Below are 144,179 nucleotides of genomic sequence, written 5' to 3'. Positions count from 1 at the left end.
TTATCAGGTGGCATTATTGAAGCCACTGACCTGTTTTAAAAAAAGGAAAGGGAGAGAAATAACACATATTTGGGTCCTTTGGAATTAACAGATTGCTTTGATAGCTAGGCATGCTGCATTCATTTACTTTTGTCTGCTAAATGGCTAGATAAAACTAAATAGAGTGAACAATTTGGTAATCTCAACTCCTTAAACTACCATATATACGTAAATGTATTATCACGTTAGAGGAATATTTCTTATCACGCCTGTGGGCCTCACATCATACAGGTGAAGAGAACCATTGTGCTGATTTCCCAGAGAAAGCTGAATCTTGAAAGCCAGGTGGTGGAATTGGAGTATCTGCCTCTAAAATCCAGGAAATTGGGCTTTGATTTCGTTTTCCTGTTGTTCGGGTTCCATGAAGCCCCCCACTCTGTGCCATCAGAGTTGGCAGATTCAAGACATTGTCATTACAAAGGCACTGAATTTGATTCTAAATATCTCTAGTTTCAAATCCTGTGTCTATAATTACTAGCTATTTAAGTACAGGAAAATTTCTTAACCTCTTTGAACCTCCGTTTGTTTCATCTTTGTTTTGTGAATAGTAAACCTGTTCTGCAAGGAACAGAAATGTTGGGTGGTCCATGTACAATATATGTATGGTAGATGTCTATATCTATATAGAGATACATAAATACATAGACATATATAAACATATAGAAGATATAGTTTAATGTGCCTGGCATAAGTGGAATTCGGTAGCCATTAGTAGTAGCGGCATAAGACAATACTGTAGAGAAGTTAACAGTTTTGAGTTCTGAAATCAAGCAAACTTGACTTTGAATCCTGACCTCATTATCTAACAATCTTGTAACCATGAACAAAGTAATTTATTTTTTTAAGTTTTTTTTTAATTTTTATTTATTTATGATAGTCACCGAGAGAGAGAGAAAAAGAGAGAGAGAGAGAGAGAGAGAGGCAGAGACATAGGCAGAGGGAGAAGCAGGCTCCATGCACCGGGAGCCCGATGTGGGATTCGATCCCGGGTCTCCAGGATCGGGCCCTGGGCCAAAGGCAGGCGCCAAACCGCTGCACCACCCAGGGATCCCGAACAAAGCAATTTAACTATGCTGTGCATCAGTTTTCTTTCCTATAAAATGAAGAGGAAAAATCCCTAACAACCAGAATTCTGCAGAGATTCAATTAAATCGTGTACATAAAGTGTTTTGCATAAAGCTATCAACTGATAACTTTTTAATGAAATAGCTATAGATTCTGAATTAAAATAATGTTTTAACACTTGTCCTTTTTCTGTGCCTCCCTGACCTGAAAAGAATGTTCAGTATGCATTTGCTGAATGGTCTTTTAATTGATAGATCATGTCTCATGGATCAGATATGAGGCACCAGCACTCTTACTTTCAACTTTGTTTTTTGTTTTGTTTTGTTTTGTTTTACCATATATCAGATCAGCAGTGTTAATTTACAGCCTGACTCTGTATTTTGATTGATGTGTGGTAGCCTTAGATTTGAATGCAGACAATAAACTGTCACAATTGGACTTAGGATACTGTCAGCCCCTCTGACACTGTTAAGATTAGCTTTCTGGAGAATCCTAAAATGTAAGAAGAAATAAAATGAGAATACAAGATATTCCCACCAAGATAGACTAACAGGGTGATGTTGGGCAAATTGTTTATCTCTTTAAGTTAGTTTTCTCATCTACAATGTAGAGAGAATTGACTATAGGGTCCTTTCAGTATCTAAAATCCTCATACCCTCATTACAAGTCCTGAGTACCACTTACCTCTCTTTTATTTTGGAATTATAGCTTTCTCAGCTAGGTCTGTAATCCATCTCAAATTATTTTTTTAGTGTGGTGTGAGGTAGGGAATGAGGTTAATTTTTGTTCCATATGCAGTTATTCCAGTATCATTTGTGAAAAGGCTTTTCCTTTTTTTCATTGAATTGTGTTGGTGTCTTTTTGAAAATTAATGACCATGTATGTGGGTGTCTATTTCTGTATTCTCTGTTGTGGTCCTTTGATGTATTTCTCTCTTCTTCCATCCATATCATATCATCTTGATTACAGTAGCCTTTACAGTGAGTCTTGAAATCAGATACTGACTGCTCTGACTATGCTCCTGTGAATTTCTATATACATTTTAAAATCAATTTGTCAATTTTGACTGAAAAGTCTGTTGAGATTTATATTTGGATTGTATTGAATCTATAGATCAATTTAGAGAAAATAGACATCCTAAAAATAGGTTATCTTCTGATTCAATAAATGATATATCACTTCATTTATTTAGATCCTCTTTTATTTCTCTCAACAATATTTTGTAGTTATCAGAGAAATGTTTTATACCTTTTGTTTAATTTCTAAATATTTTGCTTGATTGTTATTATAAATTACTTTTTTATTAATTTTATTTTTCAATTTTATGCTAATATATAGAAATCCATTTGATTTTTGCATGCTTGCCTTGAACCTTAAAAACATACTACTTGGGGATCCCTGGCTGGCGCAGCGGTTTAGCGCCTGCCTTTGGCCCAGGGCGCGATCCTGGAGACCGGGGATCGAATCCCACATCGGGCTCCCGGTGCATGGAGCCTGCTTCTCCCTCTGCCTGTGTCTCTGCCTCTCTCTCTCTCTCTCTCTCTCTCTCTGACTATCATAAATAAATAAAAATTAGGGATCCCTGGGTGGCGCAGCGGTTTGGCGCCTGCCTTTGGCCCAGGGCGCGATCCTGGAGACACGGGATCGAATCCCACATCGGCTCCCGGTGCATGGAGCCTGCTTCTCCCTCTGCCTATGTCTCTGCCTCTCTCTCTCTCTCTCTCTCTCTCTCTATTATAAATAAATAAAAAAAATTTATAAAAAAAAAAAAAAAAAAAAAAGAACATACTACTTGGGCAGCCCAGGTGGCACAGCGGTTTAGCGCCGCCTGCAGCCCAAGGTGTGATCCTGGAGACACGGGATCGAGTTCCACGCCAGGCTCCCTGCTTGGTGCCTGCTTCTCCCTCTGCCTGTGTCTCTGCCTGTCTCTCTCTCTCTCTCTGTGTCTCTGAATAAATAAATAAAATTTAAGAAAAAAAAGAAATTCTATTCAAGGGGACCTTATCTTTCTAGTTCTAGTAGAGTTTTCCAATTTTTTTCTTTTCCTGTCTTTTTTTTTTTTTTTTTTTTTTTTTTTTTTTTTTTTTTTTTTTTTTAGATTCCTTAGAAGAGATAGTGTTACTTCTGTCCTTCCAGTCTTTGTGATTTTACTTTTTAAAACTTACCTTAGTGCACCAGTTAGGACCTCCAGTACCAAACTGAGTAGAAATGGTGACAGCAGATACTCTTGCGAAACTTCTCATCTTAGGAAGAAGCATTCCACTTTTCACAGCTAGGTATATTGTTGCCTGTTTTGTTTTGTCTCACTGTAGATTCTTTTATTAGATTGAGAACATTCCCTTCTGTTCCTATACTAAGAGGATTTCTTTCATGAATTCATGTTGAATTTTGACAAACACTTTTCCTGTAGTATGTATTGATTTCATCATATGGCTTTGCTTTATTATTCTGTCAATGTCATGAATTATAGTGATAGATTTTTGAGTGGTAGCTCAGTCTTGCATTCATAGGAAAAAGCTTACTTAGTCATGCTATATTATCCTTTTCATATATTTTTGTATTTGGTTTGCCAATATTTTTCAAGGATTTTCACATTTCTGTTTATGAGGCTTATTATTGTTATTATTCTGTTATAGTTCTGTTATTTTTTTAGTATCTTTCTCAGGTTGCTATTGGGGTTATACTACCACAAAAAAAGGAAGTATTCTCTAAAAAGTTTGCATAAGAATAATATTATTACTTCTTTAAATATTTGATAATATTTAACACTGACACCATCTGGGCCTGGGGTATTCTTTGGGGAAATTTTTTAAATAAATTACATTTTTAAAACACGTACAGAAATATACATATTTCTATTTCTTCCTGTTTATGTGTTGGCAATATTTACATTTTAAGATATTAGATTTCATCTAAAGTTGTTGATACATAATCTCTTATTATCATTTCTCTTGTGGTTTCCTTCTTGACCCATGGGTTATTTAGAAATGTGTTATTTAATATTCAAATATTTGGGGCTTTTTAGACATGCTGTTATCATTATACCTAATTTAATTGTGTTGTTATTAGAGAACATACTCTTATTAATTCAACTTTTTAAAGTTATGTGACTTGTTTCATACTCTAGCATAGGTCCATCTAAATAAGCATTCAGTATGCACTTAACAAGAATGATTAATCTAAAGTTGTAGAAAGTTGGGATCCCTGGGTGGCGCAGCGGTTTGGCGCCTGCCTTTGGCCCAGGGCGCGATCCTGGAAACCCGGGATTGAATCCCACGTCGGGCTCCCGGTGCATGGAGCCTGCTTCTCTCTCTGCCTGTGTCTCTGCCTCTCTCTCTCTCTGTAACTATCATAAATAAATAAAAATTAAAAAAAAAATTAAAAATATTTTAAAGTTGTAGAAAGTTGTACAAATTATGTATATCATTGTTGATTTCTTTTTCATTATGTAACTTACTGAGAGAGGAATTTTAAATTCTCCACCTATAATCTGTATGAATCATTCTTTTCCCTTCAGACGTGATTGCTTTTGTGTCATGTATTTTTAAGTTCTATTATTTGGTGTATACACATTCAGGATTATTATATTGACAAGTTTATTAATTGTACAATGTTCTTCTTTATCTGATAATATTCCTTATCTTCAAGCCTACTTTGTCAATATTAGCAGTCACACCAACTTTCTTATGTTTATTGTCGCATACTGTATCTTTTTCCATCCTTTTAAGTTCAAACTCTCTGCATTTTTGTATTTAACAGCATAGATTTGGGTTTTGCTCCCCCCGCCCCCAACTGGATCATCTCTGTCTCTTATGTGGCACTTATATTTAATGTAATCATTAATATGATAGGGCTTAAGTCTACCATTTTGTTTGCTATTTAACACATGTCTTTGTTATGGATCATCCTCTGTTGCTAATTTTATGCCTTCTTATTGGTTAATTAAATTGATTTTAGGGGTACCTGAGTAGGTCAATAGTTAAATGTCTGCTTTCAGCTCAGGTCATGATCCTGGGTCCTGGCATAGAGCCCCGAGTTGGGCTACGTGCTCAGTGAGAGATCATCTTCTCCCTCTCTCCCTCTGCCCCTCCACACCCCTGCTCACGCTCTCTCTCTCTCAAATAAATAAAATCTTTTAAAAAATTATTTTAATATCTTTTTAAAATTTTTCTACTCTCCTTCAGCTATACCTCTTTTTTGTGGTTAACCTAGAATCACAAAATACATCTTTAATCTATCACAGTCTACTTATATTTAATATTGTATCATTTCACATAAAATATTGCCAACTGACAAAGAATAATTTCTTTCAATCCTCTTCCTTTGCCTATTATCATATATGTTACATCTACCTGTTATAAACCCCATAATGTAGAGTTAACACTTTAAAACCATCAGTTTTTTTCAAAGAAATTAAGAGAAAAATGTATTTTTTACCTACATATTTACCATTTTTGCTGTTCTTTTTTCCTTTCTGAAAATCCGTGTTTCATCTGCTGTCATGTCCTTTCAGTCTAAAAAACTTATATTAGCATTTCCTATAATGCATTTTGGCAGGCAACAGATTATCTTGGCTTTCGTTTATCTGAAAATGCTAATCAGTTAATCAAAATATTGAATCAGTTTGATCATATGCCATTTAAAAAATAATCCATATATTCTCCATTGTGGCAGAGACATTTATTCCTCACAAAATATCTAAAACCTACTCATATTTCTCAGCCCTCTTGCAATTAGGCAGGTCATAAGCTCCATAAATTTGTTACTTCTAGGCAAAACGTTTAAAATAAGGTCTGAGGTCTCCATTAGCAATCTTATATCGTAATCATAAAGGCCATATATTTCACCTACAAGATAGTGGAGACTCTGTCAGCCTAGATCCATAAATGACTCTGTAGAGCAAATTTCTTTCCCTTCCACATCCTGTGACCTGCACTGGACTACAGAGTGGGCATGGTATAAGCTTTTGTTATATTAATCTAGTATGATTTGACAATAATTTGTTACTTGACCTAGTCTAGCCTAACAGACCTGCTTATTTGAAATGATATACTAAATATCAAGAGTATATGTTTTTTTAAATATTCTTTTTATTCTGTTGATCTATTTATCTTTTCTGATACCAGTACCAAACTTCTGATTTTTTATCAATTTTTTTAGATTTTATTTATTTGTTTGTTTGACAGAGAATGAGCAGGTGGAGGGGCAAAGAGAGAAGCAGACTCCCCACTGAGCAGGGATCTTGACATAGGGCTCAATCCCAGGACTCTAAGATTATGACCCAAGCTGAAGATAGATGCTTAACTGACTGAGCCACCCAGGAGTCCTCCAAACTTCTGCTTTTTGTAGCTTCAAAATAAAACAAATTTACTGGGGGAGAAAAACATTGTCACTATTCTTCTTTTCAAAAACGCTGGTGTATTCCGACACATATCATCCTTACAAGTCATTTTTAAGTTTAATCATGTTCCCCAAAAGAGTTCCAAATGGGGCTCAACTTATCCATTTATTTAAGAAAATTGAGACTTCTTATCTTAGGACGTATTAGATATATCCACTTGTAGGCCCTATTTATATCCCATAGTAAAGCTTTATAGTTTTCTCCATATAGATTCTGCACACTTCATATAAATTTGTTCCTGAGCTTTTTAGTACTTATTCTTACTATAGTAAATGACACATTTTTACCATTGTATATTCTTACTCATTATTTAACATAAATATTCTTGCCTAGAACCTGTATACAGCCTTATTTACTACATTGGAATCATCTTCATGGCTAACTAATGTCCTGTAAGATATATATACAATTAATAGAATTATGCATTCTATATGTCCCCTTGAATAGAATAATTTTTGAAAGCATTTTGTTGTTGTTACATTGTTTAAAACTTGAAAGGGACTTTAGGATCACCTGATCTACTCTTATTTTTTATGTGAAAAAAAAAAAGCCTATTTCAGAGAAAACACTTCAGTTTCAAGGTCATATTGGTTTCAATTTAACATATACATAACTGAGCACTTGCCATGTGTTTGATATTCTGATTCTAAGGAACTCAGAGTATGCCACAACATAAACTGAGATGGGCGCACAGTAGCAACTCAAATGTTTGATTGACTTGACTGCTTTATTTTGAAAAATATATCATTGCTAGAGGTCATTGCACATCAGATTTGTGGAAGGCAAGTACTACAATTGTGGAAGTTATCTGAGTGAGATTTTGCATTATTTCATAGGCCCCACAAAGTCCTCTGTGAATTTCAGAAGGAAAAAATCTACCATTGTAAGTGGAAATATATATAGCTGGCTGTTCAGAGCTTCTGCAGAAAGTAGGTGAAAGGATTTCTTTCCCTCTTAGGCTTCCTGAAGTATTTTCCATCTTACAATAAATTACACATGGTTCTCTGGCCCCAGGAGCCTACTTTTCTAAGTTTGTTTTTAAACATGGCAGGGGTTCGCAGACAGCTGCCACTAGAAACTTCTATGACTTTATTCCCTTCAGTTAACAGCTGAGTACATTAAGACATAGCAGTACTTTCCCAAGGGTTACATCCAAGCCAAAGGAGATTAGGACAAGATTCAACTTATGCACACAAGAGTTAGCACAAGTTAAAAATAGAAATTAATTTGTAAGAAGCTAAATTAAGAACCATGGATAAATAAGTCAATGTGGGTTAGGGAGGAAAACTAGGATGTACCAAACAAAATCTCTGGCCTTCAAGTTTATTATATAATCAAGGCTAAGACCATATCCTCTGTAGCTCAAGTCTCAACTCTGCTATTTGCTAGCTATGTGATCTTTGCATTTTATTTAACCTCTCTGAGCTTCACTTTCCACACCTGTAAAGTGAAGATAACATTATATCTAGGTTAAAAGTTTCTATAGGGTTATATATGACCCTTGGCAAATACATGCCATAGTGCCTGGTACACAGTAAGCTTCAATTAAGTGACCAAGACCCAAGGATAGAGATTGTATACTGACAGATGATAGTCTGACCCAGGAGAGCAGTAATTATGTTCATGTGTTTTTAAGCCAATAGTTTAAGAGCTAGTTTTAAATCAAACAAAATGAGAGCTTCTTCAAGCAATATCATTCATTTTAATTCTACCATATAAAGGGAGTATGCTAGGCATTGTGGATTACAAGGATGAAGAAGGCACGGTTTCACCTTCCACTATGAACTTAATCTAAGAGGGGGCAAGGAATATCACCCAGGAATACAAGGGACTATAACAAGTACCATATGATCATCACTGAATTCCCTAATCTCAGACAGAGAGTGATTGTGCTGCTTGATGTGATCAGGGAAAGCTTCAAGGAGGAGGAGGTATCTATACTGAGTCTCAAAAAGTCAGTAGGGTTTTGAGAGATGGAAGTGACTGCGGTAGTTGGCTGAAAAAAATGAATGGAAAGAAATAGGGCCAGAAACAAGAAATGAAGACTGAATATATATTCATTCACTCATTTATTCATTCATGTGATAAATATTGGATGTTTGGGGATCAAAGAATTGTTAGTTTGGTTGGAATAGAGAACATGTGTGAGGAAGTCAGGAATATATCCCTGAACAAGTATGTTGGACTCCAGGCATGGAGGACATGTGGTATTCACTATGCTATGATCCCAAATGTGGGAGCGTCAGAGGATCTTTGTGAATAAGAGAGTAATCAGAAATGACTGGACTTCTGCTTCTAAGAAGATGACCCCATAGGTTGGATGTCCTTAAAGGAATCCTGGTAAGAGGTGATGAGGGCCTAGATTTGAAGGTTACAGTAAGAATATTTCGGAAGACAGTTGGCAGGATTGATCTCTGGTTGGGGAAGGGCATAAAACCCAAATGATCACATGTATGACTCACAGAAAAATGAGTCATTATCAAGTTTGCAAGTCAGGAAGAAGCTGATAGGGGGAAAGAGTTGGAAGAAATGATGATGCTAAAATCAAATGAACTTAATGGTTTTCATGAGAAAACCTGAAGAAGATTTGTGATGAATAGAATCACCGAGGAAGTAGAGAAGGGGAACAAGGACAGAACCTTGGTGGATTCCTAGCCCTAATAAGTATGAAAAAGAAGAGAAATAGGTAAAGAAATAGCTAGAGACATTAGACGAAAGACCGAAGAGCTCCGGGTCACTGAAGTAAAAGGAAATTTCAAGAAGTAGATGATAAGCAGCATCATAGCTTCCAAGGGATCGAGGATGAAAACAGATGAAAAATAAACATGAAATTTAGTGATTAGGAAGTCATGGTGACTTCCAAGAAAACAATTGTAGAAGACAGGAGAGGTCAAATGCAGATTGCAAAGAGTCAGTAAGTCATCATGAGATCAGAAAATGGTGCTTGAGAAGAAATTGGTATTGTGAAATTTGGCAGCATACCCCAAATGGAGTTACAAGGAAAGCCCATAGTCAATTTGATCTGCAATAATAATTCCTTTAATATAACTGCTTGCATCCATTTTGTTCAAAGTACTTTAATTCACATTACCTAATTTTATTCTTAACCACTTGGTAAAGCTAGGAAGTCAGGTACTAGTTTCCTTATTCACAGGCTATGGGTATTAAGGAGGGCACTTATAATGGTGAGCACTGGGTGTTGTAAGTAAGTGATGAATCACTAAATTCTACTCCTGAAACCAATATTGCACTGTATGTTAACTAACTAGAATTTTAAAATGTAAATATAAATTTGAAAAAAAAGGAAAAAATAAAGAGATTGAGATATCAAGTAACTTATGCCAGGTCACACAGTTAATAAATAGGGGCAAGACAAGTACCCAGGTCTTCTGTCTCCTAGTCCAACACCATTTTCATTGCTCCAAACCAAATGTACCAGAACCTTTTGGCAATATGTCTCATGTTACCTGGCAATGAAAGTTTCGAACCACATATAAAGCCCATATGAAATGAAAAGCACATGGTACACCAGAGACAAGGTATGTTTCTCTTTTTCTAGCACACTGGAGACATTGAATTTGACTTTCCTAGCTAGAAACCTTTGTGCAATGAGGTCAGGATTTGTGATTATCTTTCTCTCATCTTTTCCTCTTGAGTAGCTAGCCAAGGATAACCATCACTTTGTCAGTGTCTTGATTCACCTGCTGCCTTTCTATCATCCAGGAAGCTGAAAATGACCTCAACTTCCTGAATACCTCAAATGCCATTTATTTTTGAATAATCTATATTTGAATCATCACTCTTTTCTTTGACATCTCTAAGACCCTAAAGAGATATATTATTGGTGGTGACAATAAGTTTCTGGATATTCAGAGTCAGGAGGAATGAGGTAGCAGTGGACTTTAGTAGGAAGCTTTCCTTAAGAAAACAGATCATCTGACTTTTCCCCACTGACACACAATTTCTCAATTCCTCCCACTGAAGTCCTTTCTCCTCTAATCCTTAGCCATGATTACTAGTTGATGCATAATTTCTTTAAAAATTGTATTTATTCATTCATGAGAGACACAGAGAAAGAGGCAGAGACATAGGCAGAGGGAGAAGCAGGCTCCCTGCAGGGAGCCTAATGCGGGACTCAATCCCAAGACCCTGGGATCAAGATCTGAGCCAAAGGAAGATGCTCAACCACTGAGCCATGCAAGTGCCCCTGATGCTTAATTTTTAAAACAGGCAAATGAACCAAGATATTCCATGGATATCATAGCCCTCTCCTTCATGAATAATCTCAAGAGAACAGGTACCTTTGGCTAAAACAAGGACATCATACACTAACTTTTCTCTTACTCTTCATCAGACACTAACTCACAAACTCTTCTGCTATTTCCCGAGTCATGAGATAGGATTATAGCACCTATGTATTTCTGAAGATGGTCTTTCATGCTTCAGGAGCCACTGGTTCACAACTAATTGTGAACTATATTTTCATCATGGATGTCAGTACTATTCAGATATTTGTACACTTTAATTGTCTTGGGAGCTGTCGTTGTCTTTGACTGCTCCCTCAAAGAGTCAAAGTTTAAGGATTTTTAGTGGAGGCGGTGACTTGTTGGTTCAGGAAAGCACTAGATCAGTGGTGGGGAAAGGTGCTACTGAATGAGACTTCTAGACAATGAGGCTCCCTTCCTTCTTTGCTCATCACCTACCACCGTGCATCAGGTTTCTGAAGAACATGGACCTTGGCGAAACATTCTACCTTGGAGAAACAGATAGCTATTATTCCTGAACATGAACTCTGCCCTAGATGCTTACCAATTCACCTTCCCTGGGAACCATGTGTGGCTCTCATGGCTCCTCCGCTCCTTACTCTTCTCTTCTAAGGCCACGAACAAACCTAAAAGGCTTATTTCATGTCCTCTGTATCCCATCCCTTTCCTGCTAGTCCTTCACTGATGGTGTGGGGTTTAAAATGCTAATTTTCCAGAACCTATTCATTAAGTATCTACCAAGTGCTAAGTCTGGGTGAGCACTCTACATGAATAAACATCATTTCGCCTCACAACAACCTCATGAGGCAGATATTTTCCCATTGAACTGATGGCGAAACCAAGATCAAATAAAATAGCTCGTCAAAGGTCACAGGATCAGTTGTGAGGCAGCCTTATTCATCATACCTACATAGTCCAGTCCCTGAGCTCTTGTGCTTAAAAACCATGCTCTTTATCAGTTTAAAGTGTGGGTTTGGGCAGGGATGCTGGGGTTGTGCAGTCTGGACAGCACTCAAAGGTGTTCGCGAGAGAGCCTCAGGAGGCTGAAATCCTCTGCTCAAACAGCTGAGAGCTACGGGGTTAATCTACCCAGAGCAGGAAGCAGCAGCCAAATCTAGGAATCAGCCAGATCTGAGGTTGGATTCTGTCTCTGTCCTCACTAGCTGAACAAAGAGAATACCTATAAAGCCCTTAGCGTGGTGCTGGCAAAGAACATATACCCAATAAATTTGTTTTTATTGTTATGCGCTCAAATGCCCGATGATATTACATTTCTGCCTTTTCCTTTCTCTGCTCCCTCAAAAGCAGAACCATAAACTACCTAGGTGGTCTTCAGAAGGGCATATCACTTTGAGGCATTAGTGGTAGCTCCCTCCCCCAAAGTAGAGGGACAGAGAACTCCTCTGGACACTCTCAGGGTTGTTGCCATTAGAAGAGCAAGAAGGTAGCCATAATGTTAGGGAAAGGAGCTTCTTAGGGCTATTCCTTTTCTCAAAGGCTGAGTCCCTTGAGGACATCAGCATAACCACCCTTAGAAGAGGGGGCTGTTAGCTTCCCAACTATGAAAAGGCAATGTAACAAGACTTTTCTGTGTTATGACTGATGAAAACTACAGTCTGTCTGATGCCTAGGAGGGAAAGGAGACCAGGATCCAAATGGGTGCAACAGCCCAGCTACCTGGAAGCTTGAGAGATGACTCTGGATGGAATAAAACTGCTAAGAACCAAGAACCATGACTATGGGAACCTAAGTGAAGCAAGGGGCACTCTTGAAAAATTAAGCACTGAGGAAATAGTGCCAAGACCTGGTCCATCAGCTTCCAGCATCATTTCCAGACTACTCAGGACCAGCTGTCAATAGCAACCCCATAAAGCAGCAAAAGGTAATGATCAGAGTGGCCCCTCCTGCATATAAAAATCTGAGTAACCTTCACATTCTTTCTGCTCCTAGAATCTAATTTGTGGGTCTTAGAAACTTGAAGAGATGGAGAACTAAAAAAAAAAAAAAAAAAAAAAGAGATGCCAAACTTTCTGCTATTCTGACAGAGAACTCAGACAGGATTTGGTTGAAAAATAAAAGAGAGGTGACCATATTTCACCCCAGATTTGGGGAGTCATTCTTACTATTTATGAATATTGTTATTATTTGTAAGGATGATGGTGGGGATAACAATACATGTCTCATGAAAAGAAAACAGCCCAGGCCCAACTTAATATTTTTTCAAGAGAAATGAAAAACAGCCAGTGCAGGGTAGGTACTATGAACCCCTTCTCATCTTCCATTAGAGCCCACATCAATATGGTGACTTGAGCGTCCATGAGGAAATTTTCCCCCTTGAGGAGAGATGAAGGGAGAATGTGAGGTTAATGCACAGAAGAGGAAATTTTGATCTAGGAATAGTTGTTTCTGAAAATGTGCCAATTCAGGCAACAAAGCAATGACTAGCTCACAAGCTCTATTTGTGTTTACAGAATTACATTCAGGGATCCTAAATGAAACTGTACCCATTCTCATCACTGGGAGAATTAAATTCATGCCAATGAATGTATAGATTTATCAGATAGAAGACCACTAGGTTTCTAGAACAAATCAGTGCTTTTCCTTCCACACTCCTCTCAGAGCGAACTCTACTTACAGGGTCAGTCTGAGCCAGTTCCTCAACAGAGAGGTTTCTGCTGTGGATGTGGTAAGTACAAATTGACTTTATGAGACTTAAACTTTTTTTTCAAAGTACTTCTCCAGCTATTATTTCTACTGGTCATAACCCTGTGATGTGGGCCAAACGTTTGATGAGGACACTCGGGCACAGAGAATTTGTACTCTTTTTCAGAGCTTGCACAGCTGTCGGGTTTAATGCTCGACCTAAAATTGGAGCCAAGCCCCTGTCTTGCCAGCACAGCCTCCTGATGGCAGCACACCATTTACAAATAAGAAAAATAAGTGAAAAATGACTGTGTTGTTGTTGAAGTAGACTATTTTTCCCAATAAACAGGGAGCCAAGGTGCCAACCACAGAAACAGTGTTAAGAATGTTGTTCTGAGGCTTTACAAATCATTCATGTTATTTATAAAATGCTTTTAACATTTTTTGGTCATTTATAAAAATAACCCCTCTGCAGCCACGTCTATGACTCACACTTGACTAAATATTGCAGTCACCTGATCCAGCATGAGCCAATCAGATCCCATCCTCCGGTGAGTTGAGTCACAATTAAAATTCTCTTTGAATACAAGTCCTCTCTTGACCTTGGGGCCTGTGAGCAAGCTACCTTTTGACACATGAGAAAGTCACTCTCATGTGTCAGGGAGGGAGGAATGGAGTTTAGAAAGCAAGAGCAAAACACTGAAGCAAGGTCTGCCCTCCCTTCTAGTGCTTCCTTTCTAGGTTCCAGATCTTACTGAGATTCTAGGTTCTAGGGCTCTGAAAGATGCTCCTGGTTTTGCCTAAGAACCAACCAAAATATGGTGGAAGTGAAGAGTAATGGGCAGTTTTCTTACATTGGTTTTGTTAAGTTTTGAAGTTTTAAATAAAAGAATCATTAAGGCAGTGTAAGAAAGTGATTAAAAATTTTTCATGCTGTTAAGTTGTGAATTCCAGTGCTGTCACTAGGACAATTTTGTTCCTTTGAAGTACAGTATCCCCATTTATAAATGAGAATTATGACCCTAACCTCGTAAGACTGCTACAAAAGTTCCTTACATATATATAGTGAGCAGGTTTCCCTGTAATAATTAAACCACAGACTATTGGAGAAAAGCTTCAGAAAGGGCAAAGGTCATATCTTGGAAGGTCTTATGTGTTATGCTAAGAAGGTGAGACTTCATATTTCAGGCAGCCAAGTAATTAAAGGCCTTTTTAAAGGAACAGATAAGGTCAAATTTGCATTTTACAGAGATCACAGAGAGTACCAGGTAGGGAGATTTGGAAAAGAGATGAGAAATAGATAAAAAGAGCCCAGAGTAGTGAGAAGGTTGTGGCCAAAGTCCAGGGGATAATGATGAAAGCCTTGGTAAAGCAGTTGCCATTGGATTTCGAAAGTGGAAGACAGCATTCTCCTATCTCTCTCTGAGAGCAGACAATTAGATTTATGAATGGAGTGAATTGAGTTCCTCCTATTGCGTAATACCTGTGGAGAGGTTTGTTTTGGGTTTTGGTTTTGTTATTTTCTTTTTTTTAAGTCACCTCTCCACAAAGTATACCACAATAGAAAAGTGTTCTATATTTCAGACCCAGAGCAAATAGATATCATAATATCAGGGAAGCTTGAGTTTCTAACAATATCACTATTGCTTTTAATCCCAACAGTCATACCCTAGGATGGCAAATCTCTTTATTTAAAATAAACCCCCCAAAAAACCCTACATTATCCATTATAGCACAGGACCAAAGTGTCACTGTTCTTTATCTACAAAGGTATGATATATCAAAAACAGTATGCCAACAAGTAGAATAACTATGTTAAGGGTCATTGTTCAGGAAAAATCAGAGGGAATCAGTGGCTTTATCCTTTGGGCCACACATGAAGCAGGTTCAGAACCCCTGCTTTTCCAGATACCAGCTCTAAGCTCATTGCTTGAATGTGGGCTGTCCAGACAGCACCAAGAGGACAGATGAAATGTTTCAGTAGCCCACAATTAGTTTAGAAATTCAACAAATATATATATGTCAGGCATGTGACTAGCCGTTTCTTTTTTTGTCTGTGCTTATTCTAATTATAGTTGAGAGTGGGGAGCACAGAAAGAAATTAAGTTTCATAGAATTGCCGGATTTGCAGGATACAAGTGAAATTCTTATCTTGGAATTAAGACCAAAGATCAAGTCTGTTCCATGAGTCCTGTATTGCAAACTGAATGTACCAGTCTAATCTGGGCCCCTATCTTCTCTAACCTTCTCTTCCTTCCTCTGACTACTTCACACCCCTGCTTCCTACCAACACACACACACACACTTCTGACACTGTGTTTAACATTTTAGTTCATCTTTTGGGGTGCAGGAGTGAGAGGGGCACCAGCCTCTTTCTGAAATCCAATAATTCTAACACCTGGGATGATTTTCTCAAGAATAATAAGATTGAATGGTGTAATTTTTATGTGAATGCCCTGTGTATGGCAGATATTATGTATATACAGAATATTCCTCAAGACACAATCATGAAGAACACATTTTACTTTCTGTGACTTTTAAATCCATAGTTCATCCCAGTGCCTTGACATATAATAGATTGGTAAGATAGCTCTAAGAATTTGGTGTCTCCTGGCTTTAGTACTTATAAACTGTACAGCCTTGTACAAGTTCCTTAACTTGCTCTCTGAATGTCAATTTCTTCAACCTAAAATGGGAGTAATAATAGTACCTACATCACAGAGTCATAGAGTCATAGCGTGGGGGTCAGGGTTCATTAACAATTCAAGAAAAGCCCTCAAACTGTGGCAGGCATAAACACTCAGTAAATGCTAGCTGTTACCATTATCTTAAGTATTAGCATAATTATTTTTGTGGATCAGAAACAAAATGATAATGAAGGTAGAGGAAGTTATGAAGGCTTCTCCAAGATACAATTCATGCAACATTTGTTAGTATCTCACATATATTGCTTTGAAGTGTTTGGTCCTCTTAGCTTGATGGGCAATTATGGATCTCTCCCTCCTTCCCCTCTGAGTAGGTCGAAGCTGAATCTGTGCAGAGGAAATACTGAGGAAAGGAACAAGGCTATGCGATATGAACCCAAATCCTGTCTCTACCACTTGGACAAGTTCATTAAGCTCTCCAAATCCTTACTTCCTCCTTCTCTAAAGCGGGGACAAAAAACATCCACCTACAGAAAGGTTGTGATTATTAGATTGAGTGAAAGAATACATGTGAAACAAATGAATATGATCATGGAAGGAAACAGGGCAATGTGTTTCCTTCCCAGGGTGACCCCTAAGGGCACATGATGTAAATTCAAAGAATCTCTCCTTCATTAAACTCCAAAGATTGACAGACTCCTATCAGGGCATAACAGTATCCATAGATGAGGTGAACTAGTACATCTATTACACATACTGTCCTAAGGCAGAGGGAGTATCCACAGAACAGGAACCAAGTCATATCAAAGCCATCTCATATATTTGACTCCCACTAGCCCTCACTTCCTTCAAGACTCTTCTGTGTAGTTCACTTTTTCATGAAACCCTTCCAAATTTAATAGAGAAGGTAAGTATCCTGCCTCTTCCCTGATTATCTAAAGAAACCTCAACCCCAACCTAAAAACTAGTGGAAGAAAGTCATCCAGCAACAAAAGAAAGGTATATTTGTTTATTTTTTTTAATAAACATGAGCCTTAAAGGCCATAAGCTGCCTCTTAAATCTTCATCTATTTAATTATTCCCTGTCTTTTGTTAGAATACAAAGAATACAGTTGGAAAAAAAAAAGGTTTTTTTTAAGTTTAAAAACAATGTTGTATCAAAGAGAAAAATAAGGATGAGAAAATAAAAGGAAGTTGGTGTAAGGGCATAAAAAAGGCATAGCAAAAATTGTTAGAGGTAGATCACAAGTTTGGTTTCAGACTTCCCAATGGGAGGGAAACATGATCAGCTGTGAGATCTACAGCGTGCATGAGATGAAAAGCCAAGTATTCTGACACTGGGACCAGAGGTAGATTTTGCCCATGAGCCTTTATGAAGGAAGACAGAGTCACAGCTTCTTGCTAGTCTCTCTGCATCTACACTTGTCTAGGAAATCTGTCCTCCAGGCAAAAACTAAAATCATCTTCCCAATGAACAAAGTTTATCACTTCCCAACCCAAAGTCTTTTTGTGGGAAAATATTGAGAAGTTCTGTACTTGTATTTAGCAATAAGCTCTCAGAAGGAGGCAAAGACCCTGACTTGTAGCACTTGTCAGGCACAGTGGTGTGAATGGTCCTACCATGGCCAATTTTAAGCTACCAAAGTGATGATGTCAATGAAGACAGACTGGTATGTCCAGTAGTATGTTGTAACACTGAACAAAGAGAATGTCACTTAAATTGGACTCAGGGGGCAGCACCTGGGTGGCTCAGTTGGTTAAGTGTCCAGCTCTTGATTTCAGCTCAGGTCTGGATCTCAGGGTTGTGAGTTCAAGCCCCACACTGAGCTTTTGCTGGGCATGGAGAAGACCTAAAAAAAAAAAAAAAAAAAAATGGGACTTGGGAGAAACGAAGAGGGAGGGTCTCATGCCCGACCACTTGTCATTGATTGCAGATCCCAACAGGAATTGCATTCCCAACAGGAGAATTCCTGCTCTGGCAGGAGGATTGAAGAATTTTTCCTGGCCCAGCAACAAGCTCAGTGGATAAGAAAACACCACAGTTCAGCCAAAGAGAAACCATCAGCATCCTGAATTCTCGCTTTTCTTCAAAGCAGCCCCTCCCAAATCCTTCCTTTTTTCTATAAAGTGACCTTCCTCTCCTTTGATCTCCAGGCTTGACTACAGTTTGTCATAGCTTGCTTGTACCAAATTGTAATTCTTCTGCCATTACCAAATAAACCCATTTTTCTGGTAAAAAGACTGATTGTTTTACGGTTGACAACACTATTGCACAGAATTTCCACCATACAGGTATAATAGACATAAATAATCTCCAGAACATATACGAGAGCAAAATGTAGTAAAGTAATTAGCAAGTGATGGGTCTTAAGTATTCTTATTAAAATACAGTTTAGCCACAAATTTATATAATTGGATTTTTAATGAAAACTGTGTTAAACGATAGCTTGCAAAATCCTAGAAGAGTTAGCAGTTGACTGTGTCAAAGCTGACTCCAACATATCACTGCTACTGAGGCATCATAGGATATGTTGCCAGCTGCCTTCCCCAGTTTCTTCTCTGCCCACCTGTTCCCTCCCTCACACTTGCTGCTCCAAACGTTCTGAGATGCTGCAAATCATCTCATTTTTCTCCTGTTTCAGACACCTTATTTATGCTGTTTCCTTTGACTGGAAGACCCTGGCTAGCTCTTACGTGTCTTAAAGATCTCCATTGACACTTTTTTTTCCCTCCAAGAAGTTTGCTCTGTCACTTTAGACTAGTGTGGGTGTAGTATGGTACAGACTTAACCTTGCCCAAACCTGGTCTTTGTCCTTGGCTCCCTGGAGGTAATCTCTAAGCCCTTGGAATGTCCTGTCTGATAAGTGTCTTTGCTTATTTGGGGGGTTTGTGCCACACCCAACAATACAGTGTAACAGTAGTGGAGGTTCTGGGCCATAGGGTATCAGCTTGACTCCTAGAGGAGCTGGAAATGAAAAATCCATCATGGATGACCAACCATATCTACATAACTGAGCCCCCGTAATAACACCAGACATCAAGGCTCAGGTAATCTTCTCTCAGAACACCAATACTCTGTTACATATCATTACACATCACTGCTGGGAGATGTTCACACCATCCATGACACTGGGAGAGGCCTACTGGAGACTTTACATTTGGAACCTCCTGGGCTCTGCCGTATGCACCAGTTTCCTTGGCTGAATTTGATATTTTTCTTTGTTCTAACAAGCCATAATTATGAGTCCAATTAACTTATGAACAACACGAGGGTCAAGGGTGCTGACCCCCTGTACAATTGAAAATCTGCATATGTTTTGACTCTCCAAAACTCTACTAATAGCCTACTATTGACCAGAAGTCTTACTGATAATACAGTCAATTAACATATATTTTGTACATTATAAGTATTATCTACTGTATTCTTATAAGTTCAGCTTATTATGACAAAAAGAAAATTGTCATTAAGAAAATCATAAGGAAAACTTTTATAGCACTATATTTATTGAGAAAAATCTGCATAAAAGAGGACCCATAAAGTTCAGATCTGTGTAGTTCAAGGATCAACTGTGTCACGCACTTTCAGTGAGCCCTTGACTCCTTCAATGGATAAATTATTGAACTTTGGGTGGTCTTGGAGACCCCAAACTCACAATTAGTGTCAGATGTGAAGATAGTTTGGGGGACTCCAAAACTTTAAAGTGGCCCTTTTAGGGCTCATTTACTTACTATGACACTCTTATCACCCTCTGTAGTTTCTGCCTGTTTATCCCTCTAAGAATAGGGACTATGTCTTATTGTTCATCATTGCCTCCTTAGATCCTGACGCCTGGTAAAACATAGCAACTCAAACATGGTGAAATGAGTTCAATAGGCAATATTTTCATATCGATTTTATAGCCACACACTTGTTTCCTAGGATTATTTTTATTATAACATGAACCAATTAAACTGAGGACAATAATGCCTGAAGGACATTCAATAAAACCATTTCACAAACAGCCACAAAGCATGTCTTTATGAATCTCTATCTTGGATGATTTATTTGATCTAATAATAATATTTAGACCATAGAGGAATGGAAAATTATTTCTCAGATAAACTTCTATCATATTGTTTCTTCCAACTCACCTTCTAAATGAAAACTACACTGCAAAATATGAGGGCTTATTTTCTGGGACATGCCTGGAAAACAGGTAAAAGAGTAATTCTGGAAGTTTCCAAAGCTAGCAGAGTCCAGAGCAGGATTGCCACAGACCTGAGTAACATAAAAACATCTGACCAGAACACCTGATTGAGTAGAAGGCTACCACAGGTTGGGGAGAGCTAACAAAATTTCTCTTGTTTATTCTTTATGAGACTAAAAATACCTGAGAATGTGAGCTGGGTCTACCACAAAAACCATGATAGGTAAAGTTCCTTCACCTCTCTGAATCACAGTCTACTCATCTGTAGAATGGGTATAAGAGCAACCGCTTTGTTTCACAAATATGTGGCAGGGATCAGAGGAGGTAATAAGCATAAGAGCTTTGAACATACCAATGTAGATGTGTAATATTGTTCTTCTACTACTCTTAGTATACCAGAGACACGTCCTACCTGGATACACATTTAATGGTAGATATTTGAAATGGTTGAAAAGAAAACGCAATAAATCATCAAGGTCTACCTAGGAGCGGGTCAAAACCATGGCATGATGGCAGCAGCTAATTTTTATTGAGTACTTAACATATGCTGAACACTAGCCACTTCCCTTAATATCATCTTCTCCTCACAGTTCTGCAAGGTATATTCATTAGCTCCATTTTCCAGATGAGGAAACTAAGGCTCAAACTGCACCCAAAGCCACATGGTAGATTCGTAGAAAAGCTGAGCCTCGAGCCCAGATTTGCCTCTTCATAAAAGCCAAACTCTTAGCACTATGCAGACCTGTCCCTCTGTGGAGGGCCTGGGAGAGGGAATATATGGGATGCTTTTGGTCATTGTACAGCTAGGCTTCAGGATTTCATCACAGCTCTCTCCAGCATTCACACCAGGGCCGGTTGGGCTGAGGAGGAGTAGTGTATGGACTTTTCAGGATGAAATGTATTGCTTGCTACTAACCATAATGAATATTACAACCCCATTTCAGCCTGGGCTCCAAAGACCAGATGATTTTCCCATGGGAACCTTGTAATGTAAGTCTATTTTATAATCCATTTGAACAGGGTGCTGAGATAAAATTAATTCATGACAACTTGTTCTCAAACTGTGAATTTTTGGGAACATTTCCAGTATTCATTAGCTCTCAGATTCACACTTCCACCTGTGTGTTGAAGAGTTGTTTTATCGGTTCCTAGAGCAAGAGGATAAAATATATAGGGGGACTGACTTTGTCTCATTTAATTCCTTTAATTTGCAATTTTTAAACATCAGTAGACAAAGTTTTAAAAGGTGGTCAGGAGTCCTCTAACTCCCACATTCCTCTTCTGGTAAATCTTTAGTTTTGTTTATGTCCTTTTTTCTTCATGCTCTGGGTTTCTCTCCAATGGGAATCTTATTTTTACTGAATTATGTTTACAGTAAGCTTTGTTATAAAGAGGCTCCTCCTTATCTCTATAATAGCTTTCTAGGCCAATAAATACTAAAAGTGACCTTATTTTAAGGCTACTATAACCCCAACACCCCTGAGCTTGATTGTACATCAAGACTCTCAGTAAATCCTGACGTTTGGAACAAAAACTTAGCTAGAGAGAAAATAGCTATCATCTGGTCAGTAAAATCACAGATTTTGTCTCAGGTAGCAGAGTTTAGCATTTCCCAGTGCAACTGGCCAGTTATACTGAAGTTAAAATTGATTTTCTAATTCTTTCTTGTGCAATGCTTACTTCATCACACACAAGACCTACTTCTTACTTACGACCTATGACAAACTAGCCCAGCTTGAGGAGCATCTCAATAAGGCTAGGAGTATAATTTATAGCCTTTTTCTTACACAAAAGCTGTAACTCCCCCCCCCCATACTCAACTTTTCAATCATAGTTCTTACCAATGCGTTTGAAATTTCACAACCTTGGTAATTTTAAAGTATCCTATCATTCTCCTCTTCTGCTAATTCGCACTCAGGGAGAAACAAATCAGAACAGATGTTCTCCACTTCATTTTCCTGCCTATCTGACAGAAAGAGATTCTGGCAACAGTGACATCAGACAAGAATACTGAAAAGAATTCTTGCAAAGAGAAGGAATTGAATAGATATTGTGGTCAAAGGGGAAGATGATGTCACTGACCCTCTACATCTCATCTGCCTTCAGTGTCCTATCTTTTTGTCTTTGCCTCTACTTCCTAGCTCCCTTATTTCCCTTTCAACTATCTCATACCAATTTTTAATTGAAGTATAATTAACATATAATATTATGTTAGTTTCAGGTGTACAATATATTGATTCAACAATCCTATACATTACTGTGTTAATCACCAAAAGTGTAGTCACATCCGCCACTATACAACATTATAACAATTTTATTGACTATATTCTCTATGCTGTCCTTTTCATCTATGTGACTTATTTATTGTATAAGTGGAAATATGTACCTCTTAATCCTTTTATGTCACCCATTTCCCCGTCCTCCTACCCTCTGGTAACCACCAGTTTGTTCTCTTTATTAAGAATCTGTTGTTGAAGTTCCCCACACCTCCTATTAAAATTTCCCCACCTTGAATGCAAGCTGATGCAGCACTCTTAAAAATACTATATATATATATATATATATATATATATATATATATATATATATAATGGAATACTACTAAGTCATCCAAAAAAATGAAATCTTGCCATTTGTAATGATGTGGATGGAACTAGAGGATATTATGCTAAGTGAAATAAGTCAATCAGAGAAAGACAATTATCATGATCCCACTCATACATGAAATTTAAGAAACAAAACAGATGAATATAGGGGAAGGGGGGGAAATAAAACAAGATGAAATCAGAGAAGGAGTTGGTCAATCAAGACCAGAGATAAAAGACTCTTAATCATAGGAAGCAAACTGAGGGTCCCTGGAGGGGAAGGGGGTGGGAGGATGGGGTAACTGGGTGATGGATGTTAATGAGGGCATGTGATATAATGAACACTGGGTGTTATATAAAACTGATGAATCACTGACCTCTACCTCTGAAACCAATAATACATTATATATTAATTAATTGGATTTAAATTTTTTTAAAAAAAAAGGTTTGCTTTGCTTATAAAAAATAAAATAAAAATCTCAAAAAAAAAAAGGGCAAAAGAAGTGATGGATATATCTATAGCATAGATTGTGGTAAAGGTTTTATGGGTGTGTACTTATCACCAAGCTCATCAAATCATATGTTAAATATACGCAGCTTTTTGTATGTCAACCATACCTCAATAAAATCATTTAAAAATTAAAAAAAAATTCCCCACCCTCACTAAATACATCTGATAAAAGAAAGAGAGTCAAGTGTATGAATTGTCCAGGTGCTTTTTCTCAATTATCTGTTTGCATGCTCAGTAGACACCAATTAATGTATAGCTGTGTCAGTAAAAACAGAAACATATGAACCACTAAAGACATTTCTAAGGCAAGAGTTGGCTGGCTAGATCGACAAGCAGTTGTATTCTTTAAATTTAAAAAGACTTGTCAACTAGGGATTTTTTTTTTAAACACTCTGATTTGATGAGCAAGGGAATAGCTTCAGAGAAATGTATGAGAAAGTCATATTTATATCATTGTAAATTTTCTAAGCAGCAAGGATCTGAAACATGCTTTTTAAAATAGCCAGATAGAGAAATCTTAGTGTGAGCAATTTACACTTGAAGTGACTGTTCTGTCTTTAGAACACTGGGAAAAGCGAGGTGTTTAATGTATCTTCCAGACAATTACAAAGCAGTCCTTGATCAAAACCCTCTGCGAGGGATATTGACAAATCTGCCCAACTGCAAGAATCTCCTGTAGAGAAAATGATCTATGAGATTACCTGCTGGCGGGTTCATGGGTCAGATTGTCAATATCTAGAGAAGGATCACAGAAATAAACATTTAGTGTTTGCTGTCCTGACGTCTATATTTATGGTCCTGTTAAAGCAGTTGGTCAATCAAAACCAGTTAAAGCAATTACAATTTTCCCCAGCTACATGCAAGAGAAAGAAACTGAACTCTTTGTGACGAGAAGTCAATATAGCAAGATAATCCAAAATTGCTTTTTATTCATGTGGAGGGAATTTGGTGCTATTATATCTCGTCACTTGTAATTGTCTGATTAGATGAATACACTGAAGATGTATTAATGTAATGAAGTCAAATACTCAATTAGATTTTATTTTTTCTTCCCTTCCTACATTGTTTGAGGTCCCCACAGAATTTGGAACAGAGTGTTCCTTTCCCAATTGAGTTTGACTCCTTTATATTTGGAAAATATTTATTCTTTTATCTGTGTTTCAATTGAAGCTGCAATGAATGGGTCCATTTTTCTCACAGATTGACTTCTGCTGTCAAACAATATAGGTGATGTTGTTAGGCATAAAATTATTTTGGAGATGACATAAATCACTAACATGAGACAGACTGCATTCTGGATTTTCACAGCAAACTTCTGCAAAGGAATAAGAGAGAGCATAAATGGCAACATCTGAAGGAGGATGTAGTTTCCAAAATGGTGACCCAGAGCCTGAAAACAACCTGGAAAAAAGATGCATCGAATTGTTAAATCTGAAGGGTTTAAAAGAAAGACAGGTAAAATGAATTGGCATTTGTTTTGGTAAAACTTGTTATTCAGATACTTGAATAGGGAGTTAATAGGATTTCTGATTGAGAGCTCAGGTTCTAGAGCTGGGTCCCATTTATGGATGATGTGACCTCAGGCAAGTTGATATCCCTCTCTAAGCCTCAGTTACCTTATCTGTTGAATGAAAGTAATTGTAAAACCTGCTGGATAGAATGGTTAGGAGTTTGAAGTTATAATCCATGCATGGCTCTTGGTACAGACTGCATTGTAAGAAGCAACCCAATAAATGTCAGCTATTGTTGGCTAATTGTCAGATACTGTGGAGAGCTAACGCAGAGTTTGTGGTTCCTATTAGCAACCTGATTGGTATCTAACTCAACACACTTATTTAGGGTCTTCTATGTACAGAAAACAAACTAGGTGGATTCAAAGATAAATAACACATCGCCCCAGTTTAGGAGGGGGGGTAACCCTGGTATTCACCAGTCTCTTAGAAGGTAGACTAAGTATCTAAGAAACTGTAAGTCCACCTGAAAAGCTTCTACATCCATTTGGAATCTTATCCTAACCCAGTCTCTGTGCAGGAGTAGAGGATCTTTATAAAACCTTTCAGTGGCCTCCTGTTGAACTCAAAATGAAATCCGAAGTACTTACTCTGGGCTCCTTGGCCCTGCCCCACCTGAGCCAGAGACCTCATTTGCTGTCACTCTGTCCCTCTCTCACTGGAGAACTCCTTCCCCCTTTGCTACAGGCCTTTGCCTCTGTATCTTCCCTCCAATGGAGATGTTCCCTCTCCCCTTCTTTGCTGACTTAGTTCTCACCAATTCTTCCTCAGGCTTCAGCTGTGATGTTACTTACTGAGGGAGACTTCCTTAACTGTCTCACTGCCCACTGCCAGTCTAAATGAATCTCTCATAGAAAGACTTATCATTTTCCTTTATGACCCTGAACCATTTCTCTGAATTCAGAAAAAGAATCTGTCTCCCCTACTAGACATAAACTCCTTGAAGTCAGAGACTATGACTATTTTGATCATCCTTGTGTGCTCACAAGCTGGCACAGAGCATGGCATATAGTAGTTGCATAATAAACAAAACACTAAAGAAATGTGTGAAAGGGTAATTTTTTTCTTAAAGAAAGGTCAAATCATGATTCTCATACAGATATAAAATGAAAACGTGTGAATAATTTTAAGTCATTAATGAGTGAACGAGGTAGATGTTAAACAGAGTCAAAGAAATACAAAAAGAATAGACATACAGAATCTATTTCTAGATACAGGGTGTTGTAATGAATGTGCAAATTGAGACAAAACTAGCTTCTTCCATAGTCCAAAGGAAATTTAACTGAACCTTCACCTGACATAATTCTTGTATATTCATAGACAAGAATTATTTTGCATTGCTTTTAGTTATCTACAACTTACAGAGTTATAAAGTAGCTCAAAGGTAATGGAAGGCCAAAATCTGAGAACTGAGAAGAAAGTACTCCACAGAGTACACAGTTGTCTACCGAAACACATTTTTCTCTACAACACATAGATAGTAATTATGGGGGCACATAGGAGGGTACATTTCATTTCAAGGGTAGGTGAGAGATTTCAGAAGAATAGAGGGAGAATAGTCGAGCTAAGTCTTGATTGTAGGTAGGATTTCAACAACGGTAACTACTTGAGAGTTTTGAGCAGTGCTCTAGAGAAATTTTTCTGGTAGCCATGGATGTTTGCTAGCCGAAATGCAGTCTGGGAGACAAGACACAAGGCCGCTTGCAACAGCCCAGGGGAGAAACGGCTAGGATAGAGGAAGGAGCACCCAATGAGGAAGGGTGATTCTGATTCTTGCACCAGCATTTCCTCTGGACTAATTCACAGATCTCTCTGGGCCTAATCTCAGAAATACTTAGTTAGCACTTGGCACCAGGAATATGATGGTGAAAACAAAAACAAAAACAAAAACCAGGCATGTAACTTAGATTCTGGAGTACTGATTATTTGGATAAGGAAATCCTGATGTCTTAAAAAAGTCTCCAACCTCTATAGGTAGAGTCTATAGGTAGAAGTGTACTTCCTGAAGTCATATTGAAATGAGAAATCACCCTATGTCTATGACCAGATTATTTAGTACATGAATCCTACAGGGAAGGTTCCTAACACATGACTAATATTACTGATTGTCTTCCAGTACAAGAGTCAGGAAACTTTGTCTGTAAAAGGCTAGATTGTAAATAGTTTCGATTTTTGCATACTCTACTACCTCTTTTGCAATTACTCAACCTTGCTGTTATAGTTCAGAAGTAGCCACAGACAATATGTAAAGAAATGGACGCCTCTGTTCTAATAAGACTTTATTTTCAAAACCAAGCAAGGGGCCCGATATGCCCCGCAGGCCATAGTGTGTGAACACTTAGTTTTGAAGGCAAGGGGGGCGAAGATCAGTAGAATTGTGAGCCAATGGAGGGCAGTTTATTCACCTCTGTCCCAAATAGTGCCTTGTGCAGAAATCCTAGAAAATTCATTGTAAAAGAAAGATTTTTGTTTAAAAGGATCCTGCACTGGACTTTTACAACAATTTGTAACTCTCTTATAGCATTCATCACATCCCACGTGATTAATTAGAGTTACCCATGCACATGTCTTTATTTCTCCCTAAGCTTTAAACTCCTAGAGGGTTGAAACCAGGGCACTTTCAATCTTTCTATTTGTTCCTTGATGTATCAGTGCTAAAAAATGTTTCCTGGAGGAGTGAATGAAATCATGTTGTTTGGGGTTTTTTTTTAATCGCTCTTTCATGGTCTCAGTGAAATATTAGGCCTTCCCTGGAATGTTCAGTATCTCCCAGCAGCTTTCTCCAGGGGGGAAAGCATCTCTTGGAACAGGACACTTGCCTGTGATCATCGCTGTGGGTCAGTTCCTCACCCTTTTCTCCCTACTTTGCAGGACTACTCTTGAATGAGCGATCATTTGCCTTCTTAGGAAATGTCCTCTTAGTGGCTGCCCATGACCCATTTAACATAATTCAATGCAGCATTCATATATTTTTCCCCAGGGCTGTCCTTTTCATGTGCACGTCTGAGAGCTTTTGAGGGAGGCACAGAGTTTTGTTGTGGGTCATTTTATATACACCGCAGATAATAAACTGTTAATGGAAAGAAATATCAGCTGCATTCAAATTTCCAGTTTGTTTGTTTTTTTTTTTCAATTTTCCTTAAGTGTTCCTTCCTTTGTGAGAACACCAAGCCCTCATTTCCCTGCCTACAATAGCTTTTTCATGAAGTGCTTTTTGATTTTTTCCCCTTTTTTTAAGCTTTTAAGCAGTACCAGATGTTGAAAGAAACTTTCTCTGATTGGTGTCCAGAGAAAACAAAAAGCATGTATCACTCCAAGCCTGACCTACACAAGGGGAAAATGGACCAAACAAAAGCTGCCAGGATTAAACGCACTGCAGATGGTATAAAAGGAAAATTCTAAAGTAGTACTTTTTTCATCCTTTGTGCTTCCATTGTTCCTCTTCATACCTGATTAAAGAGTTAATTTTTGTTAAGAAGAAAAGATAAAGTAGGAAAGAGAAAAGCCACAAGAAAAGGATTTTTGTCTGAGGTTCATCTTTTGGCTTCTGATGTGATTCTAGGCCAGGGATCCTAAGGAGACCCACATTCAACCAGGAGACATTGAAGGTTTGAGAGAGGAAGGAGAGTTTGTGACCAGGTGAGTTTGAGCTATGTTGGGTTAAACAATCAAAACTATGGGCCAACCAGTATCATGAATCTCCAAGGGGGTATGCATAGCTTTAGTGTTTCCCAATAATCTGTGCAGAATACTTTTACTGCAGAATATTTTATAGAACTAACGCTGCTGTGGCATACACTTCAGGAAACGTCCTCTGCTAGGAAAGAAAAGCATATTTGCCAGAAAAATTAGGTGCCATGATCTTTGGTATCATTAACGCAATGGTATTTATAAAATGCCAGCTCACCGCCCAGGTCGTGTAACGTGCTGTGGAAGACTCCTGAGTCCTTGTCTCCTGTCTCCAAAGGGGACACAGCCTGGTTGGAAAAATTTGGCACACGCACCTGAAAAGGTACCCAGTGGGACAGGGACAAACCAGTGACCAGGGAAGCAACAGCTGCAGCATTTCTTAAAGATGATGTGTGGTGGAGCCGTAGAGAGTCCCCGAGGGTGCCACTGGGCCTCCTGTGAGGGGACAATGGTTAAGGAGAATGTCAACCGGGAAGGGCTAAGTTCCCCAGCCCAGCCCCGAGTTAGCAAGCAGAATTCCATGGGAGAGAGGACGGGGCTGCTGTAACGTGCCCCAGTGATTAATAATGAGAGGATGTCAGGCCATCCCTGTTGGCACAAATTTCCACCTCTGAGCAGAGTGCTCCTTGTTGCACTCACGTGGGGCGGAAAGGGGAACATGGATGGCCAGACAAGGCAAGAACTGAGAAGCAGAAAGAGGAGGAAACGAGTTATAAGAGAAGTAGGAGCTGGGATCCCTGGGTGGCGCAGCGGTTTGGCGCCTGCCCTTGGCCCAGGGCGCGATCCTGGAGACCCGGGATCGAATCCCACATCAGGCTCCCGTTGCATGGAGCCTGCTTCTCCCTCTGCCTATGTCTCTGTGCCTCTCTCTCTCTCTCTCTGTGACTATCATAAATAAATAAAAAAAAATTAAAAAAAAAAATAAAAAGAGAAGTAGGAGCTGCCTAAGAAGCAGCTATCCTGGGGGAAAGCAAGAGGGAGAAGGAAGCGGAAGCAGAGAGCGGCATTCTCTCGGGCAGCCAGCAGAGGGCGCACTGGGGGCGCCTCCGAGGGAGCGGAGGGGGACGCGGGCACAGCAGCAAATGTTGACGGGTTTGCTGACAGTGCTCCGGCGCCTTGGGTAGAGACTGCAACTCCTGGTTTCAGTATTTTTATTTTTCCGTACTATGCTTTGCGTGACTGCGGTTCCGCGCACTTACCGGATTGCCTGGGTCCAGAACTCGCGGCTACGCAGACCAGTCACCAGTTGCACGAGGCTTCCTGAAACGCTGCGTGTGCCCTGGGGGCCCCGCCGTTGCCTCTGAGCCCTCGGAGAGGTCCAAGGGGGCCGGGCTGGGAGCTCATCGCTTGGATGACGGGGATAAAAACCGCGAAGGACTTTTTTAAAAATCTCATTTAGGAAGTCCAATGAGATTAAGAGCTTTTATTATTTTATAGAACTGGATAAACAACCTGAAGTGGTTTGCTTTGCCTTTTCCTACTCAGAATCTCCTGTCACCGAGCCTTGTAACTCCTTTTGCTTCTAGTTGCTATAGAAATGGTGCAAGAAATCTTGACTGGTTTGTGCAGAATTCACTTCTGTCTGACACCGTTGCCTTTTAAAAGCAGCATTGGGGTTGTGTGTGGAAATTGGGTCGCTGCAGTGTGCGGTAATGATAAATGCTGCTATTTTCATTGAAAGCGATGAATAAGGCTTCTGATTTTTATCTTGGTTAGGCTGGATGTGTCCTTGGAGGTTATTTTTTTAAGCTTGGTGTCTACTAGAACGTTCAAGTCTCTTCTGTGTGTGTGTGTGTGTGAGAGAGAGAGAGAGAGAGAGATTGAGAGGTTTTCCTATGCTCACTTTTTTTCTGACAACTCCTTCCTCATCTGCTTATAGTTGACTGAAGCCAAAGAGGGAATCCTCTATTCCCACCCACGCTACTTTCTGGAACCACTCATCTTGCCACCAACAACCATTTTATTGTGGGCTGTCTTAAAAGATGCGAGTTAATAGAGAAAGAATTCATTGCCTTCCGGAATCATCTCCTATCCTGAATTTATGGCCCTTTGGAGGCCCAGGGCTTGATTCTGAGGTAATTTTCTCCACATTCTGTGACAAGAATGAACTTCGTGAACCAAGAGTGCTCCTCTCTTGCCACAGTCAGGTGAGGGACTCAGAATGCCTTCATCTCTCTTCTGACCTCCAACAGGAGGCTGGCGATCCCCTGTCACTAGAAGCCTCTGAGGGGGGTCCAGGATACCTCAGGGGCAGATGGCCCAGGCCTCATTACCACAGATGAAGTGACGATGACTTTTTAAGAGACTACCAAGACAGTCTGCTTCCAATTTCCCTCTGCTCCTTCTAAATTTGATTGTATTCCTCTGCTTAAGCCACTTTATCTTCTTAATATGTGAAACTAGGAGGTCAACTCTATGGAAAATATAGTTTTCCACAGAAGACTGCATCTTAGTTTTGGCTGCACACTTTCATCCTGCATTTTTGCATATGGCAGTCTGCGCAGACACACATTTGACTGTTTAATATAAAGAGCCATTGATTTGAGGAGAATTTACTTCACACAAAGCCCACAATCCTGATTTTTTTTTCCCCCAAAGCTTTGATAAAGCTGAAGGCATAGGGATGACTGGATTACCCAGGGAGAGAAGACAAAAAAGAATCCAACAATCTACTTTGGGAAGACTTCTGATTCGTCTGAGTGAGCACTCAGACATCTTTCCTGGGCTCCTCTTGCTTTCCCCACCAAACGGTTTAGAAATAGCAGTTAAGAGTCTCACCGTTTTTCAGTTCTGCTATTGCCAAACTTAGCACTACCCATATTATTTGGAGGGAATGAAAAAAAAAAAAAACACAAAACCACACATACAACAGTCTCTTCTTTTTTCTTCGGTTCTCCCGTTATTTGCCTATAAACGGCTCATTTAGCTGTTCTTCATTTGCAGGAAAGCTTTCTGGGGCCTCATCAAAGCCCTCTTCTCTCACTTTTAAGTCTCCCTGCAGGTTCTTTTCCTGATTGCTTTGAAAAATCTTTCTCTTTCAGAAAGGCTCTGAACTTACACCACCTTCCTTTTCTAAAACAATCACAAACCCATTTCTATATCCAAATTGTTGTGATTTCAAGAAATTGTGGTTAGAAGCGCAAACAAGATGGGAGACGTTTAGAAAAATACCTCTGTGTTCTATGCATGTGTTTGCTTAATTTGCAACTACACAAGTAGATAGGAGTTCAGGGAACTTGCTGAGATCTTCCAGACTCCTCAACCATACCACTGGGCTAGAAAGCAAAGCCAGAAGTGTTTACACACACGTGCACACATGCACACCATGCATACAAATACGCTCAGATACACACACACATACTACACAGACAGGTCTGAATATTTCATCATAATCCTTGGAAACACCCATCAGCAAGTGAATGCTTATTTTCAAATGAACTTTCCAATTCACACACTACGGAAAATATGCACAAACACTAGAATTGTTCGACCAATCTATATATTTTCCTTTTTCTCATTTTTAAGAAATTTCAGTAATACAAAACAGGAAAACAACTGGTTTTTCTACCTTTTTCATACATTCTTTTTCATGAAACCCGGACAACCTAAATGAGTGAAATGTGGCTTCTAAAATAGCCTTTACCAAAACAATCAGGTCAGTCAAAATAATCTGTAAACATGTTAGTCAAAACTGTCAAACCGGTTTTGCAAAGGAAACTGATATTGTCTGTGACGTAGATTGCTGTGCATTTGCCCCATATCCAAGTTCAGGTTAAATACTCTTGGAGATATGAGGAAGGGTGCGAGGATAGAGCCAATTATCAGTTATTTCATGGCCTTACTCTTCTGTCTCCAAGCCCTCTTCCCACACAAAGTTTCTTCTTCATGTATATTTTATTCACTATGTTTGTTAGAGTTGATAGATGCCATGTGTTTATGAATTTCACCACAGTTTTGAGTGATGCATCCATTGTATTAACAAACTTGGAACTGGCTGAGGGGGAGGAAAAGGGGCATCATTGCAGATACTGGACAAATCAAGGGATTTCTTTTTTATTCTAATTGGAATCACAGTTCTCAAATTAGAATGTTAAAGTAATACTGCTTTCCAAGTTGTCTTTAAATCAAATAAATATGGACTCCAAGATACCATCCCCTGACCAGCAAGAAGTTCAAGCTCAAAAGTGAAAATCATCTCCCCTTCTTTTCCTTCTGGCCTTCTGTCCCCGTTCCAGCCCACACTGGTCTCTTGGAGGCCAGTTGCTTCCTTCCTGTCTACAGGGTTCTCTGCCAAACAAGGAAACCAACCTGCTCAAGCTTCCAGAGTTTTCTTATACCCTGGGGCATTCACAGTGTTCTGGTCACCTGCTGTCACCTAAACAACTGCTCAAGAATGGTGACATAAAGCAACAGCAGTCATTTATTTCTCTTGCTCTCGTTGCCCCTCAGAGCTTTCCATGAACTTGCAGTCGGAAGGTGGCTGTGGCCGGCATCATCTTACAGGCTTCTCGCTGACAAATCTGGAATCTGGGCTGAAAATATTCAAAAAGCTGGAGGCTGGAACCTCTGGAGCCCCTCAGGCATCTCAGTCACCATGGTCTCTCTGTGTGATGTGGCACAGTGCCCTCACCATCTTCAGAACTCTTATGTGGGGGTGAAGTCTCCTGCAGGGGCTGCCCCAAGAGAAACCACCACAAGTGGCATGGTTCCTTGCCTCAGAAGGCACCCAGTATCACATCCATCACATTCTGTTGCTGAGGCAGTCACGAAAGCCAGCCCGATCTCAAGGGAACAGTGTCAAAGGGCTTATAATGTTTTTTAAACCCACCAGACCCACAGGACATAATGCAGTCCCTCTCAGTCCCACGGCTGTCCTAACACTTGCCAGTTTAGACAAGTCTCATCTTTCTCCTTTCCCGTTAGTGTCTTTTTCTGCCATCCTCATCAGGGGCAGCCAGTGCTGTTTCCACAGCACCTTGGGCCAAGGATAGCAGATAAGAAAAAAGGAGCCCAAACCTGTAAGCAGGGACACCGCCCCAGATACTAGAATAAAGAAATGATCCTTTACTATAAAAAAGCCAAAGAAAAATGGCAAATGGCAACCAACACCAGAGGAACTCATTTCTGAAGACAACAGGGACTGGTGCAAACTGAGGCAATCTATCCAAAAGGGGCAGCTGCTATTCTGCGTTAGCCAGCCGTTGCCATGAGGGAGACAGGCCCTGTTTTGTGAGTCATGCCAGTTTTTCTAGAAAAGTCAGAAATCTCAATTTTTATGTGAACCATCCTGATTGTTAAATGCTACTTACTAATTCAAATGCCTTGAAACATCATTTGGGCCAAGCAAAATCTGTCATTGGCCATATTCGGGGTTCCAGACGCCCATTTGTATCCAAGGCACCAGTCTTGGATTCCAGAATAGGTAGGAAGAAAAGCTGATTTCAGGCAACTTTGGACTTCTGCTCTTTCAAAATCCCCAAATCAAAGAAGCATGAAAGAACCTGTCTACTTTCAATAAAATAGCCTGCCACTCAGAGAGACCAGGGGTGAGCAAACCATGAACAAACTAGTCATATATATCTCTCCTGCTGCCTGGTTTTGTAAATAAAGTTTTATTGGAAAACAGCCATGCTCCTTTGTTTATGCATTGTGTGTGCTTCTGCCTTGCTACCATGGAGGAGTTGAGTAGTTGCAAAGGACAGTGTGGCCCGAAAAGACTTCACAGAAAAATGTTGCCAACTCCTGCACGGTATCACTGAGGCTTGGAATCACAGCAACTGAAAACTAAAGGCTCTTAAATCCATTTCTAACTTTGGGGCTACAGTGTGGATATTTCCACTTTAAGGAAAAGGCTGTGGTTTCTATGGATCACTGGTAGCAATTGACTTTTCCTGTTGAGCTTGGTCTGTAATTAGCAGGTGTAGTCAACCTTGACTGCTTTCCCTATGACATGATAGTTAAGGCCTATAACTCAGCAGCTTTCTTCTAGTCAAGAGGAAGAATAAAACACGTTGAAAACTATGCATTCTATCCTCTTCCATGGCACCTTTATTTAAACTTCAATGACATTGTCACATTAGAGCATGACTCTCCCCCCTCAAGAACAGAAAACTTAGAATGAAGATATAGTTGCCAACTTTTCAGGGGTGCTCAAAAAACAGATTATTTCAAAAATTTCTAAGAAAAAATATTAATTTCCTTTCTTTTTCACAAAACAAAAAGTCTGCCATTACTTTATATGGTAGAAACAGTCACAGACCAGTGGGTCCTACTTTCTCCCAAAGCACATAATTTAGAAAGAAGTTAATAAACTGGTGAGGTGTAAATCTCGAGCCAAAAACATCATCATTGCTGTTGTTTTACTTGGATCCTGTGCTTCACTAACTACACAACAAAATGAAATAAATTGACACTGAAACTTCTGGTCTAAGACCAAGATAGCATAATGCACTTCTCCTTATTCCTCACTACGTACAGCTAAAACCCCTGCACATTATGTGGAAACTAAACATTACTAGATATTGAAAGGTGGTAAGAAGAAGGTAGATCAGCTAGGAATCTTGGGACTTAAGGAATGACATGGAGGCCAAGTGCAGAACCCAGACATCTACCTGTTTGTAACAGGCAAGATCCCCCTTCACCTGTCAGTATGGTATAAAGGAGGCCTGCTAAAATAGATTTCAATACTACCTAGATTTCTTAGCATAATACTCAGGATGTCCAGGACACAATAAAAAGAGTCAACCATCATACCAAGAACCAGGAAAGTTTAAACTTGGACAAGAATAAACAATTAACAGATTACAAGACCAACCCTGCCCAGAGTGGAAATTATCCAACCAGAATTTTAAAGCAATCATCATAAAAATGCTTTCATAGGGACTCATAGGGACTAACTGAGTGGCTCAGCAAAGTGTCCAACTCTTGTTTTCGGCTCAGGTCATGATCTCAGGGTTATGAGACTGAGCCCCGCATCAGGCTCTGTACTGGGTATGGAGCCTAGTTAGGATTCTCTCTCTCTCTCTCTCTCTCTCTCTCTCAAAAGAAAAATATTTTTGGAAGTAATTACAATCACATTTGAATATATTAAAAAACAGAAAGTCTCAGAAAAAAAGAGAGAAAAGAAAATATTCGGAGGAACCAAATGAATACTTTAGAACTATACAATAGCCAAAACAGAAAAGTCAATGGATGGACTCAATAGCAGAATGGAGAAGACAGAAAAAAAAAAAAAAAATCAGTGGTCTTGAAGATAGAACAATCAAGATGACTCAATCTGAACAACAGAGAGAATACAGACCAAAAATAATAAAAATAAAAATAAAAATGAAGGACCTGTGGAAGTATAATGAAAGATTTAACATTCATGTCATTAGAATCCCAAGACAGGAGAGAGAGGGTGAGGCTAAGTATTCCCAAATTCGGTAATAGACAAAATCATACAGATTTAAGAAGCTGAGTGTCTCAAAAAGAATAAACCCAAAGAAATCCATGCCAAGATGCATTATAATCAACCTTCTAAAAACAAAGAAAAGATATATTGAAATCAACAGGAGGAAAAAGATGACTTACTGACAGGGTTAAAACAATTCAAATACTGAGGAATTCTCATTATAAACCACGGAGGCCAGAGGGAAGCAACACATTTTTTATGTGCAAAAAGCAAAGAACTGTCAAACCTAAATTCTCTATTCAGTAAAATTATCTTTCAGAAATGAAGGGACATTTGAGAATAAAGACATTCTCAGATGAAGGAAAAGTAGGAGAATTTGCCATGAGTAAACCTCTTATATAGGAAGTTCTTGAAACAGAAAGGAAATGATTAAACAAGGAATCTTGGAACATCAGCAAGGAAAAAACAACAGAAAGAACAAAGATATGGGTAAATACCATACATTCTGCTCCTCTTGTGTTTTCTAAATTACATTTGACAGTTAAAGCCTAACATATAACATGTGAGATGTGATTCTCAACATGTGTAAATATGTAAGGCAATTATATTATAAACACATGAGGGAAAAGGGCTTTTAAGGGAGTTGAAGTTTGTACATCTCACTCAAACTGATTTGTATTTTGATAATGGTGATGGTTATACAAATTTGCACATATGATAAAATGGATAGAACTATTTACATGTATCAAAAAGACGAGAAATAACAAATGCTACAAAAAATGTGGGTGAAAGGGAATACTGTGCACTGTTGGTGAGAATGTAAATCAGCCACTATGGAAAACATCATGGAGGTTCCTCAAAAAATTCAATAGGATTATCATATGATTCAGCAAAACTAATTCTGGGTATTTATCCAAAGGAAACTAAGTCACCATCTTGAAGAGATATTTATACTATCATGTTCATTGCAGCATTATTCACAATAGTCATGATATGGAAACCACCATCTGATGGATGAATGAATAAAGAGAATGATAATAAAACAGGAAGTCCTACCATCTGAAACAACATGGATGAAACCTGAGGGCATAATGTTAAATAAAATAAATTAATCAGAGAAAGATGAATACTATGTGATGTCCATACTATGTGGAATCTAGATTTGCTGAGCTTTTGGAAACAGAATAGGTTTGTGTTGCCAGGGACTGCAAGGAGGGGGAAGTTCCTGTTAGTCAAAAGGAACAAGTTTCTGCATACAAGATAAATAAGTTCTGGGGATCTAATGCATGGTGACTATAATTAGCAATACTATATTGTACACTTGAAAGCTTCTAAGAGAGTAGATCTGAAATGTTCTCAACACACACATACACACACCCCACACAGACACAAAGGTAAATATGTGAGATGTTGGATGTGTTAACTAACTTGTGGTAATCATTTCACAGTATATAAATATATCAAATCGTCACATTGCACACCTTAAATTTATACAATGGTATATGTCAATCATATCTTAATAAAACTGGAGAAAATACACTTATACACATTGTATCTATGTCAGTGTCAATTTCCTAGTTTTGATACTATACTATAATTACATAAGTTATAACCATTGGGGGGACCTGGGTGAGATAGACAGAGGACCTCTGTACTATCTTTGCAACTTTTTGTCAATCTATTATTATTTCAACAAAAAAAGTTATTTTTAAAATGACATTAGATAGATATAAAATTTCTAGTTGGGAGGATGAAAATATTCTGGAAATAGTGGTAATGGTTACATGACATTGTGGATGCACTTAAGCTACTGAATTGTATACTCGAAGTGGTTAAAATGGTAAATATATATGTATTATATATAAATATATAAATTGTAATATAACATATATAAACCTTTTACTATGTAAAATATATTTATACTTTATTTGTATTTATATTTTCTTATATAACTGTATATTATATAAATCATATAATAGTCAATTATGTTTCTATGATATATACTTAATATATGTATTATATACTTATATGTAATATATTATATTTATATAAAATTAAATATACATAAGTTTATATATAGCTCTCTATATGTATATATAATATATATGTTACTATAATAAAAATCTAGAAAGACTCTTTTCCTGGGATTATATGTATATTATATATAAATATATATAAATGCACAAATGTAACATATATATTACCACAATTTTTAAAAATGGCTCTAGAAAGATTATCTTTTCCTGGAATTATCAGATTTAATCTTTCAGAAAATATGAAATTGATCCAGGCCAAGGACAAAGGAATGTTCTGGAACTGTTCAACATGGAAACTGGCTCGATTTCTCTGTACATTTCATTCCCTCAGCACTTAGCATTCTAAATGGATTTATTTTTAAGATGAAACACAAGAAAGTAAACATTTCCATTCACCTCTATTCTCCCCCCTGAAGATATTTGGTGCCATCTGGTGATGAGGTAAAAAAAAAAAATTGGATTTCCAGAGGGATTAGTCTAGGCTCTCTAAAGTACCAAGTTAGCACAGAGGTTTTTAACCTGCAGTGACAAATGGCTCTGGGCTACGATCAAGTTCTACAAATAGATTAAGCCCTTTTTCTTCTTTGGAATAAACTGACTCATCCAGTCCTAAAAATAGATTACTAATCACCTGGCCTATTTTCCTACAGTTATTTGAAAAGAAAAGAAGAAAAACTCTTTTGGCCAGACCTCAGTAACTCTTATTCCCTTAATTAAGAAATTAAATATACGATTTTTAATAGGAGCTTTTTCTGATAAACTGGCTCCTTAAAAATGTTAATGATTTCTCATACCAAAATGTACAATTGCAGAAGGAAATGAAATACGTAAGTAAACCCAGTCTGAAGAAAATTCATACTGCAGCAGGTAATTCAAAGTTCCCTTTGAAATCTTGCACATTTCAATTTTTCCCATAAATAAAGGCTTTTAATTTTGGATTAAACTTGATATTATTTGAACTTCTACAATAAATGTTGTGGCGTTTTGTATTTTTATAATGAATATTGTTGAGTTTGTTAAAGGCAGTCCTTGGAAAATCTAACCAACCCCTCCCCTTTCCCACAGAGCCTGCATTTACAGATGCTATAACACCATAGAAGAAACATCAGTGTCCTCAAGGAACCTCATATTTTAGTGGCAGCCAAAGCAACAGATTTCTCTAAGCCTTTTTAGATAAGAGAAATTTCTCTGCTGTTTGCTTTTGTTCACTTGATTCATTTCCCTGTAAAGTGAAAGTGCTCACAATTCCCTGGGCAAGATGTCTATGAGAGCTGGCAGGGCATTTCATACTTCCTATTATTAAAAAGACACTGACAACAATAATACTTATTTTATTTTGTTTACATCCCTTCTTGTTCCAAAATATAATAATAATAGGAGTTATTATAATAGGAGTTACATAGCTGTAATAATAATAGGAGATGCCATTTAGTAAGTGCTCGTTATGTGTCAGGGGCCGAGCTGAGCATTTTTATGTGGAGGTTAAGAGCAGAGATTCTGTGGCCAAACACACCTAGTTCAAATCCCAGTTCCACCACTTACTTAGCTCTGTGATCTCACACACGGAATTCCCCTCTCTTAGCCTCCCCTCTTCATAAAATGAGAGAATTATAGTTCCCATCTCGTAAGAGTTATTGGTGAGGTTTAAAACTGAGATGCTGTAGATATATCCACACAAGCCCTAACATGCAGAAAGTACTCTATAAAGGTGAGTCTCATTAATTTAATCTTTGGAACTTCTCAAAATATATAGTGTCTTGATAGGACACCGGCTTAGATGGATTCACCAATTTGCCATAAATAGGGTTTTGATGCATGATTTTCTGCTCCCAAAATCCATGACTTCTTCCTCACCACTACAATTCTATTTATTCATTTTATTGTAAAAGCAATGCTCATAAAAGCTATGTTATTGGAGGTGAAGAAACAAACTGTAGTACAGGCTCATTAACTCTCACTACAGCTTTCTCTTCCAGGACTCCTCGTCCTCTGCTCATTCTCTTCCTCTTCCTCTGTCTCTGGCAAAGCAAAGATTCTGATGACTGAACCAGAGTGGCCTGAACTGGAATTGGTCTTGTTAAGAGATAGAAAAGCTGAAGGGTTCAGGAGAGGGACCCAAGGCCTCCAATGCCCGCTTACACCAGCTTGCCCATACTTGATGAATTCTCAGACCATCTCAGCCCAAAGACAGAGAGGACTTGGCACTCCTTGGGGCTACTGGCTTGAATGATGCTCCATCCAACTGGAACTCTTAGGTACACACCAGTGACACCTGCAAACTGCTAGTGCCGCTCAGGGTTTTTTATTACACAGCATTATCCAGGAAAGATGGTACATGACACACACCCCTGCCTCCACCAAAAGAACATTGCCAATGCTGGGATGTTTACTCATGCTCATCTTCCCCATCATTATCCTCTCCTCTAACGAGTTTACTTGCTTGTACATACTTCATATATGTCATGTTTTGCTTTTTCATTATGTATCTGGCCCGGGCAAGATTTATTTCTCCTCCTCCTCCCCTTTTCTCTTCATCCTCCACCTCCTCTTCTTTCTCTTTATTATATTATTATTCATATCATCATCATTATCAATATTTAGCTTTCCCATGCCTCCCTAAGCTCATCATTTCCACTTGGAAGCTACTCTAAATATTCTCGAAATCCTCCTTAAAAATAATTTCCATTCAACAAGTAAGGTTCCAAATCCATGCCTGCAAATCTTCCTGGTCACAATCTTTTTTTTTTTTTTTTAATGACACCTGTTGCCTGATAAAAATGTATTTTCCCAACTAGTATATGATTCCCCCTACTTGTCTTGTGCTACCTGATTGAAAACCCACATTTTAGTTTTATGGCTTTGGCTGTCACCTTTGTAAATTACAGAGCCAGCTTCATGAGACACCACTGCAGCTGGGAATTCATTTCAAACTGATATTTTTGGTGTGACCACATGTGGCCCTATTTGTTCACTGAAACCTGCGGGAATGGGAATGTGGGCACTTTAGAATCTCACCGGGCTTTCATCTCTCGTGCTGGGCTGTCCCTTTGCTGACACGGACCATTATTTTCCCCTCACTCACACTGCCTCTCTGATTTGCTTTCTACAACCCTACACATTTCTCATCAGCTTGTTGTGAGCTCTGACACATCCCAAGTAAGTTATTTATTTTGACAGTTGTGTGTGTAATACATCTAATGTGGGATGAACCTAAGAGTCAGATAACCAGTTATTTTAGTCCTGGGAAACAACTTCATTATCTTGTGAAATGTACTTTCAACACTCAATCCTAGCAAGTAATGAATGATATTGTGTAACATGTTTGCAGCAATTACCTTTGGAAATGAAGACTCCCTCTGGTGCTATTGATAGAATGCAAGGTGAGACCTTTTTTCTTATAGAAGTCCAGGGTTTCTGTACGAGCCCAGCAAGTGTGCAAGACAAGCATAAAATATCTGTGCAACTGTATTGAGGGAAAAGACCTGTCCCCCACTCTGCCTGGCAGTCCTCTAGGCCCCACCACCCAGTTGAAGCTGAGCCTTGGAGACTAATCCTGATCCTAGTTAGAGGGAATTTGGGGATCCTACCCCTTCAGAAGCCCTGCTACTTTGCATCAGATCAGTCTTTATTTAGTTCTGGTGTTGCTAGAAAGCCTTGTTCATAGAACTGGGCCATTGATATGTCCACGGTCATGAATTTTGTGCCTCCTTTCAGTTGCTTGTTCTATTGAGCAGCACGTAGGTGTTTTGGTGAACCCAGTTTCCAAATGGGTACATTTGTTATTCCTTCTGAAGACCCCTGAGGGCCTCTCCCTGTGGAAGATGTTGGCACCACTTGGCCTCCTCGTCTACCCTATAGCCCCTAAATATGATTTAACTCTCAGCCCCTGTGCAAGTCCCCTTCTCAGCCACCTTCTCCTCCATACAATCTTTTGGGGGTCCCCAAGGAGCTGATTTTAACCCTAACTGCTCTTACCAGCATCCAGGCCTTCTTGCCACACCGAGTATTGCAGACACCCCCCTCTCCTGGACTCTCCATCTGTCAGGTCCGCGCTCGCTCTTCTACATCTTTCTCCACATCCCTGAAACATCATCACACAAAGCAACCTTTCCCTGGGCTAGCATCTCTCATCCCTTACTTGATGGGATGAATTTCTTTGGCATTCTTGACCAAGTTAGCACTTGGTGAATTCTACCCAAAGGAGGAAAGAATTCAGCTTTCTCCAAATGACAATCTCCTCTCCACATCCCCAGCTTTCTTGACATAGTCAAGTGGTGAGGCGCTACTGGAGTAGCCCTCTGTGTAAGAGCTGTGACGTGGGGAGGTGGCTGTGAGGCCCACTCTAAATTCAGAATGTATGGCACCATGTGGGTGATTATCAGCAACTCCATGGAAAAAGGAAAAGATCCTAATTAACTTTTACACTTCCATTTTATAATAATTCTTTTTTGAGTGCCTATCATTTTCCAGGCATATGTTATTCTGCCTAAACCTCATTCTAGTCCTTTATTACACCTCTCTTATAAATGCGAACACTGAGATTCTTTGAGATTATAGTACTTGTCCTAGCTCGAATGGGTAATAAAGGATCTATTTTCACTTATTCTTTCAATGTATATCTAAGCAGGTAATATGTTTAAGGAATAGCCTTGGTGCTGATAACACAACAGAGAAACAACAGTGCTGTTGTGTCTGGTTTTCCTCATTAAGGTATGAACTGTTTGAAGGGGGTTGTCTCAATCATCTCTGCAACCCCAGTAACTATCACAATGCATAGTCATTATGCAATGACTGAACCAGTCACCCATCAATTATCCTCTATGTCAGTGGTTCTCAACCAGGAGCAATTTTGCTCTGCAGGGTACATTTGGCAATGTCTGGAGACATTTTGGTCATGGTGGACATCTACTGGGCAGAAGCCAGCAATGCTGTAAAACACCCCCAAACACACAGGGCACCCTCAGCGTACATACACTTGTACACACAGCAAAGAATTATCCAAGCCAAATATCAATTGTGTTGAAGTTGAGAAAAGCTGCTCTAGGTCTGACCCCATCCATTCTGTGGCCTGCCAGCCACACGCTAAGCCTTGTTTAGCTAGCTATGTAGTTCTTACAACGGATCCTTTACCAGTTATGTGAGGAAAAATACCATAAAACCACAGTCCCTCAAAATTTCGTTCCCATTTGAGCCACAACTAACCCAACCTCTAAATGTAATCCTCTTGTGGACTTCCTCTTCTGAGTTGTGACTTTCCTATTTCCTTTGCACTTTAATTTCCTGAAACTTGGTCTTAGATTAGACTAAACCACAACTTACTGATGGATAGAGTAGATATTAATTGACATGACTGCTAAGCTTCTGAAAATCTTCCTTTTCTTGGAATCACTACCAATCACAGAGGTAGGCTCCCAGTGGGTGTACTCACCTCTTAGCCATCACCAACAGACCCCTACGCCACACTGAGTCAATCTGAGCCTTTCCTGGCATTTGGAACTTAACTAGAGAAACACAGGGGCTGGAGGCCTTAGAAACTGAGCTGAGAGGCTCCAGGAAATGTCCTCCATGGACCGGTCTTCCCAGAAGCCTGGATCTTTCGCTTTCTATTTAGTTATGAAAAGCATTCCTAATCATTCCAATCCCCCACTTTGGCTTAAGGAGTCAAAATCTATGCCTCTTGCCTGCCACCAAAATGACAGTAAATAATACAAAATTCAATGTCATATTGCTACCTACTTTTAGAAAATATTTGAGGCAGCTGACAAAAAAAGCATTAACATAATGAGGTCAAAGCCATTAACAGAAAGCAAAAGACAAAACCCAATGAATTTGAGAAGAAGCAAATAACTTTGGTTTGTTCCCTCCATCTCCGGGTCCACCCCCAAGAAACATATACACAATCTTCCACCTTCTCTTTTCCTTCCATATTCAAATAACATGACAATGCTACACTCTAGGTCAATGGTGTTCAACACCATGAGTGCACTATAATAAACTTAAGAATATTTTGTTAACCTTCGCCTCCCAGTGACCCTTCCTGGGATATTCTAATATAATAGTCCCAGTGGGAAGCCATCCATACTTTTCAAGCGTTTTCACAAATGATTTTAACATGTAGCCAGATGGAGAATCACCTTAGATTAGTGGGTTTGCAGAGTCATGCATCCCTAGGACCCAATGAAATCTATGGACTGTCTCTCCCAGAAAAATGTACATCTATCTTTATTCTATTTTCATTATCAAGAGGCACACAGACGTCCTCAAGCCCAACTATGAATGCTTGGCTAAGAGCACTGTTTCTAGACACTGTTAAGCAATGAAGGCAGAGGGGCAAGAAGGCACTATAAATGAAACATGGCCCCTACCCCAGAACAATTGATTTTAGCAAGAGGTTCTAGATAAATGAGCCAATAATTTTTTTCAGGCCCACCCAATACTTGCAGCTTTTTCTAATTCTGCCAACTTTCAGCCTTCTTCTAACTATACAACAGTTTTCCAGGTCTTTCTCTTTTGTAAATACAAACAGCAGCGGACCTATGTTAGAACTCACTATAGTTTAAATGGGTCTGAGTTTTCATCTAAGGCACGGAGCACAAATTATAGTTTGAGTACTTTTTGTCCCTAACAATCTTTTGTAATTATGCATGTATTTATTCATTTATTGGTAACATACATGAATCGCTTACTAATTTCCAAAAGCTTGCTTCATAACTATGCTTAAGTATTGCATTTATGCAAACTCCTAGAAGGCAGACATTATAGTGGAAATGAATGCTTCATGTGGTGTAGCTGATAAAATCTCGCTTCTGGTTCTCAGAGAATTTGGCACCTCCAAGGACAGTGGTGGCAAATTCTCGACACTCATTTTCACTGGCCCTGAAACTCTGAGTGTCTTTGATATAATGGAAATAACACAGGATGAAGAGTCAGGACATCTAGTTCCCAAGTCCAGCTCAGTCTTCACCCAGCTGCATGAAAGGAATGAGCCTCATAACTGTCTTCACCTTCATTCCCAATCCAGTCAGTACAAAGACCACATCCCTAATGAGTAATCCTCAGCACTCAAGGAAACTGGAAAAAAATTAAAGGCTTCTATCATTATAAATTACTACACAAATGATATTACTGGAGGCAGCCTGGCATGAAGGAATGAGATTGGGCTTGGATTTGGACAAATGTAGTTTCAAAGCTGATGTCTGTCATTTAAAAGCAATGTGATTTGGGGAAGTCACTTAACCTCTGTGAGTCTTACTTTTCTCTTCTATAACATGAGGTGCTTGTGTTATCATATAAGAGGATTTTATGTGAAATGTTTATCACAGAGTTTGCTTCATAGGAGCACTCAAAATATATTATTTTCTATCATAAAGATGAATTTTAATAACTAGTATTACTTCTTTAGTAGTAGAGATGGGTTTACACTAATCTAGCTATATTCTCTTGTTCTTCGTCTCAGGGGACACGTGTTGCCTGGCACACATTTGCAAAAAATTACCAGAATTAGGTGAGCTCTTGGTCACCCTGAAATTGGCCACAGGAAATTTAACACCCATCCTGGCCTCATTAGTACAGAGATTAAATGATGTACTTGACTTAGGAGTGACTTCCTCTAGGCCTAAAATAGTCAAAACAAAGATAAAGAAGAGAGAAGAGGTTATTGGCCTAATAAAGTCTGTTTCCTTACAAAGAGGCCCACTTGAAGACTAATTTAAAATAGTGATATTATGGGGCTTTTTATATCACTTTAAACAATTCTTAGAGCTTAAGTGGTCATAAAAACTCCATTTCAAAAAATAATTGTATTTTTTAACAGCTGCTTGTGGTTTTAGAGAGCTGCTTATCCTTTCCCCCAAAAGAGCTTACAGCCTAATGTCAAAACATCTGGCAATTACCTTGGACACTGATGTCAATCCTGCAGGCAATGAAACTTCGAATATTCCATTAGGACATGAAGATCACAATGACATCTGACCGCTTGTATGTTAAGATTGTTCTTGACTCTGAATTTTTATAACAATCATGAATCCATAATAGACAGGTTGCATGACTGAAGCAGAGCTCTGATGAGTCATTGAAGCAATTCCCTTGGTGTCACTAACCTTTCCAGACTGCTAGGGAGAAACATGTATTGATCACTATGCACCCAGCCACGTGATCACCCTAGGGGAAAATGATGAAAAGGTATATAAGAACCATATCTTTTAAGGTGCAAGTTTTTAATGCAAACACAGCTAAATAATCTTTCTGAGACCTAACATTTAAGGTTGGAATCTTGAGACACAATGTAAGGGGCTTTAAGCCTGAATTTATTTGAAGACATCAAAGTTTATTTGAAAGCTCATTTAGTGCTTCTTTGCTGAAAGCCTCATGACCATTTACCTTCTAAGAAAGGAATGGTTTAATCACAAAAACATGGTGCTGAAGCTGACCTTAAGAGCACTGGGAATCTTTCAGAGAGACAGGATGCCCACTTTGATGAAGACAGAAATAACTGCATACTTCCAAACGTTTTCCTTAGCAACTCCTGGTGCCCGGCATTATCACCAATGAGTTACTACCTTCAAGCTAAACTTTTTCTACTGGACCATTGGCAGACACAATACAACCCATTTATACTCATTATCCAAGTGAGACATTAGTTTGCCTGTAATTTGGCAAAGAGTGGAATCTCAGTGGAATTACCAATGGGACAAGCTTGAATTTTTTAATGTTGGTTGGGAAGGGTAAGTTTAAATACTCAGAAGATCTTGAGGACATAAGACACTTGGGAACAGGTGCTGATGACAGGTTCCATATCCTTCAAGGACATGCTGGCACTGCTAGAGACATCACTCATCCAAGGTCAGCAAAGGGAAAGCATCCACACACACAACTCTCTGAAGTCATGGCCGCTCAATCAGAGAGCCCTTTCCAGCCACACTATCTCCCCTCTCACCACCCAGGAAGCCACTGTCATCTACCTCAACTAGGAAGAGAGGAAAACCCCAGTGCCTTCCAAGATCATCTTTTCTTTTTCCTCCCTGCAGACCTTCAGGCTGGCTTTCTTAAGAAAAATAGTACAATTCCTATTTGAAAAAAAAAAAAGCATTCTGAGAAGAAAATGAAATAGGAGTTGGATGTTATTTCCATTTTTAAGGACTTTAGTAAATGATTTGTTTTTAGAAATTTCTTCCTGGGATTTATATCATTTTCCTCCCACCTTACCTCTCCTGTGTCCATTTTGGAGAAAAGCACCTCGTTTATCTTTGGGAGACAGTAATGCAGAAACTGTAACTGAGCAGATTTCCCCTTGAGGATCAAAATATTTGTGTTAAATGAAATGAGAAATCTGCTAAGTGGCGGCACGAATACCCCAGGGAAGGATATTTTGTAATTTTGAAAAATTCCTACTGAAATTCTTCTCTTGCCAAGAAAAGAGGAATGATTTCTATTAAAATTACTTCATGTCTGAATTACTCTCTGCCCCTTGGGAACATATAACATTACAGCTTTTATACTCAGTAATTTAGAAGGACGAGGGACACCTTATTTGGAAAGCATGTAAGCTTAACAAGAAATGTTGAGTATTAAGTATTTTCATCACAAAAGTCTTCTTTTGAAAATTTTGCACTTAAACTGTTCAAATTAGAGCTTGTCTTCAGAATTGATTTCTATGATCATCTGTATATGTTCTTTTTAACTTCCTACCCTTATCCTACCATTTCCTGAAGCTAAAGAAAAAAATTATTCAATAGGTATGCTAGAATTGTACCTTTTATGTAAAACAAGATTGGTGATATCACATTAATAAAGTATTTGAATGCTTTTAAGCCAATGAAATCTGTAAGTTGTATTTAAAAATATGTTTATTCTTGTGAATATATTAGTAGGTGGGTCTAGAGTAAAGGCTTTGGAAAGGCACAAGTGATGGAAAACATTTAACAATCCATGCACTAATTCTGATCAAGTATTATAGATCCTATAGGCACTGTGTTGAGAAAGCTTTGGAAGCCAAATCCAAGTTAAGAAGGAAAAAAATGTCATTAAAGATAAATATTGTGCCATGATCCCAGGTGGCCAAACACCAGTTGTCATCCCTGGTATGTGTTAAATAGCAAGAAAGATGCTCTGAGGCTGGTGTAATTGGAGTTGTTCTCTAATTTTTTTTTTTTTTTGTTCTCTAATTTTCCATAGTAAAATATTCTGTTTTTTGTGGCAAAATTAAAGTTATTTTTAGTATTTCTTTTAAAACTGAAAAAATCGATTTGACCATTTTTTTCTTAAGTTGTCCCAACACTTAGGGGAAGGTACTTAAATTATCATCTTTGTATCCTGATCAGAAAAAGTCATCTTTGGGATCAATGGAAACTTTTGCAAGGATATGGGGTTCATTTCCATGTGCTGAAAGTCAATAATTCTTTGGATTATTAATTAATTATTAATTATTTAAAAAATACCAAGACATATTCATAGGCTTTATCCAGGAAGAGTTCCTAATGTTCCTATAAATAGGCTTGGGCTAAATAGAAGTAGATGTAAGGATCACTGGAGCAGCAAAGCTGCAAGAGTATGAACACGCTAGAACAAGACCCAGACTGTTGTGGTTGTGGGCTCATGATCTTTGTCACTCTCTCTCACTCTCTTGCTGTCTCTCTCTCTCTCTCTCTCTCTGTCACACACACACACACACACACACACACACACCACCTAGCTCCTCAAAAGGAGAGAGGAGTAACGTCTATCTCAAGTGCCCTTTTAGGTATTTCAAAATGTCGCAATGAATTTAAGAAGTGCCCTGTAGCATACCAATGCCAGTACACTAGCACTATGCTGGGGTTGTCATTATCAGCAATAACTGTCAGTATCCTTGATTTCCTTATTAATTAAGGAAACAGTAGTACCCAAAACACAAATAATCTGAAATTATTCTTTATGCTTTAGTAACTGATTTCTAAGTAGCATAGACTCACTGATGCCTCTACGCAACTGTCCTCAGAAGTGATGTGGTTCAACAAGTTGCCCCACAGATGAAACAGGGCCCCAAAGAACTTCAGTGATGATTCCAGGTCACATTTACAATTATCATTGAATGTGAACCAGAAACTATGGCTTTTTTGCTTTCCTTCTAGTCTCTCTTTCAATCCACACTACTGCTTCTTATTTATCTTTATAATACTATTTCCTGCAATATTTGATTTGAATGAATGGTCCACACTTGGCTAAAGATGTCAACAAAATGATTGTGCAATCTCTACACAATAGAGGAGATTTTACCTGGGTAGCTCACACATTACAAAAAACCCTCCGTTGAGATAGAAAGTAGGTTTATCCACTATACGGATGAACACTGCCCAAATGAATAAATACCCAGCTTATGTGGTTATAAAACTAAATAAAAGCAGTATGCCATATTTGAACCTTCACACTGTCCTTCCCCTAATATTTGAATATTAAATTAGAAAGAAAAATAAGAATACATAATTTGCAAGGGAGTTGGCCTGAAGTAATATGTAAAAATAATAGCTATCATTGAGAGTACATGTGTTTTGTTCCAGGTATTTAAACATATTACGGATCATCTTTATACCAGCCTCATGATATAATGATGCTATCATTTTACAGGTGAGAAAACAGAGAGTCAGAGCCATTAGTGATTTTTTTAATTTACTGAATAGCAGCTACTTAAGACCAGAGCCAAGATCTGAACCGGCAAAGCCCGTGCTCTCTTTACATTGTGATGTTAACATATTAATAACAGAGAGCTCATTATAATCATTTTTATCCTCCTAAATCAGTTCACACAGTGGTAAAAGTGCTCCGAAAAGAGATTTTAAATTAGGAGGTCAAGGTTGTGCCATGTGATGGCAAAGTCAGATGTAGAACCCAGTCTCCTGACCTCATGTGTGTGTTATCCACTTCTTTAGTCAGCCTTTAGCATGCACCCAGGCTCATCAGGTGGCCTACCAGCCTCTGTGGGTTTCTAAAATGGTTCTTAGACATGGTGAAGCAGCATTCACTAAATAAATTCACAAACTGACTACTTGCACCCGGAAGGAACATGGAATTGGTGGTGACTGGTGGAGAATAAGGGATGAAATACAGCAGTTTCTGAGGATAAGAGATTATAGGAGAGGGGTACTTCAGGATAACATGGCCAACTACCTGAAATGATCTGTTTCTAAGCAGGGAAAATCGCAGGTTTCACAGAAAAGAGATAAAAATTATCTGAAATAGAACAGTGTGTCTGTGGTCTTGCCTATGCCCCTGTGCAAGTCACTGGCCCCTTTGTGCGTCTTTCAAATAGAAATCCTAATGTCAACCTGATTATATCACAGCAGAAGACTAAGTAACAACCAATCCAATGACTATAAAGCAGTCTACCCCAGAAGTGTGCAATAGAAATTATTCAAATTAATGATATGGGCAGCTTGCAGGTGAGGTGCCTGCTCCAATTTGAGCCAAGTCCTTTCAAGTTGTACTTTTTTTTTTTTTTAAGAGTTCTGCCTCAATTCAGTGAATTGGATTATTTCAATGAAATACAGTTAATAAGTTCCCCTGGGCATCACTTGATACTTCTTTGCTATTCTTTTTACCTTTTTTTGTATTAGATTTAACACCTGGGTAATACTAAGTGCCATGGTTACCATAAATTATAGGAGACTAAATAAATATTTGAGAGAGCAGGAGAGATTTGATTAAATTGCTGAAAATGAAATGTTGAGTACTATTTCCCACACCAAATAGACTTTCTTGCTTCAGCGTGCACTGCCAACAGTGGATTTGGTTTTCATAGCCCCAGACATTTTCTAAATGGGTAAACTGCCAGCATGACCGCTTCCGTTTTTCTCTCTTGTTTAAGCCTCAACATATTTTTTATCCTTTGACTTTAATCCAAGCTGGTAAATTATGACCAAGAATTGAAGGCTTGATTATAAGGAGTTGTAATAGTGGAACTCTATTGCAAAATCTACCTAGAATAGGCAGGAATGTTTATATTGTAAATGTGGGCTTGGGGCACATGAGATTTAAACATCAAAAGTAGAGTCCTTTCTGATAAGTGGGCATGAGTGGGTAAATTCAGCTAGGATGAATTAATAATAATTACAGCAATGTCAGGAAATTTGGAACAGGCTAAAAAGATTACTTGGTTCCTCCAATGGAAAACTAGGCACCGCTTAGAGCAGCTAATTTCAATATCCCTAATGCATAAGTGACTCTGATGCTTTGGATTCCCCCATTTGAACCAGTTGTACTCATTTAATAATGAGTTAAATAAAATCCTTGATTTTACCTTTTCAAGGAAATTATCCTTCCCCGGGTTTAATAACTAACATATAGTGAAATACTTAATGGTGCGAGATTCTGCGTGGGCAGTTTCTTATTTAAGCCAAACAACTGCGTATATACAAGCCCATTTCCCCTTTAAAAAAATGAACTGAGTGAGGTGTAGAGAAGTCAATAATTTGCCCACATAAGAAATGAGGTAGAAATTCAGAGAGGTAGCCTCTGTCACCCAAAAAATGTGCAAAATGCATAAATAATACTACTGTAAATTTATGTGTGTGTTTTTCAGTTCACAGGGTATTAATATGTTGGAGTACTATGTAAATTTAAAGAAATCATAAACCACATTTATTATGTCAGTGTATCAGGAAAAAAAAGGTTAGTTCTCCATCACTTCTGACTAGATTGAGATCATTACAATATTTCTTGAGTTATTTCCCTTTTGAGAACATAGTCTTTCAACATGCATCGTGGTCCACACCCTATGGGCAGTCTCACCAAGTTGCACCTTTTTCTGATGGCTGATAACAAAGATATCTTCCCCGGAAGGTTGTCCACTCTGTCCTAACCTAACGATTCCCCCAAGGAAGTGGAACACTAGTGAATGATGGGAAGAAGGAAGGGTTCTGAGTTTAGAAGATAGAGGGAAGGACGTGGCAACTGCAAAATGCAGATTTCTGAAGTCTCCGCCAAGACACAGTTGCAGGATGGATTGGACAACAAGAGGGGGTGTGCAATGGAATCTGGTGTTTGGGGACCTGATACTGAATTTGTTACTCCATTCTTCCAACACTCCAGAGAAATGCTGCCCAGTGCCTGAGCAACCCCCGCTTCCATTCTCTCAGGAAGTTAGCACTCTGCCTTTAGGCTCAGATTCTGTAGTACCTATGTACAATCTTTTTACTGCCCCAAATGGGAAAAGCCCTACTAGAACTGATAAGCTGTAGAGTTTGGGTAGGTCTGTTTCTAGCTCCCAGCTTCTTCTTCCAGAAAGAAATCCAGAGTGGAGAGCCCCTTCAACTTTTAAAATGGAACAAGGGACGCCTGGGTGGCTCAGTGGTTTGGTGTCTGCTTTCAGCCCAGGGTATGATCCTGGAGTGCCAGGATCAAGTCCCATACCCGGCTCCCTGCATAGAGCCTGCTTCTCCCTCTCTGCCTGTGTCTCTGCCTATCTTTCTTTCTCTGTGTTTCTCATGAATAAATAAAATCTTTAAGAATAAATAAGTAAATAAATAAATAAGAAATAAAATGGAACTATTTCTATAACTAGTCCATCATTCAGTGAAACATAATTCCAAGAATAAAATGAAATATAAACTTATTTTAGGAATTATAAAGTATTTGTTTACTCCTTCATTAATTATATTCATTTAGAACTATTTTATTCCTAAAGGGAGTATGGCGCTCTTACCAGATTATATCACAGTAATAACCTATATGATATGGTCTGCTGAAGTCAGTGTAAAGCGAGGGGATTATAGTAGGTAGGGCTGTCGATAGCAGGTACAGAAATCCACTCTGCCACTTAAGGGCAATGAATGCTCTCATGGAATCCCAGAACAGGAATGCTTCCTTGGCCCTGTGAATGAATGGAAAGTAGGGATTGGAATGACCTCCCAATTCTGCTCCCCACCATATACCTACATCATTTACTTCTATTACAGAGCGTGGCCCAGAGTATGACAGAGGAGGCATCTACAAACAGCAACCACCATATATACCATCCAAAGAGGGACCAACTCCTCTCTAAGACCCAACTTGAAATTACTGGGGAAAGAGTTAGCCAGGCTTGGGTCAGGCTTGGGTCAAATGTCCACCTCTTGATCAGTCAACTGTGGCCACAGTCCAGGAAAGGTGCTTGGACTGAAATGTGTACTCTTCCCTCCTCTAATCAGCCGTAACCTGTGGTCAGAGCCACACTGCGCAAAATGGCTAAAGTGGGGGCTCCACATCCACTACTGCCTGAGGTGAGAGGGAGGGACTACTACCAGAAAACATGGGACTGAGATAACCACTGAAAAGATGTCCACCATAAGTCCCATCAAAGGAATCATTATTAAGTAACACAGTACTCATAAAACTTTAAGTAATGCCATAAACCTCATTAAAAACTCAAGCTAGAGGCTTTATGCACACCCTCAGTCCACAGGGACATTTTGACACAATCAGACATGATCAAGCAAAACACACTGTATTTTCTCCTCCAATTAGCATCTTTCTTTGCTTCTCTCAGGGTGCTTATATGAGGTTCCAATAAAAGTATGCACATTCCCAAAGAGTTCTTCATCTGTTTCTCAGCATTTTTCTTTTGATTCTTGGACTTCATGTATTCCATAAAAGCACATTGGAACATCAATGCAGATCCTTGTTTTTGTGATTGTTCTCTCTGCACAATTAGGCATAATAATTAAAGCATCCTTTTTGTCTGAAAGGCAATTAAAGTACAACTTTGGAAACATGCGACAATAATATTGAATAATGTTACATTTGTCAGTGAGGTCACTAAATGGGCAATAGATCTTAGAAAGCAAATGGTCTTTCCTTTGTAAACAGATCATTGCTTAGCTTACTTAAATGGCTGTAATAAGTCCCATATAGCACTGTAGCTTGCTGTATTTCTATTTCTTTATCAGAAGGGAACACTTTGTGGTAATGGGCACATGCCCATTGACATACTGATGAAAAATGAGTCTAAAACCACTTGGAAATCAGCAGACAGACAAGTAAAGAGAAGGCATTACAGATTTTTAAAAAATAATTTTTAAAAGAAAGTCTCAGAGACAGAATGAAAGATGATACCCTATCAAATGTTTAGCCAGAAATTGAAAGACAATTATGGCAACTCTCAAGTAGCTAGCTACCAAGTTACTGCATTTGCAGTAATTCCTGACCAATTACTCTTTTAGCTTTCCTTCACTGCACATTTCTGACTCCTCTACTCCACACTAAAAGTTACCTCCTTGAGGGCAGAAATACTGCCACCTTTGTTCAGTATATCATCCCCAGCACCTGAATGAGTGGCTGACAACAGGTGACGCTCAAATGTTTTTGTGTATCTCACACGGTGTTCATTTTATTTTTTATGGAAGGATATTATACCACAGAGAAGCACACATATCGTGGGTGTAAAGTGCACCAAATTGTCACAATCTTCACACATCTGAGCAACCAGAACTCAGAGCAATAAACAAAACATTACCAACACCTCAAAAATCCTTTTGTATCCTTTCCCAGTTACTATCCCCACAAGAATAATCACCATCTCCAATTCTAACAGCACAGTGTGCTCTGCTTCTTTTTAGACTCTATAAACAGAACCACATAATGGGAACTCTTTTGTGTGTAATTTTCATTCAACACTGCACTGGTGAGATTGCCTAGTGTTGTAGGCAACTGTAGGTTACTCATCTCCCATTGTGTGAATGTGCCAGTTTCCTTACTCATTCAACTGTTGATGAGCATTTAAGTAGTTTCCAGTTTGGGGCTAATACAAATAGCCCTCTTATGTACATTCCAGTGCGTATCTTTTAGCATATACATTTCTGTTGGATATATGCATAGAAGTGAAATGGCTGTATTGTAGAATAAACACGTTTCTGGATTTACATTAATATTTTTAAACCATTAATAATATGAACTTTAAAGAATCTATACTTTACTTGAATTTGGGGTGACATTAAAACACTGTTCAATACCTTGATTTCTGCATAAAAAAACTAAGGACCAAGGTCATTTAAGAGGAGCAGTAGAATGGAATGCATGCTGCTACCAACTAGCTGTGTGGCCTTGAGCATGAATACTCTGGCCTTGATTTCTTCACATAAATTGAGGAAATTCAATAAGATAATCTCAAGATCACTTCCACATCCCAGCTCTAAAATTCTGTAACTCACTTGAAGCACAATTGTCAGAGTCGTGACCAAAAGCCATGCTTCAAACTCATATCCACTAGTTTTAACTTCATATCAGCCTTTATTCCAATAAGATTGATTATTGATATAATTATTTATTTTCAACATTAAAAGTTAATTAGCTAATATTTATCGAATGCTCTTTCCAAGTGTTTTTCACGTACCATCTCATCAAATCCTGAAAACAACTCATAAAGAGTTATTATACTCCTCCTTCATTTACAAACAAGGAAACTGAGGACTCAAATGGCTAAATACCCAGTCTAAGGTCACAGAGCTGTGAAGTGATTGAGCTAGGTTCTTTTAGGCAGTATGCACAAATAACTCCATGTGCAGTCATTCTTTAAAACTAAACAGCATCCTTTTGTTATATCTTACAGCTCTTTTTAGCCACTAGTTCCAATGGAAACTTGTTTCTCCTTAGAGTCCTATATGTGACTTGTGAAACGCACAATCTGAAAAAAGCCACACTATAGCATTTTCTGTGGGGTGCTCCCAATCCGGGCTTAGCACACTGACAGTCAAATTCTTCACTGACATGTCCCAAGATCATCTGGTACTGATCTCTATCTTCAACAACACTGGATGCGTTTCTTAACTCAGGATTTTATGAAGGCAGTAAAACTAATGAATCACAAATGTCTGAACCCATATAGGAAACAATGCTAAAAGAGATAGTAAAATTATGTATCAGGATCTACCACAAAGTATAAATATTATGCATCAGGTATCTGACGGTAACATCTAACTTCAGCCTGATAACAAGCTGGTGGAAACATTTCGTCATCTCGTAAGTAAAATATCTCTGCTCTGATACAATTCAGATTTTTGCTTCCATATTCTTTGGCCCTTCTTTTTTTTTAATGTTCCATGAAGATTTTCATAGGCTCTAAATTTCCATTTTATTACGTACCAGATTCCTGGTTACTCAGTACAGAGAATTCTCAGGGCCTATCTGAAATCACTCTAATTGCTGGCTTTTCATGAAGGAGGTGGGTTGTGCATCAGCTGATTTTTAGGGAGGCTCTGCTTTCAGTCGAAATACTTGGCAGAGATATGTCTATTGAGTATCTTGCTATATAGGAATTGTCCCTTTATTTCTACACATAAGTAGGATGTGGTTCCCAATCCATTTCTTCTCTAGCTCATCTAAACTGATCTATAACTAGACTTTCACCCAAATTCCACTATGATCTACATTTACATTTAGTCCTGCTCTGATGTTGAGGCTAGATATGGTAGGTAAGGAAGGGGCCTTACCCTGTTTGGGGTAGGAAGGCCTTCTATTCTTCCTGCCCTTACAAATACTTTTTAGAAAACCATATCATATGTGCACACATATCACCCTAATTACCACATAATCTCTTACTGAAGTCCATTCTGTTTAACTGTTTACATACACAAACAAGTTTGACTTTGCCATTACAAATATGTATGATAGCAGTCCTACCTGGTCATTTTGCCATGATACATGTAGACTTAGATAACCTGGAAAATGGCTCTACTTCTCCATCCAAAGGCATATGAAGGCAGCACCTCAGTGAAAGCTACAATCACGAAGGTCGCCTTACCTAGTTCCTTGTTCTTTAGTAATGTCTACTGGCTGGGTCCCTGGTCCACATGTGATCCTTATCAAAGTTTAAGGATTGCAGTTGTTTCCAGACCTTTCCGCTACCTGTGATTCAGCCATCAGTAGACCTCACTGCCCTTACCTTGGTCACTAATGATTAGTTGCACAATTATTTAACATGTATGGGCTGACCAATAAATGATTAGTAGTAATAATTTTGATTAGAAGCTTTATCTTCCTGCAGAACCTCAAAAACAGATCCAAACAAACTGTGGTCATAATGGGTTCAAGGACTGTACAGGTCAGTCCCCCTTCCCCTACCCTGAGGTAATCAGTTCTACATTCCCTTCCTTGGCAGCATTCTGGAAAGCATATCTGGACCAATACATGTGCAAAAAGGTAAAGAAGAGAATGGATGTTCAGCAAGACTATGACAGATAGCCAACATGAAATTATACATTCTGTGAGGCATTTTTATTAAAAGTAACAATACTCTTCTTGTTGCAGTGACTGGTGTTGGAATATTTATTCTTGTTTCTTAAAGTAGTCTACGGCCATACCACCCTGAACGCGCCCGATCTCATCTGTTTCTTAAAGTATATAGAGAAAAAAATCAGTCCTCATGATGTCGAGGGAAGGAATGGGCAAAATATAAATATCACGATCAAATCTATGACCATCGAGGTATCAATTAAGAGACTAGAGCAGAGTGATGAATGAAGAGCCTCTTTCCCATACTTTTGATCCCAGGCTGTCTACTATTGCTCTATCACATCTTATAAACTAAGAGCCAGAACTGGAGGAAGACTGGAGCACAGACACATTAATGGTAGACAACTGCAATGAAAATCACAGACCCCTCCTGCTGAAGTCCCCTAGGACAGCCTGCTTCTGACTCATTCTACAACATAATTTGAGAAAACAATATAGATCAGAAAAGGAAGCTATTTCATTGGAAGAGGGTATGATTAAATATAAAATATGGATAGTGAAATTGAGGACATTTTCAAGTTCCTCAAACATTATGGAAACAGCCAAACTAATAAAGGGGGAACTGGAGAATGTTTACATGAATGACCTCACAATCATAGCCACAGTTTGACCAAATGGATTAGGAGGTCTGTGCATAACTTCCCTCCTCTGCCCTTTTTTTTGTCCTGGACACAGGACTCTGTCTCCAGACTAAAGAAAAATTGTATGAGTTCTAGAAAAATTTCATGAGAATAAGGTAAAAAGAAAATTGAAAAGAAGTCTGAGAAGATGTAAGACAGAAGTTAATTACATAGAACAAAACAAAGTCAGCAAAGCAAAGGAACTGGAAATTTGAGAGTTAACAGAAGCCTGTATTATGGAGAGTCTTCTGGGTACCATTGATCTTTTTTCTCTCCCATAGTCTCTGTTGAAGTCAAAGTTGATGATAAATAATGTAGTTACATAACTATGTTTTTCCCCTTGTCAAGAACACTGTTTGAAACTAACCATGGACTGAAGAGAGGGAAGGGTTTTCTCCAGGAGCCTTGTAAAATTGAGCTGAGATTGTAGTAAAATAGTCAAATATGCCTTAATTTGATCTACTTAAATGAACTATCATCCGAGGGTTAAGCCTGCCTAGAGTTGAGACTAGAACAGATTTCATTTTCTGTGTTCTTGAAATAAATCTTGGATTTCATGAGCAGTGAATACTTGCAATAAATCTCCTTTTACTTAAATTAGATTGATTAGGTTGCTCTTTGTTACATGCAAACAATCTCTGACAAAGATGGGTTTTAGCTAAAAACAAATTCTCCCATTAGGCAGAAACATGACCTATCATTTGGATTTCAGTCAGAAAGCAGAAACCACTTGAGGTATTTCAAACAGATAGAATTTAATCTAAGGAACTGATTAAACCAGTGATGGAAAATCTAAGAGGCTGAACAGAAGATGATGAGACACGGCAAAGATTGGTAATGGGAATAAGATGCTGCTACCTAGAGCAACACAGGGAGGGGACTGTACTCCCAAATCCAGAAGCTGAGGTCACTCGGTATAAGGTGGAACCATAGTGGGCCTTTCCAATGGGGCTATAGAGACAATTCCTGGAAGGATCTGGATCCACACAGGAGGCACAAAGATGCTGCCAGAGATGCCACCTAAAGCAAAGAAGAGAGAAGCCTTCTTTCCTTTTTATGTCTCCTTTATACCAGTGTACCCCACTGGCCAAACCTACAAAGATGCTAGAGGTCTGAGAAATAGTTTCTTGTCATACAGAACAGAGCAGGGAAAGATAAAAGAATGAATCTGAAAGTAAGGAGGCCAAGATCTGCCCCAAATAGGCTCCAGGAAACATTCGTACCACACTAGTAAACACTCGTGACAATTCTGGGTGGTCTGGGGGCATAATAACAGAATTTTAATTTGTATGATTCTTCTTACAATTTTTCCTTTTACCTATTTCATTCTGATCCTCAGCATCTTGCCCCATAGATTTTTCTACGATGTAAAACATAAATTACTTGAAATAATATGCTCTCTGTATATAAAATAAATGCTGAAATGTGCTGCACATATTATACTAAAGATAATGGAGGAGGAGGAAAGAGAGGGATTTACCTATGTGAGCAGCAAGCAACAGAAGGGGAGGAATTCTAACCACTGGAGAGGATAGAATACAGATGTCTCAGGGAATCAAGCTCTCATATGCTGCTCAGTGTTGACACCCCTAGAAGAAGGCATGCCCTATAGAGAAAGTCGGTATGTGGTATCCCAATGAAACCTAAAACCTGCAGCACCTGAATGGCTCAGGGGTTGAGTGTCTGCCTTTCGCTCAGGTCATGATCCTGGCATCCTGGGATCGAGTCCCGCATGGGGATCCCCAAAGGGAGCCTGCTTCTCCCTCTGCCTGTGTCTCTGCCTCTCTCTCTGTGTCTCTCAGGAATAAATAAATAAAATATTTTTTTAAAAAAAGGGAAGAAAGAAACCTAAAACCTAAGTGCAGGAGATCCCTGCCTTGGCAAAGGGTCCCATGCCCTAAGCAAGGTCCGGATACAGCACAGCTTTCAGACAAAAAGGGAAGTGCAAGCTAAAGTACCATGTAATCAAAGGGAGCCAATAAGCTTTGATGAACTTCCCATCCCAGCCTTCCCTACTCGCACTTAACCTCAAAACCTACCTCAGCACCCTCAGAAATCAAATGGTAAACTCAAAAAAGTGTACTTGAAAGAACCTACAAGAGAACTATTACTTAAATCTTAAACAGGGGGGTGCCTGGATGGCTCAGTTTGTGGGGAAATAACTTATGGTTTTGGTTCAGGCTTGATTTCAGGATTGTGGGACTGAGCCCCAGGGAGGGGGCCCCATGCTCAGCAGGGAGTCGGCTTGGGATTCTCTCTCTCTCTCTGGCTCTCCCCTTGCTTGCATTTGCTCTCAATCTCTCTCTTTCTCTCTCTATCTCTCTTGTAAATAAACAAATAAAATATTTTTTTAATTAAAAAAAATACATCTCCAACAGGATTAAGGAAATCAACAAGGATGGTGAGGCATCTTGGAGAAAGTCACTACACTCAAGGCCTGAAGGGAAAAAGGAAGAAGATGATGATATTGCAGCCCCGAAAGAGCTGAAACCACAGAACAAAAGCCTTCCACCAAGTAGTCCTGAGCCTTAGGGAAGTGTTTTCACTGTTCCAACAATAGTGAGACATGAAAAAAGCGAAAAAAAAAAAAATGAATATCCCAACTTATCTCTTTTCTTTCCTTTTCAACTCTAGCTGGTACCTTTCTGTTTCAACCCATCTAGAAGTTAAAAAGCACAGCACATAGACCCAGGTAGGGCAATCTATGGGTCCCAGGGCACAGAACAGAGAAAGGCTAAAATTAGGAGACGCTAAATAAAGAACAACTCAGAGAAAATTAAAATACTAATTACTAATTCAAAAAGATACAGATACCTTTCTGTTTAGTGCAGCAGTATCTACAATAGCCAAGATATGGAAGCAAACTAAGCTCCCATCCACTGATGAATAGATCAAGAAGATGTGATGTGTGTATATATGTATATATAATGTATATCATATATAATTATATATTCATATATATCATATATTCATATATTCATATAATATGAATATTATTCAGCCATAAAAAGAACGAAATTTTGCCATTTTCAACAACACGAATGGATTCAGAGGGTATGATGCTAAGTGAAATAAGTCAGCCAGAGAAAGACAAATGCCATTTGATTTCACTCATGTGAAATTTAAGAAACAAAACAATGAACAGCAACAAAAAAATACAAACAAAAAACTGACTTTTAAATTTAGAAAACAAACTGGTGATTGCCCAGGGGGAAGGGGGTGACTAAATGAAATAAGTGAATAAGTGAAGGAAATTAAGAGTACACTTCTTATTATGAGCACTAATTATAGAATTGTTGAATCATTATATTGTACACTTGAAGCTGATATAACACCATATGTTAATTATATTTGAATTTTAAAAAAATTTTAAGAGGAAAAGAGGATAAAGAAAGAATAACCAGCACTTGGCAGCTCATGGAGATTTCATGGAGTCTGAGGTCTCTACAATTTGAAGGGCTTAATTTAAAAAATAACAATATATCATTAAAAATACAAAATTAGGTACAGAAGTGCATATTTGTTTATATCAAAAAGAGAAATCACAAAAAAGTTTAAATAGCTAACAAATATTCAACCATAAGTACCTGAAAAAAAAGCAAATCCTTATTAATTAACTGCCTAAGATACTTTTATAATATTTGCCTTCTTTATTACTATAAATTAATTTTTAATCATCTCTTTATATAAGAACACTTTCTAATATCAACCTTTGTAGTGAGAATAGAAAGATAATTTAATATTTTCTAGAATCAAAATTTTTTATTATTGATACCTGGAATGTGTGAACTATGCAATGTTAATGAAATATGTTTTTGTTGTCTGTAGTTCTATTGTAAGTTTGTGTCCTACAAACACAGGAATTTTGATAAGTTCTATTTTGCATGATTACCATAAGTCTTTTAAATATATGCTGCTTTTTAATTTGCTAGTGTCATCATTTGTATATATTATCAAATATATTCTCTGACAGCAGAGCATTTCCATTTTTAAAATGGTGTTGATGAGAACTGAATTCTCCACTAACAATTAAATACGTCTGATGACTGAAAGAATTTTCCAGAGATCAGCTTCCGATTCCATATATTGCACTCCTAGTTCTAACGCTAGGATCCATGTTTCTGCTTCCAGGAACCATAGAAGTAATTCATACACTGATGGTTAGCAATGGCTTAACTGCACAAAAGTGACTGCAAAATCACATAACTATATCTCATTAAATTCAAACTAAATATCATAAACTCAATTTTTCCTAAGCTGAATCTTATAAAATCCTGAAATATGGTTAAAGGAAATACAGGGCAATGAGGTTCATAGACTTGCATTTGAAAAATCAAATATACTCATGATGTAATGAATTTTAAAAAATCATTACCTAACTCTCTTCACACAAAAGATTTAGAAGCGATAACTACCTCAGGGACAAGGAGTGCCCCTAGTGTACAGATTGTGGTTTCTAAATACCATTTCCACAAAACACTCCTGAAATCCTTGGAAAGATGGCTGATTTCAGGTCTGGTGCAGTAAGTTTATATAAGCCTAGAACATCCTATCATTCCATCCTATCATTCCAGAATGCTATCCACATTCACTGGGTCATGTCAAGAGATAATAAATAAGGGACTCCCAGTGGCCAAAGATGAGATGGTCCATGCATCAAAAAGCATAACTCTAATAGATAAAAACACATCAAACACATCTTTTAAAAAAAACTATGAAGTCACACTGTTTTCCACAGTGGCTTTGACAATTTACATTCCCACTGACAATGTACCCTTTTTCTCCACATCCTCCCCAACACTTATTATTTCTTGTCTCGTGCACTGAAACTAAAAGAACAGTCTGTGTCAATTACACTCAAATACAAAAAATATACAAACATACATGTCACACCAGGTTAAAAAATCTATGAGGTCATAATGATATATTAAAAAAAAATCAGTGGTTCCATTTGAAAGTCTTTTAGGGCACCAACCTCTCATTCTAAAATTTGACAAAGGGGGGAAATTATCCCACCTTTCCTGTATTAACTATATTCCAGTGTAATCAAATAATTGACAAAAAATAATTCTTCTTTATAGAAGAATTCCTCTTAGTAATTACAGAAGGGATGATTGAATCAGAATATCTATATTTTTTTAGCCCCTAATGAAATAATAGCTCCAGACAATGGTCATCCAGGGTGGCTAAAGCCATCTGTGGAATGATGCATAGATCAGGCCAACAATATTTGAAACCTCTGGTGAATCTTCACATTACAAAAAATAAAACAAGATAAAATACAACACAATGAAAAGATAGTGCATCAAACATCATATGCCCTTGATATGATATAATAATGAGTCCACAGCATCACTTATGAAATGTTCTACCAAAAAATTGGACTTGAATATCATCAAGCATCTCAATATAACTACCAGTTAATAGGAAATATACAGATGAACATGTCAAATGACACCACAGAGATGCAACTGGCCAATCCCAGAGTGTAAAATATGCAATGGGGCACAAGATCCAGTTTCTTCAATAAATAAGTGCATTAAAAAAAAGAGAGAGAGAGAGGGAGGGAAAGGGTTACAGATTTAAAGAATTTTAGGAAACACCAAATGTGATATGTGGACTTTATTTGAATCCTGATTCAAATAAATCAATTTAATAAAAAATGTAATGGAACAACAAGGTAAATTTAGTAAATACTGAAAACATATTTAATCATATTAAAGAAATAGTGTTGCACTGGTGGTGTAGGTAGTATTGGCAGCAGGAGAATTTGGGGCCAAGTTTCACACCATTTTGCTGAACAGCCCCCCAAGAGGCCAGAAGGCAGGATTTATGCTATGACTCTGTGAAGGAATCCATTGACTGCATTTGTAAAATTATGAAGATCATCTGAAGATCCCCTCTATCACATATGATATCAGTAAGTTGGTTGATTTTACCCATGATTTGGTAGACCTCAGCTGCCTTGTTTATGGAGCTGATATCCACGCATACCAGCCTTATAACAAAGTCTGAAATAAAGAAAAGATCTACATGTGTCTTCGTGGGCAGGCCCAACAGGCCCGGAAATAGCTGAGCTGGAAGCATGGGGTGTTGAGGGTGGGCTTGAACACGCATATACACTGTGCTACAGTGGAAGTTTTGTGTTACAGCAATCCTGTTTCCATTGTGGTATACCACAGCCAGGATTGCATGGAGTAGATGAAATGTGAGGATCTTGGTCAATCTGAAACCCCCATGGCCCTCTTTCCCCCCTCTTCTTTAATGTAAGCATTTTTATAATTTAGATGGAAGTTGTTTTTTTCAGTTAATTTTGATTCCAATCCTTCAAACTCTCCATATCTGCTTTATAACATTCACTGCACTAATCCTTCTTCAAGTTGGGGTGGGAGTGGAGACAGTTTAGTTGCATCTTCAAGAAAAGTCTTAGTGAAAAACAAATAAATGTTCTTTAGGTCTTTTTTTTTTTTTTAAAGAACTAGTGTTAAGGATTTTTTTTTTTTTGGTAAGGAGGGGGCTCTAACAATGATTTAAAAAATACTGTCTTATCTCTCAGAGATACATACTGATATATTTAAGGGTAAGGTAATATTGTGTCTAGTATTTACTTCATAATTATCCAATAGGTGGGGGTAAGGCATAGGAGAGACAGTGTAGATGAAACACGACTGGACACATGCTGATAATAGATGAAACACCATGCCATGCACTGATCTGGGCAACAGGCATATGGAGGTTTATCATACTATTTTTTCTAATTTCATGTATGCTCAAAACTTCCATAATAATTTTCTTTTTCAAAAAAGCAGCTGAAGAAAAATTAACTGTCCAGAAGTTTCACTGAAACTGTGATAATGCCACTTTCCTCTTATACCAGGGAGAAGGAAGTCTACCTAGGCCTTCAAGTTTTCAGGCAGCAAATTTGTGATTCCCTTCTCTCTCTCTCTAATCCCTAAATGTTGCCTGTATTGTCAAGCACTCAAGGCTAACTCCATAATCATCACGGTACATATGTCTATCCCACCACTGGTATTTGACAAGGATGAAAACTTTACTTCGGGAGTATCCTGACTCAGTTATGTGTAGCAGGATGAAAACCTTTCTGAACCCTGAACAGACTTGGAATTAATTGACCCTCCAGTATTAATTGAAGGCCTTGGCTGAGTGAGAAAAAATAAATAAAGTAAGTCTTGACAAGCAATCATTAAAAGGCACTTGGTCAGCCTGGTGACAGATCTCTGCTGGAGAGCTCAAGAACTGTCTTCTCATAACTTCTCACTGAAAGAGCGAAAACATTTCCTTCCCCTGCTCCCATCAGCCTCTGGAGTCGTTGCTTTACGGAAACAAGGCTCAAAGTTTCTACCCTTCCATTCTGATAAAGTACAGAATTAATTAGGATTACACAATCTCGAAATCCATACATAGGGATTCTTTTTGTTCGAATATATCATGTGTTAGACAGTGACACCTATTGGTCAAGTGCAGTATTGTAAACTAGGACTGCTGAATATGGTAATACAGGCATCTCTAACTCAGACACAATAGAAAAAAGGCCAGACTAAATCCATGGCAGGAAAAAAAAAATCACTTTAATATGCATTTATCACCTTCAAATAGTCTAGGTAATTCCACCTAGACTAAAGGTGAGGTGGGTTGTTTCTTGACCCTTACAGGAAGATTTTTGATGAGCACATCAAATAGCCTGAACTGTAGTGATATTGCCTTTAAATTGCAATTAAATCTTTTTAAATGGGTGTTCCCAAAGTACTTAGAGCCACTTTGTTCTCTTAAGTGGAAAAATCACAGCCCAATCTCAAATCAGTTTTTGAGTGAATGTTATTTATTTTAAAATCTACCTGAAAATTCACAAATTCCAAGCTTGTAGAATCCAAATTAATAAAAAAATATATATTCCATACTCAAATTAGACAAATGATTAGGAGAGTACATTTGAGCATTATAAATGTTCAATGTGAATATGGAAAGAGGGAGTTTCTAAGTATGAAATAAATAACCTCAATCAATTATAGATAGGAAGGATAAATCCTCTCATTGAGGGATCAAACTGTAGGAGCAAAGATTAGGAAATATGAAAAGTAAAATCTCACCCAATTGTCCAGCCATCAACTTGATCCCCTCCCTCATCAAAAGTTCTTACTTTTTTCATTAGAATGATTTTATATTGCTTACAGAAATAATTTCTAGGGACACCTGGGTGGCTCAGAGTTTAAGCATCTGCCTTCGACTCAGGGCATGATCCTGGAGTCCCGGGATCGAGTCCTACGTTGGGCTCCCTGCATGGAGTCTGCTTCTCCCTCTGCCTGCGTCTCTCCCTCTCTCTCTCTTTCTGTCTCTCATGAATAAATAAATTTTAAAAATCTTTAAAAAATAATAATTTCTATAACATGGTATAATTTATAAATTTGTTTACATTACAGGATAAATATACATATGTGATATAAATATACATTTTCATATGTATCACATAAATATATGAAAATATATTTACAACATAAAATTACATCGTAAAATAATTTTAATAATGAAGTCAATGCGAAAACTGGGTTCAGTCTAAGTAATTTGTTTTATAAATCCCACTTTTTTATTGGAGTTCAATTTGCTAACATATAGCATAACATGCAGTGCTCCTCCCATCAAGTGCCCCCCTCAGTGCCCATCACCCAGTCACCCACACCCCCCTTCCACCTCCCCTTCCACCACCCCTTGTTTGTTTCCCAGAGTTAGGAGTCTCTCATGTTCTGTCTCCCTCTCTGATATTTCCCACTTATATTTTCTCCTTTCCCCTTTATTCCCTTTCACTATTTTTTATATTCCCTAAATGAATGAGACCATATAATGTTTGTCCTTCTCCGATTGACTTATTTCACTCAGCATAATACCCTCCAGTTCCATCCACGTTGAAGCAAATGGTGGGTATCTGTCGTTTCTAATGGCTGAGTAATATTCCATTGTATACATAGACCACATCTTCTTTATCCATTTCATCTTTCGATGGACACCGAGGCTCCTCCCACAGTTTGGCTATTGTGGACATTGTTGCTATAAACATCGGGGTGCAGGTGTTCCGACGTATAAACCCCACTTGAGGGAATACACCAACATACTGCACAGTGAATGATGCCTGAAATTGGAAATCTTAAACCTAGGCTTCTCCCTGATATAAAATAATTTTCCCTCCCTAATCTCTCAGTCATCTCCTTCCTATTTGACAACACTCTAATGGGTGGTGGGAGGTTTTCTCAGGCTCAGTTCTGAACTCACCTTCCCCTGTATCTTCTCCTCAATTATTTCTCCCTTCCAGAATCCTGGTCTCCTCCCCTCAGTGACTTGGAAGCCAGCCTTGACTGCCATGCAGCATGAGGGAGCACTAACATTTTCTTTTCTTCTGTGGCTCTCTCCCCTCACGTTTTAATCAATGCCAGATGAGCACTTTGGGGAATCCACTCTCAGGTCCTAAAGTCTCTGTGTGGCCAAGATGCTTGACCCTACAGGGAGCTGAAGACACAGCAGGGACTCTGAGAGCCTTCAAGTCTCTAGAGGGCACATGGGAAGCATGTATGTTCTCTGTAGTCGATGTGGTAACCACACTAACTCTGTGACAAGAAGTTTCAAATGGCAAAAAACCCTAGATTGTATGTAGAGGGAAAAGAAAAGAAGAAACAGACAACCAAGGCCCCTGACTGATGCATACTTTGCTAATGCTTCCATAGGAAGAACAACCAGTTAATAACAGACCAGAAAGGCAAACTTGCAGTTAATTTTTACTTTCTATTCCCATCATCAAAGCATGTTTAATGTGATCCTGCATGGAGCAGGAAGGTCCTTGCCAAAATAAAATCATGAAAGGTTGGCCATCTGTGAGAGTTAAAGGAATATGGAAAGAGTCAGAGAACAAAGGAGCAACTCCTAGGATAAAGAAACATTATTTAACTCATGATTGTTTTCTGCTTTATCCTTGTTTACGGTAGGATTGTGGGGTGGAAGAGTTCAGAATCTTTAAGTAAATAAAACATTACAGTCATGCTGAGTTATTCAAGTCATTCACTCAGGGAGTCGACTCCAAGAGAGTTAATTGGAGTCACTTGGGATTGAGCAGGTTACACTTCCTACAGAAGCTAAGTGAAGGCTCAGACAAAGCAGTCGTTGGAAAAGTCAGGGCAAGGTTGGTAGTTCATGAGGACAAATTAGTTGAGCCTGAGAGAGCTTGGTGAGCTGATGCATGTCCTGAAGAGTAGGATCTTCGCAAGCAGATTCAATGTTTTGCTTACACACCAGGATACTGGTTATGAAAAGCTGAGAACTCTATTGGCTAGAAAGGCCCAAGGCTGTTATCCTCTCCATAAAAAGGTAGGAATAAATCAGTAGTTCTCAAAGTGTGGTCTCAGGACCAGCAGCATCAGTACCCCCTGGAAGTGCATTAGGAATGGAAATTTGGGGGGCCTCACCCCTACACACTGACACAGAAATTCAAATGGCTGTGTTTTTATAAGCCCACCAGGTGACTCTGAAGCACACCTAAGCATGCTTGAAGAAACTCCTGGAATAAATGACAGAAATGGTTCAAGAACTTTGTTACAGTGAAATAGGGATACCAGGAGTCCCTCCCTTCCTGCCTGGCTTCATCCCTGTCCAAGCCAGCACAGTTGCATGCCCAGATACCTACAAGAACCACTGCTCTCATCTCCCCATCTGGTTCAGGCTCCTCCAGTCAATTTCCTGCAGTGTTGGCAGAGTGAGCCTTGAAATTACGAATCAACTAGTGTCATCCTCTTGATTAATACCCTGCAGTAGCTTCCCATAATATTTAAGATCAGGTCCAATTTGTGACCTGACTTCTGCTGTGTTGCTCAAACATTCTCCCTGGCTTGAATCTCTTTGTACCCTAGACTCCAGACCATTTGAATTGCTTTTAGCTCCTCAAATCCAACTTCCCGGCCACGATGCATGCTTTTTCCACTACCTGAAACCCTCTATCCATGTCTCTTCATCAGGCAGATCTGGAGGTGACTTGGTAGGAGGAAGAGGAAACCCACAGGGGTAAGAGTCATTAAAAAGAGGAAGCCGAGAGAGAGAGGAGAAAGGAGAAACTGCTACCCAAAAGAGTACGAGCCTGTGCTGTGAACTAGGTCCATGGGGTCTCAAAGCCCATCCTAGCTTTCAGCTTTCTCTTTTGCAGGTGCTCAACCTATCCCTGACTTCCCCTTCAATGCCCCCAGCTTCTTGTGGACCCTCTAGCCCCCAAATATAACACACTCTCTGGAAATTAGGCTCTCCATGGCTTCCAAATAATAATTAGCTACTGGACCTGCAGGGGTTCTCAAAGTGCGGTCCCCAGACCAGAAGTATCAGCACCACCTGGGAACTATTTAGAAATTCAAATTATTAGATTGAATAATTCTGAACCTACTGCATCAGAAACTCTAGAACAGAACTCTGTAATCTATATTTTCAAAGATCCTCCAGATAATTTTTACATGCAATAAAATTTGTATCTAAAGTAGTTATGTTAAAGCCCATGCTAATGGAAGACCACATATTTTCCTCAGCCTACAAGAGGTCATCATTATATTTTAGGCCTTTGGGTGATGATACCACTCCCTCTCTTGTATAAAGCTCAAAATTGTCTCAGGCAGTTGGAGCTAGGCAGAGCATGTGTGGCCCCTTGAAAGAGTATACCACCGGGGTACCTGGATGGCTCAGTGGTTGAGCATCTGCCTTTGGTTCAGGTCATGATCCCAGGGTGCATCTGCCTCTCCCTCTGCCTATGTCTCTGCCTCTCTCTCTGTGTCTCTCATGAATAAATAAATAAAATCTTATTTAAAAAAAAAGAAATAGTAAATACTGGTGATCTTTTGCTAATCCTTTATACCATATTTTAGTTACATATATTTAACATATACAACCTTGGAAGGTAGGAATTAATATACCCCCTTAACAGATGCAAAAACCAAGTCTCAAAGAGGCCACATAATTTGCCCAAAGACACTCAACAAGAAAGTGATAGGTCAAAGACTTAAATGTGGGTCTGTCTAGCTCCAAGCCACTCACTCAACTATACTATTAATTCCTACAGAGGTGCAGGGGTGGTTACCAGAAAACACTCTGCTTCTCGAGGCAGGTCCCTCTTCTCAGTAAACACGGCAATGTGTTGAGTTTCCTTCTGCCCATCCTGCCTTTCTTTCAGCCTCCTTTCTTTCAGTATTTGCTTTGGGGTTTCTCTTCTCCTCACTGACCAATGATTGTGATGATGCAGTTTGCATTTTCTGTTGCCATGCAGAAAGTGGCAGACGGTGATATCTTGTGTGTGTATGTGTGTATGTGTGTGTGTGTGTGTGAGAGAGAGAGAGAGAGAGAGAAAGAGAGAGAGAGAGAGAGACTTCTAGATGAAATGCAATGTGTAAATGGAAATTGTCATCATTATCCCCTGAATAAATGGAGAAGATGAACATTGGCTCTAGCAGAACTGGAAGGAAAAATTGGACTGCGAACAAAAGCATTATTAATTTAAGGAACTGCCTGAATTTGCCTCTGGCAGTTTCCTTTGTAAACACCGTTAACACTCTGGAATGCTTGAATTGTATCTAAATGCATAGCTTAAATATGTAAAAACAGAAACCTAGGCATTACTTTTAGGCATCCAGAGAATTGTTTACTTCTAAAATCTGCCAGAACAAAATACAGCTAGCATATGAGACTTCCAAATTATGAGGGTCTAATATTTCTCATAACAGAGAATATAGAATTGTTGACTACCTCCCACCCAAGACCAGATATAATTTACAACTGACAAAATATGGGTCTGTAACACTGCTGGTGCAGAACGTGCTTCTATTTGTGTTTCTCTGTAACATGAACATGATTCTTGGAGGTAAATGGCTGCAGCAAGGGATATCTTTAGGCAACAGAGTTATTTAAGTGGCCAAGTCACAGTTGAGTAACTTTGTAAATGAACCTGGTAGAGTCAACTCTGTGGAGAAGAATAATTGCATCTTTATGACCTCATTCTGAGGTGGAAAGCCCCTCACTCAGCCACCACGGTGGGAGGCATTCATAGAAAGTTGTATTTTGGACACTAGAAACAGGTAAGTTACACTTCCCAGGAGGAAAATATATCTATGACTTTGGATGAGGTAACTCTAAGTGAAAAGCCATCCTACCCTCACCAGGTTTACAGGTTTTCCCAAATAATTTGGAACGTAAACATGGACTTGTCAGTTCTCTGGAGCCCAAAAAAAGCATTTGGGAGACATCCTGACCGAGTTTGGTGAGCAACCATATACCCCAGGAAATTCCCCATTTAGAAGCAAGAGAATAAAGGATGGGTAGAAAAGTTGTGGTTAATTAGGAACCAACCAGCCCCTGGAGCAACTGGTGGTAAACTAGCATTTTCCTGAGCATGAAAGAGTCAAAGTTTCAATCCCCTGTGAAAATACAGAATAATAATAATAATAATAATAATTAATAATAATAATAATAATGACAGCAACCAATAGAGAATAGGGGCTTACAATGTATGAAGTAAACACTATTATATATATATATATATATATATATATATATATATATATATACACACACACATATATATGTGTATATATGTATATATATACACATATATATGAATTAATCTTCTCAACAACTTTATTAAGCAATTTAATAATATTATTTGCATTTCACAGATGAAGCAACTGAATACAGAGGTTTTATAATTTCCCCAAGTTAGAAAGCAATAGAAGCAGAATTCAAACTGAGTCTCTAGAGTCCCTACTCCAGAGTCCCTGCTCCTAACCATTAGATAGGTCATCACTTGGCAGGGAAAGATCATGGGCTTTCAAGTTTAGCACGAGGGAATGGAATTCTAGCTTAGATACTTGGAGATCAAATATGACCACACACACACACACCACATGCACTATGGAATATTACTAAACCATAAAAAGAATGAAATCTTGCCATTTGGACCAACATTGATGGAACTAGAGTGTATTATGCTAAGTGAAATAAGTCAGTCAGAGAAAGACAAACAAATGTCATATGATTTCATTCTTATGTGGAATTTAAGAAATAAAACAAATGAACAAAAGAAAAAAGAGGAAAACCAAAAAACAGACTCTTAACTACATAGATAAATTGACAGTTACCAAGGGTAAGTGTGGGGCGGATGGGTAAAACAGGTGAAAGGGATTAAAGAGTGCACTTATCATGATGAGCACTGAGCAATATACAGAATTGTTGGATCACCATATAGTATTTCTGAAACTAATATAACAGTGTATGTTAACTATACTGGAATTAAAATAATTTAAATTAAAAGTGTGATCCTGAGTAAGTGACTTAACCTTATACCTGGCCTAAAAAGTAGATAAAAATCTCAACTAGCAGATTGTCATAAAGAAGGTACTTAGGACTTAGTAGACACTCAATGAACAGTTTCTTAAGGTACATCTTCTTCAAACTCACTAACCATTTCTGGCTATGACCCAGTATTGGAATGGCAACTATTAACTCCAGACTATTTCTTGGCTAAAGATCTAAGAGGCACAAGCAGAATGGGATGATTGCAAGCTATAAAGGAAAGAATCATAAGTATGTACACACACAAATATACACACATACTGGATTTTTGTGGAACTTAAAAGACAGAAAACACCTGCCTTCTACATTCAAATCCTATCACATTTATCAGGCTCCTAGCACAGTTGGCTGAAGATCCACACTTAATTCTGAATCAGATTTTTGTTTGAAGAGTGTCAAAATTTTAGATTTTAAGTGCCAGGAATTTGTATTTTAAACAGATATCACTTCATATACATAAATATAATAAATATAAAAAATATAAAGGGGTGTGTGTGTGTGTGTGTGTGACAGAGAAGACTGTGTATTTCCCCCTATGGTGATTTTGTAACAAATTAACCTCATTGCTTTAGGCTATTTGAAACTCTTCATTGACTGGGCTGGAATAATTCAAAACCACCATGAAATGATTTCACTTAGGTTGTATTTCCCTGGGATTATTAAGACGAGACTTTACCCCCTTCACAACATTTAACCATTTTTCAAACATGGCTAATGACTGCTTTTTCTCCCATCCATTTGCCATATCCTTACCATGAAATAACTAGAAGAGAACATATTATTATGAATTATTTTTTTTAATCTTTCCAAGCAGAAACTGTGAAATAATATTGTGCTTTTTCATCCATCCCCCTATTATTTGGCTTCTTTCCTCTTTCCTGGGGAAGAGAAGCTATTTCAAGAGTAGAGAAGATTAATTATTTTCAGATGCCTCCTTACCTTTCACTGTTAGACTCTAATCTCAATGGATTCATTTAAAATAACTCTTTGATCATCGGGGTATTATTGAGGAAATTGCCACTATGGTATATTCTAAAATGTATTTTTGATTCTAAAAAACACAAGAAATTTCCCAGGGTGTAGATCCTAGTACATGCCCCGCCTCCCTAGTTTTATCTCTTGGTAAAAATGTCCATTGAGAAAAAGAAAGTAAAGTGATTTTCTGTTTATTAAGCTATTTTGATAGATAGGAACAGAGACTCATTAAAGTCACTTCAAGAAAAGGGAGATTGAATATTAACTAGACTTATTGTGATGTTCATTTCACAATATATATAAATATCAAAGCATTACATTGTACACCTGAAGCTAAGATAATGTTATACGTCAATTATTTCTCAATTTTTAAAAAAGTCCTTGATGTTTGAGGAAAAAAAGAGAAAAAGGTAGAGTGAATTATCACAAAGTCATTATAAAAGGTACAGGAGTACATTTAATTCAATTTTCTCTCCAATGTACAGAAGAAACATTTCCTGTTCTCTCTGGCCCCCTCAGAATGGCTTTGTCCTCTTGGGAAAAATATCTCTTATCTGAGAAGGTCCTCGCCTTTGATAGCAATGAAAAAGGCGAGGGACACATGCCTAGCCAGCCAGATGAACCTGACCCAGTCCAGCAACCACCAGCGATAATTCTTCCCCACTAGCTCTAGGATGACGGGTAGGTGTCCCACCCTCTGTGCCTGGGCAGGTGGTGGTATCATGGGACTAAACAGAGAACACAGAAAGGGCAGGTCTAGAGGGGGAAAGGATGAGTTCACATTTGCAAACGTCCACGCTAAGGCACCCGTAAAACATGCAAGAGTACATCTGGGTTTGACTCTCACAAGACAGGCCAGAGCTGCAGAGAGAAATCCAATGACTGGCCCAGGCTACACAGCATGGTGGTGGTGGTGGCAGCACTGGAAGTTGAATGGAATCAGGTCAGTGTTAGTTCTGCCATTGTACGCTGCCCATAATGCCCTGCATCAGGCGTACCAGTGACGGGTGAGGCATGAAGCTGCCTCTCTGGCCCTCAGCTCTCTGTACCTTTTCCCTTTGCTTCCTCTTCCACTTTCCCAGCTTTCAGGCTCTCCAAGCCTGCTCGGTTCTCCTTCTCCTTTATCTTAATTAAAACTAGACTCAGGAAAGGATCCATTAATATTGCCTTCCCCAGGGGGATTGACTCTTAAGTAGCAACTCACCATGGGCAATGATGAGAATGATGAACATAATGATGAGCATAAGACTTACGGATCTATTTTGTGTTTGTCCATGCTGAATTTTTCCCTGTACCTTTTAAGGCTTTCCAGACTGTTCTTCCCTCTATCCCACCGAAGATATGCAAGAGAAAGACCCAATCCTACACACAACTTCTATTTCTGGGTCCTTCAAAAGCAGGAGATCTTAGGGTAGAGCTGCAAGAGAAATACAGGGTGCTTGGTTTAATATGAATTGCAGATAGGTAAGAGGTTTTTTAGTGTAAATATGTCCCAAGCATTGCTAGGGGTATACTTATGTTAAAAAGTTATTCATTGTTTAGCTGAAATCCAGATTTACTGGGTGATTTTTCCCGGCTCATTTGTTGTTGTTGTTCTTGTTGTTCTTGTTCTTGTTCACTAAATCTGGCAATCCTACTAGAGGGCAAAGGGAAAGAGCCTTTGCAAAAATGACATTGGGGATAAAGAAGAAAGAAGAAAACAGCAGGAGAGAGGGAAACACCAGGACAGCCTCTGAGAAGGCCTCACAGAACTGAGCTTGAGTCCACCCCTCATACCAAGGTTGAAGCAAAGTACAAGATATACTTGTACCCCATGAACAAATTCTGTCTGCATAGAGAAATGATACTGTGTCAATTGGAAAGAAAACTTTCCCCCTTTCAAATAAATAGTAATTGCATAATATAATGCTTTCACTGAAACCTTGGTGCAAAGATACAGGTCGTTTTTTTGGAGTGACAGAACTTGGGAAAACTTAGCCTGTGCAAGGGAAAGGGTGCAAGTTCTGAGCTAGGCCTAACATTTATGTCTGAAGCAAGGAAAATAAGCATTTACATCAGTATCAACCCTTTTTGCCTTTTATAGGAAACAGCAAGACAGGCTGGTCTGAAACAAATACCTTGTCTGTCTAGTGAAGTGTCTCCTTGAGCTAATTTTTCCTTTAGATCAGAATTAGATTTGGGGGCTAGGACCTCAGTGGAGAGGCACTAAGTAGGATCCTCTAGGGGTCTGAGCCTCTGACCTCAGGGCATGCTCTAGAGTCCTCAGGACCAAGCAGGGCAGATATACCCAAAGTCCCCTAACATCAAGTAGCCATTTGTGCTTAGACAATTAGCTTTTTCTCTATTAGGCCTCAAAGATTGAGATGGGAGTGATCTAATAATGACTGAGAATAGATTTCCTGCCAACTAGCAAATAGGAGACCTCAGACTAAATTTAATTTTATCCAAAGGAAGTGATGTGACATTTCTAACATTCTGTTTTGTGAAGAAACCTTCACAACTGCAAAATAATCATCATTACTGCTGAACATTGACTACTTTCTGTGTGACACATGCCATGTTCATTGGTTCGGTTTCTGTATCACAAAATTATTATGAAACAAAAGGAAGGATCCTTTGTTAACAGAGTGTCAGTCTTTCGGGAGTTTGTGAAAAAGATCTGAGATGACTAACAGAGGACATAAAGCAGCACCCACTTCACTTACTGATTACCCTGGCTTTGGTCTCCAAATCTAATTCTGATATAAAGGAAAAATTAGCTCAGGAAGATACTTCACTAGATAGACAAGATATTTGTTTCAGAAGCCTGCCCTCTACCAGCCTGTATTGCTGTTCCCTGTAAAGGGTAAAAAGAGTTGATCCTGATGTAAATGCTTTATCTCCTTGCTTCAGATATAAATTTTAAGCCTAGCTCAGAATTTGTGGCCTTTCCTCTTGCACAGGCTAAGTTTTGCCAAGTTTTGTCACTCCAAAAAACCCAAAAAACAAAAACAATAACAACAACCTATGTCTTTGCACCAAGGCTTCAGGGAAAGCATTATATCACACAATTACTATGTAGTTGAAAGAGGGAAAATTTTCTTTCCAACTGGTACAGTATCATTTCCCTACTCAGACAGAATTTGTTCATGGAGTACAGGTATCCCTGTTGTACTTTGCTTCAATTTTTTGCACTTCTGAGATACCGTGTTTTTTACAAATTGAAGGCTTATGACAACCCTGTGTAGAGCAAGTCTGTAGGCATCATTTTTCCAAAAGCATTTGCTCACTTTAGGTCTCTGAGTTACGTTTTGGTAATTCTCACAATATGTCTAAATTTTTCATTATTATGATATTTGTTATGGTGATCTGTGATCAGTAATCTTTGATGCTACTATTGTAATTGTTTTGGGGTGCCATGCCCGTATGAGACAATGAACTTAATCCATGAATGTTGTACATGTTTTGAGTCTTCCACCAATGAGCTGATACTCCATTTCTCTGTCCTTGGGCCTCCCTATCCCCTGAGACACAGCAATATTGGAATTAGGCCAAATAATAATCCTACCATGGCCTCTAAGTGTTCGAGTGAAAAGATGTTACTCATTTCTCACTTTAAGTCAAAAGCTAGAAATGATAGAACTTAACTAGAAAACATGTCAGAAGTTAAGACAGGCCAGAAGTTAGGTCTCCTGTACCAGTTAGCTAAGTTGTGAATACAAAGGAAAAGCTCTTGAAGGAAATTTAAAGTGCTACTCCACTGAACACGTGAATGATAAGAAAGTGAAACAGCCTTATTGCTGATATAGTGAAAGTGTTAATGATCTGGATAAAAGATCAAACCAACCACAACATGCACTTAAACCAATGCGTAATCCACAGCAAAGCCCTCTCTTCAGTTCCATAAAGGCTGGGAGAGGTGAGGAAGCTGCGGAAGAAAAGTCTGAAGCCAACAGAGGTTGTTTCATGAGGTTTAAGGAAAGAAGCCATCTCCATAACATAAAAGTATAAAAGGAAGCAGCAAGTTATCCAGAAGATCTAGCTAAGATAATTAATGAAGGTGGCTACACTAAACAACAGATTTTCAATGTAATGGAAGAATAGTCTACTGGAAGAAAATGTCATATGGGACCTTCACAGCTCAAGAGATGTCAATGCCTGGCTTCAAAGCTTCCTAGAACAGGCTGATTCTCTTTTAGAGGCTAATGCAGCTGGTTCCTTGAAGTTGAAACCAGTGCTCATTTACCCTCTGAAAAACCTGGAGCCCTTAAGAATTATGCTAAATCTACTCTGCCTGTGTTCCATAAATAAAGCAACAAAGCCTTGGTGACAGCACATCTGTTTATAACATGGTTTACTGAAAATTTTAAGCCCACTATCGAGACCTACTGTTCAGAAAAACATCCCTTTCAAAATTATACTGCTCATTGAAAATGCACCTGGTCACTCGAGAACTCTGATGGAGATGAACAGTGGGATTCACATCATTTTCATGCCTGCTAACACAACATCCATTCTTCAGCTTATGGATCAAGAGTAATTTTGATTTTCAGGTCTTATTATTTAAAAATTCATTTTGTAAGACTATGGTCAGAGCTATAGCTATAGTGATTCCTCAGCCCCTGGATACAGGAAAAGTAAATGGAAAGCCTTCTGGAAAGGATTCACCATTTAGATGCCATCTAGAATATGTGATTCATAGTTAAAAATCAAAATATCAACATTAATAAGAGTTTGAAACAAAATTATTTCGATCTTCATGGATGACTTTGAGGGGTTCAAGGCCTAAGTGGAGGAAGTAATTGCAGGTGTGGTGGAAATAGCAAGATAACTAGAATAGAAAGTGGACCCTGAAGATGGGACTGAATGCCTCTAATATTATCAAACTTGAATGGATGTGTTATAGCTTTTTATGGATGAACAAAGAAAGTGGTTTCTGGAGATGGAATCTACTCCTGGTGAAATCTTCTGAAGATGGTTAAAATGACGACAAATGACTTAGAATATTACATAAATTTAGTTGATAAATCAGAGGAAGGGTTTGAGGACTGACTCCAGTTTGGAAAGATGTTCTCTTCTGGGTAAAATAATATCAAACAGCATTGCATGCTATAGAGAAATCATTCATGAAAGGAAGAGTCCATCAATGCAGCAAACTTCACTGTTGTCTTATTTTAAGAAATTACTGCAGTCACCTCAACCTTCAGGAACTACCAACCTGATCAATCAGCAGACACCAAGGCAAGACTCTCCACCAAAAGAAAGGTTGTACTTCATTGAAAGCTCAGATGATGGTATGCATTTTTCATCAATAAAGTATTTTTTCTTAAAATATGTACATAGGTTTTTTTAGACATAATTCTATCACAGACCTAAAAGACTATAACATATGGTAGATACACTTTCACATGCACTAGGAAATAAAAAAAAATTCATCTGACCAATTTTATTGTGGTGATCTGGCACCAAACCCACAATATCTCCAAGTATGTCTGAATTCAGTGTTCCTTCTCCAGCACTAAAAAAGCAAACAGGTATTGGCTTACCCAGGAAACATTTTGTGCCCCCAACACCTTAGTAAGAAGATGTGAAATGGTTTTTCTTTCATGATGAAAAATAAATCAATCTAGCACCTAATTTTGCAGTCTCAAGTCATCTTCAACATGTCACAAAAAAAGAAAACATCATCATCACCATCTTGCTCAACAATGACTAGCATTATAATGTCTGTCCATAATTACAAAGATTATAAAAGGAGACAGATCATGAAAAGAAATCTTGATTCTTGACCAAAGTCTTAGAAATTAGGTTTTGAAGAGGTTTTAACATTTAACCTTACAGATGAACCCCTTACCAAAATTTATTGGAAAAGATGGGGGGGGGGTGTTTAGGAAAGATTTGTGTTATAGGATTTACTGTCAAGTCCGTGGTCTCTGGACTCAGTACAGACACACTTGATACTACAAATAGTTCAATCAGAGGTTGGTCTTAAATATCTTGATGTTGAAGGCAAGGTGTTATTGATGTCAATATAAGCACCTTGTGCTGGGGGAGCTACGTGCCGTGGAAAATGAAGGTAGAAATAATAGTTTCTTTGTGAAGGAATTGGTAGGCATATACATAAATATATGATATGTAATCCCATGAAGATCCCACAACTTTGGCCTCCTTGACATTTATACTACTGTCTGAACCATCACAAGTTAAAGGCAATTTTTCCTTTGGTAGAAAAAATTAAGATCTGGACCTCTCTCCACCTGGATGTCTCAGAGATTTTTCAAAGTCAAAAAGCCATATTTCTATCTGCCTTTTAAAAACATCTTTGCTCTGGGTTAAGTTTCTCAGTATTGGAGACTGGAGTTGCAAATATGAAAAAGGGAAGACTAGACTGCACCATTATCCATGAACTCAGGGTTTTTTAAAATACAGATAGACAAATAGAGAAATATATATATGATATACATAATATATAAAATATACAAATAAATATAAATATTAATAAGTACAAATATAAATATATATACATATTTCCTAGCTCTGTCTAGCAAAGAAATTAGAAACAATAATACTCCAATAGTAATGAGTACACCCAAATTTTGGTACTAGGAATGGTGCTCTCTGGACAAAATATGTATTCTAGGACTGGGGCAGGAAAAGTACAAAATGATCCCTTTTGTACTATATTGCTCTAGAAGTCAGAAAGTATCCAAAGAATGGCAAAGACTATTGAAAGCATACAGAAACCTATTTTAATGTGTTCTCAGAAGTAAACTCAGGGACGATTTGAGCATCAGAATAAATATGACAGCAGTAGATTATAAACTTATTTTTAAAAAGAAAATCCATGAACCTATACTGATTTAAGTAAATAAATACATAGATGGGAGGATCAGAAAAGCTCTTCCTAACAGTCATATCGGTATAGTAATATGAATACAGGTGCAATTATGAGTTGGAAAATCAATAATAGGGAAACAAAAGCAAAAATAAACTATTGAGACTTCATCAAAATAAAAATCTTCTGCACAGTGAAGGAAACACCAACAAAACTAACAGGCAACCTGTACATTGGGAGAAGATATTTGTAAATGACATATCTGATAAAGGGTTAGTATCCAAAATATTTAAAGAACTTATATAACTTCACACCCCAAAACCAAATAATCCAGTTAAAAATGGGCAGAAGACATAAACAGATATTTTTCCAAAGAAGACATTCAGATGGTTAACAGACATATGAAAAATGCTCAACATCACTTACCATCAGGGAAATGCAAATCAAATAAAACTACAATGAGATATCACCTCACGCTTGTCAGAATGGCTAAAATCAACAACACAGAAAACAACAAGTGTTGGCAAGGATGCGGAGAAGGGGGAACCCTCTTACCCTGTTAGTGGGAATGCAAATGGGGCAGCCATTCTGGAAAACAGTATGGAGGCTCCTAAAAAGTTAAAAATGGAACTACCCTAAAATGCAGCAAGTGCACTACTAGGTATTTACCCAAAGGATACAAAAATATTAATCAAAGGGATACATGCCCCTGGTATTTATAGCATTATCAACAATAGCCAAAATATGGAAAAAGCCCAAGTGCCCAGGAACTGATGAATGGATAAATAAAATGTGGTATATATACACAATGGAATATTACTCAGCCATAAAAAAGAATGAAATATTTGCAACGATCTGGATGGAGCTAGAGAGTGTGATGGTAAGTGAAATAAGTCAGTGAGAGAAAGAAAGACAAATACTATATGATTTCACTCATATGTGGAACTTAAGAAACAAACAAATGAACACACTGGAGGAAAACAGAGAGGCAAACGAAGAGAAGAAACTGATGGCTACCAGAGGGGAGGTGGGTCGGGGATGGATTAAATGAGTGATGGGTATCAAAAAGAGCACTTGTTGTAATGAGCACTGGGTATTGTATGTGGTGAATCACTAAATTCTACACCTGAAACCAATATTGCACTGAATGTTTACTAGCTGGAATTCAAATAAAAACTTGGGGGGAAAACCCCAAATTTTAAAAATTAAAAAAAAATCAACAATGGATGCTCAAAGTATCAGATAAAAGTTTCATAAGGCACATGATATTTACATAGCCTAAAATATCTCACACAAAATTCTTGATGATTAAAAAGTTAATGTTGCAGCGAAGAAATCTAGTGAACATCATTCTGAGTTATCAATGTCAATATCACTGATATTGGAACAGACCTACTTTAAGTGTCTCATCCTATGAAACGCCAAGTTGGATACATCCAACTTCTTTCTTTCTAAAAATCCATAATCTGCATCTAATCATAAAGAAACATTAGCTTGGCACAAGTTGAAGGACATTCCACAAAATAAATGGCTTGTACCTTTCAAAAGTGCTAAGACATGAAAGACAAAGAAGGTTAAAGAACTATTTAAAATGAGAGGACAATTACACAGACAACTAACTGCAGTGGATGAATCTGGAATGGATCTTGGGAGACAAGTGACAAAATCTGATTTTGTACTGTTGATTAAATAACAGTATTGTATCAACATGAAATGTCTTGGGTTTTATTATTTTACTCTGATTTTGTAGGAGCACATCCTTTTTCTTGAGAAATATACACCAAAGTGTTTAGAAGTAAAGGAGCAAACAGTCTCCAAGTTACTTTGAAATCGTTCAGAAAACAAAGCAACGTGTGTATAGGAGAGAAGAAAAGGAACAAGAGCAACTGGGGCAAGATGTGAAAACAGGTGAATCTGGATAAAGTATAAGGTGATATCTTGTACTATTCTTGCAACTTTTCTATAAATTTAAAATTATATCAAAAGAAAATTTACAAAAATCTACCCATTTTTCAAAGCCCAAGTGAATCCTTACAGCTTCCATGAAGCTTTCTCTTCCCACTGCAGAATGAAATAATAAATCATAGAATTTCATTGCTGAAAGAATCTAAATACTTTCTCCAGAGGAATCCTGTAGTATGGTGAGTCTGCATTATTCATCAGTTATTAATTAATCAAAGGAGTTCTGAGGAAGTCACTTCTCTTGTCTTCGTGTATTACCAAAATCTCCTGCTATCATTTATCTCTCCACTTACACTGCAAGCCTCTTGAGACTTGAAAATGTGTTTTATAAGTTCTTTAACCTCCTGACCCCTTGGTCACATTCCCCACTCTTTCCCTACCCTTATCCTCCCCCCACCGATCCATAGCCTCTTTGCCAAAACACACACACACACACACACACACACACACACACACACACAAAGGACAAAACTGGTGAACTGCTCCTATTCCTTCTTTACCAGCCATTGTGATACCCCAGACTGGATTAGACCACCTTTGTACATACTCCCCATAGCACCCCATTCTTATACCATAGCACTTAGCGTGCTGAACTGAAATGGGCTATTTTCATGTCTGTCTCCCTCACCACATCCCAAGATCCTTGATTAAATAACTATATGAGTAATAATGGTCTAATTTTTGGAAGTCAACACTTGATCCCATTTTCTGTACCATTTCAGATAATCTGCTTCAGAATCACTTGCTAGAAGGTAATGAATCTTCTGATGAATAAGGGCTGAATACCAAGTTTATCAAATTTATCAATTTATCAGGCAATTCTAATGCATATCAATATTTAGAGCCACAGATGGAGCAGAATGAAATCACTTTCCACTATCCCTGCCCCTACATTTCACCCTTTTCCATATTCACCTCTAGTGTTAAATTCTCCAAAACAAATTTTGCTGACATCCTGCAGTTTCTACTCAATTTACACCCTCCTTATTGGAATAGATCTGGCCTCCTGGTCTGCTTTGCGGATCCAGCCTCCTAGTCTGCTTCTCAGTAGCAACGTTAAAGAATTTTGCAAGACCCTCGTGTCCATCCAAAATTTGATGCTAGTTGGTGCTAAAGAAGTCAACTTATCTAATGTATCTGGGAAGGAATGCAAAGGAAATACATTTGAACATAATCAAAATTTTATAGAGAAAATAACAAAAAGCATATGGGATAAAATACAAAAACAGAAAAATATTTGCTCTCTAGCCCTAGTCCTACCAGAAAAGAAGGGTTTTCATCTAGAAAAACAGCGACTTTCGATTAAGCCAGCTGTTACATACAATCACATATCCCTTTAAAGCATTAGCAGTGCCCTTGGAGTGTAAAAAAGTGGGTGAGAGGACATAGTATCCAGTTTTACTGAGGATCCTAATGGGGTGACATTTTTAGTCTGTGGACCTCTGTTGTGTCTTAACACAGCCTTTTTGTAAGCTACTAATTACTTCTGTGCTATGTGATTCTGGATGAATAGTAAAAATGAGATATTCATTTCTCTTCCTTTTAAATGCCATACCTTCATCATGATCTTCAACGTTTATGAAATGAAAAAAAACAGACCCCCAAAAAATCAATGGACAGCATCTTGAACACTGTGACATAAATTATTCTGAGTTAATAATTTACTAGTTTCGAGAGCCAAGGGAGATAAAGCAAGATCCCAATGTAAGTAAAATAAACTGTGTGCATATTTAAATAATTCATACTTTAATTAAAATTGCCTATGGAACACTAGGATATTTCAAAATCATTTTGACCAACACCTACTTTCATCAGTTTAAAAAAGAAAAAGAAGAATCACCATATGTAACTTAGTATGGTTTTTGAAAAGGTCCCCAAACTGTAGAAACATAGGTCACGTGCTTTTACCCTGTGCCCCATGCTATAATTAGCTTGTGGTGTCAAGAGGAGGAAGTACAACTGAACAGCAGGTACCCAGTAGGTTTTGCTGCATGAAGCGTAATGAGGATTTCAGATGTAACACACTAATACTTGTTTTATTACCGTAGTCAATTGTCCGTGCATCTTAGGATTCATGTTGTGTACATTGGCTAACTCATGTTTCTTTCATTAGCCGAAGCAATTAATGTACATTCAGCCTTTTAAGTGCTACCTCTTTATGCTTTCTCCTTGTGTAATTCAGTTTGCAATGATTAAAATAATTTTTCAATGGCGATGTCACAGCTTAATGAAAAAATATACAGCACTAATGTAGGAAGCATTTGTAAACATTTTTAGGAGGATATTGTTTGTTGTTACACAACATCGTAGCAGATGGCTATAAAAAGCAACTCAAACTCAAACTAGCTGAGAGACAGACCTCAGGGGATTGGGATAAACAGGTGAAAGAAGGAGAAATTGTACTCTTTTTAAAGAGAATTTAACACCATGTCAGAAATACCTTAGGATCCCTCTTTTGGTTTGTATGGTTAAGGACCAAATATGGGCTAGCGTTTACAACTGATGACTCAGTCTTTGTTCAACCTTTTCACTATTGGGCATTTACCTTGTGCCAGACCTCAGGCTAAATCTTTTATACACAGCTTCCCATTCAATCACAGAAACTAAGACCCAGAAGGATGAAATAACTTTCCCTAGAGTCTCTCCACCAGTGAGTCCTGGAGCTGGGATCCATCCCACACCCAATTCTCTCTTACCACCTAACAGAGTGGTTAAAGATCCAGGCTGCATCTGTTTAGGTCTACAATTCCCTGTATATCAGCGATGGGACCACCACAAGTTGCTTAGCCTTTCTGAGCTTCAGTTCATTGTCTTTAAAAATGGGGATAGTCATAGGAACCTAACTCACAGCACTGTTGTGAAGAATCAGTGAGTGAGTATATGCCATGTGCTCAGAAGCATGCCTGGCACACATGGCAAGTGCTCATGCAATATCTCCTCTTGTAATTACTACTCTCTCTATGCTATACTGCCCATCCCGTGTTGTCTGCTTTCCTATTTCAGGCCTAATTGTTTCTTTGTTTAAAGCAAGATGTTATGCTATTATGATGCCTATTAGTAAACAAGTGTGTTTGTAAATGGTCTAAGAGATGATTATGACACACTTGCTACACATCATAATCAGAATCCAGATTTCAGCAACATTCGAATCTTTCCTAATTTAATAAGTGATTATCTTTTAGTGCACATGGGCAAAAATTTCAATAGATATATTTTTAAATTATTTTTCACTTCTACATGCATGATGTGATAATTCAGTCTTTAGCAGCTAGACGTATGTGATCAGACCAAAGGAGTTCAGACACTGAGAACATTGTGTGTTTCCTTTAGATCCCCAGTCAGTGCTGAACAGAAGAAAAGCCATTTCTGATCTATGGTGATTTACTGCATTCCTTACTCAGGCTGGCTGTTTCCAAAAGCAAATTCTCATACTGTTCCCTCTGCCTATATATTTGTCATATTCCTACTCTCCCTCAAAGACTTAGCTTAAATGTTACCTCCTCCAGGAAGCCCTCCAGGAAGCTTTCCAGACCTGTTTTTTCCTTTCCAGATAAAATTTTCTCTCCCTCACCTGAAGGCCTGAGGTAGAAAACACCCATTTTTCTCCAATAACTATCCTCTCTTTATACTTGGTTAGTAAATTTCAAGGCTGCAGCTAACACATGGCTTTCTAGACTAAAGATTGTATCAGCCTCTCCTTACAGCCTTGTGACCACAGTTTGATGAACAGGATATAAGCAGAAATATTGTGTCCTACTTCTAGGATATGTCCTCATACAGAACAGGGCATGCCATTCTTTACTTCTTCCTTCTTTCTGATTGCTAGAATATGGATTTAATGGCTGATACTTGAGCAGCCATTTTAGACCATGAGGTAGAAGTCAAGTGTTCATGATGGCAAGAACGACTAGCTCCTCCCTGGTGATTGTAAAGTCACCAGGCAGCGTGGACTGCCCACTGCCAAAAACTGTTTATGTGAGAAAGATAAAAACTTGCATTTTCCTTCATTTGCATGTGAACCCAGTCTTGACTCATTCAACTCCTTCAGTATTTTGTATTATCTGCACTTGGATCTCCTGTATGGCTCTCACAATATCATATTTTATCTAACTATATAGAATAGCTGTTGCTTTACTGGGTGTGAGTTTCTAGAAGTAAGAACTGTCCATTAAGTATTCATCATGGTGTTAGGCTCTTAGTAGGCTCTTGAGTAAATGCTTGTTGCATAAGGAAACCTGATTCAGAATGTGTAGAAGACATTGAAAAACAGGTCCTCTTGACAGTAAATCAGGAGCATCTTTTTGTATAAGCATAAAGGTCTTTTTTATGCACAGATTTACAATGCACAGCAGAAAAGCAGCACAATATGTTTTGTCTGTTGTGTCTATCCATTGTTCTTATTCAGAATGACTTTATTCTAATTAAGAGCATAAATTCTCTTGCTTAAGGATTACGTGTTTGCTTGAAGGCCCCAGTAATAAAGTGTGCACATGTGGCTGAAGAACACTCTCATCTGAAAAGATCATCCTCTTGAGTAGAAAGCCTTAGGAAGAATGAGTGGTGGCTCCAAGGGAGGAGAGGTCCATAGTTCTGTCGCATGACTCTTACATCTGAGCTAAGTTTGTGGGATATGATTATGAGAATTATGAGACGCGGTGCATGTCCTAGGTTTAGCCACTTGTTGGCTATTTCTACACTTAGTCTAACTTCCTATCCAGAGTTGTTTTCCAGGGGTTCACTAAAATAGAAGATGTACATCATTTGAAATAAATAATCTATATTAACATGAACTGTAGGGTTTAAAAGGCAGCAGGACAGGACATTTTAAACTTAAAAAGCAATGTTTTAGCAGAAAGTAATGCTTTGGGGAACGTAGGCTTGGGTTTTTGTTTTGTTTTGTTTAGAATAAAACAATCAACTAAGAGAAAATAGACTATCTTGGGCGGGAGTGTCTTATTGATTTATCTATTCTCTGCTATGATCCCATGACTCTTTGGTAGTGTCACAGATCTGAAATTACTATGTGAACTTTGTGAAAAAGCATGACTTCAATGGGAATTCATAACTCAACTTGTGTATTAAGCACTTAGCTCAGTTAAATTTCCCAATGCTACTGACATCATAAAGCTCTTCAGAAGGCACTGAGTGGTATAGAAAAAAAGTCTGTCTGAATTTAAGAGCCTAATTTGTCTACTTTAGAAGAAAGAAAATAATCTTTTTGGTGGCAAAGCTTTTTGAGATATAAGCATTACACTGATTTGGCTGTAAGTTTTTAAATGGCAATGAAAAATGAGCCATGTATTTTTTTCTCAAATTCACACTTGGCCAACAGTGAGAATCCTTTCATACTGCTTCCTCTGAATAAGGGTCACTTTATTCAAAGGGCAGAGGAAAAGTGGAATTATTTTAAAAATAAGAGCAGCTGCAGAAAATGCCCTCACTGCCTTTGTGAGGCCCAAGACAAATTGGAAAACATATGTCCCTCTGACTATCAGTCATTTAACATCTTGCTCACCTTAAGGATAACTATCCTGGGTGACCATGTGTTGCCAGTTTAAAAGCTAGTTCACTAGTACCATACAGCAATACAATTAGAACTAATTTGCTCCAGATATATTATGGGTTATAAATAGGTATTTTATCTGTGGAAAACAATGCAAAAAATCATTGAAACAAGTTAATCATGGGACATAATCATTAAAACAACTAAGTCTAGCTAGATCATTTTAAGAGTGAGTGAGTTTCCTTATCAGGATCACTTATCACCTAAGTAATGATCACAATTATAAAATATTTGCCATCAATAAAGAGAGGGAGGATGGAAGGAAGGGAAAAGAGAGGGAGGTAAAATATCTTCAGAAAGATGTCATAACCCCCTTGATTTCAAGAACCTTCAAAAGTCTTGATTAGAACATCTGAATCCCTAATGATGTAACCGGCCTTAGAATCTCCTGGGAAGCCACAGCTCAGCTGTTGTCACTCACATGTATCTTAGCAAAAGTCTAGGGCTTTTGGGACTACAAATCATATCTGTGGCTCAGCCCAACCCTCGATTCTTGACACTGAGCAAGTCCTTTCCTTTGTTTTTTGTCTAGATTCTTTTTTTTCCCCAGAGGAGAGAGAGAGAAGAAAGTAAGGAAGAAGAAGGACAATAATAGTAATACAGAGGCATAATTCTCATTCATACCCAGGTTTTCCATTTTTTCACCTAGCTAGGGGACTTTGAGTGCTAAAAGCACTGGAATATGGGACCACATTCAGCAACTGAGCTTCTACACTATGTACTAGAAGTTCTAAGTACTATGGTGAGAGCCACAAAGTCCTGGTGTATGGGATCATGTGTCCCACTGAAATACTAGACCAGTTCCAGTGACCTTGAACCCAGAAGCATTTGTACAACAATTCAACCAAATGCTGACACTCCAGTCTGAAATCAGAGCCAAAACCACAGATTCAGAACCTTTAACCTATCTGATCTTTATTTCACTCCACAGAAACTCATGAATGTTTTCTACTGAAGTAGAGCCAGATCCCAAAGTTCCACTGAGGTATTTGATATAAAGTGAACATGAAAGAGTCTATAAAGGATTCAACCTAGAACTCTAAAGGAAATTGGAAATGAGTAGAAGTAATTCTTAATGAACCAAATCAAAAATAAAACTGCCAGAAATCTTATGACTTCTTTTTATAAGATGGAGTCAAAACTCTTTTGACAATTGTTAAAAACAAAACAATAGGCTACAAATAGAGTTGCTTGTGCTCAGACCCATGTCACCAAACCAAGACTTAATTATGTCCCAGCTCTCCCAGAAATGGAATCTCAAACCAGTCAGCTATGAATCACCTGATCAGCATTAGTTTGGCACTCTGCCTGACAGATCCCTCTCACCCCCTAAAGGAAAGTTACCTTGTAATAATCGACCTGCTTTCTAACCCAGTGTAACTGCTTTGTTCCTGCTCCCTTCTGCCTATATAAGTCGTTTTGTACAATTCCTCAGAGCTCCTTTTTATCACCTGGTTAGATGTTGCCAAACACAAATCAATTTTTGTCCAAATAAACTCTTAAAATTTTAAATAAGCCTTGGTTTATCTTTCAACACAATGAATTATTTTTTGCTCAACTCATGATTCACTCTTGCCAAAATAGTTCCCTCCTGTCTTTTTTTTTTTTAACTCGGAATGTTTAGTCATAAAATTATTATTGAGTCTTTTGGGTTGTATCCCTGTAAGTTGGCCACTAGATTTGAATTGTGTTAATAGATATGGTAAAGTCCTGGAACTTCACTCAGGAGGATTTTTTTTCTATTTGTTTGTTTTCAAAGACACTAGTGACAATAACATTTATAACTGGGAGGAAAACAGTTTCCACATTAACACAATAGTTGCTACCAAAGTATTGAATTCCTGTTTTTGAGAAACATACTGGAGGATAAACTTAGTGTTCTAAGTATGTCTTTCATAGTTAGATAAGAGCCATTTCTCTTTTCCCTTCTTCACTACAAACCTTCCACCTCTCCCCCACCCCCAAAAAAAATCGTTTTGGCAATCTATTCCTTTGGATTATCAAGATACTCATAAGGGTAAAGAGAATACAAACTTGCTTTAATTGATAATTTTGCCTAATGTTCATTTTACCCTGTCAATAATTAGAAAATCTGAACAATGGTAGAAGGGTTCTGAACTGTCCCCCATGATTCTAGATCTTAGGTACAAGCCCTGACTAACCCCATCTTTCCCTTTAAATGTGGGCAGAACAAAAACTGTGAAGCACACTCTCCTGCTGGCCTGGAAGAAAGAAAACTTCCATGTTGGGAGAGGAGGGTGGTCTCTAGGTGTTGAGAGATGTCCCAGCCAATAGCTAGCAGGAAGACAGAGATCTCAGTCATAAAACCAGTGAGGTTGCAAGGGCACTACAAGTCTCAGCCGACACCTTGATTTCAGCCTGGTGACTGCCTAAGCAGAGAACATATCAGATTTGTATCCAGACTCTTAACTCATGAAAACTATAAGATAATAAATTTGTGTTGCTACAAGCCACTAAATTTTTGGTAATTTGTTATGTAGCAATAGAAAACTAATAGCTGACAAATGCATGTAAAAGTCAGTCAACAGAATCTGTTAAATGACCCTGCAATAAATGGCATTACTTTATCTTGGTGAAGGCAAAAGCAAAGGTTAAACATGGTATTTGTCACTATCTTCTTTCCTTTCTTCAGTTATAACATTTGGCATTTGGCAGAAGTGCCGAGAGTACTGTTTTCATTTCTTCTCTGTCATCCTCTCCAATGGATCACATAATCAATTTCAGAGGAAATCATGGAATGATTCCTTTATAATGAGGTACTCAAAATCAATATTCTATTGAAAGGGATATATGCAGCTAATCCATTTTAATTAACTAAAGAAGTTTCTTTCTTATAATATGGTATCTCTTCAAATACAATCAGAATTTGGTCAATCTAAAAAATGTGTTTGTGGAGAGACAAACATATAGGATCCAGTTATACATATGGATTATATTAAGATTCTGATCGTGGTGTGTTCATTTTCCCTTTTGTAAAAATTGTAGTAGTAGTAGTAATATCCTTTATAGGAGATTGTGCTCAGCTGTTTTCTCTCTCCTGAGACTCCTGGGGGAAAGGGACTTAAGCTTAATGAGGAGGCAGGCAGCCAGCATACCTCATGGGAAGACAGTGGCATGGATAGTAAGAGCCCTGGGTTCCTTTTTTTTTTTTTTTTTATAAAAAAAAAGATTTTTATTTACCTATTCATGAGAGACACACAGAGAAAGAAAGAGCGAGAGAGAGAAGAAGAGGGAGAAGCAGGCTCCTCACAGGGAGCCCGATGTAGAACTCGATCCCGGGACTCCAGGATCACATCTTGGGTTGAAGACAGGCGCTAAACTGCTGAGCCACCCAGGGATCCCTGGAGCCCTAGGTTCTATGACCTACTCTGACATTTATTAGCTCATGATTTTAAATCTATAATTTTCTTTTTCTAGGTCTCAGTTTCTTCATATATATATTTTAAGATGTTATTTATTATTCATGAGAGACACAGAAAGAGAAAGGCAGAGACCTAGGCAGAGGGAGAAGTAGGCCCCCTCGGGGGAGCCTGATGCGGAATTCGATCCCAGGACCCCAGGATCATGACCTGAGCCTAAGACAGATGCTCAACCATTGAGCGACTCAGGCATCCCCTTCATGTATATAAAGAAAGGGTTCAATATGCTCATTATAGTTTATAGTGTTTAAAACCTCAGGAAATCCCTAATGAACACATGGTGAAAGCAAAGACAATAATGGAAGTAGGGGAGATGGGAAACCAAGCTGACAGGTTCCAGGTCTCCCTGTTCATCCCCACACAGATTAGTTATTAGATTCTATTCAATTTTCTCATACTTGTGGGCTCCATGGAGAATTTCATATCAACAACTATAGCCTCATTAACCTGTACAACTGCATGCAGTGTAGGGATTATTTTCTCCAGTTTACCAATGAGAAAACTGAGGCTCACGGCAAGGTATTTAACTTGCTCAAGTCACAAAGCTAACAAGTGACAAGCCCACATCTGCCTGACTTCTAGTACTTATCCACACATTGTACTCTTTCAAACTACTAGAATTCGATCTGCTTTAGAGCAAAAGCCAAGATGTTTACTTTTGAGTGCCCTCATCAGCAGCACAGTATTTTATACAGCAGATGTCATACGAAAATATTTGTTATTGAAATAACTATCCCTGTTATTATTGGTGGTAAAATTGAAACTGAATCATTGGAAGGTGTGGAAATATCAATATGTTGTTCAGTGGAAGTGAGCTTTACTAGCTACTATGATGACAAAGCTAAAACACACACAGAAAAGCTTAACTTTAATTCATATCATCTCTTCTCTAAATGGATTTGTAAACATGGGATCATTGTCCTGTAAATGGAAATTCCTAATTCTTTTAACCAGCAATATCTAAAGAAGACTATCAAAACAAGAGCTCTAAGAAGTAGGTATGATCTCATATATATTAATTTTAATATATATAATCTCTCCTCTAACTGGATTTGTTGCCATAGGATCATGGGTTTACTACATGGAAATTTCCAATTCTCTTGAATATGATAATATTTAAAGAAGAAAATTAAAGGCATGAATCTAAAATAATGACTGATACGTCTAGGTTAGTATGGGATTCATCCTAAAATAACATTTAGCTCAGTAGCAATAGCAGCCTGATCTATTCTCCCTACTTAGTAAGTGTTACATATGGTATCTGCTATATTTTCCAAACCCCGAATCAGAGTACCTGACATAGGATTGCTAGGGAATATCCAGAACATATGGTCACCATCATATTAGGGAGCAACCATGAGATACTTTGGAGTTGCTATTCCTATAGCACATATGTGTTTCAGAGAATAACCTCTTATTTTCCCAAAGATATAGCCTAAATCTACCAAAAGCCTTTGAGAGCTGAAGTTAATTATATATCCAGGTAGGTGGGCCAGCAAGAAAGCTCAGAAAACAGCTTGATAATACAAGAAATCAACCCTTCAACCATTTTCAGTTTAGAGAAGCCACATCAAACCTTAATGAGAAACCACATGTAGTGGTAAATTCTGGCATTTAATTTTATGATTATTTACAGCCGTTCTGGTACATAGCATATGGCATAGAGTTGCCTTTTTAAAAGTACCAGGAAAATAAGCTCGGATGGACGAAACACATAGACTCAAACACTCAATAAAATTGAGTTTTATTCCTCTTGATAAAGAGATGAGAGACATATTTAATTAAACAACAAAAAAAGATAAAATGGTATGAGCTGTGGGTAATATTTCATACTTTGGAACTACTTGGCATCATGCCTCAGGCAAAAACTAGTAACAGATATTAAGAAAGTAACAAAAGTTGCAAGGTAATTTATTCTTAGGTGAATGTCCTATAGTCTGCCAAAAGCTTCATTCTTTTAATTCTATAGTCATTTGTCATTCTAATAAAATATTATAAAATACACTGTAAAACCTTTCACCTATTTGGTTTTTAAATTATTTTCTGAAGTCTCTTAGGTGATTGTGGGTATAGAAGCAACATAAGATTCATTTCTTTTCTCCTCAAGAACAGTAACTCTGCTCATCCATATCCCTGCGTATAAACCTAACGGATTTGAGTCAATTTTCTTCCCAAATCAGCTATTATAGTATGTTTCACTGAATGGTAAGAGAGCAATCAGATGGCACATGATACTGCATAGTAATAAAATCAAAGCAGAAGAGTTTCAGGTACAAAATCACAGACCAGGGATTCACCCCCCCACCTCCACCCAAAATCCCACCCAAAAAGACTATATATCAGTACAAAGGAATACAACCATATGAACACATACACTGGGAGAAGAGAAGTTCCTCATATTTTTGGAAGCACAAAGATGGATGAAACAGTGGGATAACACACAGTCCAGAATCTACTGTGTGGAGACATAATGCCAATCACTGAAAATGCAGTACACAACTAGGGAGGCTCCGGGATAGGAGGAAGAGTATGGAGAGGACTGAGAAACAGGACTGAAAATAGAAGAAAAACTTCAGTCAGCCCTTCTCCCCAGATATGAAGGTGGGCAGGTTGAAGGTAGACTACTCTTTATTCTCAGGCAAAAGTTACACATAAATAAAAATTAAGTAGAAAAGAATTTATTGTGGCCAGCCACGGAAAGACTCACCATTGTCATGTTAGTGCTATGAATTTAAGGCAGAGGGAAAAATAATATACAACTTGATGTTTAAAATTTATGATCTTCATCTATTATCATTTGAAAGCAATGTCCAAACCTTTGGAAACATTTAGAACCCACTTTGCTTATGTCCAAATGCCTAATGTGGCAAAGTAGACACTAGCCAGGCGCGGGATGGGTCACCATTTTCCTGAGTTGGTCTGTTTACTTGAAATGCTCAATGGAAAACACCTCTTCTCTCAGTCACTTGTAGAGAACTGAGAATAGACCTTGAAAGAAACCCATTTAAAACTGAAGTCCATAGCATGGGACAGCTAGATAATGCACCAGTGCTATTATAATCTTTTGAATTCCCCCAGCTGGATAGAAACAGAAGCAGGCAGCTGGGTGTCAAAGGGAAATGACCCCCACATGCCCTCTGCTTAGACACCACTCAACAAGTGTTCTAGAAATACAACTAGATTTCAAGGTAGGCTATGTTTTGTGGCTTCACAAAGATCTTTAAGGAAAAGCACCTCACTTGTAGCCGTATCCACTCCTCTGACATTCCCACTGTCATTGTCATCACTCCCTCCACAATGAGTTTTAATGCAAAATCAAATAAACTTGAAATAAAAAATGTCAACACTCAGGGCACCTGGGTAGCTCAGTCAGCTAAGCATCTGCCTTCATCTCAAGTCATGATCTCAGGGTCCTGGGATCAAGCCCTGGGTTGGGCTCTCTGCTCAGGCAGGGAATCTACCTCTCTCTCTCTCTCCCTCTGCCTCCCCCCCCTCTTGTCTTCTTCCCCCACTCATGGTCTCTCTCTCTCTCTCTCTCTCTCCCCCCCCCAAATAAATAAAAAATGGCAATACTTGGTGGCTAAAGGAAACTAACTCTCAAATACATGAGAATCTAAAATTTGCCTCCTAAGAAAATCTATAGTTGATTTGCTCCAGAATTTTCTAACCTATTATTCTCATCCTAGTTCTACATTAGAAACTTCTATGCCTAAGTCTCACTTCAGATGAACCATATCAGAATCTCTGTGGTAAAGCCAGGAATCTTGTTTTAAATGCTCTCCATTTATTTCTAATGTGCATCCAGCATTCAAACCACTGAAGCGGCCTCTAGTTGTAAGATGACTACAGGTTATTTGAATAAGGAACTGCAAACACTGATGTAGGGCATGAGTACATACAGGCATTTCAGGATTATGAAACACTTCTAAATAGCCACTTGAGAAAACTTAGAATATTCTCAGTCATAAAAAATAAGATTTAAAATCAACACAGAACCCCAATTATCATCTAGTGAATAACGCAACCCCCCCACTATCATCTAAGATACTTTGACTTGACTTAACAGCACTGCCCAGACCTAGGATGGAGTGGTCATCTGACGCTGGTCTAGACACCTGCTATTTCCTTTCTCTGGCCATAATAGTTATTCTTGGACCAAGTCTGAGCAAAGATGACACAACTTTTCTACAACTCTGAAACTAAGGAAAGTGCTTTTTCTCATGAGACTTGAATCTGAAAAAATAAAGGTTGGAGTTGGTAAAGCCAATATTTCCAACAAAAGAAAACATTTATTGGAGAATAAATCCAATAGAAAAAACTAGCTGAGAGACTCTGAAAGAGAATCCAGCCTCTGATTATATTCTCTGGGTTCCTACCCATACTGAGCCAAGCCTAAAACTAAATTTTAATCTGCAACTGAATTTTAAGTTATGAGAGCCAACAAATTCCCTTTTTTATAAGTTTAGTATGGGTCTTTGGTAACCCAAAGTATCCCATGTGAAACACGTTCCCATCTACACAACAGATACTTTCTTCCTTTCTCTGTCTCAAACTGTTCCCATTCCCAGCACAAACACAAGACATTATTTCCATGAATTCAGTACTTACATTCATAGACACAGAATCACAAGCCAGCTCACTCTCATTCTCAGAAGTCGTACAACCCCATGACAGATAGACCAAGACGGATTAACCCACATTATTGCACAAAACAAGAGCTTGACTAGAAGAGAGTCAGATGGTGATTGCCTTATCCATTTTTCCTATCATCAAAAATATTAAGACAAAGATTCACAAGGAGAACAAATAAAAAACAGGTAATAATAAAACTACTGAACATATAGTAAAATTACTGGAACCTGACGACAAAGAGAAAATCTTCAAAGAAGCCAGAGAAAATGCACATTACCTTCAAAGAAATCCTAATATGATTACAGCTAATTTCTCAACAATAATAATGAAAGGCAGAAGAAAATAAAATATCTTTCGAATGATATAATAAATTGAAACTATAAATGCACTAGGTTTATATATACATATATACACATAAATCTGGCAGCTTAAAAACTTTTAGCAAAAGAGCACCTCAGTGGCTCTATCGGTTGTGTTCAGCTCTTGATCTCAGCTCAGATCAGAACATTGATCTCAGAACATGAGTTCAAGCCTTGTGTTGGGCTCTAATGCTGGGCATAGAGCCTCCCTAAAAAACAAAACAAAACAAAACAAAACAAAAACAAAACAAACAAACAAACAAAAAAAAACACCACACTTTTTTAGCATACATAACACCAAAGAGGAAAACCAAGAAAGACAGAAAAGAGGAATAGATCTGACCATATAAAAAGTATGTTTATAAATTTGTATATAAAAAGGAATGCTATAAAAGTGTAAAAGATATTTTCAAACTGAGGAAAAATATATTTCCTGTATATAATATATAGAGGTGTTGTCCTTAATAGATTGTCTTTACAAATCAGTAAAAAATATATGATCATCTGATATTAAAATGAGAAAAGGATATATACACAATTCACAAATAAATATAAATGTTTAACTTAAACATATTTAACTTCATTAGTAATAAAAATACAAATTAAACAAAAATATCACAGAAACTTTCAACTATAAAATGGTGGATATATTTTTAAAATTTTAATATTGAGTTTTTCAAAAAATATGCTGACAATTAGGCTCCTTGTACTTCTGGAAGGCAGTTTAGGAGTGTACATTTGTACAACCTTTCTGGAGGGCAACCAAGCAGCACAGATTTTTTAAAAAATTAGGACATGTCCTTTGGCTCAGCAGTTACACTTCTAAGAATCCTTAGTCAATAATCAAAAAAGCTTATGAAGATTTAGCTATAAAGAAGTTTATTACAAAATAATTTATATGAGTAAAAATTTAGAAACAACATATATATTCAACAATAAGAGAGTTATTAAAGTAGTAAAATATACTGTAATTATAATATTTTGTAATTAAAAATACAATCAGGTAAGCTTAATATTATTCCATTTCTCTAGATTTTTATAGGACATACATCACCTTTTATGGGACAGCACAAATTTTAAATATGCTGTATTGGACTCAATTTATGTGTCTCTCCAGATTTCCTCAACCCCTCTGAACTCCCACGCTGAATGCTGGACAGTGATGTAACCAACTTGAGTAAGTTCAGTGGTGAAGGTTTTGGGTGCACTAAGCAGATGACATATTGAGAACAGGAAAGCTCTGATAACTTTCAAATCACATCCATTTACATATTGGGGAAGACTCAAAGTATGAAGGTTTGGTGTGCAGAGAGAGAAGAGGAGTCCAGTAGGTCCCTGTCTTATATCTTACATTTCCTTTCCATCAGTAACTTTAGTGGAAAAAGAAACAGTGCTCAGATTTGGAATGATTAAGAGATCAGCCTGCAATTCCATACCATTGTCAATTTATGCAAAGAATCCTTGAGAAGAGTTTCGAAGCATCGTCTGTGTTTATGCCCTAAACAGATTGACTCCATGGCTACCCACAGGCATCACCTGAGATGCTCTCTTCAGTATTCCTTGAAAGCAGTTCCTTCTGAGTCTTTTCCTTCTTAAATATAATCCCTCTCCACCTCACCCCAGGTCTAGGTGGCCTTGCACTCTGACAAGAGTAATAATGAATGAGAGTGAGACAACAAAGGACAAGATTTAAGATTCCTTCATCAGATATCTCAGAACACAGGCAAATGTACATAAATTCTGACCAAGCAGGCATGAACTTCCATGTCCTTCCAGAAAAATTCAGTTAAATCTACATCAACATCCTGGTGCAGATTATCTAAGTCAAACATTATTATCTTTTATGCTAAGTTTCTGTTGCCATGACACAGGTTCCTTTTTTTGTGATCTCAGCAGTGGAGATTAAAAAAAAAGATGAAGAAAGGAAAAAACAGAAACTTCAAATATAGATTTTTACAAAGTGTGGCTGAAATTAGTAATATGAGATTACTAAACTGGGAAAGTTTTTAGAATCTTAAAGTTGGTGATATTCCCAAAATATACAAAACACAAGTTCCTATACTGTCCAAGACTCAAGACTTTTCAATTATAAGAGAAATCATGTATGAAGGCCAATAAAAATCTACCTTGCACGACTCCACAGTCACATTAAAAATAAAGGCTTTCTTTTTAAATTAGTTTCAGAGGTAGAATTTAGTGATTCATCAGTTTCCTATAACACCCAGTGCTCATTCCATCATTTGCCCTCCTTAATTGCCCATCACTCACCCCATCCCTCCCTCCCACCTCCCATCCAACACCCCTCAGTCTGTTTCTGAGAGTTCAGCGTCTCTTATGGTTTGGCTCCCTCTCAATTTTCATCTTATTTTATTTTTCCTTCCTCTTCCCTATGTTCATGTGTTTTGTTTCTTAAATTCCTACATGAGTGAAATCATACTGTATTTGCCTTTCTCTGACTGATTTATTTCACTTAGCATAATACCATCTAGTTCCACCCATGTGGTTGCAAATGGCAAGATTTCATTCTTTTTGATGGCTGAGTATTAGTATTCCACTGTGTATATGTACCACATCTTCTTTATCCATTCATCTGTTAATGGACATCTGGGCTCTTTCCACACTAACACTAATAAAAATAAAAATTTTTAAACGTGTTAGTCTTATCTGCCTATTAGATAAATGGATTAGACAATAGATATGTCTGCTCATTTGTATATTTCCTCAAGAGTCTAGAATTGTATCTTAACAGTAATTTTTTTTACAGTAATTGTTTTGATCAACAACTGTGCATTAAAAATTCTCTTAGCTGCTAAATTTGCATCTAGGATTCTTTTATAGTAAATTCTTGCATCATGCACTTGACTAACACAGAAGCTGCTGTGTTAGGACTTGGAAGAAAAGAGTTTGTAGGTAGCGTCTGCCTTGGTGGCTGACAGTTGAGGATGGGAACCAAGGCGATGTTGGCAGTCATGAAAAGGAAAAGCAGTGCCCGATAGAAGTATGCAGTAGTATGCAGAGAAAAGCAGAAGTAGGGCAGCAGAAAGAACCTAAGGACATTTCAGTCCCTCACTGGGCCCCTGCCATTCTTGCAGAGTTATATCCTATCAATAATATCCTCTTTTGGTTCAAGCTACTTCAGGTTAAATTTCTATCACTCGGCACCTGAAATACTTCTGACCAATTCATCATCTTTTCCCTATAAATCCTCTCATCTATTCCTTTTCTGCTCTTAATTATTGCCAACTCAAGCTGTATCTCCACTGAGATAGTCAATTCACATTTTGTTGAAAAGCACACAAAGAATACTGATCAGATGTCAAAATGATGAACCTCAAGTTTATGTTCAGAGTATTTGATTAAATTGCTATTCTGTAGCACTGGGTATCACTCAAAACAAAAGGCCTTCAGTTGATATTTAAAGATGTTGTCATATAGCATGTAACACTACAATAGTAATCTTTTAAAACATGCTCTAAACTGAGTTAATTGCATTTCTTATAAAATTCACTACCTAATTTTCAATAGGTAGGTTTTTATTTTCTCTCCAATAACAAACACTAATATTTTTCTAGTACTTAAAATTTTACAATGCCTTTCACATGTAATCATGTTTGAGACTCTCAATAACCATGTGGAAGATAGAGTGGATATTGTTTGCACTTTTGTACTATTCATGGTGGGTTAATGGCTGCAATTCACAACCCTAAGAGCTCAGTGATTCATAACAATCAAAGTTTATTTTTTGCTAATAGTGAGTCTAACACAAACCAAGCAGGCTTCAGAGATGTCCTTGTGATGTCACTATCATCAACACCAACACAGCAAGGGGGGGATGAGTATGGGAAAGTACACCAGCTGGCCACTTTTTCAGAAGTGACACACATATCAGTTCCACTCACAATTCACTGGCCAGAACTAGTCACATGGCTTTGGCTCAAAAGCTAAGGAAGAGAGAAAGGCAGTCCTTGGCTGGCATCAGCTTCGCAGAAGCAAATCCACACTATGGAAGAAAGCAAGGACTGAGGGCATTCAGGTAGCCACCCTTGCCAAAGTTTTAGGGGTGAAGACCCTGAAAAATCACACAGAGCAGGAACTGCAACAGATCAGTCACCCCAACCCAGGTGTTCGGGCTTTAAGGTGGTGCTTTCCCCCCAGTGCTAATGCTAAAGGCAGTCACAATGACATGCATGTAAAGGTATCTGTATGTGTCTCCTCAACTCACTCATTCAGATTTTTCTGAGACTCTTAAAAACCTCAATTATCTTAGTTTTTTTTTTTTCAGACCTCCTTCCTTTCCCACTCTTGTCCCACCCCATCAACCATGCTCCCTCTATTTTTGCATTAATTAGCATTCACTTACATTGGAATGTGCTTTATCAAGGTCTATATGTCTTGACAGAACATGAACACCTTGAAAGCCATCTTACTCCTTTGTGTGCCTGATACACAAAAGTGATTAAGAAGTGCTTGGTGACTGAGGAAAGACTTTCTCCAAAGCTGGGTTTATCCAACTGCTGACCTCTCTTGGATTAAACCTCATTTTCCTCCATTAATAGGGAAGACCAAAAACAGAAGCCAGAACACATGTTACAGATGTAAAAATGTAAGCCTGGAATTTTTCTATATGTAACACATTTTATTATGACTCCAGTTCAGGAGCATCAGCAGATCCCCCTTCTTAAAATGTTTGTTTAATCCTACCATTCAGCAGCCTCGAGTCAGGGCGCCTACATTAGCTCTGAGTTGATGCTTGGATGAGCCTTAAATCTTCATGTTTTTTGACACCGTGCTGAGACAAACTCTTTGATTCAGGAAAACTGCATACTCCATGGAATAAGGCTGAAGCAATTAATCAAATATTTAATTATATCATAACAGAACACACAGTTATCAAGCTTTTAACTAACAATGGTAAAGAGTCCCCAGTGACCCAGGCAATAGAAAACACTAAGACACAAAAGGCTGCTTAAACCTTACTTCCTCCAATCTCTGTGGGAATGTGTGGAGGAGTCTGGAATGGATCAGCACCAAAAGACTAAGAATCTGGCAGCCAAGCAGCCCCTTCCCTAGGAGACTGCTTGTTTCCAGACATTCCTATTCACTGGTCCCGACTGACCTGCCAACTTTCACCACCTTGTGTTCTCTGAAACAGAGCTCTTCAGTTTCTTCCCCTTTGCCTCTTTTTTTATCCCTGCAGCTCATGGTCAAAAACCTAGATACTATAATCCTGGCATTTTGAAGCATGATATCTTAAAGAGCATGCAACACTGAAGAAATCATCCTACCCTTGGCTGACTTTACAAATTCAGAATCCATAGGATGATGCAAAACATTTACTTTCTGTTCTTATTATGTCCATGTCAATGGATATCCAGAAGTCTCCTCTCCTTGGTCTCTTTCCTTCTTTTTCAGCCTCTCAAGTTTAAAGTCCTGGTTCATTCTGTGGCTACCATTCTGTCCAAGGCCAGAGCAATACATTCCTGTCCCACTCTTCCTGGTAAGGTGAGGCTAGGCATGTACATTCTTTGGATTGGATAAGATAACCCAATTCCTCTCTCACTAATAATAGAGAGCATGTCTCGGCAGAACCTTGATGGATTGTGATGCTTAAACAACCCTTCACATTATATGAGAATGGGGAGAAACCAAGGTAATAAAGAGAGAGTCCCATCTTGCCACAAAAGTTTTGCCTACCCACTATAATCTGAGTGGGAGGCAATTTATCTCTACAACATAACCCTCTATGTCACACACAACTTACACCCACTTCTCCATTCCAATAAGAAATTTCTGCTTCTCAATAAATGTATCAACCATTGTCTACCAGCCACAGAGTTAAGATTTAAGGTTAAGGCTTAATTCTGAAAACTACAAAGAATGATAAAATAAATTAGTGTCCCAATTTTTCACTGTTTTCCTATAAAAAGGTTATCTATCCATACTTGTCACCATGTGATTCTGCAATGCCACCAAGTAAAATACACAAAATATACATAACTCTTCTTTCAACTGGCTATGTGACTTGCTTTGGCCAATGGCATATGGGCAGAAGAGACAGTGTGCCAGTTCTGAAAAGCGAGTTTAAGAGGCATTGCTTGCACCCTTACCCTTAAGCCCCTACCATGAGAACAACATATCCCATACAGTGGCTCTTCCTTTGGCGTGGGGCCAAGGATGAGAAACAGATGGACCTGAGTCAAACTGAAACAACTCAAATTAAACCAAACCCAGCCAAACTCAGCCAAGCCCAGCAGAGCCACAGGCAAACTGTGGCTCTCGTGTAACACAAGCAATAAGTAAAATATCTCTTGTAGTCAGCCACTGCAGTTTGGGGCTCATTTGTTGCTTGATATGCAGTAGGTTCTGATTAGATTTTTGTAGACTGAAAATTTAAATGGATGAATGAATGAATGAATGAATGAATGTTAGCAAATTACACAATCCAACTGGGTAAATGCTATCATAAAGCAATTTTAAGATAATCGTCAGATGAATAGACATGTATTTTTCTAAACTATACCATGTAATACATTAGTTTTTCTTAAGATATTAAAATGTATTTCTGGAGAAAACTGCTCCACAGTTAAATAAGTTTAGAAAATCTTGCATAAAATACTTCCATTTGGAGATCCATAACGCTCATGAACAATTAAAGGCTCTGAGAAGTCATGTGATAAAAAACTCTATTTAATTTAATTTAGTACTCCCTGAAATTGACCATCCACTCTTCCCCCTACTGGAATACCTATTAATATCCAGTGTTTTTTTATTCAGTGTTTTCTCAGGACATGGTTTGTGTCTTGACTTGAGCTGCCATAACAAAAGAGTATAGACTGGGTGGCTTAACCAACAGTTTATTTTCTCATGCTTCTGGAAGCTAGAAGACTGATATCTTGGGTGCCAGCAATGGTCAGTTTCTGGTAAGGACTGTCCTCCTGGCTTGAAGATGGCTGCCTTCTCACTGTGTCTTCACATGGCAGAAAGAGAGAGAAGGGGGGTTTCTCCTCCTCCTCTTATAAGGCTACCATTCCTATCAGATTGGAGCACCACCTTTATGACTTCATTTAACGTTACTTACCTCTAAAGCTCCCTCTCAAAATGCAACCATACTGGAAGTTGCCTCAACACAGGAATTTTGGGGAGGACATAATTCAGTCTATGACAGTTTGGGAATTACTGGTAAAATAGGGAGTGTAGCAAGGTGAGTTCAGGCTATGTTGATAGAAATAGGAAATACTTTACTGAAGAGGCAAGACTTAAGTTAGTCTGGGATGCAGGGTGAATTTAGAAAGTTACTTAAGGGATCTATAAAATAGTCCATTTTAAGCTGACACTCCTGTCAAATTTCAGAAGTATGAGCAATTTGCTGGGCTAGGCAAGTATACTACTTTAGATGTTTTACTGCCCCCACCAGAGGAAGGAAGGTTTTTCTCCTTCCCTCGCAACAGCCAGGTTAATGAGGTTGTCACAACTCCGCCAATGAAAAGCTACTACACACTTCAAACTCCCAGTTTACTCCAGCGGACTTCCAGTTTATAACAGCCTTCCCAACCTCTCTCTTTCCTCTATAAAAGAGCGTTCCTCTCCTTTGTTGTCTGGATGGGACCACAGTTTTGCTGTAGCTGCTTATCCCAAGCGGCAACTTTCTGCTATTTCCAAACAACCCACTTTTGAGGGTAAAATAACCAAGAGTTTAATTTTAAGATTGTTTGCTTGTTTATTTGCTTGTTTTAAGGTTCAGGAGACTATCTAGTACAAACTAACTCAATGTGATATAAATAAATACAGGGTTGAAGATGCAAATGCTCCCAAGAACCAGCATGGCAAATGCAAATGGGTAAAATTAGCCAAGTTTAAATGACAGGGAGTGGCGGGAATTGTGACAAACTGGGGAACGTAGGCCCCTTCTCTAGAATTCTAGCAAATATTACCTCGTAGATATGGAAACTGAGTGCTGGCACATCTCCTCACTTTTCAAGTAAAACTGGAAATCTGGGTTTTTATGTAAAATCTCCTAACTTTCAAATGCTGGCAACTAACTAAACATTTTTAAATCCCCTCTATATAGATGCAAATATACTCCTCCATCTCCACACATACACACACTCACACATACATATGTATACACACTTGTAGGGTAAGTCCAGCCCAGAGGCCACCAGTTCTTAACCTGCAACATATGCAATAAATATTTATTGAATGAAGACATCAAAACTATTTCTTTCCCTCCAATTGAGGGATAGATACAAGAGAATCCTGGTATTGGAGACCAGCATCTGGGATTGTCAGAATGGTACAGCATTAATTTTTTATCTTTGCTCTATTAAGAGAAGTGACCACTAAAATTTATAGATATGTTTGAGAGAAGTTACCATCAAATATCTCTTCTCTGTGAAATGAATACTTCATAAAGGACCCTAGTCCAGATGTCATTACAGATGGACTGGACTTCAGATGGCATGGACTTTCACTGCTGCATCCAATATCAAATTGAAAACAGTCCCATTCTTTCCATACTCTTGATGAATATTATTTCAAGATGATGACATTAAGTCATGCATAAAAAGTTATACATGCAATATTGTGTCACTAAGACTTAATTATAGGATATGTTACATTGAAATCCATACCTCTCACAGCTAGCCATGGTTCTGTCTGTTTCCTTTGTTTTTTTGTTTTGTTTTGTTTTGTTTTGTTTTTTGTTTTGTTTTTTTATCCAGAATGGTTTCATCTTAGGAGATGATATCTTAATTGGGGAAAGAAAACTGCTACCAAAATTTGGAGGATACATTAAATTCTGGTTTTTCTCTGTCAAGTTTTGTTTCCTGTGCTCTTTGCCCCATTGCTGTCCCTCAACACCTCTTCCACTCCAAAAGAAAGCAAGATTTGACAGACTGAGAATGTGCTTTCTATTCATTTCTTGAAGAATTAACTTGTGGAAGCTCTCCCCAGGTCATATTCACCAGGAAGCTAGGAAGCTCCTCCTTTCCTACTGGATGCCTGACCCTCCTCCACATCCTCCATTCCTTTACCCCTACAATGGCAGTGGGACTTGCCCTAAGCTAAGCTGATCAGCTTGTGGTCATTGAGAGCAGGATCTAAGAAACAATCTGAGTTCTTCTTAATAAGAGGCGATGTAAGATGATATCTAAGGAGAGGACTGTCAGATGACATGGCCTCAACACCAGAAGAGTGATGCATAGGCATGGAGCAAAACCTGGAGGCAGGGAGAAAGTTCCAGGAACCATAGCTCATGTTTCTAATTGCATCCGAAGGACTGCCAGCTCTCCTGCCTTGGGGCTCTTTGAGACACCTCTGTACTCTCATAAAAAAGACTCCTTCCTCTGCTTCTGTTTTCAAGCCAGCTCATATCTGTTCTTAGGGCCTGATGAAGTCAACAGTAGCTTTACCTTGCCAACTTTACCAACTTTAATCAGGGATATTACACAATATGAAAACTACATAGCCCTCTTTTCAATTCAAAGGTGGCTAATTGGAAAATGAAATGGATGGGATACCTTAAGAAGCCTCATCCCAAATTCAGTCAAATTTTTATGGACAAAGTGAGCAGAAATACAACATGCGAAATATTTTATTGAAACAGGGGCCTCCTTATTTATTTCAAGTCCTTGTATTGAGAAAACTGTGCATGCACATGCAAAGCTGCTGTGTCTCTTGGTTTTTCCAGAGAAGTGAAGAGGCTACAGCAGAAGGGCAGATAGAATGTTTGGGCCCCCCTTCAACTGGGTCAGCCCCAAAGGGAAAGAAGGGAGTCAGATGGGACTCATCCCATTTAAGGACATCACTGATGGCTATTGTACCAAAATTTGTTACCAAAACCTTGCTGGGATTTATTCCATACAAGAGGGTCCCTGCCTTGGTTCCTTTTTATTAGGCTTCAACCCCACCCCCACCTCAACCAGAGCTTTAAAGTTTTACTTTTAATTTCACCCAACTTTACTCTTAGCTTTATAATGACTTTAACTGTTCAATATTTAATGAACCAATTAATTAAATAACATTTATTATGCTGTAGGACGGTGGTTCATGTATTTTAGTATGCATCAGAATTACCAAGGGAGCTTGTTAAAAACTCCAAGCGCCCACCAACCCAGAGATTCTGATTCAATAAGTCTGAGGTGCGGGCAGCAGGAATCTCATTTTTAACAGCCCTGCTGCATCTGATCTGGGTGATCGGTTGGCTATGTTTTGGGATGTGCTACCCTAGGGATACAGGATTTTAGGACACAGCATGTTCTATGGGCGGTAAAGAAGACGGGTAATAGAGTGCAAACGCAAAAGCCCGTGTCCATTACTCACTAGCTGTGTGATTTGGGACAAGTGATTAAATGCTCTGCAACTCAGTTTCCTCATCTGTAAAATGAGAACAATAATAATACTGGAGTCACAGGGTTGTTGTGGACATTGAGTGAAGTGATACAGGTGAAGTCCAGATCTCATGCTACCCTGCCTGGGACTCTCGCTGACTCCAGATGCCTCTTCCTCCTTCCAGGGCAACCAGGGTCAGCCTCTGCTAAAAGAATCTCACAAAATTCCAGTCCATCTGTGTGTCTTGGGGAAGAAAAAGGCAGTCGTCTGAGGTAAAATAGGTGTGATATGAGACGCCCACTCCCCAGTCAACTCAAGGGTGAAAGACTGTATGATGTGAAGATAAACAAGAATGGTCACTACAACCAAAGTAACCCTCCCCCCCCCAAAAAAAAATCTCTCTGGGACAAGTGGCACTTTCCCACCTAAACAGTCACATTGGTAGGAGCATTTACACTGTGTATACACAGATTTCACTGTCCTATATATAGAAAAAAATAGGTCGCCGCTGGCCACTGACCTTCGCCAGCCCAGGGTGACCACCTTAAATCAATCGCTTGCTGTAACACAGCTGAGCTTAGCAATTTTAATGAGAAATCTGGTCCTGCTGGATTACTGTTCCTGGACCACATCTTGTCAGCAATTCCTCAGGAAATTATTCAACCATCCCCAATTGCAAAGAAACAGATGGCGTACTGGAAAAAAAAATCTGAAGTGTATGCGCTGGTAAAAAGCAAATTTAAGGACACAAAGGCCAAGGATGACACAAATACTAAAAGTACTTCTTCCTCAGAAAAATGGACTTGTGGACATTTTTTGTTTTTCCTGTCCTTTTAAACTGTGAAGTACACCAGTCATCAGCACGCATGCTCACTGGAGAGATCTGCTTGACTTTTTAGAGCCGTTTAACGGAGACAGCTTGTTTTAATAATACAGAATAATACTGATCAAACGCTCTCATGGAAGATCAAGTTTTAAAATTTGTATTAATGCCCTGCTTTCATTCCTCTAATATCCTATAACCAAAACTCCAGGATCACACTCTATTATGCCAACTGCCCATGAAGAAATGCTGAATTATTATTAAAAATTATTGTGGCACCTGAGAAAATAGCAGTGTAACCCTCATGAATATTAAATCTTTTCATAATGATCAGTGGCATTACCATGAATACTAAATGTTACGAATTCATTGCAAATTATGCTTAGTGTGAAAACTTGGCCTGTAACCAAAAAGTCTGAATTACACTTGGCAAATGCTTGAACTGACTTAAGTTATAAAAAGCAGGAAAAGGAAAATGGATAAAATATTTGACCTTCAGTCTCAGAAGCCAAAGGGCATTAGGAATTTTGCAAAAGAAAGCAAGCCACAATTTTCAAATATTTCATGTGAATGTTAGAATCTTCTTCAGAGTCCCCATATATGCTTAATTATACCCCAGCGAAGAAAAGTCAGAGAAATGTGAGGAAGGAGAGACTAGTGCATTTAGTTACCAGTCTGTAGTTGCACTTGGATGCCATTAACTTGGACAGGTTAGTACTGAGCATGTCATGGAAGTGATTCAGCCCTGAGAAGACATTTGTGAAAAATAATCATTTTATGACAGAGAGTGCAGTTTTAAAAAGCCAACTTGTAGTCCTCACATTTCCCACTGAGTGTTCTGCTTCACTAACAGAAAGCCACATCTATACGAAAACAAATGTAAAGAGTGCTTTTTATGGTTAACTGATCACAAGCCTTCAGCCATGTGTTTTTATATTTGCATGACATTCAGGCAAATAAAATGGAATGATTGATTCTCAAGACCTTCCAAAAGCAGAGGAACAGACGGAGTTTTAGGCAAAGAGATCCTAATGAAAATCCAATGGGAAAATGTATGTCTCTCAGGGAGATTATGACTGAAAAATTGGGGGACAATTTATAATGAACTGAAACTTACATTTCCTGAGCATGCCTTAATAGGGTCACTTACAACTATATATACTGAGAAGGTCTCCCCACTCTTGCTGAGTGATTAGAAATCACAGGGGTTTACATCAAAGCAAAGAAGCTCACATCAAAATTCTCTCCTTAGAAAATAGGTTTTCTAAATCCACAGATAGTTAGCACTCTTCAAGATTAAGAGCATGTTCAACATAGATTTAAAATCTGTAGTTTTACTGTAGTTTTACCCCAAAACCAGTTTAAGATCCATCGGAAATTTCCTTTAAAGTATCCTACAATATCCTTAAGATTTAGAAAAAGTTCTGGTGGATGGACAGATCTGAGCAGCTCATAATTTCCTAAAACATTCTCTCACTGTCTTCAACCATAATTCTTTAAGGTGATGGAGAATACAGGACAGATGCTAATTTTGCCTCTGGGAATTTCTACGAAGTTATAGGATGGCACTGAAACTGCAAAACAGCAGGATTTAACTAAACAGAACATCAATCAGTAAAGAACAGTATGGTATGCCTGGAATCCATTCAGAATGTCCTCGGGGCAGATTCCAAGATGTTTTTTCCCCCTTTAAATTTTAAGTGTCATAAGTAATGTCTTACATTCTTCCAGTAATTTCTTAAATTATATAATCACGGCCAACCAAGTGGCTCCTGAGAGTTACTCAGCTAATGATCCACCGGTAAAAATTATTGGGCTCTTCAGAATAATTACTTTGCATTCTTCTTGAATTCACCCAGATTCCCTTAGTGTCCTCTGAATCTCCTTGGTTTCAACAAGACTTTCTCCATAGTGTCAGAAGTCTTCAGTCTGAGGGGCCCAGATTAGAAATACAGATAAAAATTCTTCATATGTTCGCAGAGAATCATGAATAATATTTCTAAGTTCAAAAATAGCCCCTACTTACTTAACAAGGCAAGCAAATTGAGTGAAATTTTAAAGCAATACCAGGAAGAGAGAAAATGTTCAATATTCCAGTTTAAATGAAGTCAGATGAGAGAGCATGGTAAAATGGAAAAAAAAAAAAAAAAAAAGAATGTGGTTTTGATTCCTGGGTCTTTCACATAAAGTGAATGATCATTTCGTTTTTCTATGTCTCTGGGTCTTCGTCTGTAAAATGGGGAAAACTATACATCTTGCAGGGTTATGGTTAGGATTAAATGAAAGAGATTTCTAAAGCATGTAGCACCGTGACCAACACCAAAATATGTCTTAGTAAACACTTATTTTCCCTAGGATTAGAGCGTCTCCTTGCAAGTGTGATTTCTGTTTGTCTGCAGAGGCCTGGGGCAGAGCCAGCCATTTTAGCAAATCTCCCATTTATAAAGGCCACTCATTAAATAATAGCTTTTCTTCCTCAATAGACATTGCAGATTACAAGCAACAGATGCCCATTCAAAACAGCTCAAATACAGGAGGACAATTGAAGGATGTGGGGAAAGCTCGAGAAGTTGTCAGCGACCAAGGCAGCTAGTCTGCTTCTCCTCAGTCTCTCTTGGAAGCATAGTGGCCTCTTCTTGCTTCTCTCCTCTTGCTGCCTTCCTTCGCCCGCTTCTCTTTGAGTTGGCAAGCTTTCTCTGCCTATTAAGGCACACGGCTCAAAATGCACCCTGTCCCGGGCCTGCTGCTACACGACGTCTGCATTCAAGCACACGCCACCCAATGAATACACACTGTCTTTGACAACAGACTCTCAACAGGAAATATGGTTTGTCTCTGGCAAATTGTGTTTATCTTTGGTACGAGAGGTTGCTGCAGGAATGCGAAACCGGGGAAGCAACTTCCCCATGAAGGCCAGGGCCCATCCTTCTAGCAAACACTGTAACTGGAGACAGCTCTAAAAGGAGAATGTACAAGGCTGGCACCCCAGAGCAAATCTACTCAATCACCTCAATAAGATGTTACCTGCTTCATATTTATCAAAAGGCTGGAGGCATCAGTGAGATTGCAGACCCGTGCTATTGGCCAGTGGGCATCCGTAGCTGTCATGTCTCTCAAAAACTAGGATTTGAGCAACCTAGACATGGCCTGTGAATTCAGGCCCTGAGAAACCATCAAAATTCTCAACCACTTCCAGAATTAGAAAATGGTGCCAGCTTATTGCCTTTCCTGTTTCTTCTCTCACACTTTATAAATGCCTCTAGTCACTCCCACACACATACCACACACACTCACCCCACAGCAAGGGTCTACTGAAAACTCACTTCCATAACCAGTCTGCTCTTACTCCCTTACTTGTCTTTCTTATGTGTATTTTCTTCTCCCTCTCTTCTTTTTTTTCCACTTACTTTCCTTTATAATATCTTCAATCCTTCTTTCATTTCCTAGTCCTTGAGCACTAAATTCCAGAATGAAGTTTAAATCTGTACAGAATAAGTCTTATAGTGGTGGCCAAGTTTTATAGAAAGATGCCTATTGGGTATCAATACGTTTGACACTTAGAAGCAAGAAATGTCACCTTATTTTATTTGTTCTAAAACAAGTTTGCTCTGGTACTAAACCCCCCACTAATCACAGTGTTGATAATCTGAACCTTGGACATATTTAGGGAGGCTTTTCCTGTCTCTAGAGGATTATTTAATAGTCCCAAAGAGTGTTTCCAATCCTTAAAATTGGAGAAAGAGGCCTCTTATCTTCAGACCATCATGACTATCTTTGAGATACTCATTATCCAAGATACACACATATAAACACATACACACACATACACACACACACACACTCAGGTCATCTGAAGTCAAGTGTTTCCCCTGGCTTTTGCCAAGCTCAGCCACAGGATCATTTGCTATGGCTGGAACCTAGTTTGTAGATTTTTCAGGCATTGATGCTGTCATTCTCACCTGAGGTACATCCATCTTGGGATGGGAGTGAGGAAATCCATCTGCATCCCTCCAAGGTCAAACTATATCTCCTTCCTCCAGTTCTTGGAGGCCACCTTCTTTTCTAAAAAGCCATTCCCTTTGTGAGTCTAGATATTAAAAAAACGAAGAATTGGTAACCTCCCCCTGAGGGCAACAGATGTCCAACTTCTGGGACTCTAAGCTTGCTTGCTTTCTGGAAGGTATAAAAGAGAAAATTATTTTCTGACTTTTCCTGTAATCGTGAGAACAAGACAAATATTGATACCACTTGCTTTAGCAACTCCTATAAGTGAAACTTTTTAAATGACTGTGCTTGGGGCCTCTTCCCAAGCTGTTGATTCCAGGGTCATTCTCCCAGAAGCTGAAAGTGAGCATTTTGACCAACTATTTGGTATAGAAGGGGTCATGGAAAGGACATACTTCAGACAGTGGTGCTCTCAAACAGCTAGGTGACCACACAGACTTCCTAGTCTGGTCTTCCATTTCTTCATCCACTAAGTAGTAATAATATTTGTTATTATTAGATGTTCTGAGAATTAAATGGGATGACATTTGAAAGTATAATTCAAAAAAAATAAAATAAAATAAAAATAAAAAAAATAAAAAAGAAAGTATAATTCACATCATATTGTGCAGCAGCTGGCCTAAGAGCCATGCCCAGGCTATTGAAAGGTATTACACAAGAAATTTCTCATGCTGTACGATGAGGGAGCCACCTTCAGAGGGCACTCTAACCAGTCAGTAAGTCGTCTTGCAAAACAGAGTTTAAAACATTCCCTCAGGGCAGGCCGGGTAGCTCAGGGGTTTAGTGCCACCTTCAGCTCAGGATGTGATCCTGGAGACCCCGGGTCAAGTCCACGTCGGGTTCCCTGCATGGAGCCTGCTTCTCCCTCTGCCTGTGTCTCTGCTTCTCTCTGTGTGTCTCTCATGAATAAATAAATAAATCTTTTAAAAAAATAAAACATTCCTTCATAAAGAGCAACAACTTACAAAGAATGCTAATCAGAGCAGGGGGAAAAAAAAAGCAAGATAAAGACAGAAGACAGAGACCACTCAAGTTATCTCCACAGTTCACCAAAAAAGCTGGCATCCAGCATTTTGCAAAGCATATTATTCATTTGCTCCCTGACTTCTTCCCTACCTCTCACCAGAGCCAAAGGGCCCAGAGGCACCCCCAGGCCAGGCCTGAGCCTGGGAGCCTATGTCCCACATAGAAGTATGAGAGCTGATCTGATGTTGTCATACGTGAGGCAAAAGGAAACTTCTGTGTAAAGACAGGTTTAGGAAGCAAGGAAAAATCCCAAAAGGGAAACCCCTGGTGTTGGCAGAGGAGAAGCGAAGGCAAAAAGAAGAAGAAGAAGAAGAAGAAGAAGAAGAAGAAGAAGAAGAAGAAGAAGAAGAAGAAGAAGAAGAAGAAGAAAGGAGAAGGAGGAGAAGAGAAGGAGAAGGAAGGAGAAGGGAGAAGGAGGAGAAGGAGAAGAAGTAGTAGTGAAGGCAAAGAGATGGTCTATAACATGAGATATGCACAGCCAGGCTAGGCCAAGAATACAGAACTAAGAAATGCTCCAGAGCCAACCTGAGGAAGTTGAGGGCACCTTTAATAGGAGGGTCCAGAGAGCATGGAGGGCAGAGAGCACTGAGGGGAGTGCTCTGTGGGCTCCACGGAGAAGTGTAAACCTTTTGGTAATAATAGTAATTCTGGAATGGCTGATAAAATATAGCTAATATTTTTTAATATTTTGAATTGAAGCATTTTGCATACTTAAGTATTTACTCTCGCAGGACCCCATAAGGCAGTCTGTTGTGGTCTCCATTTTATACATGCAGAAACTGAGGCCTCAGAACCCACCAAGAAGACACAGCTGAGAAGCAGGAGAGGGGGAATCCAAATATGGGAGGTCTGTTTTCAGAGTCCAGACATGCCTTGGCCCTTAAGAGAAACCAGGCATTCCTTGAGGCATCTTACATATGGTAACTTTTTTTTTAAGATTTTTTATTTATTCATAGAGACAGAGAGAGAGGCAGAGACAGGCAGAAGGAGAAGCAGGCATCATACAGAGAGCCTGTCGTGGGACTTGATCCAGGGTCTCCAGGCTCACGCCCCGGGCTGCAGGTGGAACTAAACCGCTGAGCCACCGGGTCTGCCCCATATGGTAATTTAATACTGACAGCACCCTACTACATAGTTACCATTATAAATCAAGTACAAGTCTGTGGACATTTATACAAAAAATATACTACTCCAACCAAATTGGTCAGATATGTAGGAAACATTTAACAGCATTCAGCAATTAGTTGTAAGAGCCCTGAAGTATGAAACAAATCCCAGGTCACACCATCATCCATGCTCCGAGAGAAGCAATGTACCTCTAAAGAGGACATGTCCTGGACCAGCACAGGGGCTCTCGGCTTAATTATGCTTATTAAAGATTATCACCAACAACTTTGTAAAAAGGAATCTGAGACTCAAGTCACCCCACTGAAGAGCACTCATTCAAGAGCCTATCATATATAAAGATAAGTTCAGTTTCTACAGATAACATATACACATGCATACACACACATATGTAAGGTAAACAGTACATCCTTACAGAATTCAATCTGAGTTTTGAACATGATTTTTAAAAAATAACCACACAGAAAGTTAAAAATAGAACTACCCTATGATCCAGCGATTATACTACTAGGTATTTACCCAAAGAATACAAAAATACTAATTCAGAGGGATACATGCCCCCCCCTGCATTTAGCAGCACTCAACCATAAAACAGAATGAAATCTTGCCATTTGCAACAACACAAATGGAGCCAGTGAGTATTATGCTAAGTGAAATGTCAGTCAGAGAAAGACAAATACTGTATGATCTCACTCATAGGTAGAATTTAAGAAACAAAACCAATGAGCAAAGGGGAAAAAAGAGAGGGAGGCAAACCAGAAAACAGACTCTTAACTATAGCGAACAAACCAATGGTTATCAGAGAGGAGGTGGGAGGGGGCGGTGGGGTAAACAGGCAATGGGGATGAAGGAGTGCACTTGCTGGGATGAGCACTGGGTGATGTATGGAAGTGTTGAATCACTATATTGTACATCTGAAACTAATATTACACTATGTCATCTAACTGGAATTTAAATAAGAACTAAAACAACAACAACAACACACATAACACCCTCAGCACAGTGTCTGAATCTGGTAGGAAATAAGCAAAGTAACATTTGTGGGGAATTGAATTCTGTGTCAAGAACAACTTTAGAAGAAGAAAAAAAAAACCAACTTTAGGACCTTCACTCTCATTTAAATTATTCATTTCACAAAAGCATTATCTGTTTAACCCAAGTCTAGGAAATTTTCTTTCAAGACCAAGAGATAACCTTCCAAGGGGCAAATATTTAATGAAAAGAGGAACACTGATGAAATTAAAGTATTTTGAAATTAAATTGTTCTATGTTAAGGTACAGCTTAAAGCAGTGGAGCCAAGAGACTACTGCACCTTAATGGGAGTCCGTATCTGGCATCCCAGCTTGAGAATGCCTTGCAAACGTGTACTGTGGTCAAAGAGACTAAGGGCCACATGAACAATACGGTGACAGACCATATTATGTGGCTATTAATAGTGTCAGTAGGAGACCTGAGCGTTGCTGAGACAGAACTGGAGTATTATGCCTGGACGGGCATGCACAGACCATCACATTGTCAAGCACATGTAGAAAAAAAGAAAACCAGAGATCAGAGAAATAGACTGATGCTCAGAAAAATGGAAATGGAAGGACATCTCTGCTGCAGAGCAATGTGCCCCAATAGCTCAGACTTTGGGTTTGCAGACTCAAGTTTCAAAAGGTATGGCCATCCTTTTCAGCTGAGCTGATGGTGAATAATTACATCCTGCTACATTTCTCCTCAAATTAGATGAATTTTAAAATAGTATGGTGACAGGCAGGTTTCATGGCAATCATAATTGAATATTTTGATGAAGAATTTCTTCTGTACTTCACTAGAGCTTTGCTGTCTCATTTTTCTTAGGTGGTGTGGATTCCAAGGGAAGGGAAGCTAATGTTGAAGTACATTATTTGACCAAATAGCCATGTAAAGAATACCTTTGGTCAGTCAATTGTAAAAATAAGATTTTTTTCTTACCTTTCTTTTGTTAAATAAAAAGGGAGGGGCCTCTCAAGGAAGCAGATGACTTCTGACAGCCACTTGTCTGTAGACTCCAGGGAAAAGAGCAAAGCAAAATAGTTCCAGATCTGTGTCTGAGGCCACCACTTCACTAGCATTAATGTGAATCCTGATCCCATCGCTGAACTAGAATTGACATCCTAGACAAACTGCCTGACCTCTCTAAGCTTCTCCTTCCCCCTCTGCAAAATAAGTGAAGTTGTATCTATTTTTGTGGGGGGTTGGGAGATTCTAAACCTAAACATATCTAGGTTCAGTTTTCATTGTTTCCAGAAGGTTTAACTGGGGATCACATGACCAAACCTGCCAATGAACACACCTTAAGCAAAAACTGTACCCATCAACTCTAATATTGGCACTGAAAGATGAATAGGAGGGACTGCTTTCAGAATAATTTGTTTTTCTTGGCATTTATTTCTTACTTTTTAAAATCCAATCTTATAATTCCTACAGCTGTGATGCTAAAATGCTATCCCCTATTTTGAAAATGGTAAAGTGCATAAAAATCTGTGTAAAAATCCTATGCACATCAAGGCCTCATAGGAACACACATTTGCCAAAATATGCTTGTACCTAGCAAACCTTCATTTCATGGAGACAACTGGATATTGCTCTCTTAAGGGTGTGATTATTGTCAGAATGTCTGGGTGGCTCAGCCGTTGAGTGTCTGCCTTTGGCCCAGGGCATGATTCTGAAGTCTTGGGATCGAGTCCCACATTGGGCTCCCTGCATGGAGCCTGCTTAGTTCTCTGGCTATGTCTCTGCCTCTCTCTCTCTCTCTCTCTGTGTCTCTCATGAATAAATAAGTAAAATATTTTTTAAAAAAGAGTGTGATTGTTGGATTTAAGTGATGCATATGAAAGAATGAGATTGTTACTTGGATTTACAATGAATTATATGAATAAATAAATATAAGGCTTTAATATTTTATTAATAATTATTAAGATATATTGGAAAGGCATACATTATACTAGGTAGTTGGTAATATATGTATAGTATCTACTACATTGTTGTCATAAAGCAAACACTCAGAAAATGATAGCTGGCCTTAGTAAATATCCTGTAGAAAATAAGAGTAGAGTTCAAATAAACTGGCAAAGTACCAGTGTGTTTTTTTGGAACACATCTTGCCAAAATCAAGCCAAAACAGTCTGCTCTTTGTAAACTGTAGCACCCTACATTCTAGAAGAAATCATTTTATTTCAACATCGGCATATTTAACTTTTAAATGGTTATTAGAAGATCCACTATGTCAACTGTGGATATTATTGAGTATTTAATTTTCTTTTTAGGCAACTCTGATTTTATTTTTTTAATATTTCAGTCATTATATACTAGTGTATTCTCTTTGGTTGGTTTTACCAATCTATTAAAAACACCTGAATCTATTATTCTGTTACTAAACACATTGTTCAGCAGCCCGAGTGGCTCAGCGGTTTAGCGCTGCCTTCAGTCCAGGTTGTGATCCTGGAGACCCGGGATCGAGTCCCATGTAGGGCTTTCTGCATGAAGCCTGCTTCTCCCTCTGCCTGTGTCTCTGCCTCTGTGTGTGTGTGTGTGTGTGTGACATGAATAAATAAATAAAATCTTTTTTTTAAAAAACACACTGTTTCACCTATGACTCTATTTTTGCTATACAGCATACACCACAATTGTCAGCTATTGCTTTTCTGGCTGCATCAACTAGATAGAATTCATGGCTGCAAATTTCTAAATTACAATGCTTCACCTTTCACATTCAATAAATCTCTTGTCTCACTTAATCAAAAATTATATCCTCCTCTTCTAGGGCAATACGTGGAGGCTTAATGCCATATGAAATCTATGTATCTATTAAATCTTGTTTTGTATTCATCTTGCTAGAATATTGATAGCTTGTGGTCCTTCTGAACTTAGAGCCCAGAAAATATCTTAGAAGTATAGTGGTGGCTTACATTTCCATATGGCATCTGCATTTACCTACCCTTCTGAAACACCATCATACTGATACTGAAAACAAAACAGATAAACCCACAACGATAAAGAGAATGACAATCTGATCACCAGTGAGCAAGAGATCTCAAAATTTCTGTAAGACAAAAAACAGATGGATGAGTCTAAAGACTAATGGAGAAAGATGGAGAAAACTGCAACCAGAATACTAATGAAGTAGACTGCAATCAATGAGAGAAAATAGATTTGCCCTGGAATACTAAAAAATACCAGGTATGGTGGAGAACAGATTTAAAGCATAGGCTTGAGGAGAGGATTAACTGTGAGTCTACAGATGGAACAGTCAACATTCTTCCTCTTACCTACTCCCATGAAGAACACTCTAAAGTGAGATATTTATCTCCCAGGGGAGAAAAGGCATCCTCTGGATCTGCTGAATAAATTATCTGGGAAGAAGGAAGGCAGTCAGTACAGGAACTAGCACCCCTGAGCAAAGATCTCTTCATTCTGGCATTCAGGAGTCCCCATGCATCATCTCTGCTTTTCTACCCCCACTCACCATAATTGATTCTTTCCTCTTCACCAAGTTCCATCCACATACATTAAGCTCACAGTCCGTTTTTCCATCTCATCAATGATGGCATTTAAGAATAGCTGAAACATGCAACATAAAGACAATGGGCAAAAATGACTGAAGATGAACCAGGATAATTCAGGGATGGAGGAAAAGAGAGAGAAAGGGAAAGAGAGAGCAAAACTACTTCTAGTTGGTGTTCCTGCAGAGGATCTAGAAGATAATGCAACATAAACCAAGAAGAAGATGCTATGAAAACAGAGAAAGACCAAAACGAAACCTTCAGAAATCCAAAAATTGTCACATTTTAAAAAATCAACAACACACTGTAATATTAAATCAAGCAAATCTCTCAGAGCATAAGACACAGAGAATGAGATAGAAGACATCATTACACCTTGACTAAATAACAAACATTTTCATTTATCTCCAATTTTTAGAATCAACCTGCAGACAAACTGTGAACTACCTTGCACTATCAGTCAGAATGTGTATATTCTCAACCCTGTCGGTGTAAAAGGAAAGTGGTAACTGACCAAAAATGGAATGGGATGAAGGAAAGTGGAGGAAAGTATGGGAACACTGGTGTCTCATCATCACTGTCCGTGATGATGCAACAAGAGATGGTGGTTTACTGTCAGGAGTTGAAAAACTGACCTGTCAAGAAACCAAGTGTGATTTTGGATAGAAGTAGGGAAAAAGATATAGACGCCAGTATTATTAAACTAATTCTTTGTATATTGTACTAGAACACTGATAAATAAGAAAAATAAATTAAGAAACAGCCATATGAGCAATTTTATATGAAGAAATGGAGAAAAATACATGAATAGACCAAAGCAAAGACAATGATAAGTAGTTGCCTCTGACAAGTGGGACTGGAGTAAGGAACTTACCAGAAGCCAAGAATTATTGCTTTTCATTCTAAGTGTTTCTATACCTACTTGACATTTTAAACCATTAGCAATAAATACAATATACACATTAATTTTAATGCACTGTTAGAAAACTAAACATCTTCCATCTACCTCAATCTCAAAACATTTAAGAGGCTGCCTCTGACCTTTTGTATTCCTTTGGTGGATGCTCAACATTCCCAGCATTTCAGCATCATGGGGGTCATTTTTCAGCCATGCTTGTTATGATAAGACTATATTTACCTGTGTGATAGTGTGATCTATCTCCAAACTAAAAACTAGTAGTAGACAGAAATGAGCAGCAATAATCTCATCTGACCTGTAGAGTCAGATATGCTCACAAAGGATGTTGATATTTAGCCTTCAAAAATATGCTGAGTTCATTACAAATGAAGTAAACCCTTGATTATTTAGAATTCTTAACCAGAATCGCTACTTTGCTGCATTTTACCCAAGAGGAGAAAGGAAACACACGTGTGTTCACATCTCACTCCAGCCCTGATCTAGTGGAAAAACTAAGTTCCCAAGCATGCCCAGTATAGATTCATATCAATTTCCCTGGACTCACCGAGGTTCAGAAAGGTAATGTGTAGAACTAAGAGGCTTTTTTTTCCTTCTTCTTTGTACCTTTTAATATTTCCCGTTTTTGCAAAATGCAGATATATTACTTTCAGTAGATAAAAAGAAAACAAAAGCTCTCAGGGAGTTGGTGGAGAGCTAGGAATGAAAGCTTGAGAGACCTCAATTATCAAATAAAGAGAAATACATTTCAATACATTTCAATTCCAAATGATGTACTAATGAGCAAGGAAGGGGATGGAGGGTTTCGATTTTTACTTACATGGTGGTACAGCTTCCTAAAAGAAGTTCTGGTCGAGCCCTGTGTCAACCTTCCCCTTCACTGAGCTTGTAAACTGCTAAAATCTCTCTTACCATAATTTTCCTTCTCATTTTCATGCTGTTCTATGTCACTAAATTCATCTTTTAAATTCATTGTGTGTATTGGGTTTATTTGTTTACACATTATAAAGGTAATCCATGCTCCATACAGAAATATTAGAAAATACTGAAAAGCACATTTAATTTTGCAATCTGCTTGGCAACTTACTGTGAACATTCTTACTTCGGTAAATATATTTCTCCCCAAATTGTTTACTTGTCACAAAATATCCCATCTGATGCCTGCCTTATACTTGTCTTAATCTTTTATTGTTGGATATTTCAAGTGTTTCCAGTTTCTGACTATGCTCAATAATGCATTGGTGAATATCTTCATACATACATTTTTGCACACATCTCTGAGACTTACTTCAGATAATATGAAATTACTAGATCAAAGGCCATACTTTTTTCATTTATAAGCATTCTCATTATTATTTTTTATAGTACACATCTAGTCCAGTTCATTGGAAACAATTTAGGGTATTTTAAGGGTGATTTGAGAACTATTCTTGGCAACACATTCTGCTTTGCACAAACTCAAAAAATCTCCAAAGTTTTATCTTATTGTAGTTATTACTAGGATTTATAAATCAACCTATATGAAGGGAATCTCAGACCAAGAATGATTCTCCAGGATCACATGTCAGCAACAGAAAATGCTGTTACTTATCAAGAACTGAACATGTGCCAGGAACTATGCTTAATATATTACATGAATTATATAATCTAATCCTTACAATAACCACTGGAGGCAGGGGCTATTGCAAAAGAAGAAAACAAATTTTTTAGAGGTTAAACAATTTGAAAGACCATATTTTAAAGTCTTCCATAAAATCTATTACTTAAAATCTTTTAATTCATTAAATTCATTTTAATCCACATCTTTCTTTTAATCCACATCATCTCATCCTTTCAGGATATGCCCTTTTCAATACATCATTTTGAGATTGATATGTAGAAAAAAAGACCAGAAGTAATTCATCAAATATACTGGAAGTAAATATACCAAAATGTCTTTATTTGACTCTGAGTAATGAGATTATGGATGATTTTGCTTTTTACCCTTTACAGAATTTCTCAAACTTTCTCTATGATCACATATTACTTCTTTAATTTAAATTTGCCAACATTTATTGGTCAGGTTGTGGAGAAAGGGGAATCCTCTTCCACTGTTGATGGGAATACAAAGTGGTGTTGCTACTATGGAAAATAATACGGAGATTCCTCAAAAAGTTGAAAATAGAGCTAACCTATCACCCAGCAATGGCACTACGGGGTATCTACCCCAAAGATACAAACATTGTAATCCAAAGGGGCACCTGCACCCCAATATTTATAGCAGCAATGTCTGCAATAGCCAAACTATGGAAAGAGCCCAGATGTCCATCAACAGATGAATGGATAAAGAAGATGTGGTACATATATACAATGGAATACTACTCACCCATCCAAAAAAAAAAAAAATGTAATCTTACCATTTGCAAGAATGTGAATGGAACTAAAGGGTATTATGCTAAACAAAATAAGTCAATCAGAGAAAGACAATTATCGTATGATCTCACTCATATGTGGAATTTAAGAAACAAAACAGATGAAATAAGGGAAAGGAGGGGAAAATAAAACAAGATGAAATGAGAGAGGGTGACAAACCATAAGAGACTCTTAATCATAGGAAACAAGCTGAGGGTTGCTGGAGGGGAGGGGGTAGGGGATGAGGTAACTGGGTGATGGAATGAGCACTGGGTATTATTTAAGACTGATGAATCACTGACCTCTACCTCTGAAACTTATAATATAGTATATATTAATTAGTTGAATTTAAATCTAAAAAATAATAAATTTGTCAACATTTAAAATCTAAAACGTCAGCATTCATGTGTATAGTTTATACAGTGTCAACCTGTTTCCATATCCAACTTCTCCTTTTGTCTTAATCTAAACTGCTCATGGACCTTTGAGAGAATTACATTCAGTTCTCTGAAATTGAGAATTTCAATTCTCAGTTGAAGAAATGGAAGGCTCCTCATCCAATGGAGCCAAATCCATAGAACTGGCTCTGTCAGTCAGATTTTCTAACTGAGATATAGAGACTGCCATTAGTAATTGGTAGGTTCTAGAGCTGAAAAGTCCTATAGAAAAGGCATAATGTCAAGTGAAATAAGTCACACAGGGAAAGACAAATATTATATGATGTAACTTGTATATAAAATATATATATTTTTAAAAACCTAATATTTCAAGAACAGATTGGTGGTTGCCAGAAGGGGAATAGGGACAAAATGTGTGAAAGAGCCAAAAAGCATAAGCTTCCAGCTAAAAAATAAATAAATCATGGGGACATAGTGTACACCATAGTGACTAACACTGTATTGCATATATTTGAAAGTTGCTAAGGGAGTAAATCTTAAAAGTTGTCATCACAGGAAAAAAAATCTGTAACTAGGTACAGTGACAGATGCTAGTTGGACTTAGTGTGGTAACATTTCATAATATCTACAAATATTGAATCATTATGCTGTACACCTGAAACTAATATATGTCAGTTATATCTCAATTTTTAAAAAAATCATATAGCACAGGTCCTATAGCATAAGAGCCAGAGTAACTCCTCAGCTCGATGAAGTTTTGGAATACAGGTGAGGTCCATAGCCGATGACCAAGAAAGAATTCTTGAGACATCTTTGGTGCAAAATGGTGGTTTTATTAAATCACGGTACAGGACCCATGGGCATGGAGAGCTGCTGCCCCGGGCCTGTGAAGGGGTGGCTGATTATATACCCAGGAGCTGGGGAAAGTAAGCAAAAGGGAGATTTCAAAAGGATTTTCGGATGCTAAGGAGGACCTAGAAGATACTAGAGGCCTTGCCATTGTCAAGTTAAAGATTGCTTTTCCCTCTAGCAAGGCATTCACACTAAGACAACTGGAAACTTCCTAAAGAATGTCACACATATCCCACTCTGGGTGGGGATCATTTGTGAGATATCAGCTTATGCTTTGTCCTCAGCTTGCCCTCTGTTCTTTTTTTTTTTAATTTTTTTATTGGAGTTCAATTTGCCAACATATAGCATAACACCCAGTACTCATCCCGCCAAGTACCCCTCTCATTGCCCATCACCCAGTCACCCCAACCCTCCGCACACCTCCCCTTCCAGTACCCCTTGTTCATTTCCCAGAGTTAGGTGTCTCTCATGTTTTGTCACCCTCACTGATATTGTCACTCATTTTCTCTCCTTTCCCTTTATTCCCTTTCACTAATTTTTATATTCCCCAAATGAATGAGACCATATAATGTTGTCCTTTTCCAATTGACTTATTTCACTCAGCATAATACCCTCCAGGTCCCTCCATGTCGAAGCAAATAGTGTGTATTTGTCATTTCTAATGGCTGAGTAATATTCCATCAAGCTGACCAAAGCTTTGTACAGGCCTCAGATGTGGGACACAAATACCCAGAAATAGGCCCAGGAAGCCAATTTGCAGGAAGAAATGGAGGTTTGTTGCTGGAAAGGCAGAAACATAAGACTGTATGTTCTCAGAAAGACACACACAGAGGTAACACAATCACTCATTTTTGGATCTTGGTCCTGTCCCCACGAATCCTGGGGCAATTTCTTTTCCATCATGTATGCTATTTATGAGATAACCAGTTGTATTTTTACCAAGAAAAAAAGGAAAAAGAATAATATAAGAATAAAAAATAAATATATATAATAAATATATATAAATAAATATAAATATATATAATGTATAATATATATAAATAAATATATAATATATAATGTATTATATATAATGTATATTATAAATATTTATATTTATATATGATGTATATTATATGTATATATATTATATATACATATATATATAGTAAAATACATATCTACATGAGTTTTTGTTCTTTGGGCCCACAACCTTCTTAGTTGAGCAACATAAGACAATGACTTCATATTAAGTGTGGTGTAAGAACATTGACATTCTAAACCTAAAGTGCAAAAGGGGAGCCCGGGTGCCTCTTTCCAGCCTCAGGCAGGACAAACACTTCTATACAGCAGATTTTACTCAAAATCTGAATCTACCTTCCTTTGAAAATATTCCATAGTTCAAGCATCACTGCCCCCACATTTCTGTGAGGCCTGACTTGGCTGGAGTGGAGCAGCTGCTGATGCTGTTAGACATGAGGTGTCCCTCACGGCTCCCATTGTGCACCAGCACAGACCTTCTAGGGCACCTCTCCTGACCAACGACATTCCTCTCCTCTACCATTTAGGCATCCCCATAGGAGTCAAAGTTCCTGATTCCCTATTCTAAAAGATCTACTCTGAATTTCTCCCTCTCTTGTGCTTGCTTCTGAAGGTCTGATTCCTGGGTTCTTTATAAGAGATTACAGGCAACGCTCACTGCATCTCCTGCACCCTCCTGCACCCTCACCAGAGTGTCCTCTTTTAACTCAAGTTAATGGCTTGTCATTAAAGGATGAGTTGGTGCCTGAGGAACAGACATTTCATCTGCCTCGGCAGTATGTCTGTGGCAAAGGATAAAAGCTAGAAAAATCAAAACTTCCTCATTTCTCCAGAAAACCTTTTTTTTTTTCTAAATTAGAAATATCCATGGGGGAGGGGGGATTTTTCTGCATTCTTTGACACCACATCATTATCCCAGGCCCAAACACAAGCCATGAGGCTGAAGGATGTGATGAAGGATCTGGTCTGAACATTAAAATTATTCATCTCCAATTATGAAATTGCCTGGCTTACAGAATTGATTATTAGATAGTGTTCATTTGGGGGCCCTGAAAAACTGTTTTTGAAGAAGCAAACAGGACATCATGGTATTTCGCACTTTGGATGAAAGCAATGCTCACCGGCTTTGAGCACCTGCTGGCACCTGAGTCTTCTTTGCCCTTCCATGTGCCTTGGAATAACTCGGGGAGAGAAAGGACGACTAAGTGAGGCCACAAAAAAGATCGTCATCTCCAGAGTCTTGAAAATCTGAGGTCCTTGGCATTTGCTAAACCCCAGGGGAAATGTTTTTGATAAAAGTGTATGCTTCTGGAAGACTATTTGTTAAGAAGCAGAAGGTTTTCTTTTACCCTTAATTTTTTGAAAGCTTTTGACTTGAACCATTAGTATCTTTGAGCCTAATCCCTGGCAAGCTGATATATTTGACAGAATAAAGTCTTTTCTCGTGAGACCTAAATGAGCTTTTCCAATTTACCACTTGAGGGCAGGAGATTAAACCTGAAACTGAACAAAAATTCTGAGCTAATGAAGAATGTCCCACCTTTTCTCTACAGGATCAGGCTGGTATGAGGCAGGAGGAAAAGTTATCAACTATGCCACTGCCTCTTGTTTATCAAGATAACATATTTCTCAGCAGAAATATTCCAAATCGTGAATTTCAAACACTGTCTCAAATTAGAAGTCCAGCCAAGCTTTAACTGCAGTCAATATTACCCAAACTTTAACCAAGTTATTTTAATCCTTAATAATAATAATAATAATAATAATAATAAGTAGAATGATAATGAATAGAACTGAATACATAATAATAACATAGAATAGATACATTTACCCAATTCGCCATTCTACAAGTCTCAGCTGGACACAAGGAAACACTGGTGAGCTAATTCAGCGATGAACTGTCATTCTCCAACAAGAATACTGAATGTTAACATACCTGATTGGGGACTAAGATTAAAGGTACATGTAAAAGGTGCTGCACGAGATCTGGAGGGAATTCGACCCTTTCATTCCACGGTAATGTCATTCTACAGCCCCCTTAACATTGTACATTGAATATGAAATGTCTGCTTGTATTCATCACTACAGAGATTCACAAAGAGCTTTAAATTATAAACCCGTTTGAGTAACCACAGGCTTGTTGCTAAGTGTTTGTTTCATTTTTAGTAAATTGAGAAATAAGGGACTCCAGCCGACAGAAAATAATCAGGAGCTACCTGGGATATGACCCTGCGATCTCTGCCAGGTTCTGACTTTAGATATCCAAGAAACCTGTGGGCCTCAGTTCAGGTCTCCACTGAGGTCCAAACACCACCACTCCAACCTCACCTCACAAAGACACATTTCTATCCTCAGGAGGCAGCATTTGTGATAAAATGTTAGGTATACTTTATTAACAGTAATGACTCTGGTGATGAGAAGGCGATTAAGCCAGTTCCTGATTTGCTGGTTTGCTAGAAAATAATCTTACTCGACAATACAAAGTGATATTTTTTAAAAATATACGCACCACTGTTTCCTCCCTAGCTGTACTCCTTATGAAATATCAGATCTCAGAAGGAAATTAAATCATAAAATGCTGTAATGTCTCATTTAACAGATACAGTCAGAGAGTACTAAGTTACAGGTGAATGAATTTTCCAAATAACTTGAAATTTATCCCATGAAATATCAATTCCTTAAAAGGTTACTAGGTAAATATTAAATTACATGTAATACAAATGTGTATAAATTATCATTGTGCAGTATGATATATAAATTATAATATTGTATGAATTAATTATATGAGTCGCCTTTTTGCCTTCTAAAACATAAGGCATTGAATATGTGATAACACAGTTCCCTAATCTGGAACATGTGTGTATATGGTAATCACAGTATCCTAATATCGCCATGCATTTTGATTTGACTTTTTGAAATTTTTCAGTCTCCTTTTCAATTTCAGCTGTTTGGTATCATTTCAGGGTAATAGTCTTTCTCAGCTACCCGAAATCCCTCTTATATTAATTCCTTATTTCTAATTTGCTGTGGACAAATAGACTAGATTTTTAGAAGAGTAAGTGTGTGTGTGTGTGTGTGTGTGTGTGTTTTATGATTGTAAACCAGCCTTTAAAGACTATTCCAAGACCACAGTGCAGAACTTTAAGTTACTGGAAAACTACAGCCACATCTTTGACTTCTCAGAATTCTCTTTCCCTGGTTCTTAGCTAAGCTCCCAGGAGTTGATGTGGCTGGTTAGGTGACATCCTGATAAACAAGGTATTAATGAAGCATGATACTATATAAATTCTTTTCAATTGAAGATTAAGAAAACATTTCAAGTTTCAAGACTGTCTTATTTCCATCCTCAAATTATGCAACCTTGATGTGCAATGTAAATAAAATATTACTGAGTATAAAGCTTAATTTAATGCTTAAAGAGCAAAGTATTAATTTGGGATCACAAATGTTTGGGGAGAGAAATAAAAGGCAGCATATTAACGAACACTCTTCTAATGAATCTTGAAAGAATTATGCTAGTCACACACTTCAAAGTCTCACGTTTACCTTGCTGGCTTGTTCAAGCACGCCTGGGGCCCCAGCTAAGGATTCTGCTTCTAAAGTCAAGGAAGGAGCAATACCTCACTAATGTTTTTAAACTCCCTTAGTTAATGGTGAACAAGTGTTGAAAGCCACAAGGACTAGCCCCTCCAGGTTATTACCCACTGCAGGAATCCTCTCCCTTTTATATTATTACTCCTCCTCCTTCTCTCCTCTTCACTCCCAGCTCTTGTCCTCTTCTTCCTCTATTTCTCTTCTCTCTCCTTGGGCTTAGCAGAGGGGCAGTGCTCTCTTAAACTACTGTGAAGTCTTCTGGTTTTTCTAAGGCACTAATATAACTTCCAGACTTACTTTGCTCACAAGTAATATCTCCCAGGACACCTGGGTGGCTCAGTAGGTTGAGTGTTCAACTCTTGGTTTCAGCTCAGGTCACAACCTTAGGGCCATGGGATCAAGCCCATGGCCAAGCTCAATGCTCAACAGGGAGTCTGCTCACTCGCTCTCTCTCTCTCTCTCTGACTCTCTTGCCCCTGTGCCTCCCCCTACTTGTGCACTAGCACAATCTCTCTCTCAAATAAATAAATCTTAAAAAATAATATCTCCCAACTTCTATGCTTTCCCACTCATATTGCTCTTCATTTATTTCCTCCTGCTTCATGGTATAGTTAATTATTTTTTACTTGCCCATAATCCCACAAATTCTAAATTGACTGAGGACAAAGATTATTTCCTATTCCCCCTGATATCTTCATAATGCCTAGTGAACAGTGGGCATTAACTCTATATACATATACATATAATATATATTTAATTAAATTGATGTTATTTGTACACAAGGAAGGAGAATATACTATATTTATATGTGTTGTTTTCCAAAGCACTTCTATATCTATGTTCTTAATTTATTTTTTTTTCTATGTTCTTAATTTAAACATATAACAAGCCAATGGTTTAAATGAGTCCAAAATGGTCATTTATTATTTAAACTACCTGGCATTCATTTACTTTTATTCTGATACCAGCACTCTGATTTTTCCTGGGGAAGGATTCCTACACTTCTTTTATTCCAAGTGGTACAGGTGGTACTACCTCCAGCCCTGACTCCACAGATGGTCATGTGATAGATGTGTGGCCTAACAGGGCACAATACTCCCCAGACTCTGGTGATTGATTCAGGGATGAGAATGTGGCAAAAAGAAGGAAGGAAGGAAGGAAGGAAGGAAGGAAGGAAGGAACGAACGAACGAACGAACGAACGAACGAACTGAATTCTGGGACTTCTATGAAACTGTTAGGAAAACAAAATAACTCCTTTATTTTGTTTTATTTAAATTCAATTTGCCAACATATAGTACAACACCCAGTGCTAATTACATCCTGTGTTCTCCTTAATGCCCATCACTCAGTTACCCCATCTCTCCACCCACCTCCCCTTCTGCAACACTTTGTTTGTTTCCCAGAGTTAGGAGTCTCTCTAATAATTACTCCCTCTCTAATTTTTCCTCATTTCATTTCTCCCACTTCCTTTATGGCCCCTTTCACTATTTCTTATATTGCACATAAAAATGAAACAATATGATGATTGTCCTTCTCTGATTGACTTATTTCACTCAGCATAATACTCTCTAGTTCCATCCACATTGATGTAAATGGTAGGTGTTCATCCTTTCTGATGGCTGAGTAATATTCCATTGCGTATATAGACCACATCTTCTTTATCCATTCATTTGTCAAAGGACATCATGGCTCCTTCCACAGTTTGGCTTTTATGGACATTGCTGCTATGAACTTCGGGCCACAAGAGTCCCCTCATTTCACTACATCTGTATCTTTGGGGTAAATACCCAGTAGTGCAATTACTGGGTCAGAGGATAGCTCTATTTATAAGTTCTTGAGGAACCTCCATACAGTTTTCCAGAGTGGCTGCACCAGCTTGCACTCCCACCAACAGTGTAAGAGTGTTCCCCTTTCTCCACATCCACAACAACATTTGTTGTTTCCTGTATTGAATAATTCATTTTTAATGAAGCTGTTATGACATTAAGATGTAAATTAACTTAGCATTACAAGGGAAGAACCAACAGGGAGGACACCAGAACTGTAAGAAAAAGGGAGAAAAATGGCACTTAATGACATCATTTGAACTTCTGGATCTAGTCATACCTAAAGCCTACATAGAATATTTTTGGTAAGTGAACCAATAAAAAAGCCTTTTGTACAGCAAAACAATCAACAAAAGGTAATCACAGATTGGAAAAAATTATTTGCAAACTATATGTAATATAAGATAAAGGATTGATACTCAAAATGTTCTAAGAACTATAACTCAACAGCAATCAATCAATAATTAAAATAACTCAATTAAAAAATGGGCAAAGGACCTGAATAGACATTTTTCTAATGAAGACATACAAATGGCTGACAGGTACATGAAAATATGTTCAACATCAACAATCGACATGGAAATGCAAATCAAAATCACAAAGAGATACCACCTCATACCTGTTAAAATGGCTATTATCAAAAAGACAAAAGATAACAAGTGTTGGCAAGAGTGTGGAGAAAAAGAAATCCTTGTACACTATTGGTGGGGATGTAAATTGGTACAATCGTTATGAAAAACAATATGGAGACTCCTCCAAAAGTTAAAAAATGATCCAACAATCCCACTCTGAGTATATACCCAAAGGAAACAAAAACAGGATATCAAAGAGATATCTGCACTCTCATGTTCATCACATCATTATTAACAATAGCTAAGAAATGGAAACAAGCAAAGTGTCCATCTATGAATGAATGAATAAAGAAGATAAACACACACACACACACACACACACACACACGCACACGAATATTATTCAGCCATAAGAAAAGGAGACCTGCCATTTATGACAACATGGATGAATCTGGAATGCATTATGCTAAGTGAAATACACCAGACACAGAAAGACAAATACTATGTAATCTCACTTACATGCAAAATCTAAAAAAGTAGAACTCATAGCAGAATGGTGGTTGACAGGAACCAGGGGGTGGGGGAAAGGGGAATGTTGGTCAAAGGATACAAACTTTCAGGTAGAAGTCAGTTCTGGGAAATCTAATGTACACATGGTGATGACAGTTAATAATACCATACTTCAAATTTGCTAAGTAGATCTCAAGCGTTCTTATCATACATGCAGAAACAAATGATGCCTATGTGAGGTGATTGATGTGTTAATTAACATGACTACTGTAAGCACTTCACAATGCATATGTATCTTAAATCATCACATTGTACCTCTTAAAACGACATCGTAAAATACATAAAGTTTGCACATCGTACAAATACATAAAATTTTTATTTGTCAATAATAGTTCAATAAAGCTAGAGGTGAAAAAAAAAAGCTATTTGAGGAGATTTTTTGCCATTTCAAAAAGGAAAGGTTCTGCTTACCCAAAAATTAATATCACTGAGGGTTAAGGTTTTATATGACCCATCTTTCTCTCATGGAAGTTAAGCTAGGGAAGGTTCTGGGGACCATACTAGCTCTCCCTCTAATGCCATGCTCCCTGTAACATTATTCCTCCTCAACGCAGTATCATAAAACACCAACCTTCCTACAGTAACACTTGGGGAAAGTCAGAAAACAACTTTCAAAACAAGTTAGTCAATGATGGGTTTTTTTAAGTATATTGTTGCTACAAATTTATTTTACACAGTTGAAATAAATTTACCAAATATTGACAGCTTTCACAATTTTACTTATCCACAGTATGGGTGAGTATAATCACCCATTGTTCCCCATACTGTTTTCTTCCTCTCATGGTAACAAATTGGTTTGGTCTTCCCTTTCAGATTCAGGTTGAGTCACTATGTCATGTGACAAGAATAGAAACTACTCAAGCAGAATACATTTGTTAAATGTCATGAACTAGGACAAAGACATAAAACAGATCAAAATCTGTCTATGTGGCCTGACTAAATAATTCAACAGCATATGGTTCTAGAAATTCAGGCAGCTCTCAGTAGTTAGAGTTTAAGATCTCAGCCCTAGGCAGGAAGATGTTCGCTTCAGCTGTCTCAGTAATGCCTACCTATTATCAGCCCAGAATATTGGTCACTGTGTGCTCACCTGGCTTCTTCTATAAAACTGAACTTAAAACAGAACTTAACAAAATGAGAAGAGAGGAAAATAAACCTGGAGGGCTCATGTGAAGTGTTGGGTAGTAGCTGCTGTAGCTGACGGGAATAGGATCTGTCCCTCTACTGGGTAAAAAATCAAGGTCAAGCCACTCAATACACATGTGAAGTTAAAAAGGTCACCGAGCTTCAGGATTCATTTTGTTTTGTTTTCCATTTGTCCATAACACAAACACACACAGAGTCAATCTTCATTATTTGCAGACTTCGTATTTGCAAATTCTTCTACTTGTAAAAATTCATTTGTTGCCCCAGAGTCAGTATCAGTGGTGCTTGGTGAACATGTGCAGATATGCACAGAGTAGACAAAAAAATGTTAGCCACACATGGCCCCAACAGAGATGAACAAGGCGACACCCTGCCCTCTTATTGCAGCTGTCATACTATAAACAAATCCTTTTCATGGTCTATGTAATGCCACCTTTTTCACATTATTGTCTGATGATTTCACTGTTTAAAATGGCCCCCAAGGATAATGCTGAAGTGTCCTCCAGTGTTCCCAAATACAAAAGGCTGACATGTACCTTATGGAGAAATGTGTGTTGTGAGCTTTGTTAAATATGAGTTGTAGTGTGGTTGGCTGTGAATTCACTGTTAATGAATCAAGGATATACATTAAATTGTCACATAAAGCAAGATTATGTATTGATCGGTTAATGATAATGTTGTGTGTCCGGAGCCTCATAGGAATCTAACCCTGTATTTCTCCCAGAATTTTTGGTGACTTCACAAAACATAACTAATACAAATAATGAGACTTGACTATACAAACGATACAATATGTATATATACATATAGATATATATACAGTATGTATATGTGTGTGTGTGTATATATATATATACCTTTATTTGACAAATACCTTTAATTGACATTGTATACAGAGAGACCCTCATTCATATAGCCATTTTTTAGGGAAAGGGCTATATTACCCTTTCTGTATTCAAATTGCTGGTCCAGAGACAGAGCTGTGGTGAGAACATTCAGGGCCTTTTCCATCCAGTTCCAGCAGATAGGGAGGTGATAAATACCTAGTGCAGGACAATCTGGCTGTGGACACAGGAGATGAAAGAGCTGACTTTCATCACTTCATTGCTGTTTCCCTGATGAGTCCCGGTAATGATATTCATGGAGGAACCATGGAAACTGCTTACCTGAGAAACAATAAAACAAGATACAAGTACTAACTACTACCATGCTCCCTCTCCCTGAACCTGGATATAACCTTAGAATCTGCTCACCACAGGTAGCAATTATGGTGGCAATCTTTGTGTCTGCTCCCTAGCTCCCAAGTTTAAGCAAGCCATTGATTTTTCTATTAAAATCTAACAGGTTGTACTCACAGTGACCAGAGTTCTAAGGTCAGCATTATCAGCCACAAACATATGGCATATGTGCCAGGTAAAGCATGATACAGGACAGTTTAAGAAAATACAAAAAAGTTCAAGGTAAGGTTGGCACCTTCAAAAATCTTCTAATGATCAAAGAAAAAAAAGCTTAAGATTCCAATTTCAAGCTTTTGAGGACCTTAATTAATTTGACATTTATATGAACCAATTCAGAGGTCCTATTAAAATCATGTAATGAGCGATGGCAGGTCTAACATCATGGCTCGGGCAGAAAGTATTAGCATATAAGCCTTTTGGAATAGAATGTACTATTTTGCTTTTTGTTCGTTGATTTCTCTTTCAGTGGCAATTATACACCATGCACATAACTTGAGCTCAATCAATATGTCTTGAATTAAATAGAAGATACCTGGTTATTTGTTGATACCATCTTAACTTAAAGCCCTCCTGGCCTTAGACAAAATCAGACAGTTATGGATCTTACTATGTTTTGGATTGTATTCCATAATGGCTTTTTCCAAATTGCTCAGGATGATAAAAGAAAACAGATCTACCTAACACGTGTCCCCCAGACATGGTATGTATGGCAGAAGGGATGCACAAGGAAATAGAAAGAGACAGGCTAAGGGGGAAGAAAGTTGAGATAAGCAGCAAGGCTTTATCGCGTCCTAGCAATGTTGCACCTAGTAGAACAGTGTTAGCAACCAGAATAGCCAGTTAGATATTGTGCACCGAACCTACTCACTTACATTCATTCCTTCTCAAAATCTACTTATGCACTAATAAATCATAAACATGCAAGCCCAGCAGTTCACGAGTTTCACTCATACAAGCTTTAAAACCAGTTCTTGTTCCTCCATCCTTGCTAGGAAGAGAAAAACCAAGGTAACCAGAATCATAAAGAAATTTTCTAATGTCAAAGAAAGTAGAAAACACATTAAAAATGACAAAGATGAAAAGTGACAAAAATATTATGAGAAGGTAACTTACAAAACTATTATGATAGCATCAGCGATAAGACTGAAGATGGCATCCATCAAAGTACAGGGTGCCATGAAAAGAAGAAATATTTAGAGAGGGATGCCTGGGTGGCTCAGCAGTTGAGTGTCTGCCTTCGGCTCAGAGCACGATCCTGGAGTCCCAGGATTGAGTCCCACATTGGGCTCCCTGCATGGAGCCTGCTTCTCCCTCTCCCTCTGCCTGTGTCTGTGCCTTTCCCTCTGTGACTCTCATGAATAAATAAATAAAATCTTAAAAAAAAAAAAAAAAGACTCAGGGGGAGGAATGATTTCAAAAATTCTATACCTAAACAAATTATCAATTAAATGTGATCATAAAGACTTTTTAAATACACAAGTCCTCAAGAAATTTACCTGCTGTGGCCCCCTACTCTAGAAAGTACAGGATAAAATAGGTTATCCACCAGAATGAAGGTATAAACCAGGAAAGACATGGAAATAAGGAAACTCAGATCCCATTAAAAAAGCAAGACAGAATGTGTCTTAGCATAATAAAAGAGTGAAGTCCAGAGTGACTGTTGTGTCCAGGCCCAGTTTGTGTCTAATCCAAACTGGAGCAGAAGCAAAGAAGATTCCCCAGAATTTCCCTCTCCAAAACAAAAAAATAATTAGAACTGACATATTACTTAATATGTTTCAATGTATTAAGAGTTTGGATAGGATAGATAATAATACTGTATTATGTACTTGAAAATTGCTAAGGGGGTGCCTGGGTGGCAGTTAAGCGTGCAAATCTAGATTTTGGCTCAGGTCATGATCTCAGGATCCTGGGATCCACACTCAACAGGGAGCCTGCTTGAGATTCTCTCTCCCTCGGCCCCTCCCCCTGCCACATGCACATGCATGCATGTGTGCACTCTCTCCCTCTTCCTCAAATAAATAAATCTTTTAAAGAAAAAGGAAGTTGTTAAGAGAGTAAATCTTAAATGTTCTTACTGCATCAAAAGAAATGGTGATTATGTGATATGATGAAGGTGTTAGCTGATGCTATGATATAATCATTTTGTAATTTATAAGTGTATTAAAACAATACATTATATACTTTAAAATTATATAATGGTATGTCAATTATATATGTTCAATAAAATTCTGAACAGTTTTTTTTTAAGTTTTTCAAAGTCAAGAAAAAAGAGATCTGGATATGACAGTTTGGGAGTAATATTTTCATCCATAAAATAATGGAGCAGACTAGCAGATCTCTAAATCCTTTCCAACTCAAACAACCTATGATCTCTAACCTATGACCCAAATTCTTTTAAGATGAAAATCTATATTTTAGAGCCAAGGTCAATGATGTATGGTTCACGCACTTACCTGGGAAATGAGCCAAACAATAATATTTAGAAAAACATTTATTTATATCAGGATTTTAAAAGTTGGCAATTTAGCCAAATAAGCTGTGCTTCCTCCAGTCAAACCACAATCCACCTCTCCACTCTCTTTCAGGCCCGGGCTCCTAACCATGGCTCCCAGAGAAGGAGCTGGGAACAGGGGACAAGAAATACCTTGCAAATATTGGCACCTTTCACAGACAGGCCACTGGTCTGCAAACTAAGAGAATTTGAAGATTAAAAAGCCACCTAAGCATAGCACTCACATTAGCCAACTTATCTTTGCAGTTGCTAATGACCAAAAATAAAACCTTATATATATGTGAAGTGTTCTATATACCTAAGAATGAATGAGTATTTCCTATGAAATCTTTCTTTTTCTCTTTGGCCTCCATACATACAATCCTAGGGATCATGCTTGTTCAGTAGAAGTGAATTTCCAACTTACAGGATGAATATAAATACAAGAGACCAAGAAACTTTTCATTTTTTTTCCTGGTTTCTAGTTTCACTGCCCCTCTAGCCATTATCCTTGACTATATCTTCCCATGGCCCCTCTCACTTGATCCTACCTGTCACACTTTCTCCAACCTCCCTATCATCTTTGGTGAGCCTCTGTCCTCAGATATCTTCTCCTTCCAGGATGATTTACACCCCCACACCATCCCTTAAGCTAAACCACCAGGGAAGCATCATCAAGATGTCTTGGGGCAAGGATGATGGCCAAGAAAACACATTGAAAAAAAAAAAAATGAAAAAAAAAAAAAAAGAAAACACATTGAAACCTGCTGAAACCTGCTCAGCTGTTTCAGGAAATCAGGACAAAAGCTGAGAGTCATTTCTGAGCTTCCCCTCTGACTTTATTCAGAATCATCTCCATAACATCACATAAGATCTGAGGGATCAGATAACCCAGGAGTAGAGAGCAGTCAAGAGGTAAATGAATGACCACATGTGACTTGGCCTTGGAAATATTCATCTAAAAGTTTGCAAGAGGTTGCATTCACATTAAGACTGTATATATATATATATGATTTATGTATTTATCTGAGAGAAAGAGAGAGAGAACATGAATGGAGGAGGGGCAAAGGGAGAGGGAGAAGCAGACCCCCACCCCGAGCAGGGAGAGACTTAGGGCTCTATCCCAAAAGCCTGAGATCATGACCTGAGCTGAAGGCAGACCCAGGTGCCCCTAAAGCTATGTGTTTTTAAATCGGGCTGAACTGGGATTCTAAATGTTTGGGGAGGCACCTTCTACCCTGAGTTTTTACAGTTTTTACAGTTTGCAGATTAAGACACAGCTCAATAGCCAGAAAGCGTTCATGCAGATAGCAGAGGGTACAATTTGTTACACTGGAAACACCTAATTCTTCTAGATCCGTATATCTCTGTACACAAAGCTTACATGAAGAAACAGTTAAAGTTCCACACCAAGGATTGCAAATTCACCTGCCTAGAGGAGTCAGAAGGTACCATCAATGACTACCATCAAGGCAGGCACAGGAGAGAGGGCAACTATAGCAAACAATTGGAGCAAGGAGGTCCCATCCGAGGGGCAGCACCTACTTTGCTTCAACCAACTACTATCATGCAACACCATGTGTCTATTGCCACCCTATGTTTCGTTCTTGAACAGTAAAATGTCTTTCAAACACTAGAAAGGAAAAAGAAAAATCTGTAAACTTAAACTACCAAATCTATCACATTATAGGGAGTCATGCAAATTTTTATCTTTGCCTGCCAAGAAGAGGGCAGTATTGGGAAGGTTTACATAGCCCTCCGGGAGACAGCTCCAAATTTCAAATACCTCAAACGTGACCTCTGTCATGCGCTTCACTCTCGTCAACGTCAGCAGGAGTTAAGAATTTATCAGATCAATTATATCAAGATTTTCAAATGATGGCCTTCTTTTTATCTCTCATGGATCAAATATTTATTTCATAATCCTTGGGAAAATATGGGTGCCAGCCTAAACAAAGAATCCTGAATTTTTCTATTTAAGAAAATATTTGTACTAATAAGAGGCCAAAAGAGGCTTTTAGGTAAATTGACAAAAGATCAGTTTTCTGTGTCCGGCATTAAAACTTTTGACAGCAAATTAGGTAAAAGTGTCAGAAGATATTCTTAAAAGTCTGACGGCTCAGGAAGGATTTAGGGATATGAGTGTGCAGCTGAGTATCAGGACGTTACTGGCATTTGTCCTCAGTCAGTGTTTGGCAGACTGTTTCCACAGGATAGGATTGTCCAGTCTCTCCTTCATTTATCTCAAATTCAAAAATTAAACTAGTGTTTTTATTGGGGCACATGGGTTAGAGGAGATCCATGAAGAAAAGAAATGGGTTGGCAAGAGATAAAATTCAAATACCAAGTAACATCTTAAATTGAATTGTTTGAAATAATCTAACAACAAGGTTATGAAAGTCTAAAACATTTTAAGGGTCAAAAGCTCAGAATCCTACAGCATTTCTAATTAGCAAAGTTCAGCTAATAAAAGGAGGAGAAGCTCTCAAGATTAAATCCAGCTGATGCTTCTGACCACTTCCACTTAACCAGTCCTCCTATCTGAGCCATGGGCTCCTTTCCTCTGTAAAACATCTGACTGATTTTACATTGGACAATTACGACTAGTAGGTTATTTTCTAGAATGCCCACACACTCGTTTTATGTTCACTTTGAGGTCTGTTACATTTTTCTCAAGTCAGCGTACACCAGTTTTCCTACTCTTACAATTACATAATTTACATAATTTAATTAAATGTCACACAAACTGATGAAATAAGAGTGGGGAGAGTTTGGAGTTTCTACAAAAACCTAGTTGAATACTTTACAAAGAGTTGACAAAGGCAAGAAAATTATTGTGGTTAAGATATTTGTGAAAGAGTGTGAAATATTCGTAAAAATCCAGACAGATTCTGCTTTCCGACTGCCTCACAACTCTAGCTCCTAGTTCTCTGCTTTTAGTAAACTGAACATAGTAGACAAGTATTGTGGACAGGCTGGATGCAAGGGAGCTGACTGAGCTCCCTTCTGCTCACTTACACTCAAACGAGAGGCCTTGACTCATCAAAATATTAGTGAACAACATGAATGTATTTAAAACACATACATATTATTTTCATGAGTCCTTTTTCTTTTTTGCTTTATCTATTTGAGTATAGTTGACACACAATGTTACATTAGTTTCAGGTGTACAACACAGTGATTCAACAATTCTGTACATTGTGCTATGTTCCCCACACGTGTAGCTACCATCTGTCACCACACAAGGTTATAATACCATTGGCTACATTCCCTTCACCCCTTTGCTGTCTCTGTTATTCCCATGACTTACTCCATAACTGAAGCCTGTGTCTCCCACTCCCCTTCACTCATTTTGCCCATCCTCCCCAGCCACCATCAGTTTGTTCTCTGTGTTCACGGGTCTGATTCTGCTTTGTGTTTTGTTGTTCATTCATTTGCATTTTTAGATTCCACATATGACTGAAATCATACAGTTTCTGTCTTTCTCAGTCTGACTTATTTCACTTAGCATTACACACTTTATATCCAACCGTGTTGTCTCAAATGGCCTGATCTCATCCTTTTTAAGGTTGTGTAATATTCTAGTGTGTGTGTGCATGCACATGCTTGTGAGCAAGCATACTGTATCCTCCTTATCCATTCATCTATCTGTGGACACTGAAGTAGCTTCTAGATCTTGGCTTTTGTAAATAATGCTGAAATAAACATAGCGGGGCGTATATCATTTTGCATTTGTGTTTTTGTTTCTTTGGGTAAATACCCAGTAGTGGAATTACTAGATCATATGGTGTTTCTATTTTTAATTTTTGGTAGGAAGCTCCATACTGTTTTCCACAGTGGCTACACCAATTTACACTCCCACCAACAGTGCCTGAGGGGTCCTTTTTCTCCACATCCTCGAGAACACTTAGGTCTTTGTGATTCTAGTTGTTTTTCCAGATGTAAGGTGATACCTCACTGTGGTTTTTATTTGCATTTCCTTGATAATTTGTGATGTTGACTAATCACTAATAATGAACCTCTTTTCAATTTATTGGTCAATGCCAATCACATCAGATAATAGGGCTTCTACTCTGGTCATTCCAAGTAAACTCTATGTTCAATATAAACAGGAAACACTTTGACCAAAATGTATGATGTTTGTAGCCTTTGGGTTTTAAACTACTGTCAAGATAGACATTATCTCCTCAGCCTAACATCCTAGCATGACAATCAATTGCAAAGTTAACATTTCAGTGAACCCAAATCAGGGTAATACCTATATGGAAACTGTCTGCTATGAAGTTGCTTTTTTCTCCTTGATCTCATAAAAATGTATATGTTTGTTTCATAATTAAGATAAATAAAATTACAAAAAAAAGATAAATAAAATTATCAAATCACTTTACATTATCTAAAATGAATTCTGTCTTATAAATCTATGAAATATTCACAATTAGCCCAAAATTTTGAGAAGTAATAATCATTAGTAATTTTATGTGCCAGACCATATTAATAAAATGTAGATACACCATCTAATTTTACACAGTTATTTTTCACAGAACTTTATACCTGAAAAAAATTAAGTGCCAGAGATAATAAATAAGTAGTCAGCAGTCACTGTCTGTAAGGTGAAGGGCAATAGCCAGGATTTGGCTTCTGGTCTCTTGAACTCCCTAGCTGGTACTCATCCACACAACAATACCAAGAGCCCCCAGAATATGTTACTTTGACACTACTCAACCAGAGGCTCCCAGAATCTTTAGAATACTTAGATTTTATTTTTTAATGGTTCAATGCGATTTTTTAAGTCACTAGTTGTAACATGAAATTATATAATTTAAAAGTACTAGATGCTCTTGCATAAAATTTCCCTGGAACAGAAAAGTATACATATATATTACTAATAAGAAAGTACTTCAGAGGAAGGACATAAAAGAAATAATTCTGTGACTTTTTTTAAAGATTTACTTTTTTATTCATGACATACATGGAGAGAGGCAGAGACATAGGCAGAGGGAGAAGTGATCCTGGGATCCCATGATCATGTGAGCCAAAGGCAGACGCTCAACCACTGAGCCACCCAGGTGCTCCTAATTCTGGGATTTTTAACTGAGAATACAAAGATGCCTAAGACACTATGATTGTCCTTAGGGAGACCATGATCTGGGTGAGGAAGAGGTAATTAAGCTTTTGTAACATGATATCCTAGCAGTTCAAATAGAGATCCACCCTCAACTGCAGAAGCTAGAGGTCATGAAAACCCTCAACAAACTGGGTATAGAAGGAACATATCTCAATACTATAAAGGTTATGTATGACAAGCCCACAACTAACATCATACACAACAGCAAAAGGCTAAAAGCTTTTCCTCTAAGATCAGGAACAAGACAAGTTCGCCCACTCTCATCACTCTTATTCAACAGAGTACTGGAAGTCCTTACTAAAACGATCAAGCAAGATAAAGAAATAAAAGCCATCCGGCACAAAAATAGACATATAGATCAATGGAACAGAATAGAGAGCCCAGAAATAAACCCACACTTAATGGTCAATTAATCTACGACAAAGGAGGCAAGAATATGCAAGGGGAAAAAGTCTCATCAACAAATGGTGCTGGGAAAACTGGACAGCTACATGCAAAAGAATGAAATTGGACCACTTTCTTACACTAATCATAAAAATAAGATCAAAATGGATTTAAGGACCTAAAATGTGAAACCTGAAAATATAAAACTCCTAAAGAAAACACAGGCAGTAATTCCTTTGATATTGGCTGCAGAAACATTTTTCTAGATATGTCTCCTCAAGCAAGGGGAAAAAAAGCAAAAATAAACTTGGGACAACACAAAAATAAAAAGCTTTTTGCACAATGAAGGAAGCCATCAACAAAACGGCAAGGCAACCTGCTGAGTGGAAGAAGATACTTGCAAATGACATCTCCAATAAGGGCTTAATATCCAAAATATAATAAGAACTTCTACAACTTGACACCAAGTAATAATAATAATAATGATCTGATTAAAAATGGGCAGAGAACCTAAAGAGACATTTTTTCCAAGGAAGACATACAGATGGCCAACAAACACATAAATAGATGTTCAACATCATTAATCATGAAGGAAATGCAAATCAGAGCCACATGATATCACATTACACCTGTCAAAATAACTAGCATTAAAAACAAGAAATAACAAGTATTGGTGAGGATATGAAGAAAAAGGAACCATCATGCAATGTTGGTGGGAATGCAAGCTAGTACAACCACTGTGGAAGACAATATGGAGGCTCTTCAAAAAATTAAAAAATAGAGCGACACCTGGGTGGCTCAGTCCATTAAGAGTCTGCCTATGGCTCAGGTCATGATCCTGGAGTCCTGGGTTTGAGCACGGAATCAGGGTCCCAGCTCAGCAGGGAGTCTGTTTCTCCCTCTTCTCTCCCTCTACCCCTCCCCACACCTGCTTGTGCGTTTTTCTCTCCCTCTTTCTGAAATAAATAAATACAATGTTTTTAAAAATAGAAATATTATATTATTCAGTAATTCCACCACTATGTATTTTCCCAAAGAAAGCAAAAACATTAATTTGAAAAGATATACACCCTAATGTTTATTTCAGTATTATTTACAATAGCCAAGATATGGAAGTCCAAGTGTCCATGGACTGATGAATGGTTAAAGAATATTACTCAGCCATAAAAAAAGAATGAGATCCTGCCATTTACAACATTGAGGAATCTAGAGTATAATGCTAAGTGAAAGAAGTAGATAGAGAAAGACAGTACTATATGGTAAATTGGTACAGCTATAGAAAAATCATGGAGGTTCCTCAAAAAAATTAAAAATAGAATTACCATATGCTCCAGCAATCCCACTTCCAGATATATATCCAAAGGAAATGAAAAGAAGATATTGAAGAAATATCTGCATTCCATGTTTATCACAGCATTATTCACAATGGCCAAGATTTCATGAAAACAACCTGTCCGCCAAAGGCTAAAGGAGATATGGTATATATACATATATACAATGAAATATTATTCAGCTTACAGAGAATAAAATCCTGCCATTTGCAACCACATAGGTAGATCTTGAGGGCATTGTGCTGAGTGAAATAAGTCAGACAGGGAAAGACAACTACTGTACAATATCACTTATATGTGGAATCTAAAAAAGCCTAACCCATAGGTACAAAGAAAAATGGTGGTTACTAGAGGCTTGGGGAGGTGGGGATGGGGAGATGTTGGTCAAAGAATATAAACTTCCAGTTATAAGATAAATACGTCCTGGCAATATAATGTATAACATTGCAATTGTAAATAAGAATACCCTACTATATACTTGAAAGTTATTGAAAGAGTAGATTTTAAATATTTTCACCACAAAGAAAGAAATGGTAATTATGTGATGTAATAGGGATGTTAGTTAACACTATGGTGATAATCTATATTGTAATATATAAGTCAACGTGCTATACACCTTTAAATTACACAATGTTATAATGAGATACAAAATGTTTATTGAAACATCAATTACAGGGGTACATGGATGGCTCAGTTGGTTAAACATCTGTCTCTTAATCTCAGCTCAGGTCTTAATCTCAGGATTGTGAGTTCAGGCCTTATATTAGGCTACACGCTAGGCATGGAGCCTAAGTAAATATATATATTATACATAATTAAAAGCTAGGGAAAAAGCAAAGAAGTGATGAATTTGCCAGGGAGTATGCCACAGAAAGAAGTCTTCTGTCACTGACCCTCTGCAATTGCTGTCATGTGGTACTAATAAAAAGCAGATGACTTTTAGTCCGTTTTGTTTTCTGGAAACTGTCTACAACCAATGCATTGGCTTCTGCCTACACTTGGGTGAACTGTTCCCACCACCACCACCCTCCCCATCCTGGCATGCCACTGTGAATTTGAGCCTGGCTTGCTGAACGGAGAAGACAGGGAAGGTCATTTCAGACAGAGACAGTCCTATATTTGAACAAGCATGTTGCTATGAAGAAACAAGCAGGGCAAGAAGTTTGATATAGCTAAGCACAGAGTACAAAGAACCAGGCTGATATAAAGATGATCTAAAGTCAAGCCAGAATCACCTGACTGGCTCAGGACACCAGAATCTATCCTACAAGCAATAGGGAGACTGGGTGATCTGATGCTTTCTAGAGTCCTAAGGTCAAATCTTGGCTTGGCCATTTGGCTACTACATGATCTCAATGCACAAACCTATCATATATGGATAATCACAAAATGCCTACTCCATACAGTTGTGTGGATTTAAGGTGATGATGAATGTTTAATAACCTGTGTGATATGTTTGGACAGAACAAAAGAGCCCACTGAAGGAGTTCAAACAGAAGAATGACATGATCAGATCTGTGGTTTAGAAAGATTTCCCTGGCAACAGTGTGGAGTCAGGGAGATGAATACAGAATTTTTGTGAAAGTATAGGTAGAGGAAGAAGATAGTGTACTCCATGTAGCAGTTGCAGTATTTGGAGGACATAGGTTCTAGAGATATTGAGAGGAGGGGGATGGACAAAATTGAGGGAAGGGTATGTGGATACAGTCAGCATCTTATTAGTCTACCAACAACCAAAGTGATGATTCACATAGCATGCACATAAAATGATTTCTTTCTCTCTGAATGCTTATTCATATCTACTTCTTAATAAAAAAAAATAATGAACTTTGATTAAACCTCAGGGTCAGGAGTCAAGTACACTGAGTTCAGTTCTGCCTCAGTCCCAGCTGGCTCTATGATCTGTGTCTCAATTTCCTCATCTGTAAATACGAAGAAAATATTCATTCCACTAGTCATAGGATTTTGAAGAGAATGAAGAATATTATTATCAATAATATTTCTAGTTTTGTAATAGGTACTGAATTATTAAGAATGCAATTCTCCTTGGTTATATACAATGCTATTGTGGGGAAAACTCTCTATGCTATTTTTGTAACTTTCCTGTAAGTCTGAAATTATTTCAAAATAAAAGCTAAAACAGTTATGAGGATGTGAATGCACTTGCAACCCATGTGTGAATCTACATAGCTGTTCTCAGAGATGCAGTCTTCAGAAAAATGGGGACTATTCAAGCTGTGTTTCAATGATGTCCCCTGGCAGATTGAACGACTGCCCAGTGACACACTGACTCTTAAAAGCTCCCTTTTGGCAGTATCCGGAAATCTGCTCTGCCAAACCTTTCTTTTCATGTAAGAATGATGGTAAACAGCAAAATCAAACAGGAAATCTTTGACTCGTTTTAAGGAAGTCTTTGGAAAACCGCTTTGAGTTTGCCATTGCCACCGTTTGTCATTGCCACCATGCCCTGGAAATGCAGGGAGAAGATACACCTCAGCCCATCTCCAGGAGCCTTTCTCACTTGTTCTTTCACACTA

At 38.1% G+C, this 144,179-nt stretch overlaps 2 long non-coding RNA genes across 2 annotated transcripts; one reads left to right on the top strand and one right to left on the bottom strand.

Annotated features, from left to right (window-relative positions):
• Positions 1–24,286: 24,286 nt before the first annotated feature.
• Positions 24,287–70,745, bottom strand: LOC144312222 (uncharacterized). The gene is made up of 3 exons (XR_013377688.1): positions 69,940–70,745; positions 45,864–46,131; positions 24,287–24,656 (listed from the first exon to the last, which is right to left on the bottom strand). It is a non-coding gene; the product is annotated as an uncharacterized LOC144312222 (long non-coding RNA).
• Positions 70,746–70,860: 115 nt separating this feature from the next.
• On the top strand, positions 70,861–124,640 carry LOC144311802 (uncharacterized). The gene is made up of 3 exons (XR_013377315.1): positions 70,861–70,930; positions 101,361–101,445; positions 123,974–124,640. It is a non-coding gene; the product is annotated as an uncharacterized LOC144311802 (long non-coding RNA).
• Positions 124,641–144,179: the final 19,539 nt, after the last annotated feature.

Source organism: Canis aureus, chromosome 4 (genome assembly GCF_053574225.1).
Source record: "Canis aureus isolate CA01 chromosome 4, VMU_Caureus_v.1.0, whole genome shotgun sequence".
In the NCBI taxonomy this organism is placed as follows: Eukaryota; Metazoa; Chordata; class Mammalia; order Carnivora; family Canidae; genus Canis; species Canis aureus.
This window is presented reverse-complemented; position numbering and strand designations above follow the sequence as displayed.